The following is a 144,179-nucleotide window of genomic DNA, read 5'->3' as shown; positions in this document are numbered from 1 at the left end:
TCCTGCCCATCCTCTCCCTATAACTCAGGCCCTCAAGTCCTGGCAACATTCTTGTAAATCTGTGCACTCTTTCCAGCTCAATGACATCTTTCCCGTAACAGGGTGACCAAAATTGTGACCGCAATACTCCTGGTGCGGTCTCACCAACGTCTTGTCAACTGCAACCAAACATCCCAACTCTTACACTCGGTGCCCTGACTGATGAAAGCCAGCGTGCCAAAAGCCCTCCTCGCCACCCTGTCTACCTATCATGCCACTTTCAAGGAACCATCTACCTGTACTCCCAGATCCCTCTGTTACACAACACTCCCCTGGGCCCAACCATTCACCGTATAAGTTCTACCCTGGTTTTGACTTCCCAGACTGCAACCACTCACTCTTATCTGGATTGAACTCCATTTGCCATTCCTCGGCCCACTTACCCAGCTGATCAAGATCCCCCAGTAATTTTTGATAACCTTCTTCACCGTTTACGATACCACATATTGCATTGATATAGTCTTTACTGGCTGTGTGTCGGTTAACAGACAATATCTGATACACTGCAATGAAAGGCCGAAGACCGGCAGAACTCCATGGGTCTCAACTTTGGTTTTTTTTTGTTCTAATTATGTTCTTTCTTGTATAAATTTGTATAATTCATGTTTAGCTTATGTTTTTCTTGTGAATGTTGTGTATCTGACGCTATGTGCCTGTGATGCTGCTGCAAGTAAGTTTTTCCTTGTACCTATGCACATGTGTACTTGTGCATCTGACAATAAACTCGACTTTGAATGGCCTCATCCTTTGTCAACACTCCCTTGTCCTGTTGAAGCTGGGCTGCTGAGCATAGCTCGACACTACCCTCTGCTGGCTCAGTCGAGAGAGAGTAAAGGAATTTCAACTGCAGAACATTTTTACATTAGGGATGTCCCCAAACACTTTGCAGACAATGAAATGCTGTTTGACCTTGCCACTGTGGCTCGGTGTGGGGGGGGGGGGGGGGGGAAATTCCAGGTGTTTCCAGCAGGTGGGGGTTATCAGGAGGTATTGAATACCAGGGACAGTGGGAAAATGGGGGAGTGAGGGACGGGGGGGTATTCAATGGACAACGATAAATGGTGGCGATGATTGCGGGAGCAGTTTGAAGTTGGGTCAGACAAGGGCAACGTGGTGGGAGATCGGATGCCCTGCTGGAAGGACTCTTGCACCCAGTCACCAAATGTAGGCTCTGACGTTCCAGTCACTGCCTGTCCCTAAATCTCCGTCCCGACCCCCTTTCCCTGCCCACCCCCCAGTCACCGTCCCACCTCTGTGTCGCATCCCCACTCTCAATCCAACCGCCGTTCTCTGTCTCCCGCCCCAACCCCCCCCCCAATCACCATCCCACCTCCACCCCCTGTCCCCACCCCACTCTCCATCCATCCCCCTTTCTCTGGTTCCCCCCCCCCCCCCGACACCATCCCACGTCCACTCCCTGTCCCATCCCCACTCTCCACCCATCCCCTTACTCTGTCCCACCTCAGCTACCAGCCCACCACCCCTCCCCCCCTCTCTGGTTCCCCCCCACCAATCACCATCCCACCTTCACTCCCTGTCCCATCCCCACTCTCTACCCCTCCCCCTCTCTCTGGTTCCCTCATCGTCACCATCCCACCTCCCCTCAGAGAAGAACTCACCAAGAGCGAACCCTGGCCAGGTTCCTCAAGAGCAGGTGATACCTGAATGCAGGTAGTGGGGTTTGGGAGCCGTGAGAGTAAACTAAAGAGCTGTGTAATTAAAGAGCTAATGAGTCTTGCCTGAAACTACCTAGTAAATCTTTGAGTTGTTTGAACAAATAAAGAAAGATAGTTGTTAGGCAAAGTCATTGTCTGGTGTGTTTTATCCTACATTTACTTGGCGACATATGTGTTTGCTCAGGGGGTGTGGATGTCACTATCAGTGCCAGCATTTATTGTCCACCCTCACCCTGACTCGCCCTTCAGCTGGGGAGTGGGGTTGAGTCCGTCGTATTCTGGAGGGTATCGGGAACCTTGATGCTGTGCGTCAGGAGCACACCACGTCACACCCGCCCCACCCACGGGTCCCACACCACTCCCATCAGCCACCTCAGCTCCCACAAGAGCAAGTATTTAATGTACGGCATCCACCCAACAGGCACTGCACTGTATCCCACAGCAACCAAGTAACTATCTCCATGTCTCAGTGCTGCAAGTTACGACTGGCTCTAAGCAGAAAGAAAGAGAGAGAATGAATGGGGATCGAGAGGCAGAGCAGGGGGTTTTCAGCCAATGACTCATGTCTACTGAAGATCCCACAGACTCCTTAGGCAGCACCTTCCAAACCCACCACCTCTACCAGCGAGAAGGTCGAGGGCAGCAAAAGCCCGGGGACCACCATTACCTCTAAGTTCCCCTCCAAGCCACACACCATCCCGAAATACATATCCCGATATATTTGGAAATATATCGCCGTTCCTTCACCATCGCTGGGTGAAAGTCCCGGAACTCCTTCCCTAACAGCAGTGTGGGTCTACCCCCACCTCAAGGACTGCAGCGGTTCAAGAGGCAGCTCACCACCGCCTTCTCCAGGGCAACTGGGGATGGGTAATAAATGCTAGCTCAGCCTGCGAAGCCCACGTCGCTGAAATGACTTAAAAAGACCCTTCCTCAATCTTGGAGCAGTTTGCCTCCCTCTGCCTTTCCATCAGAGGGTCAGCAGGGCCTCGAAAAATGTTAAGGCTGTGACATGTGGCACTCTGCTCGAGGAGTCCATCCCAGGGCGGCAGTTCCAGTTCCCCAGTGCAATCCTTGGTCTCCCCTACCTCCTTGCACCAACAGCCTCGGATGAAGGCAAAACAGGCAGCGTGACAAGCGTGGGCGGGTGTGAGCTCTGACAATGTCTTGGCTTGCTACCTTCGATGTGAGCGGCATAGAGGGAAAAGTGCATCATCCCGTCCTTCAGGAAGAGGGATCTACCCTCCGGGTTTAGTCTTGGCCTGAACAAGACACCGGAGGGGACTGTGGGAACCACACCTGTCAACCAATGTGCCTCGTCTTCCAATGACTGATGTTATTACACAACTAGGACTCTTGCCACAGTGCTTATAGGAATTAACATGTTGCTCTGAGTTTCCTCTGACTCATTGAGATAAGAATTTAGGGATCATTTTAATCCAATTCACGGAGCAAAAATTCCCCAGGGTTTGGTGAGATGTCACTCCAACATCCTCCCCAACTGCCCAGCCAAAATAAGAAATAATGTTCATTTATATAGCGTCTTGAATCCAGTAAGTAGTTTTCTGGAGCTCTATCAAGCTATGTTTGAGATGAGAACACATAAGGAGAGATACCAGTAAACGGGGCAGATCTTGGTCAAAGGTCGGTATCGAGGGCGAGGGAGAGGCAGTGAAGTTTAGGGATAGAATTTCCAGCAGCCAGGATAATAGCAGGGTGAATATTAGATGAACAAAGTCAACCGAAAGTATAAGACAGTTGTATTCTGTGTGGCCAAATCCAGGAACGTTTGCCTTAGTATGTATTAAGTAAAGCAATGGTCTTAGTACCATCCACAGGGGAGCTCCATGTAAGATACCTCCAGCTTGAATAAACACCCTCCTTCCACAATGACTGTTTCCTGTTACTGAGTTAATGTTCTGCCAGTGTCACTCAGCCCCTTTTATTCCATGGCCTTAAGTCTTGGTGACACTTTATGAGGGGCAGTTCAGGAGTCCATGTGTACAATGTCCATCTCATTTCTTTCATCAACAATCTCTGATACATTGTTGGAAAATTCTATTAAGTTAGACACAATTTTCCTTTAGCAAATTCATCCTGGTTCCTCAGATCGATCCTTGCTTGTCTAAGTAACTACACAATTTTTTTCCTTGATTATTGCATCTAGAATTTTCCCTACAACTAAGTTTAATGTTACTGGGTTCAACATAGGGCAACAAGGGTGTAACATAGGGCAGCAGAGTGGTGCAGTTAGTAGAGCTGCTAACTCATAGCTCCAGAGACCTGGGTTCCATCCTGACGTCTGGTGCTGTCTGTGTGGAGTTTGCACGTTCTCCCTATGACCGCCTGAGTTTCCCCCCCCCCCCCCCCCCCCGGGTGCTCTGGTTTTCTCCCACATCCTAAAGACGTGCGGGTTGGTGGGTTAATTGCCCCTTGTGTAGGTAGATGGTATAATCTTAGGGCAAAGTTGAAATGTGGGGAGAATAAAATGGGTTCAGTGTAAATGCGTGCTTGATGGCCTAGTATAGAGTCAGTGGACCGAAGGGCCTGTCTCTGTGCTGTCCGACTCTTTGAACCTATTTGCAGTTTCTTGGTTCTTGGGCAGTGCTCCCTGTCCAGAATCATAAAGCAAATCATCGCAGATGCTGGAAACACTCAGCAGGTCAGGCGGTGTCTGTGGAGAGAGAAGCAGAGTTAATGTTCCAGGTCGATGACCCTTCTTCAGAATCAGGTTCACCAGACTGGTCGCTGGGATGGCAGGCTTGTGGTTGAGTAGATGGTCCTACATCCTGTCATGTGTGGTAGAGTGAGAGGCAGTCGGAAGGAGATTGTCCTGTCAAGAGAGGCTGAATGGGTAGGGTCTATATTCCTTGCAGTTTAGAAGAACGAGGGGTGACAATCAAACAAGGAGCTTGACAGGATAGAGGCTGAGATGTTTCCACTGGTGGGAGAGTCACGAACAGGGGGACATAGATACAAGATAAGGGGAGGGTCATTTAAACTAAGGTGGGTCGAAGTTTCTTCTGTCAGGGGGTGGTGTATCTCTGGAATTCTCTACCGCTGTGTGTGTTGAAGGGCAGATCATTCAATATATTTAATGTGGAGATAGATAAATATTTGAAAGATCAGGGAATTGAGGGCCATGGAGAACTGGCACAGGAGAGGAGTTGAGGCCAGCATAGATCAGCCTTGATCACATTGAATGGTGGGACAAGTCTGAGGGGCCAAGTGGCCTCCTCCTGCTCCTATTTTCTTGTGGAGGCACAGGAGACTGCAGATGCTGGAATCTGGAGCAACAAACAATCTGCTGGAGGAACTCAGTGGGTTGAGCAGCATCTGTGGGAGGAAAGGAATTGTCGACAGTTCAGGTCAAAACCCTGCATCAGGACTTTCGTGTTTTTGTGGTAGGGGAGTCTAGTACAAGAAGGCACGACTTCAGCACTGAAGGGCACCCATTCAGAACAGAGATGCGGAGAAATTTCTTTAGCCAGGGAGTGGTGAATCTGTGGAATTTGTTGCCACGGGCGGCTGTGGAGGCAAAGTCATTGGGTATTTAAGGCAGAGATTGAGAGGTATCTGAGTAGCCAGGGCATCAAAGGTTATGGTGAGAAGGCAGGGGAGTGGGGCTAAATGGGAGAATGGATCAGTATCGATGGGCCAAATGGAAGACTTCTGCTCCTTTTTCTTATGGTCTTATGTGCAAAATTCCTATTGGGCTCCACAGCGTAGATGCAGGGCTGATGATCCAGAGATACACCACCTCCGGTCAGAAGAAATTTCTACCCACCTTAATTTTAAATGACCTTCCCCTTACCTTGTCACTATGTCCCCTTGTTTGTGACTCTCCCACTGGTAGAGACATCTCAACTCCTCCCCTGTCAAGCTCCTTGTTTGATGTTTCCCTTGGCTGCAACGTCTGGATCTAGAGCCTCAAGATTGTTTTACCCTGTACTACCTCAATGCACTGCGTAATGAATTGATCTGTACAAACGGTATGCAAGACAAGTTTTTCACTGTACAAATGACAATAATAAACCAATTCCAATTCTGAATTCCATTCAGGACAGAGATAAGAAGAAATTTTTGCACCCAGAGGGTAGCGAATCTTTGGAATTATCTTCTCAAGAGGGCCGTAGAGATTCATTTGTTGAGTACATTCAAGATGTAGATCAATAATTTTTTAGATATTGAGGGAATCAAGGGACATGGGTCTGGTACAGGTAAGTGATGCTGAGGTAAATAATTAGTTATTATCTCATTAAATGGCAGAACACGTTCAGGTACTAAATAGCCTACTGCTCTGGTTCATTACGCTCTTGCATGAAGATGGCAGGCATCCAATGGCACTGATGTCATTTCGAAAATAATTGCAAGCTAGTTCATTTCTATAAACAAAGGAAGTGCTTTAAAAATAGCACTGTCTTTCCCTTTTTAGTTCCCTCTGAGGTCTTTGCCTGATTTGTAATGCCAGGGAATTGGAGTCATCGGAACATGCAGAGAGTGGTAAACACTGCCCAGTCCGTCATAGGCTAACACAACCTTCCATCCAGTCCACCTTCACGGTGCATTGCTTCAGGAACAGAGAGGGTGAATGCACACAGTCTTTTTCTCGGGGTTGGGGAATCAAGAACTGGAGTGCATTGGGGAGATTTAATAGAAACCTGAGGGGCAACCTTTTCACCCAGAGGGTGGTCCTTTTATGGAATGAGCTGCCAGAGGAAGTGGTTGAGGCAGGTACATTAAGAACATTTAAAACACACTTGGACAGGTACACGGATAGGAAAGGTTGCGAGGGATATGGGCCAAACGTGGGCACGTGAGACTGGCTTAGATGGACATCTTGGTCAGTATGGATGAGTTGGGACAAAGGGTCTGTTTCTGTGCTGTATTACTCTATGATTCTATGACCCTAGGAAGGCTAACAACACCGTCAATGATCCCTACCACTCTGGCCATTCCCTCTTCTCTCTTTTACCTTCTGGGAGAAGATACAGGAGCGTGAAAGTCCAGATATCCCAACTTAACAGCTTTTCCCCCACTGCTATCAGACTTCTGAACCAACCACCTCTTCCACATTCCCAGACTCCCAATTCTACCTCTTCCATTATTGTCACTTCCGCATTTCTTTCTGCACTACTTCAGTTTTTACTACCATACCTTGCACCTTTCCGTTGTTTTTGTGCATGTTGCTGTATTTATTATTACTATGTGTACTGTTCACCCTGTGAGCTTCCCAGGAGGAAGGAATTTCTTTGCACCCTGGTGTATATGATGTTACGGACTCAGTGAAAGTCCCTTTAAGATAGAGAGTGTGTGTGTATGTGTGTGTGGGGCGTGCTTACGTCAATAGAAGATAAAGGATGTAATGACGTTGTTGAAGAAATTAGAAGGAGAGAGAGAGAGAAGGGAGAGAGACACCAGCCTGCTAGTGTTCTCTATCGATGGATGAGAAACAATAACTGTCTGCCACTGAAATCCATGTATGGAAGTTGGAAGTAATCTGGTGGAGTTCACTTTGTTGCTGACCTGTAGAAGGAAACAGGTATTTGTGTGTGTGGACGACCACGATTCGGATGCTTTTCGGGGTGAGGAAGTCACTACCGAGTAAACACTGAAGTGTCGTTTGGGTTCCATCGTGGAACATTTGGATTTCGTATTTACTCTCTCTATGTTTCTCTACGTCTATGTCTTATCTTCAGACAACAGTGGTTGTTGAAGAAGCCCTTGCTCATGTTTCACCTTATGGCTTGCGGAACTGAACTTTAAGAACCATTCCTGAACTTGGAGTTTGGGACTTTGTCACACACACACGAAGAGTTTAGTTTTTGGGGTTAACGTTCAAGGTTTAACATTTTTGAATTCTAACATACTAACATTTTTACTTTTATTTTACGCATTATCATAAGTAGTGATTAATAAAATAGTTTTTAACACTGAATCATGCTCAGTGTCTTTCTTTTGTTGCTGGTTTGTGACAAAATTGGGGGCTCGTCCGGGATCCAATCCAAAGATTAACGAGTGTCATCTGGGATTGTTCCCCAGATTGACGAGATTTGTTTGGGATTCAATCCAAAGATTGTTGAGGGAGGTCTGATAAGTTCTTTTTAATTGGCTTGTGTGTGTGGAAACCAGCAGCAATGGATATTAAGGCATTTTTGGAGTCACCAACCCAAAAGGGATTGGAGGTGGCGAAAAAGGATGATCTGATAAAGATTGCTACAAGGTTAAACCTTACAGAAGTAAAGCAGTCTATGAGAAAGGCAGATATTCAGAGACTGATAGCTGGCCATTATGTGGAAAAGAAGGTGTTTGAGAAGGAAGTGTTAAAACAGTTTCCTGGCAGTGAAATAGCAATTTCTGAAACACAGGTGCAGCTGGCAAAGATAGAGGCTGAACGAGAGCAAAATAAATTAGAAGCTGAACGAGAGCAAAAGAGATTAGAGGCTGAACGAGAGCAGACCCAGTTAAAGATAGAGGCCGAACAAAAGAAATTAGAGGCCGAACAAAAGATAACTCAGATGAAGATAGAGGCTGATCTAGCAATGAAGCAGATGGAATTGAAGAGGATGGAGCTGGATAGTGAGGAGAAGGAGAAACAGAGGCAGCATGATTTACAAATGAAGCGAAAGAGTTTGGAATCTGATTCTGATGATGGTTTTTCAGCCAGCAGGGAGGTTCGATTAGTCCCTCCTTTTGAGGAAGATCAGGTTGATCAGTATTTCCAACATTTTGAAAAGGTTGCTGTGAGTTCAAACTGGCCAAAGAAAGGATGGGCTCTTATGGTACAGAGTGTGATTAAAGGTAAAGCTCAAAAAGCTTATTCTGCTTTGCCTGCTGAGGATGCAGCTGATTATACCAAGGTAAAACAAGCTATATTGCAGGCCTATGAATTGGTACCTGAAGCTTATAGACAAAAATTTAGAGACTTGAGGAAATCTGCAGATCAGACTTATATGGAATTTGCCAATGGAAAGAGAGTATGTTTTGAACGATGGTACATGGCTAAAAATGTAGGTGGGGATTTTGATAAATTGAAAGAATTGATATTAGTGGAAGACTTTAAAAGATGTGTTCCAGCTGAATTAACAACATATTTAAATGAAAAGGCAGTGGAAACTTTACAAGAAACTACTAGGTTGGCAGATGATTATGCTTTAACCCATAAATCCAAATGGGGACAACCTAAAACCTTTCAAAAGAGTTACAAGGACAATCCAGGTAAACCGGAGATTAAATTGGGAGGTAATCAAAAAGGAAAAGATGAAAAGAAGCCAGGGCTGGAGAAACCTGTTGAGTGTACTTGTTATTACTGTAAGAAACCTGGCCATGTGATATCTAATTGTGCCCTTTTGAAGAAAAGGAAGGAAGCTGTGCCCAATGCTTGCTTTCAGGCAATTAAAAATCAAAAAGGTTTAGGAGATGCTGTTAAAGATCAGTCCTTGCAAGAGGTAAAAGTGGAAAAGTTGGAGGAGGTGAGAAAGGAATTCCGTTCTTATGTATCAGAGGGTTTTGTTTCACTGAATGATGAGTCACCCCAGGTGCCAGTGAAAATTCTCAGAGATACTGGGGCTTGCCAATCTCTCTTGCTGGACAGTGTTTTAAATTTTGGTGAAGAAACTGACACTGGTGAGGTAAATCTAGTGCGAGGCGTTACAGATGACACCATATCTGTCCCTTTACACAGGGTGATTTTAAGGTCAAAGTTCGTAGAAGGACCAGTCGAGATAGGGATAAGACCTAGGTTGCCAGTGGAAGGAGTTTCTTTGTTATTGGGAAATGACCTTGCGGATGGAGAAATTGTTCCTGTGGTACGGTTAACAACCAAACCAAAGATTGATGAGTCTGAGAATGATCCAGATGTTTACCCATCATGTGCGGTGACTCGAGCTAGAGCTAAAGAATTAGCCAAAACAGACAGTCCTGTGCAGTCTGATGTGGTTCCTTGTGACAGTCCTAAACAGGAAGAAAATTATGATGTCTTATCTGAGACTTTTCTGTCTTCACTGGAGGATCAACATCCTTATAGTGAGCCTGAATTTGAAGATTTGTCTTTGTCGAGGAAGGATTTTATGGTGGAACAGACAAAGGACCCTGAGTTGACAGAACTGAAAGAAAAAGCACTCTCATGTGAGGAGATTGAAAAAGTGCCAATTGGATATTATGTCAAAAATGGAGTGTTAATGAGGAAATGGAGACCTCCTCGTGTTCCTGTTAATGAGGAATGGGAAGTTATTCATCAGGTTGTTGTTCCAAAAGTTTATAGGGATGAGGTTTTAAACCTGGCCCATAGTATGCCTTTGGGTGGTCATTTTGGGGTGAATAAAACTGTAGGGAAGATCTTGAAACAATTCTATTGGCCTGGTTTGAGAAAAGATGTGGTGATGTTTTATCGAACCTGTCACACATGTCAGATGGTAGGTAAACCAAATCAAAAACCCCCTGTGGCTCCGTTGAAACCAATTCCTGCTTTTGGTGAACCCTTTTCGAAAGTGATTGTGGACTGTGTTGGCCCATTACCAAAGTCTAAAACTGGAAATCAGTATTTGTTAACCATCATGTGTGCCACTTCTAGATTTCCAGAGGCAATACCCCTTAGAAATATTAAGGCCAAGACGGTGTCAAAGGCTCTTTTAAAATTTTTTACCTTGTTTGGTTTGCCAAAAGAAATCCAATCTGATCAAGGTAGTAATTTTATGTCAAATTTTTTTCAACAACTAGTTTATGAGCTGGGAGCAAAGCAGATTGTATCATCTGTATATCACCCAGAATCTCAAGGAGCTCTGGAGAGATTTCATTCTACTCTCAAAAATATGCTGAAGACTTATTGCTTTGAAAACACAAAGGATTGGGACGAAGGTATTCATTTACTTTTGTTTGCCGTTAGAGATTCAATCCAAGAGTCAATAGGATTTAGTCCGTTTGAGCTTGTATTTGGACATAGGGTGAGAGGACCTTTGGAGTTGTTAAGAGAGCAATGGGTTAATGAAGAAGTGCACTTGAGTCTGTTGGACTATGTCCAAAAATTTAAAACTTGGTTGAAGAGAGTCTGCCAGCTAGCGAGAGAGAATTTGAAAACCAGCCAGATAAGAATGAAGACATATTTTGATAGACGTGCTCGGCCTAGAACATCTGCAGTGGGGCAAAAGGTGTTGGTATTTTTCCCTAGCCAAAATAATCCATTGCAATCTCGTTTTTCTGGACCCTATATTATTGAATCTCGAGTGACTGATTTAACATATATAATCAAAACACCAGGTAGACGCAAGAAAACACAACTCTGTCATGTAAACATGCTAAAACCTTATTATGAGAGGGATTCAGTTGTGGCCTTGGTGGATGGTGAAAAGGTTGTTTCTAGAATGCCTGATGTTGATGTTGAGGAAGGCCAATTTAAACCAAATATTGTTCCATCAAAACTAAAAAACCAAAATATCATGGAGAACCTTGAAACGAAGTTGGACCATTTACAAGTTTCACAAAAACAACAGATGAGAGAATTAATTTTAAAATTTAAAAATCTGTTCCCAGATGTTCCAAACAGAACATCTATAATTACCCATGATGTTGATGTTGGGGATGCAAAACCAATCAAACAACACCCATATTGAATGAATGCGGAAAAAAGTAAACTTGTTGATCAGGAGATCAAATACATGTTGGAAAATGATATTATTAGACATTCTACTTCAAATTGGAGTTCGCCCTGTGTTATTGTACCTAAACCTGATGGAACTGTTAGATTTTGCACAGATTACAGGAAAGTGAATGCTGTAACAAAGTCAGATGCCTACCCTATTCCTAGGGTGGATGATGGCATAGATAGAGTGGGAAAGGCAAAATTTCTTACAAAGATTGACCTATTAAAAGGGTACTGGTGTGTTCCATTAACAGATAGAGGAAGGGAGATTTCAGCCTTTGTAAGCCCTTCTGGATTGTATGAATACAATGTTTTGCCATTTGGAATGAAAAATGCTCCGGCAACATTTCAAAGAATGATTAATTCAGTGATTCATGGGTTAAAACATACGGATGCCTACATTGACGACTTAGTGACTGGGAATGATACTTGGGAAGATCACATATCTGCATTAGAAAGGTTGTTTGAAAGACTTTCCAAGGCTAACCTTACGGTTAACTTGGCTAAAAGTGAATTTGGGCATGCCACTGTGACGTATCTTGGTTATGTTGTAGGTCAAGGCAAGCAAGCTCCCGTTCAGGCAAAAGTTCAAGCAATATCTGAGTTCCCTATTCCCACAGGTACGAGGACTGTTAGAAGATTTTTGGGAATGGTTGGATATTATCGAAAATTTTGTAAAAATTTTGCTGATATTGCTCTTCCCCTAACTAATCTTCTGAAGAAGGGAGTAAAGTTTGTTTGGACAGATTCTTGTCAAGAAGCATTTGAGAAGCTGAAAGCCATTTTATGCTACCATCCTGTGCTCAAAACACCTGACTTTGAAAAGCCATTTTCATTAGCAGTAGATGCCAGTGATGAAGCTGCAGGAGCGGTGTTGTTGCAGAAGGGTGACCTTGATGATATTGACCATCCTGTAGCTTACTTTTCAAAGAAATTTAATGAGCATCAAAAGAATTATTCCACCATAGAGAAAGAATTACTGTCGCTTGTTTTAGCCTTGCAACATTTCAGTGTATATGTTTGCACCGCTCAGAAACCATTGACTGTATATACAGATCATAACCCTTTGGTGTTTCTGAGCCGAGTCAGAAAGAAGAACAGCAGGTTGTTAAACTGGAGTTTAATTTTGCAAGAGTTTGATCTCATGATAACTCACATTAAAGGCAAAGATAATGTGATTGCTGATTGTCTTTCCTGATGTTAAATGGGAAACATGTATCTATACTAATCTGATAGTCTGTAGTTGTGTAGCATGATAATTATTAACATTACTAACTGTATGCGCGGTTAAATTTTTCTTGGGAAAAATTTTTTTTAGGTGGGAGGTGTTACGGACTCAGTGAAAGTCCCTTTAAGATAGAGAGTGTGTGTGTATGTGTGTGTGGGGCGTGCTTACGTCAATAGAAGATAAAGGATGTAATGACGTTGTTGAAGAAATTAGAAGGAGAGAGAGCGAGAGAAGGGAGAGAGACACCAGCCTGCTAGTGTTCTCTATCGATGGATGAGAAACAATAACTGTGTCTGCCACTGAAATCCATGTATGGAAGTTGGAAGTAATCCGGTGGAGTTCACTTTGTTGCTGACCTGTAGAAGGAAACAGGTATTTGTGTGTGTGGACGACCACGATTCGGATGCTTTTCAGGGTGAGGAAGTTACTACCGAGTAAACACTGAAGTGTCGTTTGGGTTCCATCGTGGAACATTTGGATTTCGTATTTACTCTCTCTATGTTTCTCTACGTCTACGTCTTATCTTCAGACAACGGTGGTTGTTGAAGAAGCCCTTGCTCATGTTTCACCTTATGGCTTGCGGAACTGAACTTTAAGAACCATTCCTGAACTTGGAGTTTGGGACTTTGTCACACACACACGAAGAGTTTAGTTTTTGGGGTTAACGTTCAAGGTTTAACATTTTTGAATTCTAACATACTAACATTTTTACTTTTATTTTACTCATTATCATAAGTAGTGATTAATAAAATAGTTTTTAACACTGAATCATGCTCAGTGTGTTTCTTTTGTTGCTGGTTCGTGACAATGACAATAAACTAAATTAATGTGAATCTTGCCAGGGTAATTTTAAGGTAAAGACACCCTACCACATGCTGGAGGTTTTTAAGATATAAGATATCTTTATTGGTCACATCTACATCGAAACACACAGTGAAATGCATCTTTTGCATAGAGTGTTCTGGGGGCAGCCCGCAAGTGTTGCCACGTTTAGGGCGGGAAGCCCAGAATTTTGGGATGAGGAAACACTACGATGAAATGGCAACAATCCTTCCACAAGTATTCCCAGGACAGGAGGAGGTCAGAGAGGTAATGGGGGCAATGGGAGTTGGAGGGAAGTTGGTATGTCTCACGGAAGGATCTGAATCCAAATATAAGAACTTCCAACTCGAGTCAGTCCGGGTCAAAGAGCATTGCAGCGGGCTGTGGGGAAAGAGAATGAATTTCCTTATGAAGTGGGAAACTATTTGGCCCATTGAGATCATGCTGTCTCACAGACCGTGCCAAAAATTTTTCCTGCAACCTGTTCTCCCCACATTCCCATCAATTCTACCAACTACTGGTAAAAATTGTGTATAATTTATGTTTATGTTTTTCTTGAGAATGCTGCTTATCTGATGCTATGTGCCTGTGCTGTTGCTGCAAGTAAGCTTTTCATTGCACCTGTGCATACACGTAAATGTAAATATGACAAGAAACTCGACTTTATTTGCATACTAGCACCAATTTACAATGGCAACTTAAACTACTGACCCCGCACGTCCTTGGGATATGGGAGGAAACCAGAACAGGCGGGAGAAACCCACAGGGAACATCCAGACACAGGCAGCACCGGAGGTCGGGATCATACCCAGGTCTCTGAAGCTGTGAGGCAGCTGTTCTACCCGCTGCACCACTGGACGAGAACAAGAGCAGCAGAGCTTGGAATGGAAAGGGCAGTGTGGGGGTCTGCCCAGGAAGAGGGAAAACATTGCACCACGGACTCTGTCTTTACCTCTCGCTGCCTTGGTGAAGCAGCCAGCATAATCAAAGACCCTACCCACCCGGGACATTCTCTCTTCTCTCCTCTTCCATCAGGCAGAAGATACAGGAGCCTGAGGGCACGTACCACCAGACTCAAGGACAGCTTCTATCCCACGGTGATAAGACTATTGAACGGTTCCCTTATACGATGAGATGGACTCTGACCTCACGATCTACCTTGCTGTGACCTTGCACCTTATTGTCTACCTGCACTGCACTTCCCTGTAGCTGTGATACTTTACTCTGTATTCTGTTGTTGTTTTTACCCTGTACTACCTCAATGCACTGTGCAATGAATTGATCTGTACAATCGGTATGCAAGACAAGTTCTTCACTGTCCCTTGGTGCAAGTGACAATAATAAACCAATACCGATACCCCTTTCATTGTTCGAGCGGCTTCCCCACCCAACTCAGCCCCTCCACGTGTGGTATCGGAAGGAGCCCAGACTGTGGGCCTTCCCCACCGAGCCTTTGCATTGTCTGCACTGAGCTTCAGTGCGTCCCTCAGCATGTACCCCTGCAGCCTGGAATGCGCCAGTCGGCAGCGTTCCCTGACGGACATTGAGATCACCTCCCCTTTTACCTTCCCAATAGTCAATCTGAAATTTCACTAAAGTGTGTGTGAAACTTACCTTTGCTTGAAAAGGGTTTCACATGCATGACTTAAAACCAGAGAACTGGGTTTTCCATGATGTAACTGTTCCCTTGGTGTGCTGGATGGTGGTCAGTCTCCAGATGTCTCCAGATGTGTACCCAGAGCCCTGACTCATTGAGCCAGAAACATGTGCCCATATCTGGATTTAACTTCACGTCACTGAATACATCTGGAATTAAAGCCAGTCAAAGTAATCGTGAACTCATTGGGTGCTAGTATGTCAAGTCAAGTCAAGTTGGGTTTATTGCCATGTACACTAGTACAGTGAGGTACAGGTACCGTGAAAAACTTGCAGCAGGATCACAGGCACCTGGGTTCAGACAACACACAGACCAAGAGAGTTGCAAAACACAACCTTAGTGCAAAAAAGACACAATCAGAGACACGTCCATGGGAGTACAAGAGGTGGTCCAGAGTGTTCCATTGCTGAGTGAGGGTTAGGGTTGTGCAGGTTGGTTCAAGAACCTGATGGTTCTAGGAAAGTAGCTGTTCCTGAACTGGTGGTGTGGGACTTCAGGCTTCTGTACCTCTTGCCCGACGGTAGCAGCGAGGAGGGCATGGCCCGGATGGTGGGGGATCCTTGATGATAGATGCCACCTTCTCGAGGCAGCGCCTTCCGTCGATGCTGTCAGTGGTAAGGAAATTGGACTCTCCCTCTGTCCCTTTTCTCTCTCTTCCTGATCTACCCATTTCCACCTACCCCCCACCCCAGAACCCCCCATCACCCTGTTTCTTTCCCCTCCTCATAAAATGAACCCATTTTATTCCTCTCACATTTCAACTTTGCCCCAAGATTCTACCATCCACCTACACAAGGGGCAATTAACCCACCAACCTGCACGTCTTTGGGATGTGGGAGGAAACCAGAGCACCCAGAGGGTAAACCCACCCGGTCACAGGGAGAACGTGCAAACACAGACAGCATTGGACATCAGGATGGAACACAGGTCTCTGGAGCTATGAGTTAGCAGCTCTACTAACTGCACCACTCTGCTGCCCTATGTTACACCCTCGTTCAAAAAGGGATGTGGTGATAACCCTGGTAATCTGAACTGAGTAACTTTAACCTTAGTGGCAGGGAATAAGAATCAGAATCAGGTTTATTATCACTGACACATGTCGTGAAATGTGTTGTTTTGCGGCAGCAGTACAGTGCAGGATATAAAGACATAAAAATTACTATAAGTTACAAAAGGAAATAAATAGTGCAAAAGAGGAATAACGAGGTAGTGTTCATGGGTTCGTGGACCGTTCAGAAATCTGATGGCGGAGGGGAAGAAGCTGTTCCTGAATCATTGAGTGTGGGTCTTCAGGCTCCTGTACCTCCTCCGCGATGGTAGTAATGTGAAGAGGACATGTACCAGGTGGTGTGGGTCCTTAATGGTGGATGCCTCCTTCCTGAGGCACCGCCTCTTGAAGATGTCCTCAATGGTGGGGAGGGTTGTGCCCATGATGGAGCTGGCTATAACCCTCTGCAGCCAATTGTGATCTTGCGCATCGGAGCCTCCATACCAGGCGGTGATGCAACCAGTCAGAATGCTATCTTCTGTATATCTGTAGAAATTTGTCAGAATTTTTGGTGACATACCAAATCTCCTCAAACTCCTAACAAAGTAGAACCGCTGGTGTGCCTTCTTTGTGATTGCATCAATGTGTTGGGGCAGGATAGATCTTCTGAGATGCTGATGCCAAGGAACTTGAAGCTGCTCACCCTTTCCACCGCTGACCCCTCAATGAGGACCCTTGTCCACTCACTTTAACCTATCTATATCTCTCTGTAGACTCTCCACATCCTCTGCTACATCTATTTCTTGGTTTATTGCCTGTGCCACTCTAACGTTATTATTTGGTGGCCTATAGTTATTTTTTCCCTTTACTATTACTAAGGGCAGGCACGGTAGTGTAGTGGTTAGCGTAACGCTATTACAGCACCAGAGACCCAGGTTCAATTCCAGCCGCTGTCTGTAAGGAGTTTGTACGTTCTCTCCACGGCTGCATGGGTTTCTTCCGGGTGCTCCGGTTTCCTCCCATATTAAAGACATATGGGTTAGGAAGTTGTGGGCATGCTATGTTGACGGCGGAAGCGTGGCGACACTTGCGGGCTGCCCCCCAGAACACTGCACGCAAAAGATCCATTTCACTGTGTGTTTCAATGTACATGTGACTAATAAAGATGTCTTGTCTTGTGTGTGTTCTCTCAACTCCCCCTTCCCAAAGTCCACAATCAGTTCCTTGGTCTTGCTGACATTGAGTGCGAGATACAGGGCCGCCAGATGCTGTTAGGATTCGCACAGGTGTAACGTTATTCTCCCTTTTAAAGAGTGCGTAAAAGGCGTTGAGCTCATCAGGGAGTGAAGCATCATTGCCATTTCTGCTGTTAGGTTTCGCCTTATAAGACATAACGGCATGCAATAAACACGTGAAAGAGATAGCAGTTACTGAGACAAGCAAGGATCGATTCGAGAAACCAGGATGGATTTGTTAAAATAAAATTGTGTCTAACTAATGTAATAAAATTTTCCAACAATGTATCAGAGATCGTTGATGAAAGAAACGAGGTGGATGTCGTACACATGGACTCCTGAACTGCCCCTCATAAAGTGTCATATGTTGTCACCAAGACTTAAGGCCATGGAATAAAAGGGGCTGAGTGACACTGGCAGAACATTAACTCAGTAACAGGAAACAGTCATTGTGGAAGGAGGGTGTTTATTTAAGCTGGAGGTATCTTACATGGAGCTCCCCTGTGTATGGTGCTAAGACCATTACTTTACTTAATACATACTAAGGCAAACGTTCCTGGATTTGGCCACACAGAATACAACTGTTTTCTACTCTCAGTTGACTTTGTTCATCTAATACTCACCCTGCTGTTATCCTGGCTGCTGGAAATTCTCTCCCTAAACCTCACTGTCTCTCCCTTGCCCATGGGTCATTCCTTGATACCGACCTTCGACCAAGATCTGCCTCATTTGCCGGTACCTTATGTGTTCTCGTCTCAAGCATAGCTTGATAGAGCTCAGAGAACTACTTACTGGATTCAAGACGCTATATAAATGAACATTATTTCTTATTTTGGCTGGGCAGTTGGGTAGGACGTTAGAGTGACATCTCACCATACGCTGGGGAATTTTTGCTCCGTGAATTGGATTAAAATGATCCCTAAATTCTTATCTCAATGAGTCAGAGGAAACTCAGAGCAACATGTTAATTCCTATAAGCACTATGGCAAAAGTCCTAATTGTGTAATAACATCAGTCATTGGAAGATGACGCACATTGGTTGACAGGTGTGGTTCCCACAGTCCCCTCCGGTGTCTTGTTCAGGCCAAGACTAAAGCTGGAGGGTAGATCCCTCTTCCCGAAGGACGGGATGATGCACTTTTCCCTCTATGCCGCTCACATTGAAGGTAGCAAGCCAAGACATTGTCAGAGCTCACACCCGCCCACGCTTGTCACGCTGCCTGTTTTGCCTTCATCCGAGGCTGTTGGTGCAAGGAGGTAGGGGAGACCAAGGATTGCGCTGGGGAACTGGAACTGCCGCCCTGGGATGGACTCCTGGAGCAGAGTGCCACACGTCACAGCCTTAACATTTGTCGAGGCCCTGCTGACCCTCTGATGGAAAGGCAGAGGGAGGCAAACTGTTCCGAGATTGAGGAAGGGTCTTTTAAAATTCATTTCAGCAACGTGGGCTTCGCAGGCTGAGCCAGCATTTATTGCCCATCCCTAGTTGCCCTGGAGAAGGTGGTGGTGAGCTGCCTTCTTGAACCGCTGCAGTCCTTGAGTTGGGGGTAGATCCACACTGCTGTCAGGGAGGGAGTTCCATGAAGGAACGGCGATATATTTCCAAGTCGGGACGGTGTGGGGCTTGGAGGGCAACTTCCCGGTGGTGGTGTTTCCCATCTCTTTGCTGCCCTCGTCCTTCTTGCTGGTAGAGGTGGTGAGTTTGGAAGGTGCCGTCTGAGGAGTCTGTGGGATCTTCAGTAGACTTGAGTCATTGGCTGAAAACTCCCTGCTCTGACCTTCTATCCCAATTCATTCCCCCCCCCACCTCCTCCCCCCACCCCGGCTCTCTCCCTTGTTTTCCCATTTGCTCTTACGATACCCCCAGTCCCTTTTCTCTCTCTCGCTTTCTCTCTCTCTCTCTCACCCACACGCTCTCTCTTCCTCCCTCTCTGTCTGTTTGTCTCTCTCTCCTTCTCTGTCTGTCTGTCTTATCTCCCTTTCTCTGACTTTCTCTCTCTGCTTAGGGCCAGTCGTAACTTGCAGCACTGAGGCATCGAGGTGGTTGCTGTGGGATACGGTGCAGTGCCTGTTGGGTGGGCTGTACAGTAAATATTGTACAGCTGGGGTGGTGCTAGAAGCAGACACGAGAGTGGAGTTCAAGAGGCATTCAGACAAGGAATGGAGGGACTTGGATTAAGTGCAGGTAGACGGGATTTAGTTTAATTTGGCATCATGGTCGACACAGACATGGTGGGCCGAAGGGCCTGTTCCTGTGCTGTACTGTTCTATGTTCTAACATTACAATGCTGGCTGGGGGTGTGAGTACAGAGGAGGAGGTAAAGAGGTTTCATGGGATAGGGATCGGGTGAACAAATGGGTGAGGACATGTCAGACGGAATATATTGTGGGAAAAACAGGGAAAACGAAGGTCACTTTGGTGCACAAAACAGAAAAGCAGAGTGTTTGTTAAATGGTGAGAACTTGATGAGGGCTGGTGTTCAAAGGGACCTGGGTGTTCTACAACAGTTGCTGAAGGCCAACGTTTGGGCTGGCAAGATGAGGAAGGCGATGATACGGAGACACGAGAGACTGCAGATGCCGGATTCTGGAGCAACACACAATCTGCCGGGGGAACTCAGCGGGTCGAGCAGCATCCGTGGGGGGAAAGGAACTGCCGAAGTTTCGGGTCGAGACCCTGGATCGGGATTGAGAGTGGAGAGGGGAGACGGCCGGTTTAAAGAGGGGAAGTGGAGTGGCGAGAAAGGAGTCCGAGGTGATTGGTGGACTGAGGAGGGGAGGCAAGTAGTGCCAGGGAGGGGAGGGGAGGGGAGGGGAGGGGTGGAGTTGGGAGACTGTGGCAGGTGAATGATGGATGGAGGCAGACAGAGAGAGAGGAAAAAGGGGGAAAAAAGACAGATGGAGCGCGGTGGGAGGAAGGGAGGGTTACGATAGGAGACGGCTGCTGGAGGGAGATAACCAGGAACACAAAGTAGGAACGTCAACAATTCCTTTCCTCCTACAGAAGCTGCTTGACCCACTGAGTTCCTCCAGCAGATTGTTTGTTAAGGTAGATATGTTTGCCTTTATGAAGAGAGGGTTTGATCACAGGAGTGGGGAAGTCTTATTGTGACTGCGTAGGGCCTTGGGGAGATCCCAACAGGTTTATTGTGTACAGTCTGGTCTCCTTGCCTGAGAAACATAGAAAACATAGAAACATAGAAAACCTACAGCACAATACAGGCCCTTCAGCCCACAAAGTTGTACTGAACATGTCCCTACCTTAGAAATTACTAGGCTTACCCATAGCCCTCTATTTTTCTCAGCTCCATGTACCTATCCAAAAGTCTTGTAAAAGACCCTATCATATCCGCCTCCACCACTGTTGCCGGCAGCCCATTCCACACACTCACCACTCTCTGAGTAAAAAACTTACCCCTGACATCTCCTCTGTACCTACTCCCCAGCACCTTAAACCTATGTCCTCTTGTGGCAACCATTTCAGCCCTGGGAAAAAGCCTCTGACTATCCACACGATCAATGCCTCTCATCATCTTATACACCTCTATCAGGTCACCTCTCATCCTCCGTCGCTCCAAGGAGAAAAGGCCGAGTTCCGTCTACCTGTTTTCATAAAAACAGGCTGGACTTGTCACAGCAGATTCACTGGACTGGTTCTGGGGATGGTGGGCTTGCCTTATGTGGAGAGGTTGAGTAGACTGGGATTGCATTCTCCAGAGTTCAGAAGGATGAAAAGTAGAAAATTTTTAAAAAGCTTGGCGGGCAAGGTAGTGTAGCAGTTAGCGTAATGCCATTACAGCACCAGCGATCCAGGTTCAATTCCGGCTGCTGTCTGTAAGGAGTTTGTACATTCTCCCCGTGTCTGCTTGGGTTTCCTCCGGGTGCTCCGGTTTCCTCCCACATTCCAAAGACGTACGTTTAGGAAGTTGTGGGCATGCTATGTTGGCGCCGGAAGCGTGCGGACACTTGCGGGCTGCCCCCAGAACACTCTACGCAAAAGATACATTTTGATGTACGTGTGACTAATAAAGGAATCTTATTTTAGGGTGTATGAATGGAGGATGTCACCCAATCTCCCCCACTCCCCGCACCCCACCCCACACCATCCCCCCCACCCCGCACCATCCCCTCCCCCCCTCCCTCCCCCCACCCCCGGCTGACAATTTGAGAATAAGGGCAGGCTGTTCAGGTCTGAGATGTGGAGGATTTTCTTGTTGGACGCGAAGGAATTAAAAAGCTGCAGAACAGATAATTGGAATGTCAAGGACAGCGGAAAGTAGACAAAACAAACGTCCTTGTTCTTGCCAAGTGTCGTTCCTTGCGATCACCATTTTGTGCACTGTTTCCTGAACTGGTTCTTACTCAGGGAAGGCTGGATCAGAGCAATTGAAAGTGGTGACAACGAGACCTCTAATGATAACCCGCTGCAGACTTATGAAAGAGTAGTCTGTGTCGGTAAACTGAAGTAACCAGAGCCCGGTGCCTGACATGAGCTGGCAGTAACTAGTTTGAAATGGCCTGACCCAGGGAAAAGCAAGGTAATGACACCAGACGCAAGTCCTTATTTGGGAGAAGATTCACCTGTAGTCTCGGACCAGAGCCAATAAAAGTTTGGCACATGCTGGCCAGACAAGCCAGAACCAATGGAATCAAAGCAGTCCTGACGAAGGGTCTCGACCTGAAACGTCGACTGTTTATTTCTCTCCGTAGATGCTGCCCGACCTGCTGAGTTCCTCCAGCTCTTTTTGTGTGTGTTGAATCGAAGCAATAACAGTGCAGAACTGATAAGAGACGAGAATCACGAAGAAGGCACGCCAGCAGCTCTACTTTGTTAGGAGTTTGAGGAGATTTGGTACGTCACCAAAGACTCTTACAAATTTCTTACTGATGTACGGTGGAGAGCATTCTGACTGGTTACATCACCGCCTGGTATGGAGGCTCCAATGCGCAGGATTGCAAGAGGCTGCAGAGGGTTGTAGACTCAGCCAGCTCCATCACGGGCACAACCCTCTCCACCATCGAGGGCATCTTCAAGAGGCGATGCCTCAAGATGGCGGCCTCCATCATTAAGGACTCACCATCCGGGACATGCCCTCTTCTCGTTACTACCATCGGGGAGGAGGTACAGGAGCATGAAAACCCACACTCAACGATTCAGGAACAGCTTCTTACCCTCCGCCATCAGGTTTCTGAATGGTCAATGAACCCATGAACACTACCTCGTTATTCTTCTGTTTTGCACTACTTATTTAGTTTTGTAATTTATAGTCATTTTATGTCTTTGAACTGTACTGCTGGCACAGAACAACAAATTTCACGTCAGATATGTCAGTGATAATAAATCTGATTCTGATTCTGATTCTGAATGAGAATGAAGGATTTCGGATGTAAAGCAGTGAGAAATGCGGAGACTAACTATCGCAAGGAAGGCCCCGATGCCTGGAGCAGGGAGAAGAAGGATCAATCGTCTGGCCAACAAGAGAGCCCCTATTTTGGTGTTAGAATTTGAAGCGGTGGTCTGGGTGAGTACTGGTACAGAGGGAACAGCAGCACTCAGGAACGTAAGTCGATCCCCATGTAATTTACATGGAGATTTGTGTAGGTAGAAGAAACTGTGAATTTCAAATTGATTAAGATTCGTGTGGTGATTTACCCAACCTGAGTTAGTTGGCCAGGAGTCAACATTCTTCACCCAGAGGGTGGTGAATCTCTGGAATTCTTCACTCCAAAGGCCCCTGGAGTCTCAGCTGAGTTCACTCCAACAGATTTCTCAGAATCGAGGGATATGGGATATTGGCAGGAATATGGTGTGGATGTGGAAGATTGGCCATGATGGTGCTGAATGGTAGAACAGGCTTGAAGCGTCACACGGCCTTCTTCTGCTCCTATTACTCTCTTGCTGGATGTCATTGAATGGCAGACTGTATTAGAAGGGCCGAATAGCCTACTTCTCTTCCTAATCTTCTAAACTACACTGTTAACATTTTATCCATTTGTCGGCTGAAATCTCTCCATCTCTTCCCGAAGAATTTAAGGAACAGCAGCTCCTGACACTTATCCCTGCAACTGCAACAAGTGCTGCACCTGTCCCTACACCTCCTCCCTCACCACCATTCAGGGTCCCAGACAGTCCTTCCAGGTGAGGCAGCGCTTCACCTGTGAATCCGAAGGCATCATTTATTGCACCCGGTGCGGCCTCCTCTACATCGACGAGACCTGACGCAGGTTGGGTGACCGCCTCGTCCAGCACCCTCGCTCCGTCCGCCGCAGCAGCCAGGACCTCCCGGTGGCCACCCACTTCAATTCCACATCCCACTCCCAGACGGACATGTCTGTCCGCGGCCTCCCCTACTGCCACGTTGAGGCCAGGCGCAGGTCGGAGGAACAACACCTCATATTCTGCCTTGGGAGTCTCCAACCTGACGGCCTCAACATCGATTTCTCGAACTCCCGGTTACCTCACCCCTTTTTCTTTCCCCCACTCCTTTGTCTTCCCTTATTCCTGTGTCTCCCTTCCCCCCACCCTTATGACCTGCCCATCTCCTCCCCTCCCGTCCTCCTTGCTTTATTCCATGGTCCACTGCCCTCTCCTACCGGTTTCCTTCTTCTTCAGCACTTTACCTCTTCTACCTGTCACCTCTCAGCTTCTTACATCTCCCCCTCTCACCTGGACTCACCTCTCCCCTGCCTGCGTGTGCTCCTCCCCTTCCCCCCACCTTCTTATTCTGGCTTCTGCCCTCTTCCTTTCCCGTCCTAATGAAGGGTCACGGCCCAAAACGTCGACTATTTATTTCCCTCCATGGATGCTGCCTGACCTGCTGAGTTCCTCCAGCACTCTTTGTGTATTGTAGCAGTAGGACCTGACGGGCAGCAGCCCGGGAGGATGGTTCCCTTGGCTGAGAGCATTCAGCCAGGGCTCACACGCTTGGAATAAGAGGAAGGACATTTAGGGCCAGGATGGGGAGAAATTTGTTCACCCAGAGGTTGGGGAAGCATTGGAATTCTCTGCATTGGAATTCCCTTCAGCCCACAATGTTGTGCTGATATTTTATCCTGCTCTAAAATCCATCTAACCCTTCCCTCCCACATAGCCCTCCATTTCTCTATCATTCATGTGTCTAAGAGTCTCTTAAATGTCCCTAATGCATCTGCCCCCAACAGCCTCTACCGGCAGTGTATTCCACACACCCACCACTCTCTGTGTAAAAACACTTACCCCTGACATCCCCCTTATACCTTCCTCCAATCACCTTAAAGTTATGTCCCCTCGTGAAAGCCATTGTCACCCTGGGAAAAAGTCTCTGTGGGCTGTGATGATTCAGTCATTTTTATGCTTGACAAGAGTTCTGGACATTAAGTTATGGGGTAGGGCACGAAAATTGTGCTGGAACTGAAGGTTGGCCAGGATCTTGCTGTAGGGCAGCAGCTGCTGGAATTATGACATTCCCTCGAGACTGCTATGCCTTTCAATGGGAGCAGGGCCGATCCGAGTTCAGTTGATCCCCACCTCCCCGGTGCACAGATCTCAAACTCCAGTACAAGTGGTGTGGACATAGTAAATGTAGAAACATTCATTCAGGTGAACCCACACACTCATCAAACACGTGCATGGAACAAAGCAGCTCACAGAGCTCGGCGACAGATTTCATCATCCACTCTTCTACTTGTTCAAAGGAGATAGGTTCAACCCAAACGTATCGGCCAGGAACTCCGTAAGATTGGGTGCAAGAGTGGTTTTACACTCCAGTTGCGAGAGGAAACCGGAGCACCCCTGGGGAAACCCACACAGTGACAGGGAGAACGTGCAAACTCCACACAGGCAATGCCGGAGGTCAGGATCGAACCTGGGACACTGGAGCCATGAGGTAATTGCTCTACCCGCTGTGCCACTGGGCCACCCAGTGAAATGTTGAATTCACTAGCAGTTTGCAATAAAAATGGGTAATGCAGAGAATACATTGTAGGCCAGTCAGCTTCTGCAGGGGGTGGGGGGGGGGCGGGGGGGGGCGGGGGGGGGTGGAGAGAGAGGGAAAAAGAACCAGTGACGTGTTGGGTCTGATGGCCTAGCTGTGTTGAGGGCGGGGTCCGCCTCAGCCTGAAGGAGCCGCTGCTGGTTGGGGAGAGACCAAAGAGTTGGGCAATCAGGAAGTGAGAGGTGAAACTTCTCCCGCTTACAAAATGCTGTCGGGAATCTGGGAAAGTAGCTCTCAAGTCCGAAGTAATGTGGTGGGAAGTTATAGAGAGATAGTGAACGGAAACGGGCCCTTTGGCCCAGCGAGTCCATGCTGACTGGCAACCACCCCTTTACACCAAGCCTACATTTAAAAATATTTTGTTGCCCTCACATTCTCATCAAATCCCCCAGATCCTACCACTCACACTAGGGGCAATTTACAGTGGGCATTAACCTGCCAACCTGCTGGTCTGTGGGAGGAAACCAGGAGGACCTGGTTGCCACAAGGAGAACATGCAAACTTCACACAGACAGCACCCAAGGTTAGGATCGAACCCAGGTCTCTGGCACTGAGCTAGTGGCCCTACCTGCTGCAGTACTGTGCCACACTAGATCATTGGAGCAAAGTTTTCCTCAAAGTCGTGGGTCAAACCAGTGAATCCTTACCCCAACATTACTGGGACGTTATCTCCCACACCATCACTGACCTCATCACCTCAGATCTCCTCTCCTCCCCACCCCCCCACCACCACTTTCCTCCCCATCCCTCACTCCCACAGCTGCTAACAATGATAGTCCCACAACATAGGACTGCCCATTTTTATCTCCTCCCCAAAAACAGCTCCATTACCAACATCTGTCTTGCTGTGTTTGCGGGATCTTGCTGAGCACAACTGTGCCACTCCCTAGCATCAAACCTACCAGCTGGTAGACTATTCTGTCCCGATACTCGCTGCCACTAAAGTCCATGGACATAAACCTCTTCCATTGACAGCACAACAGTGCCATCCTCTGGTTGACTGACTCACACAGTGGGAGAATTTCTGTCATCTTTCCTTCATCCATTCAGTTCTTTTCCTACCTCAGGAGTTATACAGAGGTTTCCCTCAGATTGTGCACTCCCTGCAGCCCATCTAGTAATGATATCCCATGTCAGATCTCAGCACAATAGGATAATCTCTTCTACGCTCTCCCTCTGGTACCTGATACAAGTCTGCCCTGAGAACACAGCTGCTGGCATGATGTGTTATGGTAGTGCAATGGTTAAGTTACAGACTGGTGGGCAGAGACCAGAACCATTGATCTTGAGAAGAGGATTCAAATCCCACCGTAGGAAACTGTAGCATTTAAAATTCTTGAGGAACTCTGTCAGGCAACATCGTTGGAGAGAAATAAACAGTCGATGTTTTGGGTTGAGAACCTTCATCAGAAAGAAGGGGAAGAGGGCAGAAGCCAGTATAAATATGGGGGGGGGTTGCAGCAGTGGACTGTGGATTAAAAAGGGGGAGGTGGTGGGGAATAGATAGGCAGGTCATGAAGTTGCCCCCCCCCCCACACAGGAATGAGGGAAGATAAAGGAGGAAGGGGGCAGCGGGGGGGGAAGCCTCAACAATCAACTTCCCGTAACCCCGCCCCTCTTCTGGGATTAGTGAAAGTAGGTGGTTGATGGTCAGCCTAGACTCAGTGGGCTGAAAGGCCTGCATTAATGCCTTGTCTTGGATTATGTGCTGCAATATTTCGACAAGCAAAAGAAATATTAGTCAAATGATTACCCTCACCCACCATCCCTTCTATTTTTGAGTCAACTTCAAGATGCAGAGAAATTTTAATGGCAAGGCTTTGAAACAAGGCCTATATTTAGACAAGTCTCGAGTCAGAGTGAGAAGAGGTTGGCAAGTTCCCAGCCTGCACAGACTTGTGTAGTGGTGGTTTTGGAATTGACAGCCCAGACCTACATTACTCAGTAGCTGATGCCAGCTTTTCCTTCCAGATTTAGCCCTCTTGCCAATGTACTGTTTTAATAAAGAAAGTGGGAAGTGTGACTCAGAGCAGGCAACCATTAACTCAGCATCTATGATACAAATAAAGAGCGCCCAGATTTCTTCAGAAAATGGGAGCACGGTTACACAGAGGTAGTCCCTGGGTAATGAACAGATTGTTTTTACAGATGTCCTGATGTTGATTCTGTCTACAAGTCAGAAAATACAAAAGAAAAACTTTGTGGTAATGAGAAACACACACACACTCCTCCCAGCAGCAGAATGTCTGTATATATGCTGCACTTAAATGTAATATTACGTAAAGGTATCCACAGGCCAGACATTCATAACCCAGGGACAGGCTGCATATAGGTCAATAGCATCAGTTTGATTGGCAGGAAAATTAACCAATCTGCACTCTGCCCAAGCTCTTTCATCATCACCTCCAATGCTACCCAGCTCAATCTTTGAAGGCATAAGATGAATAAGGGGTACAGTCAATAACTAGATTACTAAACTGGGCTAAATTCAGGAGACCCACCCCTCTGCCTTCATTGAAATTCCCCCAACTACAGCTGTTGAATCCAAAAAAAAAATCAATTCCAGAGTAATAATCTGGAACATCTGTCATATAACACCCATTTACACTGATCCCATTTTATTATCCCCACATTCCCATCAAACTACCACTCATTTACACACTAGAGACAATTTACAGCAGCCAATGTACTAACCTGCACATCTTGGGGGGGAAAAGTGTGGGTAGAAACCAGAGATATCCCACACAGTCACAGGGAGAACGTGGAAACTCCACACTTGCAGCACCAGAGGTCAGGATCGAACTGGAGTCACTGGAGCTGCAAAGCAGCAGCTCTATTCACTGTGCCATGCATAACTGACATCAACCAAACTACAAACAAGCATTGGAGTGTGGTTTAAGAAATCTTTTAATGGCATATTTATAAATCTACACAAAATCATGAAAACCTCTATATCAATGCTCATTTTTATCCCTGATATTTGACACCCCTCTTCCAATGCAGTCTACAAATACCCATTGTTATGACACATTTAGATCAGTAATTCAGCATTACAAGAGTGTAGAATTTTAAAAAGCAGTTGTTTTGCACTGCTAATGACAGCATGCATTAAAAAAATAGCACATTCAAAATCTTACCACATACAAAATTTGCATTAATGTGGAAAAAATCAAATTCACAACAGCAGGCTGGGATTATATGAAGGATTATTACAAAAGGTTTAAAAGCTTCAGAATTTTTTGTGGAACATTTATTCTGAAGCACTGTGGGCTTCTGAATGCAGAATTCTTTGGCATTAAGACAACAGCCTTTTGTCTGGTGATTGCAGGATGTGATCGATACAGGAACCTTCCCATTTTTTGTCAAAGTTTAAAAAAAAGTGAAAACTCACGATGGGCAATGCCATCCCCTTAACACACCTTGTACAGCACACATACGTAGGACATACTCGATTGGGTACTAATCTGCTGTTTGAAACACAAATAGCAAGATGCAAAAAAAAGGAAAGACAAACATTGTGCAAATGCTGCTGTTATAGTGGGCAGCTGAACATAACAGATAAAGGAATACCAGGCTTTGAGAGGAATTACACAGATCTACTGGAATCCTACAAACCAGGCAAGAGCCATGACAGAGACTGCCAACAGGGAGAGCCGAGCTGCTGTTGCTCCGTTGCAGTAATCATAATTGCAACATTCTGCCAAAAACTTGTAGTTCAAACCAAGATACTTTTGAGTAATCTCTTTCCCACAGTTTTCTTTATTCGTGCATCCAGAGGAGAAGATGGTTGCTGAAGCTAGGAAAAGCAAAAAGGAAAGAGTGGTCAGGGCACCAGTAACAGAACCATGGGGAAAACAGAAGGAAGGTGGTCGTGGGGTCACTTGGAATGACAACCACCTCAAATTCCCTTTCCAAAAAAAACTTTACCCTTCAGTTCCACTCCTCCTCCAGCTGAATGGCAATGGTCTCCCCATCCAGAAGACCTCATCCCTGAGAAGGTTAATGTAGTGCACTTATGACACAGAAGGAAGCCATTTGGCCCATTGAGTCCATACCCACTCTGCTAACCCAAGTCTACTGTGGACCAGACACTGGGAAATTACTGTTAATGGAGGCCAAACATCACCTTACAAACCTGCAATACCTTTCCTCCTGGGTTTCGAAGGAGGGCAATGAGTTGGAATGTTTGATTCCATCAGGGCGAGCCCCATGAGGAAAATAGGACAGCATAGTGTTCAGCACAGATATCGTGGGCTGAAGGTCCCGTTCCTGTGCTGTTCTATGGTATAGTCTTGATGGGCCAAATGGCCTTCTATGCTATTGCCATTCTGATATTTCATTGTCCAATTTCATTGTACAATTAAAATGGTGGGCCAAAGAGCACAAACAGACCCCAAGTCTATGCCAAGCCTCAAATACCCACTCGCACAAGCCCTTCAGCCCACAACATTGTGCTGAACACATTAAGCGTCCAACTAAACTAGTCCCTTCTGCCTGCACATGGTCCATATCCCTCCATTCTCTGCACATTAATGTGCCTTTCCAAGGGCCTCTTAAACACCTCTACTGTCTCTGACTCCACCACCACCCCTGCCAGCACATTCCAGACACCCACCACTGAAAAACTTGCCCTGCATATCATCTTTGAACTTGCACCCTCTCACCTTACCATCTGTTACTGGACAAACCAATATGGTAATGAAGAGGGCAATTTAGATGCTTTTCTCCATCACCCACCGAGTGGGATCGGTGTTGGGACACCCAGGACTGGAGAAAAACTAGTTTCCACCAAAGCCCGATGCAAGGTGGGAATGTGGGGAGAATACAATGGGAGCAGTGCAAGTGGGTGTTTGAGGCTTGGCATGGACTTGGTGAGCCAAAGAGCACAAACAGGCCCCATTTTAATTGCAAACCTTAGATGGTGAAATATCAGAATGGCAATAGCACAGAAGGCCATTTGGCCCATCAAGACTGTACCACAGAGCAGTACAGAACAGGCCCTTCAGCCCATATGTGCCGAACATGATGCTGAATTAAAGTAAATCTCTTCTGCCTGCACGTGATCCATACCCCTCCATATTCATGCATCTAACAGCCTCTTAAACGCCACTATCATATCTGCTTCTACCACTACCCCTGGCAGCCTGTTACAGGCACTACCACAAAAAAAAACTTGCCCCACATGTCCTTTAAAGTTCCCCCTTCTCACCTTAAATTTACATCTTCTAGTATTAGACATTTCAACCTTCGGGTAAAAGATGTCAACTGTCTATTTTACCTCTGCCTCTCAATCTTATAAACTTCTCAGGTCTCCCCTCAGCCTCCAACAGTGCAGAGAAAACAACCCAAGTTTATCTAACTTCTCCTTATAGCTCATACCCTCTAATCCAGGCAGCATCTTAGTAAAACCTCTTCTGCAGAGGAGGGAAACCAAGAGGAATAAGTGGGAAGGAAAATGGGTGTGTTCCAAGAGCCACCATAAACTCAATGGGCCAAACACACCCAAGAGCCATCATGTCATAAAGGGATGAGGAACATCTTGCACTGGGGGCAAGGGAGTGATTCATGGCATTGTGGAGAGCCAGCATAGATTTAATGGAGTGAATGGTCCCCTTCCATGTCAAAGAGTATTGGCTTTATGCAAGAGCCATCCAGTAAACTCACTCACATCACTACTTTGGGTGTCAAACTGAACCAGCCATACGTGTGTCATATGGAAACTATTAGTTACAGCATATGATCAAGTTTGGCATCTTCTAAGTACACCATGCTGTGAAACAATTCCAGGTGTCCTGTTTAATGGGATGGGTGATCTTATTCAAGAAAAAGATGACTTGACAAGGTTGATGTCGCTTAGATATTTCCTCAATGAGGATCAAGAAACCAGGGCAACGCTTCAAGAGACAAGATGAACGAGGATTGAATTGTTGGAATTCTCTACCCGAGATGTTGTTCAGTTGCTGTGTGTACTTCAGGCCAAGAATGAAACATCAATGGACAAATCAGGTTGAGGGACTGAGTTATAAAGAAGGTTGGAACAGGCTAGGACTTTATTCATTGGAGCACAGGAGACTGAGGGATGACCTCAGAGTGCTGTATAAAATCACGAGGGACATAGATAATGAATGCAGTCTCTCCACCTCCACCACCAACCACCTCCCAACTCTTGGGGAGGGAGGGGGGAGAAAAAATCAACTAGAAAGATTTGAGGGGGAAAGATTTAATAGGAACTCGAGAGGGAACTTTAGTGCTCAGGGTGATGCATATATGGAACGAGCTGCCAGAAGAAGTGGTTGAGGCAGGTACAACAACATTTAAAAAGGCACTTGGACAGATACAGGGATAGGAAAGGTTTAGAGGGATAGGAGCCCAACGCAGGCAAATGGGATTAGCGTAGATGGGAATCTTGGTCGGCATGGACCAGTTGGGCCGAAGGGCCCATTCCCATGCTGTACAAGTCTATGATGAGGATTGTGGGGATTGGACAAATGGAGCCAAGACCAAATCAAATAAGCCAGATTGTATTGAGCACTGAGGGGTCAAATAGTCTACTCCTATGATGTACTAAAGCCAGTTTATCCCAACACTTGTCAAGGAGTTAAAGTTTCCCTCCGGTTTTCGATTAGTACCAGGTCAGTGAAATAAGCTCAACAATTTAATACTCCCACCCACCCCCCAAAATTTTCTCCTTTTGAAGATTGAAATTAATCTCATCTCTGGAGATTCCTGGAAGGTTGATTCCTGGGAGAAAATAAAAGTCTAAATCTTCCCAACTTGGACCCCAAGTAAACAAGTCCCTTCCAGACCAGTCTGGATCTTCCCCTCCTCCCAATTCAGAGAAAACAGTCCGAGAGAAGCAGCTTACCTAAAATGGCGTTCCCGGAGTAACACAGCTCATTGGCATCACAGGTTGCCTTCTTGATGCACAGAGATGGACTTAGGACACAATAAGCGCACTTCAGGCTAGTACCTACAGTGTCAGGGAAATAAACAAAAATTAAGATTAGTAGCCAAAGACAATTTTCATAATTAAAAACTGATTGGAAAAGACTGCATAATGTCAATATTCAGTGCCATGAATTTACACCAATCAAGACTTTTAACGAGCCTCAGCTTTTCCCTGTCTAGGTTCCAGGAGGTTTGGGAGCACCAGCCACCTTAGAAGGCCATGGGCAGATTTCCTTTTGCAAGCAGCATGGAGTCATTTCCTACATACATTGTCAGTCTTGCAGCAATTTCAACTTCAAAATCCATTGTCCCAATCTCAAACTGTCAGGCATAAAACAGAACTCTTTCGTTTAGAGTAGAGAGAAGGTGGGGGGGGGGGGGTGGGAAAGAAACAGACGTCAGGGAACCTACTGACCCTCTGGCAGAGGAAAAGGACGGCAGATATGGAATCTAGCTGAAAAACACGACGATGCTGGAGGAACTCAGCAGGCCAGGCAGCAGCCGTGGAGAAAGGCAGGCAGTCAACATTTCGGGTCAGGATCTCTCCGGCAGAGTCAGGTTATACACTGGTGCCACCAATAGTTAAAACATCAAGGCCAAACGACACATGTATGTAGGCAGGAAAAACATTCCATGGTGCTGGTCCAAACAGATTATGGAAATTCTCTGGCATCCCAAGGACAATATTTATCACACCACCCTCCCACCTCACCCCCAAATTCAATCATCCACCCTCAGCTCTTTACTCTCTCTGGGCACAAATTGGCTGCTTCAACTTCACACAAGAATTAAAGCCCCAGTGAAGGGTTCCTGTCAGTTGCTGCCAGGAGCAAGCTTTTCTTTAATGCAAAACCATTGCTCCAAAGCAGTGGATCCCCACTTGCAGCCTGTGACCCCTCAGGCCAACACCAACAGTCACAGGGCATCTGTGGAGGGCTTTAAATAAGAGATGATATAAAAAGTGTAATTGGGACATTAGCTATGACCAGGGGCTACACCTCTTCTCCCCCAACCATTTTCACCCCCCTCCTGGTTCTATCCTCCCTAATGGTTCCCATGATCTCCTTCCTTACTGATCAGATTCCAGCACTGGTCACCAGTGTGTCCCTGCTTATCACCCTCCACCTTCACCCCCCCCCCCACCCATCTGCCTTTACCCCTCAACTCCACTCCTGTTTCTCCACCAGTACCACTCCCCCACCCCCATCTCCTCTGGTCCCCCACCCCAATCTGGATCAAGCATCATTCACCCCTGCTCAGTCCACCCCTCCCATCGGGCAGAAGATACAAAAGCTCGAGAGCACAAACTACTGGACTCGAGGACGGCTTCCGACCCAGTGATCAAACTCTTGAACAGACCTCTCAAAACGCTAAAAGATGAACTCGCGATCTTCCAAGGTGTGGCCCTTGCACCTTCTCTCTGTAACTGCAACACTATATTCTGCGCTGTTTTTCTCTTACTGTCTCGATGTACTTATGTATGGCGTGCTCTGGCTGGCTGGCACATGAAAAGCTTTTCATGCATGTGACAATAAGTCAGCCTGTCTCACCCCTCCTTATAATGAACTTTGTTTTTTGTTCTAATTGTGTTTGTACTTGTAAAGATTTGTTTACTTTGTCTCTGTGAATGCTGCTTATATGATGCTATGTACCTGTGATGCTGCTGCAAGCAAGTTTTTCATTGCACCTGCACATACTTGTACTTGTGCACATGACAATAGACTTTGACTGTCTTTCCCCTCTCCTCTCAGTCCTGAAGCAGTCTCCACCCAAAACATCAACAGTTCCTTTCCACCACTACCCCCACAGATGCTGTTCGACCCACTGAGTTCCTCTAGCATTAACATTCCAGAAGAGCTTGGAACAACTACACTGCACAAGGCCTGGTTTGATTCAAGTTTATCCAAAACGTTAAAGGTTCCACTATCATTTCAATAAAAACAAAGCAGTCACCAGAGTAAAAAGGAGAAATATTTAACCTCTTCCCTCGACATTTGTAATTAGTTGTTAACAGTGCACAGAGGCTTCGCTCTCTCCTTCAAGGCCCATTACTTTATCTCGCTTCTTAGCTGGATAGAAAGGATCAGGATTCTCGAAGCAACCTCTCCCAGCAAGAACACCGAAGGGGGAAAGGAGGGATAACCCACAACCAGAGGTCGGCCCAGGGTGGTGTACACCACAAGTCCCCAGAAACAAGCACAGTGTCATGGATATCTTTGGAACAGCTCCACTATCCAATCACAGCTGGCATTCATGATCACAAGCCACCTCCCAACTGATAGACAATAGTACAGCAACCGTCAGCCCACGATGTTGTGCCAAACTAATTAAGCCAATGACACCTTATCCCTTCTGCCTGCACATGGTCCATATCCCTCCATTCCCTGCAGTCATCTCTCTGTTACACTAGCCCAGCTCGTTTCTCCTCCCACCCCATTTGAGAGTGGGGATCATGCTCAGGCTGACCTGCCAGGAACCATAGAGCACAAAACAGGCCCTTCCCCCCACCATGTTGTGCCATCCATCAAACCACCCTCACACTACCTAACCCCTTCCTCCCTCATATCCCCCCATCCCACACTCCTCCATATGCCTATCCAACAAGCTCTCGAACCTGTCCAATGTATCTGCCTCCACCACCACCCCAGGCAGTGCATTCCATGCACCAACCACTCTCTGGGTGAAAAACCTCCCCGACATCTCCCCTGAACCTCCCACCCATGACCTTAAAGCCATGCCCTCTCATCTTGAGCATTGGTGCCCTGGGAAGGAGGCGCTGACTGTCTACTCTATCTATTCCTCTCAGTATTTTATATACCTCTATCATGCCTCCTCTCATCCTCCTTTCCAGTGAATAAAGCCCTAGCACAAGCCTCTCCTCGTATTCAATACTCTCTAATCCAGGCAGCATCCTGGTAAATCTCCTCTGCACCCTCTCCAACGCCTCCACATCCTTCCTACAATGAGGCAACCAGAACTGAACACAGTCCTCTAAGTGTGGCCTAGAGTTTTGTAAAGCTGCATCATCACCTCGCGGCTCTTAAACTCAATCCCACGACTTATGAAAGCCAACATCCCATTGGCCTTCTTAACTGCTATTTCCACCTGCGAGGCAACTTTCAATCAACTGTGAATATGAACCCCCAGATCCCTCTGCTCCTCCACACTGCCAAGTACCTTGCCGTTTACCCTGTACTCTGCCCTGGCGTTTGTCCTTCCAAAGTGTACCACCTCACACTTCTCCGGATTGAACTCCATCTGCCACTTGTCAGCCCAGCTCTGCATCCTATCAATATCCCTCTAAGCTCCGACAGCCCTCCACACTATCCACAACACCACCGACCTTAGTGTCGTCCGCAAACTTACTAACCCAGCCCTCCACCCCCTCATCTAAGTCATCTATAAATATCACAAAAAGCAGAGGTCCCAGAACCGATCCCTGCGGGACACCACTAGTCACTGCCTTCCAATCCAAGGGCACTCCCTCCACCACAACCCTCTGCTTTCTACATGCAAGCCAATTCCTAATCCACACAGCCAAGCTTCCTTGGATCCCTTGGCCTTTGACCTTCTGAAGAAGCCTACCATGAGGAAGCTTATCAAACGCCTTACTAAAATCCATGTAAACCACATCCACCGTACTGCCCTCAATCTTCCTGGTCACCTCCTCAAAGAACTCTATCAGGCTTGTGAGGCAAGATCTTCCCTTCACAAAGCTATGCTGGCTGTCCCTAATCAGTCCATGATTCTCTATGTGTTCATCAATCCTTTCCCTTAGAATCCTTTCTAACAGCTTACCCACCACAGACGTGAGACTCACTGGTCTATAATTCCCTGGCCTATCCCTATTACCTTTTTTGAACAAGGGGACAATATTCGCAACCCTCCAATCCTCTGGCACCATCCCCGTGGACAACGAGGACTCAAAGATCCTTACCAGCGGTTCAACAATCTCCTCCCTAGTCTCTCGAAGCAGCCTGGGGAAAATCCCGTCAGGCCCCGGAGATTTATCTGTCTTAATATTATTTAACAACTTCAACACATCCTCTCTCTTGATATCTACAACCTCGAGAACATTACCCCTACCAGCACTCCCTTCTGCGTGATCAAGACCCCTCTCCCTGGTGAATACCGAAGAGAAGTACTCATTGAGAACCTCTCCCACTTCCGCCGCCTCCAGGCAAATTCTCCCACCTTTGTCCTTAATCGGACCTACCTTCACCCTAGCCATCCTCCTACCCTTCACGTACTTGAAAAAGGCCTTGGGAATTTTCCTTAACCCTACTAGCCAACACCTTTTCATGTCCCCTTCTAGCTCTCCTCAGCCCTTTCTTAAGGTCCTTCCTCGCTACCCTATATTCCTCATGGGCCCTGTCTGAACCTTGCTGCTTATACCTCATGTACGCTACCTTCTTCTCCCTAACAAGTCGTTCCACCTCTCTCATCACCCACGGTTCCTTCACCCTGCCATTCCTTCTCTGCCTCACCGGGACATATTTATCCCTAACATCCTGCATGAGATCCCTGAACATCGACCACATGTCCATGGTACATTTTCCTTCAAAAAGGACATCCCAATTTACACTCCCAAGTTCTCTCCTTATAGCCTCGTAGTTAGCCCTTCCCCAATTGAAAAACCTCTTGTCCTCACTGCACCTGTCCCTGTCCATGACAATTTTAAAGGTTATGGAGCAGTGGTCACTGTCCCCCAAATGCTCACCCACCAATAGGTCCTTCACCTGTCCTGGTTCATTTCCGAAAACTAGATCTAACATGGCATTCCCTCTAGTCAGCCTGTCAACATACTGCATCAGGAATCCCTCCTGGACACACTTAACAAATTCCGTCCCATCTAAACCTTTGGCACTAATCATGTTCCAGTCTATACTTGGGAAGTTGAAGTCTCCCATTATAACAACCGTTATTTTTGCTTCTCTCCAAACACTGCCTGCCAATCTGTTCCTCTATATCTCTACTGCTACCGGGTGGCCTATAGAATACTCCGAGTAACTGCTTTCTTTTTCCTTAATTCCACCCATACAGACTCTAGAGATGATCCTTCTACAACATCCATCCTTTCCACAGCCGTAACAGTGCCCCTGACCAGTATCGCCACCCCTCCTCCTCTTCTCCCCCCTTCCCTATTTCTCTTAAAACACCAAAAACCAGGAATATTCAATATCCACTCCTCTCCTGACATCAGCCACATCTCAGTAATAGCCACGATATCAGAGTCCCCCATACTTATCCAAGCCCTCACTTCATCCCCCTTATTCCTGACACTTCTTGCATTTAAGTAAACACACTTCATGCATTTAAGTAAACACACTTCAGTCCATCTACCTTACTACTTTTATAGCCTGTATTCTGCTTCTTCCCCAAAGCCTCTCTACCTGTTTGATCTAACTTTTCCCCATCCCCTTCTTCCTCTGACCTACTCCTCCAGTTCCCTTCCCCCTCACAAACTAGTTTAAACCCTCCCGAACCACCCTAGCAAACCTCGCCGCAAGGATATTGGCCCCCTTCTGGTTCGGGTGTAACCCGTCCTCTGTACAGGTCCCACCTTCCCGAGAAGAGATCCCAATGATCCAGAAATCTAAAACCCTCCCTCCTGCACCAGCTTCTCAGCCACGCATTTATCTGCCAGCTCCTCCTATTCCTGCCTTCACTATCTCGTGGCACCGGCAGCAATCCTGAGATTGCTACCCTTGAGGTCCTGCTCCTCAATTTTCTGCCTAGCTCCCTGAACTCACTCTTCAGGACCTCATCCCCCTTCCCACCTACATCGTTGGTGCCAACATGGACCACAACTTCTGGCTGCTCTCCCTCCCGCTCAAGAATCCTGTGGACTCTGACATCCCAGACCCTGGGAAGCAACATACCATCCGGGATTCATGCTCACTGCCACAGAACCTCCTATCTGTTTCCCTGACTATCGAGTCCCCTATCACTACCGCATGTCTCTTTCCCACCCTTCCCTTCTGAGCAGTAGTACCAGTCCCAGCACCAGAGACCTGGTAACTGCAGCTAGGCCCCTGCAGGTCATCCCCCTCAAAAGCTCCAAGGCAGAAAACTTGTAACCGAGGGGAACAGCCTCCGGGGTTCCCTGCTCTGTCTGCCTGCCTGCCTTCTTCCTCTTCCCTCCCCTGACCGTCACCATTCTATCTGCCTCCTGAACCTCAGATATACCTGCTCTAAGGGGGGGGTGGGGGGGGGGGGGTGGAGATGACTGTCACCTGATGGACCGTGTCTACATAACTCTCTCCCTCCCTTATGCTGCGCAGTGTTTGTAGCTGCGACTCCAGCTCATCAACCCTGAGCCGAAGTTCATCCAGCCTCAAGCACTTACTGCAGATGTGGCCATCTTGGACCACAGTAAGGTCCACGGGTTCCCACATCAAACAGCTGCAGCACACCACCATGTCCTCCATCTGACTACCTTTCTTTTTGTCCCTAGTTAGTCCCACCTACAAATCTATGATGAAAAGGTAAACCTTGCCTTCACCTACTTACCAGCTACTGACCCTCCTTGCCCCTTCACACCGAAGCCCCTTGAGCCAGAGCCCAGAACACTCTGCTGCCACTCACTCCGCTGCCCGCTCCGACGCTGCCCGCTCTATAGACTTTGCTTTTTAAGCTGCCCGCGCCGCGCCTGCGCAGTCCAGCACCCACTAAACTAGTTAGAAAAAACTTGGGACAAGCTAACCCTTACACTAGAAACCCGAACAAACACTAACCCTTACACTTAAAAACCCTAATAAAAGCCATTAAAAGAGAAAACACTTAGCTGCTCCCAACTCCTCCGAACCCCATTCTCTCTCCTCATTTTAAGCTGCCCGCGCCGCGCCTGCGCAGTCCAGCCCCCACTAAACTAGTTAGAAAAAACTTGGGAAAAGCTAACCCTTACACTAGAAACCCGAACAAACACTAACCCTTACACTTCAAAACCCTAATAAAAGCCATTAAAAGAGAAAACACTTAGCTGCTCCCAAGTGTTCCGGACCGAAGCCCGAGTCGGGAACGTCTTCCTTGCTCTGCATTTTGCAACTCCCATTACATTCTCAATCTCTAACTGCTCCCATTTGCTCATTGGCCAGTTAACCCATTCACAGCTCATTCTCATGGTCATCCTGATTTTACCCAATTATAGAGACCCTTTCCTCTCCCCCCAACCTCCCGCCCGCCAACTAAACATCCTCCTCGCCATTCTCTTGCACTGTCAACCTGAAATATTAACCATTTCTCTCCCCACTTATCTATACAGGCTGAGTATTTCCAGCTTTCATTTTAGATTTCCAGCCAACTGCAGTTTTTAAATGATTTATTTATAATCTTATCAGACCTTTTCAAGAACAGTTCCATTAATTCATGGGAGCTAGACGTCACTGACAAATTCCGCAGTTACTGCCCAACCCCAACCGCCCCCTAATGTTATGGTGGGCCGCCACATTGTAGTTCTTCTGGTGAAGCTGCTCCTGATCCATTTAGGTTTGTCATTCTGGGTCTTGGACCCAGTGACAATGAAGGAATCCATCAGACATGGATCTGATCCCATTTCGCATCCGAGAGAGAAACAAACTCCAACTTGTTCACTGTTTAATGCTTCAGAAACACCCTCCCACCCCACTTCCCAAAAGGCAGGGTTGGGCGGTGGGAATAAGGCCAACCCAACCAGCACATTTAAAACACTGTGGCATCGTGTAGCTGGCATTAAAAAGCCCACACCATCTACAGCAATAGCTCACAATCCTTCTCAGTGACTTTCAGGTCAGGTCGAGTTTATTGTCATTTGCACAGGTACGGTGAGGTACAGGTGCAATGTAAAACTTGCCTGCAGCATCACAGGCATTTAGGTTCAGACAACACAGTATAAAGTATACATAAAATTATAGCACACAGTGAAGACTGCGAAACAAAAAACTGTAAAAGAAAGGCACAATCGAAGGCTGGTCCATGGTGGTGCAAGAGATGGTCCACAGCATCCCATTCTCCTCAGCACCCACCCCCCACCCTAGAACACTTTGGGGGTGGGGTGTGGTTGTTGCACTTCAAACTCCCGATGTAATCACAGGCCACTCTTCCAAAGGAGTGTTATTTATTCTGTGAACTTCCAACTGAATTACCTCATTATTAAAAGCCCGGTCAAATCTTTGGCAGGAGCCGCCACCCAGCCTTGGAGGGGAACCACCCATCCTACAGGTCCCGTTGCACTGCAATGCCAATTGACCACCCCGTCAGATGTTCACAGGAACTTCCCCTCCAGTTACCCTTCTTGCCACTAGCCCCATGCCTACTTTGAAACGTTCCACAGTGTAGGTACAAGACCGAGAGCACTGTCGGAGCTGCTGAGCATCTCCAGGTCAATAAAATGGCAGCAACACCCCTAACCTCAGCTTCTATCCTGCTGTTATCAGATGCTTGAATGGACCTTTCCACACGCTGAAGGATGAACTCCTGATCTCCCAATCTATATCATTGTGGCCCTTGAACATCACCTACCTGCACTCTAACACTATATTCTGTATTCATTTTTTAAAACCACCTCTAATTATGTTTGGCATGATCTGTCCAGATGTTCCACAAAACAAAAGCTTTTCACCGTATTGTGGTACATGTACCAATAATAAACCAATGCCAATAATTCAGAGAAGCATTCGTTTTGAAAAGGCTTTGATAAATTTGATCTCCTGTCAGAGCCCTACTACACAAACAGGCCTTTTGGCCCATCATGCTTATGCTGACCATCAAGCACTCGTCTACACTCATCCCATTTACCAGCACTTGACCCACTGCCTTTAGGATTCAGGCGCTTGCCAGGTTACTTTTAAGTGCTGTGAAGAGTCTCTGCCTCCACCACCTCCTCAGGCAGTGCGTTCCAGATTCCAGCCAGCCCCCACCCCCCTCCCCACCGAGAAAGAAACTCTCCCTTTGATCCCCTCTCACCCTAACTGTACGCTTGTCAGCTTTGGACACTGCTGCTGTGGGCCAAAAAACGTTTTGGGTAGAAGATACAAAAGCCTGAAAGCACGTACCACCAGGCTTGAGGACAACTTCTATCCCTCTGTTATAAGACTATCGAACAGTCCCCTAGTACGACAAGATGAACGTGTGACACAATATACCTCATTGTGGCCTTGCACCTGATTGTCTACCTGCACTGCACCTCCTCTGTAACTATATACTGCATTGCTATCGATTTCCCTTGCACTACCTCAATGATGTAATGAAATGACCTTTATGCATAGCATGCAAAACACAGTTTTTCACTGCACCTGACAATAAATTAATTTAAATTTACCATTCTCAATTTCACACAACCTTATCAGCTCGCCCCCTCTCTCCAAGGGGAACAATCCCTGCCTATGAAGCATCTAAACCATAGGGAGCATTTTTTGTGGGGGGGGGGTTACTTAAGTTTAAGAGACAATTACAAAAAAGTTGAATTAGCCAAAACTTGTACATCACACCCATTTTTTCCCTCTGCTAGTTTATCGATACCTAAGGAAACAGCAAGAAGTAGGGCACGATATAATTTCCACTGCAGAAAGTGATTCAGCTTATTGTCCCAGAGGCACATTTTGACAAGGCTACACATTTTATTTCACAACACTGAAAGAATCCTTCCCACTGTTAATCTAGCTTCCCTTTCCAAAGTTACTGTCACGGTTTCAGACTCAAGTGCACAGCCAGTTAATTAAAACCGCAGATACTGGAAAACCAAAATAAAAACACAAAAGGTTGGAAAAACTCAGCAGGTTGGGCAGTGTCTGTGGAGAGGGAAAGCAAGTTAATGTTTGAAGTCCAGCTCTGATAAAGGGTCCTGGACCTCAAATGTTAACCATTTCTTACTCAAGTCAGGCAGCACCTAGACGTCTCTCTCCCCTCCCCTCCCACCTCCACCTTGGCTCCTGTGAGCCATTGGGGATGGTGGGGGTTTAAAGACCCTTTGACAGAGCTGGACCCAAAACATTAGGGTCCAGCTTTTCTCTCCACAGATGCCGCCTGACCTGCTGTGTTCCCTGCAGTCATTGTTATTCCCAATTCTTAGTCAATTCCAGCGACAGAGGCCACACCCGAGAACAAATAAAAGGCTTGCGCTACAAAGTCTTTCTGGAATAAAAGGAAATCCCACCACTAGGACTGGGGTCATCGGCTGGTTGAGGGAGGGAAGAACATTGGCCAAGATACCAGGCACTTCCTTCCCTCCGTCTACTATAGAACTTATTACGTCAGGAGAAGTCACCTTGGTTCAATGTCCGACAAACAACTCTCCACAATGCGGCACTCACTTAGTGCATGGAAACTTTAATAATCCAGCACACAATTGTTTGGAAATCCTGATGGTCCGATAGGTGTCTCACTCTTTAGTCTGGAATGTGGGCTGGGGCTTCAGAGTGTGGCTGGAGCCTGGAACACAAGTAGGTTTGTGGCCAGAGCTCTTGTATACATGTCCCACTTTAAACTCTCTAGAAAGTTCATTATTCTAGTGTGTAATGCATGAAAAAGTGTAATCAAAGAGCATTGGGGAATTAATGGAAATAACATTCAATAGCCTGGAAATCTAGCACCAAAGTCCAGAAGGTGCTGGATAATTGGAATTTTACTGGACGACACTGGGGTGTGTCAGTCAGGAGTAAATGACTCATACTCACATGCCAGGGGTGGAGGGGGCTCAAGGGGAGCACAAGGTTACAACAGTAGTTTGCTTAACAAATCGTTGGTGGGGCAGGATGGAAAACAAAATATCTAACCTACTTTAGTTAGGTTAAAGCATTTTAAAAACCTCCAAGTACTATTTCTACTGTCGATTTGTCTTTGATGGATGTGCCTTCATGCACTATTTAATATCCCGTTTTAGATCAGACTGCTTTCAAATAAATATTTTGTTTTAATAAGTCTGTGTTGAAAGGTGAAAGAAAGACATCGTTCCCCAGGTTGTATGTAGTAGCAAAGTAGATGGACGCTTTTCCCCTGCCCCCAACTACACCCGCTGCAAGTCCTGTACTGCCCCCCTCCTCCACCCCACCCACACAGGTGCAGAAGTGGTCGTTTCTGAGCACTCAACTTCGCTGGTTCGAATCCAGCCCTGCCTCCAGGTCTCAACTTTGAAAGACAACTCCAAGCTACAAATCATCATTTTTTTTAAAAACAGGAGTTCTTGGGCCTCAAGCAGCAAGAGCCTGAGAGACCCAAGAGCTTTTTCACGCCTCATCTGATCGAGGAGTGGGATAGTAAATTTTCCTAGTTTGTTTTTAAAACAGGGTTGAACTTTAAACACTGCTTTTGGTTAGTTTGTTTGTTTTAAATAGTGAAAGAGTGTCCCATAACCGAAGTACTTTCAAAAAGATAAGATTTTTTTAATACCCAGAATTGTAGAGGAAATACATTTTCAAGCATTTATTAAATTCTGAAATCTGACGCTCGCCAAGACTCAAATAGTTCATAGTCAAAGACTATTTAGAGCGGTTCTTTATTACGAGTTTTTCCAATGGGGGAAAACAGTAACATCACCTATTAAAAAAATAGTGTTGAATTAATGATTTTCATTCTCCCCTCCACAGGGGCAGATTTTTTAGTTAAACAGCAAAATCCCAACACGAAGTAATTTAGCTTGCAATAAAGAGACAGCTAGGTTAAATAATAGAACATAGCTTCCAAAGTCAAATATGTACTGAAAGGCTTAAATATATCTTACCTGGAACAATAAGATAGGTAAGGAGTACTGCAAGAAATAACAGCTTCATTTTTGTCCTATTCCAGGGGAAATAAAGAGTAATTATATGATTGTTTACAAGATCCTTTCCTACCCCTCTCCTCGATAGGAACTGCTTCACGAGTGTGCATCCAGTGTCTTTATATACACAGAACAATTGACCCTTTCCTTTCTGCAAGGGTTTTGCTCAAGAACGCCCCTTGTAGCACGCCCCTGATGACAGATCTATAAGCTTAACCCGCTTTCTCTCGTTCAACGTCTGTCTTCGGATCCGCTGAACAATCCCAATATTTTTGTTTGCTGCGTTTATGTCAGATTTCCACAACACTGTGTTAGCTGTTTTTCGCCTGAATCCAGAGCTGTGGAATTTGCAAACTTTTATTTAAACCTCTCACTGGGGTTTTTGTTCAAACATCTTACCGTGTACTTGAGCAGCTGAACAAGACAGCTGTGTTTAATAAATTCCTTCCAGGACCCAGTGGGTTAACAGTAGGGCGGGTCCCCCATCTTCTGAGTCCTACGCCCGTTCCCCAGTTGGTACAACTTCTTCAATGCTCGAGAAATTTGAGTTTTTCATCGCGTTTTTCATCTAGATTCCAGCATCTGCAGTCCTTTGTTTCTCTGATACAACTTATTTGTTTTGCAAAAGAAGAGTTTTAAGATTTTGCCAAAAAGGCAATTAGCACCAAGTCACAAAATGGTGAGAAGCACGAAACCTCTGGTATAAATGAGTCCTGCAATCTCTGAGCTGAGCCTTCCCAGCAGCTAAAATCCTCTGTCAATGTCGACGGTGGGTTTGCCTGGTTGGATCCCTTGAGCATGAATCTCCTGAACACTGCGAGGGGAGATGGAGAGAGAGATGGAGATGGGGAGGGGAGAGGGGATGGGGAGGGGAGGGAAGGTGGGGAGAAGAGGGGGAGGGGAGGATGGGGATGAGGGTGAGGGGGAGGAGGGAGGAGGAGGAGGGAGGGAGAGGGGAGGGGAGAGGGAGAGGGGGAGGGGGGAGGGAGGGAGGATGGGTAGGGGGAGGGAGGATGAGGAGGGGAGGGAGGGGGAGGACAGGGAGGGGGAGGGTAGGAGGGAGGGATGGGGAGGAGGGAGGAAGGATGGGAGAGAGATGGGAGGGAGGGAGGAGGGGGAGGATGAGGGGGATGGGGAGGGAGGGGGAGGAGGGGGAGGGAAGATGGGCGAGGGAAGATTGGGGGGAGGGAGGATGGGGAAGGGGAGTATGGGGGAGGATAGTGGGGAGGGAGGGAGGATTGGGGAGGTTGGTGGGAGGGAGGGAGAATGGGGGAGGATGGTGGGGGAGGGAGGGGGAGGGAAGATGGGCGAGGGAAGATTTGGGGGAGGGAGGATGGGGGAGGGGAGGATGGGGGATGATGGTGTGGAGGGAGGGAGGATTGGGGAGGATGGTGGGAGGGACGGAGGATGGGGGAGGGTGGGGGAGGGAGGGAGGATGGGGGAAGGAGGGTGGGGGAGGTTGGGGGGAGGGGGAGGGGAGATGGGAGAGGGAGGGGGAAGGGGGGGATGGGAGGGAGGATAGGGAGGGGGGAGGATGGGGGAGAAAGGAGGGAGGGGGGATGGGGGGAGGATAAGGTAGAGGAGGGGGGCAGAGGGAGGAGGGGGAGGGAAGATGGGGATGGCAGTTTGGGGGGAGGGAGGAAGTTGGGGGAGGATGGGAGGGAGGATGGGGGAGGGAAGATTGTGGGGAGGGAGGTTAGGGGATGGGGGATGGGTGGGGAGGGGGAGGATGGGGGAGGGAGGATGGGGGAGGGGAGGGGGGAGGGTAGGGGGGATTCCGGGGGAGGGAGGATGGGGAAGGGGGATAGAGGGGAGGGGAGGGGGATAGAGGAGATGGGGAAGGAGTAGGAGAGAGGGGAAGGGGCAGTAAGACGGTTGAGGGGGAGGAGGATGAGGTGGGATGGAGGGGGAGCTGGGAGGAAGGAGGGGGACGGGGAAGGAAGGAGGGGAGGGGAGGAGAAGGGAGGAGGGGGAGGAAGGAGGGGGTGAGGGAGAGGAGAGGGGAGGGAAGGGGTGAGTGAGTTGGGGGAGTCCGGGAGGAAGGGGTGTGTGGGGGAAGGGGTTAAAATTGACAGATTAAAGACAAAAATCAGGTACTTCTTCCCCCCACCCCCGCCAATAATTGTTCAACATGATTACTTGCTCGTTGAATGTTTATGTTGGAACAGGCAGGCAGTGACTTTTGCCATTGCTTTAACACAAACACAAAGTAGTGGTGCAGCTGGTAGACCCCCTACCCCACAGCACCAGCATCCCAGGTTTGATCCTACCCTTGGGTGATCTCTCTGTGGTGTCATACAGCATTGTAGTAGGCCCTTTGACCCAACATTTCCATGCCAACCAAGATTCAGAATCAGGTTTATTAGTATCTGAACTAGTCCCATTTGGCTCATTTCTCTCTGAAATGTTCCTATCCACCTACCTGTCCAAATATCTTTTAAGTATTGTTATCGTACCTGCCTCAAACACTTCCCCGGCAGCTCGTTCCATATATGCACCACTCCCTGGGTGAAAAAGTTGTCGCTCAGGTTCCTATTAAATTCTTTTCCCTCTCACGTTAAACCTATGTCCTCTAGTTTTTGATTGCCCAACCCTGGGAAAAAGACTGTGCACTCACCCTATCTACACCCCTCATTATTTTATACACCTCTGTACTGTCACTCCTCTGTCTCCTATGCTCCAAGGAATAAAGTCCTAACGTGCTCAGGCCCTCGAGTCCAGCAACATTCTTGTAAATCTCTTCTGCAGTCTTTAAAGCTTAATGGCATCTTTCCTAGAGCAGGGTGACCAAAACTGAACACGGTGTTCCAAGTCTGGAGTATTGGAGTTTGCCTGTTCATAGAACATAGAACATTACAGCACAGTACAGGCCCTTCAGCCCACAATGTTGTGCCAACATTTTATCCTGCTCTAAGATCTATCTAACCCTTCCCTCCCACATAGCCCCCTATTTTTCTATCATTCATGTGTCTATCTATCTAAGAGTCTCTTAAATGTCCCTAACGTATCTGCCCCCACAACCTCTGCAGGCAGTGCGTTCCACGCACCCACCACTCTCTGTGTAAAAAAAAACTTACCCTGACATCCCCCTTATACCTTCCTCCAATCACCTTAAAATTATGTCCCCTCGTGTTAGCCAGTGTCACCCTGGGAAAAAGTCTCTGACTGTCCATTCAATCTATGCCTCTTATCATCTTGTACACCTCTATCAAGTCACCTCTCATCTTCCTCTCCAAAGAGAAAAGACCTAGCTCGCTCAACCTATCCTCATAAGACATGCTCTCCAATCCAGGCCACATCCTGGTAAATCTCCTCTGCACCCTCTCTAAAGCTTCCACATCCTTTCTATAATGAGGCGACCAGAACTGAACACAATACTCCAAGAGTGGTCTGACCAGAGTTCTATAGAGCTGCAACTGTTCTCCCTGTGACCGCATGGGTTTCCCCCTCCCCGGGTGCTCTGGTTTCCTCCCACATCCCAAAATTGTGTGGGTCAGTAAGTTAGTTGGCTGGGCAGGGCTGTGCCATATGGATCAATGTGTCTGGTCCTGAGAATCAGCCTCTGTCGAACTCTACCCCAGTGAGAGTCCTGGAGGGGACATTCCCTGAGAAAGGTTGGTATGTAAGAGACTTGTCTATCAGCAACAGACATTGTGCTTGGGACCAGTGCCCAGGAAGAGTCTGTATGCATAGGATAGACCTCCCAGGGTCAGTGTGTGTGTGAGGGACTCATCCTCTAATAAGAATCAGTGTGTGTGGGACCCGTCCCCCAGTGAGGGTCGGTGTGTGTGTGGGACCCGTTCCCCAGTGAGGGTCGGAGTGTGTGTGGGACCCATCCCCCAGTGAGGGTCAGTGTGTGTGGGACCCGTCCCCCAGTGAGGTTCGGTGTGTGTGTGGGATCCGTCCCCCAGTGAGGGTCGGTGTGTGTGTGATCTGTCCCCCAGTGAGGGTCAGTGTGTGTGGGACCCATCACCCAGTGAGTGATAGTATGTGTGTGATCTGTGTTTTCTTATCTAGGTGCATGGGATTTAGTGATTCCAGTGTTCTCGCTGTGGTTCCCATTTATTCCAGTGTCACAGGGCTGCAGTAATGTTCCCAGGGAAGTGTAACAGACCTTTATACATTCCACTGACAAGGCAGAAGGGACAAATGAATTCTCAAAAAAGATTGGCAATCCAACACTGGGAGTCTTTCTGTAAATTGTAAACATGGGAATAGCAATGGTTGGATGCAGAGAATGGGTTGAGACTGGGGAAACCTGTTCGAACTCTGTGTGTGTGGGTGTATATATATGTGCCTGTGTGTATGTATGCGCGTGTGTGTGTGTGTGTGTGTGTCTGTGTGTGTATATATGTCTGCGTGTGTGTGGGTGGGTGGGTGTGTGTGGGTGTGTGGGTGGGTGTGTGTGTGTGAAGCATCAGGGTGGAATTTAGATGAAAAACACTATGATGCTGGAGGAACCTTGCAGCCTAATGGCATGAATATTGAATTCTCCCACTTTAAATAATGCCCCATGCCCCCCTCCCTCCCCCAAACCACCCCCCCCCCCAACCATGCTTCTTCTCTCCTTTCCTTTCCTAGCCTTATTTTTCCCTCTCTTTTCTTCTCTTTGACCCATCCCCCGGTGGATCTGCTCTCCCCTCCTCCCCCACACCTGCCTATCACTATCTCTTACCTGCATCTACCTATCATCAGCTTGTACCCACCCCGCCTCCCCCCTTTTGTCCACCTATCACTGCTCTGCTTTTCCCTCCTATATATCGGGCTTCCCCTTTTCCTATCTTCAGTCCTGAAGAAGGGTCCTGACCCGAAACGTTGACCACCTGCTTTTCTCCACAGATGCTGCCTGACCTGCTGAGTTCCTCCAGGATCATCATAGTGGTTTTCATTTTTCTTGTCTGTCAATGTACCTGTCCAAATGTTAGCATTATACCCCATTTGCTAGATCTTTGCCCACTTACTTAACTTATTGACATCCTTTTGTAGCCTCCTGATGTCCTCGTCATAAACTTACTTTGTGTCATCAGCAAATTCAACAACCACATCTTCATCCAGATCATTTGTATAAGCAGTGAAACATTCAGGCCCCAGCACCGAGCCCTGTGGCATACCACTGGTTACAGTGTGCCAACCGGAGGAAAAATCTGTTTATGATTATTCTCCTCTACCTGTTGGTCACAGCACCTTTTATCCCTGCCAAAACATTACCTCCTACACCATGCTGACGTTAGATAAATATTAGTTCACTTGTAATATTGGTGCTAAGGTTATCATCCAACACCAATATTAAGTTAAGGTTGCAATGCATCACAAGGTTTATTGACAAGTAATATAAAATCCGATATAACAATTGGTTTAATACTTACAATGCTGCTATTGGTTTTGGGTTGGAGCCCTGCTCCACACTCCTGTCTGCTGTTCACAATGCAAGGTTTTATCTGGGTTTTAGTTTTTTTTAATGATGCAGTCTGGATTAATCCAATTTTTTTTGTAATTCTTCCATCAACTCCCCCCAGAATCTGCCACTCACCCACACACTAGGAGCAATTTGCAGCGGCCAGTTAACCCGCCGACCCACACGTCTTTGGGAGAACCCAGGGGAAACCCATATGGTTACAGGGAGAATGTGCAAACTCTGCATACACACAGCACCAGTGGTCAGGATCAAACTTGGGTCTCCGGAGCTGGAAGCAGCAGCTTTACGAGCCGCACCACTATGCCACCCTGTTATGACTTGTACGCATCATAAGACCTCCTAATCTTCTCTCTAACTATTTTTGTTACCTATTCCAACTTTTAATGTAGGGTATCCACAAGTTAAAACAGCCACTATCTGTGAGATGGTAAACAGACAATGAGAGAAAATGAAAAAGTTAAAATACAAGAAGACCCAAGCAGAAAGCCACCCACAAGCTACTATCAGTAGTATCTACAGGAGGCGCAGCCTCAGAAGGCAACATCTATCAAAGATCCCCAACATCCGGGCCATGCCATCTTCTCGCTGCTACCATCGGGCAGGAGGTACAGAAGTCTGAAGTCCCACACCACCAGGTTCAGGAACAGCTACTTCCCTTCAATCATTTAGTTCTTGAACCAACCGGCACAACCCTAATCACGACCTCAGTATAGTGACACTATGACCACTTTGCACTACAGTGGACAAGTTTTTCCCTGTTCTAATTGTGTTCTTTCTTGTATAATTGTGTATAATTCATGTTTTTCTTGTGAATGTTGTGTCTCTAATGCTATGTGCCTGTGTTGCTGCTGCAGGTAAGTTTTTCATTGCATCTGCACATACACGTACTAGTGCATCTGACAATAAACTCGATTTTATTGTAACCAAGCAAGACCATCAAGTTACGAATTTATGCTTGGAACCAGAAAAAATGGGTACATCAAGTACTTCACATTGGCATTCACTATGGAGAAGGTCAGGGAGGAGTATGCCTGATGGGACCTATCCCAGGTTATTGACGGAGGCAAGAGATGAGATCGCTGGGGCCTTGACAGAGATCTTTGTCTCCACTTTACACACAGGAGAGGTCCCAGGGGACTGGAGAATTCTGAGAGATATAGATGGGGTAGGTGGTCAGAGTCCTTTTCCTAGGATGGAAATGTCAGATACTGAGAGGGCATAGCTTTAAGGTGAGAGGGGCAAAGTTTAAAGGAGAGTTACGACGCGCATTTTTTCACACAGAGGGTGGTGTGTGCCTGGAATGCACTGACAGGCGAAGTGGTGGAAGCGGATGTGATTGCAACGCGTAAGAGGCATTTAGACAGGTGCATGAACAGGCAGGGAATGGAGGGATATCGACCATGTGCAGGCAGATGGGATTAGTTTCGATTGGCATCATAGTTAGCACAGACATGGTGTAATGTTCTATGTACAGGCAACATTATCTCATGTGTTGAGGCAGAAAAAATAAGAACTAACATAAATTAGGGTTTTCTCCAACATCACAGCCAGGATCTAATTTTTGATGTAATATAGTGAAGTAAGAATGGTTTGGCTATCAATTGAAATAACATCAAATAGACCAAAAAATCTGCTGGTCTGGCACCAACAACATCCCAAATATTCAGGATTATTGGAGTGTCAACAAATCCATCCACGTTTGATTTGAATAAACTCAATGACTTATCACAGGCCTTGATGTGGGCAAGAGAATTCCAAGGTTTTACCACCGACTTCATTAGGAAATTTCCGCTTCCTTGAAATGAATGCATCCTTGGAAAACGTGTTGTGCAGCGAAATTTTGTGAATCGAGAAGGCGGGGTGAAAAGTATCATGGGCATTTTGGTTCATTGTGTTCCCACATGCAGAGAGTGGTGTGCTATTCGTTGGAGTAAGAAATGGCTTTGTAAAGCGAACGCACGGACCCCAAAGTGTGAGAGGAGCCACAGCGAAAATTCGTAAATCTAACACACTTTGCCACACTTCAGAAAAGGTGGGGTAGCGATGGAGAGAGGCAGAAGAGATTCACCAGGATTTTGCCTGGAATGGAGGGGAGGTTGGACAGAGGAGGCTGTGGGGTGATGTCATAGAGGTTTATGAAATTATGAGAGGCATAGATAGGATGGATAGTTAATGTCTTTTTCCAAGAGTAGGGGAGAGTAGAACTAGAGGGCATGGGTTTAAAATGAGAGGGGAGAAACTTAAAGGAGATGTGAGGGGTAGGTTTTTCCACACAGAGGGTGGTGAACATCTGGGATGAGCTGCCCGAGGAGGTGGCAGAGGCAGATACAATTGCAACACTTAAAGGTCATTTGGACAGGTAGTTGGATAGGAAAGGTGTAGAGGGATATTGGCTCAATGCAGGCAAATGGCATTAATGTAGATAGGTATCACAGTCAGCATGGAGCTGGACCGAGAGGTCCTATTTAGAGTCCTACAGTCAAGCAGCACAGAAACAGGCCCTTCAGCCCAACTCATCCATGACGACCAAGATGCCCATCAAAGCTCGTTCCCATTTGCCCTTGTTTGGCCGCTATCCTTCTCAACCCTTCCTATCCATGTACCTGTCCAAGTGTCTTTTAAATGCTGTCATTGTACCTGCCTCGACCACTTTCCCTGGTGGCTCGTTCCATCTACTCACCACCCTCTGTGTGAAGAAGTTGCCTGTCGGGTCCCTCTTAAATCTCTCCCTTCTCACCTTAAACCTTTGCCCTCTAGTTTTTGATTGCCCAGCTCTGGGAAAAAGACTGTGTGCATTCACCCTATCTGTGCCCCTCATGGTTTTATACGCCTCTAAAAGGTCACCCCTCAGTCTCCTACGCTCCAAGGAATAAAGTCCTAACGTGCCCAACCCCTCCCTATAACTCAGGACCTGGTGTCCTGGCAATATTGCCATAAATCTTTCTAGCTTAATGACATCAGGGTAACCAAGGATGTCCAGGTGCAGCCTCACCAAACGTCTTGCACAACTGCATCATAACATCCCAACTCTTATACTCTGTGCCCTGATTGATGAAGGTCAGCATGTCAAACACCCTCTTCACCACCCTGTCTACCTATGATGGAGGTGTCAGTGAACTATGTTCTTGAACTCCTTGGTCCCTCTGTTCTATAACACTCCTCAGGGCCCAACCACTCACTATACGTTTCTGTGAAACACTCATAAACCGAGGACGAGCTGTACTCCGGTTCAGATTGAAGTCTCTGGGGTTGGGTTTTAATTTTACCTGCAAGGCCTTGTGACCAAATATTTGGGAAACAACGTAGGTTTCAATCAGATCTTAAAGAATGAAGGAAGGGCAGTGAAATTTTGGGATTTGTTTCCAGAGCCCGGGGCGCAGGAAGCAGACAATGGACTGAATTCAGCCAAGACTGAGAGGCCAGAATTAGGGAGCATAGTGTTCTCAGGGGCTTGTAGGGCGAGGAGAAGTTGTGAAGATACAAAAGTGCCATGGAAAGATTTGCAAACAAGGCAGGAGTAATAGTAAATCGGTTTATTATTGTCAGATGTACCGAGGCACAGTGAAAAATTTTGCATGCCATTCACACAGATCATTTCATCACATCAGTACATCAAGTAGTGCAAAGTGAAAAGCAATAACAGAATGTACAGAGAATGCAGAGAAAGCACAGAGCAGGCAGACAGTAAGGTGCAAGGGCCATGACAAGGTCGATTGTGAAGTCAAAGTCCATCTTGTCGTACAAAGAACCATTCAACAGTCTTATAACAGTGGGGTAGAAGCCGTCCTTGGGCCTGGTGGTACGTGCTTTTAGGCTTTTGTGTCTTCTGCCAGATGGGAGGGAGGAAAAGAGAGAATGCCCGGGGTGGGTGGGGTCTTTGACCATGTTGGCTGCTTCACCGAGGCAGTGAGAAGGCTGGTTTCCGTGATGTGCCGGGCTGTGTTCACAACTCTCTGAAGTTTCTTGTGGTCAGGGGCAGAGCAGTTGCTGTACCAAGCTGTGATGCATCCGGATAGGATAGGAGAATAGGTGAATGGGACTGGGTGAGTAATGGCACATGGGGGCAAGAGGATGGTGGGTTTTTGACTGAGGGAGAAATGTGGAGATGACGGGTACTGAGGGAGTGCTGCATTGACCTTCAGCTGCTTGACCTCTGGAGACTTCACACCTGTAACTGGTGCTTGTGTTCACTTAGCATAGACGGACATATTTCCACATTAAGGTGACTCCTAAAAAAACAGGATATTCCATAGAAAGTTCTACTAGTCTATATAAAAGGGGAAAGGAAAATGAGACAAGCAGATTAAATGTGACATGTTCGGTTTTTGCAACATGTGATTAGAGTCATAGAGCAACACAGCATGGATACAGGCCCTTTGGCCCAACCAGTCCATGCCGACTATGGTGCCCACCCAGCTAGTCTCAATTTCCTGTGTTCGGCCCATATCCCTCCAAGCCCCACCCCTCCATGTACCTATCCAAGTGCTTCTTAAATGATACTGTTGTACCTGCCTCACCCACTTCCTCTGGCAGCTCGTTCCATCTACCCACCACCCTCTGCGTGGAAAAAGTTGCCCCTCAGGTCCCTTTTAAATCTTTCCCCTCTCACCCTAAACCTACGCACCTTAGTTTTGGACTCCCCTACCCTGGGGAAAAAATGGTTACTGTCCACCTTATCTATGCCTTGCATAATTTTAAACACTTCTATGAAGTTGCCCCTCATTCTCCTACATTCCAAGGAAGAAAGACCCAGCCTGTCCAACCTCTCCCTATGACTCAGGCCCTCGAGTTCTGGCAACATCCTCGTAACTGTTCTCTGCACTCTTTCCAGTTCAACCACGTCTTTCCTATAACAGGGCGACCACAACTGTACACAGTGCTCCAAGTGCGGCCTCACCAACGACTCGTACAACTGCAACAGAATATCCCAGCTCCTATACTCAGTGCCCTGACTGATGATGGCCAGCATACTAAACGTATTTTTCACCACCCTGTTTACCTGTGACGCTACTTTCGACGAACTATCCATTTGAACTCCTAGGTCCTTCTGTTTCATTACACTCCCTAGAGGCCTACCGTTCATAGTATGTCCCAAATGCATCACCTCATCTGCATTGTGTTGTGATTTCACCCTTCAAGTTCAAGTTCATTGTTGTCATAGGTGTACATACACAGGGTATTTCTGTAATGAAAATTAGCTCCTTGCAACAGCAGCAGCACAGTACGTTGCAAGACGAGGACAGACTTAAGTCAACATAAACTTAAATTGACATAGATTATATGTAAGTTACCCATGTGCAAAAGAAACAGCAAAACAAACAATAACACCACTGCAAGATTGAGAGAGAAAAAAATATATGGTCCAAGGTAGTGTTAGTTTTTCTCAGCTCAGTTCAAGACCCTGACGGCAGTGGGGAAGAAGCTGTTGTTGAACCTTGAGGCGTCTTCAGGCTCCTGTACCTCCTGCCTGATAGCAGCATCGAGAAGTGGGCATGGCCCGGATGGTGGCGGTCCCTGACGATGGATGCTGCCTTCCTGAGACGTCGCCTCTTGTAGACTCCTCAGTGGTGGGGGAGAGCCGTACCCGTGGTGGAACTGGCTGAGACCCATCACTCTCTGTAGCCTCTTGCGTTCCTGTGCGCTGGAGCTCCCATCCCAGGCCGTGATACAACCAGTGTTTCCTGGGCATTGTGGTTTACCACTCTCAGATATGTATCATACTCACAGAATAGTTATAACATGGACATAGACCATTCGGCCCCTCAGGAATGCACTTGCCACCCGAAAGAGGCAGCACAATGGCGCAGCAAGTAGAGTTGCTACCTGACATGGAAACAGGCCCTTCGGCCCACCGAGTCATTGCCTAGCATCAAGCATCCTCACCCAACCATCTTCTCACTCCCCCCACTCCCCCCCCGCACCGGATTGAACCTGACTGTGAGACAGCGGCACTGATAAGACTATTGAACGGTTCCCTTATACGATGAGATGGACTCTGACCTCACAATCTACCTTGTTTGACCTTGCACCTTATTGCCTATCTGCATTGCACTTCCCTATAGCTGTGACACTTCACTCTGTATTCTCATCAACATCCCCCTAGATTCTACCCCTCACCCACACACTGGGGGACAATTTACAGCCGCCAATTAACCTACCGACCCCGCATGTCCGCTGGGATGTGAGAGGAAACCAGAGCACCCGGAGGAAACCCACGGGGAGAACGTGTAAACTCAGCACACAGACAGCACCGGAGGTCAGGATCGAACCGGGGCTGGTGCAGCTCTGAAGCAGCAGCTGTATAAGTTGCACCACTGTGTCTCCAGTTGTTCCCCACCACCCCCCCAACCCCCGTCCTTGGGTTTGTTTCAGATGCCCCCCCTCCCTCTACAAACAACTTTTCTGCGTAAAACCCAACCATTATATTGGCCAGCATGGACCAGCTGGGCCAAAGGGCCTGTTTCCATGCTGTCTGACTGTACGTTAATCACCTTGGCCAGATCCCCCATGCCTTAGGCTGTGCAGAGAGAGAGCTGCCATTGCTGATGCAAACCACAGCTGTTCTCTCTGGGCAGTAAGTCAAATCCCCTGATCATCTGTGACTAGGATTACAATGTGGGTCGAACCATGTACTATGCAAACATACATAGCTTTGCATATTGTTCAGTGCTCGAACACCTACAGGGCAGGCCATGAATAATTTCATCTGCTATTAGAACTGATTTCCAGACTTCCCATATTCCAGGGAGACTGTGCAAACTCCACACACAGACAGCAGCTGAGAACAGGATTGAACCCAACTCACTGAGGCTGTGGGACTGCGGCACTGATAAGACCATTGAACAGTTCCCTTATACGATGAGATGGACTCTTGACCTCACAATCTACCTTGTTTGAACTTGAACCTTATTGCCTACCTGCATTGCACTTCCCTGTAGCTGTGACACTTTACTCTGTATTCTGTTATTGTTTTACCCTGTACTACGTCAATGCACTGTGTAATGAACTGATCTATACGATCGGTATGCAAGACAAGTTTTTCACTGTACCTTGGTACAAGTGACAATAATAAACCAACACCAATACCAATATCAACACCACCCCACCTCTGAATTTGAAAGGCAATAGGCTGTAGATGCTGGAGATCTGAATTTGAAATAGCGATATACTGCAAGGTCTTAAGGTCGAGTTTATTGTCACATGCACATGTACACATGGGTGCTATGAAATTCTTACTTGCAGCAGCATCACAGACACATAGCACATTGTGATTCTGCAACGGGATATAGATGGATTGAGTGACCGGGGGAAGACATGCCCCACGGAGTTTATTGTGGAGAAGTGTGAGATCTTGCACTTTAGTAAGAGGAATGAAAAGGGGAATTATTATCCTAAGGGGGAGAGACTGCAAATGTTTGAAGTTCAGAGGGACCGAGGCATTCCAGTACATGTCACAGAAAGTTAGCGAGCAGGTCCAACAAGAAGGCAAGCAGCATGTATTGCAAAAGGGTTGAAGATTAAGAACAGGGAATTTTATTACAGTTGTACAGGGTGTTAGTGAGGCCTCATTTGGAATACTGCGCCCAGTTTTGGTCCTCTTACCCAGGTAGTATCGGAGGCAGTCCAAAGGAGAATCATCAGGCTAATTCTGGGGATGAGAAGGTTGTCCTGTCAAGAGAGGTTAGACAGTTTGTATTCCTTAAGGGTTTATTGAATGGAGGGGTGACCTTATCCAAACATGTAAAATCCTAAGAGGGCTTGACAGGGTAGATGTTGAGGTGCTTTCACCACATGAACAAGGGGGTGTAGTTGCAAGATAACAGGCCGCTCATTTAAAACTGTGTAGAAATTTCTTCTCTCAGAGGGTGGTGAATCTCTGGAATTCTCTACCCCATAGGGATGTGGAGGCTGGATCATTAGGGATATTTAAGGTGGAGATAGATAAATATTTGAAGGAAGTAAGGGCTATGATGAAGGAATTAGGGACCGTGATGCAACCAGTCGGGATACTTTCAACAGTACATCTGTAGAAGTTTGTCAGAGTGTTTGGAGACAAGCCGAACTTCCTTAACCTTCTGAGAAAGTAAAGACGCTGGCGTGCCTTCCTTGTGATGGGATTAGTGTAGGTGGGCAAAAAGGTCAGCAAGGACATGATGGGCTGAAGGGTCATTTTCTGTGCTGTACCTCTCAAAGTCTCTTTCACTCTATGACAATGACTAGACTACATACAAGCTGAACAGCAAAGCCATCTCACAAGCAACAGATTGGATCAAGCTCTGCAGTCCTACCACATCTAGTCATAAATGCCAATGGAAAATTAAAGAAATAAAGGGAAGGGAGGCTTCAAAAACATCCCCATCCTCAGCGATGGTGGGGAGAGGCAGATTCAGACAGAGGTACCAAATAGAAGATCCTCCTGACACCAACACAGAAGCTGATCAGCAGCCAATTTGATTCACTCCATGTGATGTCAAGAAACAGCTAGGAGACTGGATATAACAAAACCTACAGGACCAGACAACCCCCCAGGTGTAACACTGAAGCCCTGCGCTCCAGAGCTAGTCAAGGTGCCCCTGTAGGGAAAACCGCTCATACCTCGCACAAAGGAAGATGCTGGAGATCAAACAACCCAGCACCAGGATATCACGGTGGGACTTCCTCAGGGCAGTGTCCTTGACCCAACCATCTTGAGCTGCTTCATCAGGGATGTTCCTTCCATCTTAAAGTGGGGAATGTTCAATGACCACTGCACAACGTTATCGTAGTCATACAATCATAGAGCAACACAGCAGGGATACAGGACTTTCGGCCCAACCAGTCCATGCAGACCATGGTGCCCACCCAATTTCCTGCATTCAGCCCATATCCCCCAAGACCCTCCCCTCCATGTACCTATCCAAGTGCTTCCTAAATGATACTATTGTACCTGCCTCACCCACTTCCTCTGGCAGCTCGTTCCATAAACTCACCACCATCTGCGTGAAAAAGTTGACCCTCAGCTCCATTTTAAATCTTTCCCTTCTCACCCTAAACCTGTGCCCCCTAGTTTTGGACTCCCCTACCCTGGGGAAAAGACCGCTGCCGTCCACCTTATCAATGCCTCGCCTGATTTTAAACACTTCTATAAGTTAATAAGTTAACGGTTCCATTCACATCTCCCCAGCCCAGGCCTGCAGGCAGCAAGACCTGGCTGAGCTTCAGGTGTGGGCTGACAAGTGACGAGAAACGTACGTGCTACAGTCGTGTCAGGCAGTGGCCAGCTGCAGCAAGAGAGAGTCCAGCCACCTCCCCCTGACATTCAATGGGATGACCGCCCACCATCAATATGTTGGGGATCGTTACTGGCCAGAAACTCCACTGGACCAGCTACAGAATGCGAGGCTACAAAAGCAGGTCAGATCCTGGGTATCCCACAGTGAAGTGGCCAATCCTCTGATATCCCAAAGCCTCTCCACAATCTGCAAGGTGAAAGGGAATGCAGTGGGATTACTGCTCGTGTCCCTCCATGACTAAAGCTCCAACAACTGTAAAAGGTAACTGGAACTGTAAGGGTTAATGGTGTGCAGCTATTATTGCTTCAACCATGGCGTGACTATAGTTATGGCTGCAAGATGTGCAGGTGCTGGTGAGAAACAAAGAAGTGCTTAAGACATATCTTGTTTTGCTAAAAATTTGCTGTAAGCAACTGCCCGAGTATGTGCAATTTCCCAGGGAGGCTTCTTTAGATTAAGTATAAAAGGAGGGACACTAACGTGTAAATCTCTGAGTGGAGATCAGTACAGAGCTCGGGTTACACTGTTGACTCTTTCTCTGTATCTCCCACTCCCGCTAGCATTAAAATAATAAAGCATTAATCATACGCTCCTTGGTTCTGCTGCTGTCTGCTTTATTATAGCACGGGTCGACTTTCACACAACCCTGAAGAAATTCATCACTATCCAGGATGAAGCATCCTCTCCAACTGGCACCCCATCTAACACCCCAAGCACTCCCTCTCTCCACCACTGGCAAACTTTGGCTGTAGTGTGTACCATCTGCAAAAAACAGCGTCTCTACTTTCTTAGGAGGTGAAGGAGGTTCGGCTTGTCACCGAACACTCAAACAAACTTCTACAGCTGCACTGTTGATAGTATGCTAACTGGTTGCATCATGGTCTGCTACAGCAGTTCGAATACACAGGAACGTAAGAAGCTGGAGAGAGTAGTGAACTCTGCCCGATACATCACGGGCACATCCCTCCCCACCATCGGTGGTATCTACAGGAGGCGCTGCCTCGAGAAGGCAACACCCATCATCAAAGGTCCCCACCATCCGAGCTGTGCCATCTTCTCTCAGCTACCGTCGGGCAGGAGGTACAGAAGCCTGAAGTCCCACACCACCAGGTTCAGGAACAGCTACTTCCCTTCAACCATTCAGTTCTTGAACCTATAGGAACAACCCCACTACAGTTTAGCAACACTGTGACCACTTCCATTACTTTGCACTACTTTGAACTTTTTTTGTCCTAATTGCAAAAATTGTGTTTAATTTATTTTTAATTTATGTTCTTCTTGGGAATGCTGCTTATCTGATGCTATGTGCCTGCAAGTAAGTTTTTCATTGCACCTGTGCGAACAGAAAAAACTCGACTTTGATCTTACTGTTCCTTGCTCAGGCTATTCCAACAATACCAGTGACACTTTCCGTAAGAAGGACAGAAAACACCATCAATTGCAGCTTCCCTTCCAACAGCACTGTGGGAGCACATCAATCAGAGAGAGTACAGCAGTTCAAGAAGGTGGCTCTTCATCACCTTATCAAGGACAATGAAGGATGTTAAATAAACACAGGCCTTGGAGGGAACACCCAAATCCTGAAAACTGAATAAATTAAAAAAGATGAATCACACGGTATTACATTATAACATTATCATAAATGGGGCGGACCTTCAGAATCTTTTCTTTCCCCCAAGGTAAAAATGTCAAATGCCAGAGGACATGTATTTAAGGTGGGAGGGGGAAAGTTTAAAGGAGGAGTCGGGGCAGGTTTTTAACACTATGGTGGGGGCCTGGAACAGGCTGCCAGGGGTAGTGGTGGAAGCAGGTAAATACTGATGTTTAAGAGGCCTTTAGACAGAATAGAGGGATATGGATCACGTGCAGGCACGGTAGTGTAGTGGTTAGCATAATGCTTTACAACATCAGCGACCCAGGTTCAATTCCAGCCACTGTCTGTAAGGAGTTTGTACGTTCTCCCATGGTCTGCGTGGGTTTCCTCCGGGTGCTCCAGTTTCCTCCCACATTCCAAAGACGTACGGGTTGGGAAGTTGTGGGCATGCTATGTTGTCGCCAGCTGCGTGGCAACACTTGCGGGCTGCCCCCAGAACACTCTACGCAAAAAGATGCATTTCACTGTGTTTCGATGTACACGTGACTAATAAAAATATCTTATCTTTAGATGAATTTGGCATCATGTTCAGCACAGACGTCGTGGGCCAAAGGGCCTGTTCCTGTGCTGTAATGTTCTATGTTCTGTAGTGCCGAATTTGCAATTACTGTTAAGGTAATTCAATTACGAAGATAATTATCAAAAGACCCAATAGCAAGTGAGCAGAATTACTTTTACACAGCATGTTGTTAGGGTCTGATCATTTATAGAGTCATATAGCACAGAAACAGGCTCTTTGGCCCATTCAAGTCAAGTCAAGTTGAGTTTATTGTCATGTGCACAGTGCAATGAGGTACAAGTACAAAGAAAACCTTGCTTGCGGCAGCATCACAGACACGTAGGTACAGACAACGTACATAATTTAAATTATACTATAATTATACAAGACAGTGAAGAGACAGAGGAAAATAAAACTGCAAAAAGAAGACAGTAATGCAAAAAAAAGAGACACAATCAGAGACAAGTCCACGGCTGTGCAAGAGGTGGTCCGTAGTGTTCTGTTGCTGAGGTAGGGTTAGGGTTGTGCAGGTCAGTTCAAGAACCGACTGAGTCCGCACCGATCACCAACCACTCATTTAAGACAAATCCTACATTAATCCTTTCTTTTTAATTCGTCCCACATTCTCGTCAACTACCCCTGATCCTACCAGTCATCTACACACTAGGGTCAATTTACAGCAGCCAATTAACCTACCGACCCACCTGTCTTTTCCCTGGGTCAGGCCATTTCAAACCAGTTACTGCCGGCTCATGTCAGGCACCGGGCTCTGATTACTTCAGTTCACCGACACAGACTACTCTTTCATAAGTCTGCAGCGGGTTATCATTAGAGGTCTCGTTGTCACCACTTTCAATTGCTCTGATCTAGCCTTCCCTGAGTAAGAACCAGTTCAGGAAACAGTGCACAAAATGGTGATCGCAAGGAACGACACTTGGCAAGAACAAGGACGTTTGTTTTGTCTACTTTCCGCTGTCCTTGACATTCCAATTATCTGTTCTGCAGCTTTTTAATTCCTTCGTGTCCAACAAGAAAATCCTCCACATCTCAGACCTGAACAGCCTGCCCTTATTCTCAAATTGTCAGCCGGGGGTGGAAGGAGGGGGGATGGTGTGGGATGGGGTGCGGGGAGTGGGGGAGATTAGGTGACATCCTCCATTCATACACCCTAAAATAAGATAAGATTTCTTTATTAGTCACATGTACATCAAAATGTATCTTTTGCGTAGAGTGTTCTGGGGGCAGCCCGCAAGTGTCGCCACGCCTCCGGTGCCAACATAGCATGCCCACAACTTCCTAAACGTACGTCTTTGGAATGTGGGAGGAAACCGGAGCACCCGGAGGAAACCCAAGCAGACACGGGGAGAATGTACAAACTCCTTACAGACAGCAGCCGGAATTGAACCTGGGTCGCTGGCGCTGTAATGGCATTACGCTAACTGCTACACTACCTTGCCCGTCAAGCTTTTTAGAAATTTTCTACGTTTCATCCTTCTGAACTCTGGAGAATGCAATCCCAGTCTACTCAACCTCTCCCCATAAGGCAAGCCCACCATCCCCAGAACCAGTCCAGTGAATCCGCTGTGACAAGTACATCCTGTTTTTATGAAAACAGGTTGAGGGAACTCGGCCTTTTCTCCTTGGAGCGACGGAGGATGAGAGGTGACCTGATAGAGGTGTATAAGATGATGAGAGGCATTGATCGTGTGGATAGTCGGAGGCTTTTTCCCAGGGCTGAAATGGTTGCCACAAGAGGATACAGGTTTAAGGTGCTGGGGAGTAGGTACAGAGGAGATGTCAGGGGTAAGTTTTTTACTCAGAGAGTGGTGAGTGTGTGGAATGGGCTGCCGGCAACGGTGGTGGAGGCGGATACGATAGGGTCTTTTAAGAGACTGTTGGATAGGTACATGGAGCTGAGAAAAATAGAGGGCTATGGGTAATCCTAGTAATTTCTAAGGTAGGGACATGTTCAGTACAACTTTGTGGGCCGAAGGGCCTGTACTGTGCTGTAGGTTTTCTATGTTTCTATGTTTTCTACATTTCTCAGGCAAGGAGACCAGAATGTACGCAATAAACCTGTTGGGATCTCCCCAAGGCCCTACGCAGTCACAATAAGACTTCCCCACTCCTGTGATCAAACCCTCTCTTCATAAAGGCAAACATATCTACCTTAACAAACAATCTGCTGGAGGAACTCAGTGGGTCAAGCAGCTTCTGTAGGAGGAAAGGAATTGTTGACGTTCCTACTTTGTGTTCCTGGTTATCTCCCTCCAGCAGCCGTCTCCTATCGTAACCCTCCCTTCCTCCCACCGCGCTCCATCTGTCTTTTTTCCCCCTTTTTCCTCTCTCTCTGTCTGCCTCCATCCATCATTCACCTGCCACAGTCTCCCAACTCCACCCCTCCCCTCCCCTCCCCTCCCCTCCCCTCCCGAGCACTACTTGCCTCCCCTCCTCAGTCCACCAATCACCTCGGACTCCTTTCTCGCCACTCCACTTCCCCTCTTTAAACCGGCCGTCTCCCCTCTCCACTCTCAATCCCGATCCAGGGTCTCGACCCGAAACTTCGGCAGTTCCTTTCCCCCCACGGATGCTGCTCGACCCGCTGAGTTCCCCCGGCAGATTGTGTGTTGCTCCAGAATCCGGCATCTGCAGTCTCTCGTGTCTCCGTATCATCGCCTTCCTCATCTTGCCGGCCCAAACGTTGGCCTTCAGCAACTGTTGTAGAACACCCAGGTCCCTTTGAACACCAGCCCTCCCCAAGTTCTCACCATTTAACAAACACTCTGCTTTTCTGTTTTGTGCACCAAAGTGACCTTCGTTTTCCCTGTTTTTCCCACAATATATTCCATCTGACATGTCCTCACCCATTTGTTCACCCGATCCCTATCCCATGAAACCTCTTTACCTCCTCCTCTGTACTCACACCCCCAGCCAGCATTGTAATGTTAGAACATAGAACAGTACAGCACAGGAACAGGCCCTTCGGCCCACCATGTCTGTGCCGACCATGATGCCAAATTAAACTAAATCCTGTCTACCTGCACTTAATCCAAGTCCCTCCATTCCTTGTCTGAATGCTTCTTGAACTCCACTCTCGTGTCTGCTTCTAACACCACCCCAGCTGTACAATATTTACTGTACAGCCCACCCAACAGGCACTGCACCGTATCCCACAGCAACCACCTCGATGCCTCAGTGCTGCAAGTTACGACTGGCCCTAAGCAGAGAGAGAAAGACAGAGAAAGGGAGATAAGACAGACAGACAGAGAAGGAGAGAGAGACAGACAGACAGAGAGACAGAGAGGGAGGAAGAGAGAGCGTGTGGGTGAGAGAGAGAGAGAGAAAGCGAGAGAGAGAAAAGGGACTGGGGGTATCGTAAGAGCAAATGGGAAAACAAGAGGGAGAGCCGGGGAGGGGGGGGAGGTGGGGGGGGGGAATGAATTGGGATAGAAGGTCAGAGCAGGGAGTTTTCAGCTAATGACTCAAGTCTACTGAAGATCCCACAGACTCCTCAGACGGCACCTTCCAAACCCACCACCTCTACCAGCAAGAAGGACGAGGGCAGCAAAGAGACGGGAAACACCACCACCGGGAAGTTGCCCTCCAAGCCCCACACCGTCCCGACTTGGAAATATATCGCCGTTCCTTCACGGAACTCCCTCCCTGACAGCAGTGTGGATCTACCCCCAACTCAAGGACTGCAGCGGTTCAAGAAGGCAGCTCACCACCACCTTCTCCAGGGCAACTAGGGATGGGCAATAAATTCTGGCTCAGCCTGCGAAGCCCACGTTGCTGAAATGAATTTTAAAAGACCCTTCCTCAATCTCGGAGCAGTTTGCCTCCCTCTGCCTTTCCATCAGAGGGTCAGCCCATCATGTCTATGCCGACCTTTTGCCCATTGACACTAATCCCATTTGCCCACATTAGCACTATGTCCTTCTATACCTTGCGTATTCGTGCTTCTCTGAACATTTCTTAAACATAGTGTTTGTATGACTCCACCACTTCCTCTGACAGCTCATTCCAGATATCAACCACTCCCTGTGTGAAATACTTATCTCTCAGATCCCCTTTAAAACTCCTTCCTCTCACTTTGAACCCACTTTGAACTGCTGAGCTCCCCCAGCACTTTATGCGTTGCTTCATTAGGTTGATGTCTGAAATGAAGGAGTCGTCTTTTAAACAATGATTGAGTTGGTTGTGTCTATAATCTCTGGAGCTCAGAAACTATCAAAAACTCTTGTTTTTGATGGTCCTACCATGGGAAAAAGATTTTGACTACTTACTGTATCTATGCTTCTCATAATAGAGTTTCATAGTGAGTCATAGAGTTATAAAGAGCAGAAATAGACCTTTGGCCGAACTGGTCCATGCTGAGCAAGGGGCCCGTCTAAACTAATCACATTTGCCTGCATCTTGCCCAAATCTTCATGTGTTCCCTTCTGGTCGCCTCATTACAGGAAAGACGTGGAAGCTTTAGAGAGGGTGCAGAGGAGATTTACCTGGATGCTGCCTGGATTGGAGAGCATGTCTCATGAGGATAGGTTGAGCGAGCTAGGGCTTTTCTCTTTGGAGAGAAGGAGGATGAGAGGTGACTTGATAGAGGTGTACAAGATGATAAGAGGCATAGATCGAGTGGACAGTCAGAGACTTTTTCCCATAGCGACAATGGCTAACACGAGGAGGCATAATATGAAGGTGATCGGAGGAAGGTGTAAAGAGGATGTCAGGGGTAGGTTTTTTACACAGAGAGTGGTGGGTGCCTGGAACGCACTGCCGGCAGAGGTTGTGGGGGCAGATACATTAGGGACATTTAAGAGACTCTTAGATAGACACCTGAATGATAGAAAAATAGGGGGCTATGTGGGAGGGAAGGGTTAGATAGATCTTAGAGCAGGACAAAATGTCGGCACAACATCGTGGACCAAAGGGCCTGTACTATGGTGTAATGTTCTATGTTCTCTCTCTCTAAACCTTTCCTATCTATGTACCTGTCCAAATGTCTTTGAATCATTGTATTTGTACCTGTCTGTACCACCTCTTCTGGCAGCTTGTTCCATATGCCCATCGCCCCCTGTGTGAAAAAAACTTGCCTCTCAGATACCCTTTAAATCTTTTCCCTCTCACCTTAAATCTATACCCTCTAGTTTTAGACTCCTATGTGCTCTAGAAAGCTATGCCCTCTAGTTCTAAACTGGGGGTTGAATACATCATATAATCTTATATATGATGTATTCAATATATGTTACATCTGTTTGGGATTGTTATACTGACAGCGATGGTCAGGCGTGGTCAAAAACTATAAGGACTGGCTTAGATCAGGTTCATATTGGCCAGTTCATAGTATCACACAGCATAGAAACAGGCCCTTCGGCCCACCACGCCCATGCTGACTGTCCTGTACTCATACTCATCTGTACTAATCCCATTTACCAGCACTCAGCCCATAGCCTTCTCTGCCTTGGCAATTTAAGTGCTCACGTAAACATTGTGAGAGTCTCTGCCTCCACTACCCCCTCAGGCAGTGCGTTCCAGATCTAACCACCCTCTGGGTGAAAAAGTTCTTCCCTCTAAATCTCCTGCCCCATACCTTAAACCTGTGCTCTCTGGTTATAGACACCTCTGCTTTGGGGAAAAGTTTCTTACTATCTACCATATCAATGTCCCTCTTCATTTTGTGTACCTCTATCGGTCTCCCCTATACCTCTCCACTGCAGTGAAAAGAAACCCAGCCTATCCAGTCTCTCCTCATAGTTGAAATGTTCCATTACAGGCAACGTCTACGTGAATCTCCTCTGCACCGTCTCCAGTGCAATCACATCCTTCCTATAGTCTGGTGACCAGTACTCCACACAATACTCCAGCTGTGGGTTAATTTATGGTTTATAAATTTGTACCCTGCTCTTGCATTCAAGGATCCCACATATCTTTTCCATAACCACCTCATCTACCTGTCCGGCTGCCTTCAGGAGTCCTTTAACATGTACACCCAGTTTCCTGAGTACTTCCTAAGGCCCTACCGTTCAATTTGTATCTCCCAGCCTTATTAATTCTCCCAAGATATATCACCTCACGCTTTTCAGGATCAATTTCCATCTGCCAATGCTCTATCCATCTTACCAATTGATCAGTATCGTTCAGTAGTTGATGACTTCACCAGGGTGGTGAAGAAGACGTTAGGCACGCTGGTTTTTATCAGTCAGGGCATTGAGTATAGGAGCTGGGATGTTATGCTGCAGTTGTACAAGATGTTGGTGAGACCACACTTGGAATATTGTGCACAGTTTTGGTCACCCTGTTATAGGAAAGACGTTAGTAAACTGGAAAGAGCGCAGAGAAGGTTTATGAGGATGCTGCCAGGACTTGAGTGCCTGAATTACAGGGAGAAGTTGGGCAGACTAGGACTTTATTCCTTGGAACATATGAGATTGAGGGGTATAAAATCAGGAGGGGTACAGATAGGGTGAACGCACAGAGTCTTTTTCCCAGGGCTGAGAAAAACAAAAACTAGGGGACATAGGTTTAGGGCGAGAGGGGAAAGATTTAAAAGGGAGCTGAGAGGCAATTTCTTCATGCAGAGGATGGTGCAGATATGGAATGATCTACCAGAAGGGGTGCTGAGGCAGCTACAATAACGACATTTAAAAAGACATTTGGGCAAGTCCATGGATAGGAGGAGTTTAGAGGGATTATGTGGCAAGTGCTGGCAAATGGGACTAGCACCATTGTCGGCATGGACGAGTCGGGCTGAAGGGCCTGTTTCCGTGTTGTGTTACTCTGTGACTACCTCCTCAGTATCAACGACAACACCAACTTTTGTGTCTGCCAACTCACTAACCTTACCTCCTGCAATCACGTCCAAATAGTGGGTGTAACAACAAGTAGTGAGAGCACCAATGGTGCACCATTGGCTAAAGGCTTCCAATCAGATTGGATTCTGGTTTATCACCCCTCTGAGTCATTACTTTGGATGTTTTAATGCTCAGAAACCTGGAAACACAAGGAACTGCAGATGCTGGAATCTGGAGGAACACTAAAGCGCTGGGGGAGCTCAGCAGGTCAGGCAGCATCTGTGGAGGGAACTGCACTCACGTGGTCTCGACCCAAAATGTTGACTGTCCATTTCCCTCCATAGGTGCTGCCTCACCTGCTGAGCTCCCCCGGCGCTTTGACTCTTACTCTCAGAACCCTCACTATGTTACATCAAATGCTCCCTAAACTGTCTTTACCTCTCGCTGCCTTGGTGAAGCAGCCAGCATAATCAAAGACCCCACCCACCCGGGTCATTCTCTCTTCTCTCCTCTTCCATCAGGTAGAAGATACAGGAGCCAGAGGGCACGTACCACCAGACTTAAGGACAGCTTCTACCCCTATTGAATGGTTCCCTTATACAATGAGATGGACTCTGACCTCACGATCTACCTTGTTGTGACCTTGCACCTTATTGCACTGCACTTTCTCTGCAGCTGTGACACTTCACTCTGTACTGTTATTGTCTTTACCCTGTACTACATCAATGCACTCTGTACTAACTCAACGTAACTGCACTGTGTAATGAATTGACCCATACGATCGGTATGCAAGACAAGTTTTTCGCTGTACCTCGGTACAAGTGACAATAATAAACCAATACCAATAAACTAACCTGTCGAAGTGCCAGCTCCAAAACAAATGGCAATCATCACCAGTTCAGCCATCTCCCAAAGCAGAACTGCGAGGATATATGTTAGGAAGGAAGCCATTGGGTCAGTCGAACCCATGCTGGCACAGTGCATGAATAATCCAGCCATTCACTGCAAGGGGAACACCCTGCCAGTCTGATCCATTCAACAGGCACTGCCTGTTTGTGACAGGGTGGGTTGTGGTTTGCTCTTTAACCAAGTTGGTCCATACATGATTCCAGAAACACACCCTACGAATGAATAATCAAAAGAGTATTAGTTACATCTTGTGATTTCCCCCTCCACATTCTTGCTGCACACTAGGCAGGGAAGATAGTTGAATTCCGATGTTACTGAATGGAGGCTTGGACTCAGTAGGCACACTGGCCTCCTCCCATTTCCTGCCTTCCTGCAGCATTGGTTTTTTCTACTTGAGCAGAAACTTGGCCCCAGTATCAGTATGAATCCAATACTCTGTGACTCTAAGACGTGATAAAATGGAGCAAGTCAACTGCTGAGGGCAACTTGCTCATGTTACCACATATTAAAGTTGTAGAGTAATGCGTCTTTTGCTGTCGACAATACCACCTATTTTATTGTCATCTGCACACAAGGAGTGATATACAGCAGCCAATTAATCTACCAAGCCGCATGTCTTTGGGATGTGGGAGGAAACTGGAGCACTCACATGATTACAGGGAGAATGTGCAAACTCCACACAGTCCCACAACACCAGGTTCAGGAACAGCTTCTTCCCTTCAAACATTCAGTTCTTGAACTAACCAGCACAGCCCTAATCACTACCTCAGTATAGCAACACAATGATCACTTTGCACTACAATGGAGTTTGTTTCCTTTTCATTCTGTGTTCTTACATAACTTATGTTTAACATGTTTTTCTTGTGAATGTTGTGTCTCTAACGCTATGTGCCTGTGATGCTGCTGCAAGTGAGTTTTTCACTGTACCTCTGCATTTACATACTTGTGCATGTGACTATAAACTCAGTTTGACTTGACAGACAGCACCATGGTCAGGATTGAACACACTGTGCCTCCTCTGTTCTTGATCAAGCACCATGGCTCATCTATTTTTCTGCTGTATCACAAATGTCAGACTGAGCTGGGCCATGTACGGGAAATATCATAATCCCTTGGTCATGGGTGGGGTTGAGATTGGTTGTGGTTCTGCCAGGTACAGGGATGAATCAGACACATGGGTTGAGCTCTACTATAAAGCCACAAACCCCCCCCCACCAACCCCCCCCCCCCCCCCCACCATTTGTATAGGACAGCCTTCCCGGGAAGATTAGGTCCTTATGACACAGAAGGACACTTGGCCCCCTCAAGTCTATGCCAGCTCTCAGAGCCATCCCATCAGTCCCATTCCCCCGCTGACTTCCCTGTGAACTATGTTCTCTCTCGTGCCTCCAGATTCTTCTCCCACCCACCTACACACCAGGGGCAACACAGCAGCCAATCAAGCACGTCTTTGGGGCGTGGGAGGAAACTGGAGCACCCAGGGGGAAACCTGAGTGGTGACAGAGTGAGAACATGGTAACTACAACAGACAGATAGCACCCGAGCTCAGGATCGAACCTGCTTTGCCGGCACAGTGAGGCTTCAGCTTGCCAAACACCTTGAACCCAGCTCGGCTTGTCTGCAAGAGACTGCAGGAAGCAGTGAAGTGGATCTACCAGAGGTGACTGGTGGAAAGGAGGTAGCGGGGAAACTGGGATTGTTCTCCATTGAACCGAGGTGGTTTACCAGCCATTCAGTGGGAAGGTTCAAAGTCAGGAGGGGCTTTGTGGAACAGTGGGTGCAGCTGGTAGAGCTGCTGCCTCTTAGAACCAGAGACCCGGGTTCCATCTTGACTTCCGGTGCTGTAGGTGCGGAGCTTGCACGTTCTCCCTGTGACCTCACGGGTTTCCCCCGGGTGCTCTAGTCCCCTCCCTCATCCCAAAGACGTGTGGGTCGGTGTATATTGCCCCTACTGTCAGTGAGTGGTAGAATCTGGGGGCGGGGTGGGGGGGAGTGGATGGGAATGTGGGGAGAATAAAATGGGATTAGCGTAGGATTAGTGTAAATGGCCGTTTGAAGATTAACCTGGACTCAGTGGCTGAAGGGCCTGTTCCCATGCTGCGTGACTATGACTCTAAGTGGTGGTGGGAGAAGGGTTGGTATTGGTCATCATAAGATAATTGACAAAGGGAAAAGGTAGAAGTTTATAAAATTATGAGAGGCATAGACAGAGTAGACAGCCAGTATCTTTCTCCCCGTATCAAAGTATCTAATGCTTAATGGCATGCATTTAAGGTCAGAGGGGCAAGTTCAAAGGAGATGTGCAGGGCAAGTTTTCTTACACAGAGAGTGGTGGGTGCCTGGAATGCGCTGCCAGGGGTGGTGGTGGAGGCAGAGTCAATAGAGGTGTTTAAAACAATCTTAGATAGGCACATGGATATGCAGAGAATGGAGAAGTGTGGTCCATGTGTAGGGGAAAGGGATTAGGGGTCATCATCTTAAATAGTTTGGCACAACATCGTGGGCCAAAGTGCCTGTGCCTGTGCTGTACTGTTCGATGTTCTATGGAAGTGAAGCAAAAAGAACAGGTTGACCATTAATCCCATCAAGCCTCCTTTAATTTGCTAATTTAGTACCCATTGCTTATTGTCCTCCAAACATGGAGTCATGTCGGGTCATTATAAAAATCAACCACAGGCACTTAAAAACTGGGCAAGGATGATGGATTTCATTCCCTCAAGGACATGCCTTACTATGGGCGGGTTAGTAAGTTTGTAGACGACACAAAGATTGAACAGTGTAGAGGGCTGACAAAGGATACAGCAGAATATAGATCAGCATGGGCAGAGAAATGGCAGATGGAGTTTAATCCGAGCAAGTGTGAGGTGTTGTACTTTGGGAGGTATAATGTAAGGGGAAAGTATACAGTTAATGGCAGGACCCTTAACAGCATTGATGTACAGAGGGACCTTGGGGTCCAAGTCCACCGCTCACTGAAAGTGGCTACACAAGTAGATTTGGTGGTAAAGAAGGTGTACATCACGCTTGCCTTCATTGGTCAGGGCAGTGCATATACAGTAAGAATAAGGAAGTTCTGTGGCAGCTATGTAAAGCCTTGGTTTGGCCATACTTGTGTGCAATTCTGGTCGCCTTGTTACAAGAAGGATGTGGAAGCTTTGGAGAGGGTGCAGAAGAGGTTCACCAGGATGCTGCCTGGATTAGAGGGTATGAGCTATAAGGAGAGGTTGGACAAACTTGGGTTGTTTTCTCTGGAGCAGCGGAGGCTGAGGGGAGACCTGATAGAAGTTTACAAAATTATGAGAGGCATAGACAGGGTCAACATTAAGAATCTTTTTCCGAGGGATAGAAATATCAAATGCTAGAGGACATGCATTTAAGGTGAGAGGGGGAATGTTTAAAGGAGATGTGCAGGACACGTTTTTTTACAGATTGAGTGTTGGGTGCCGGGAACGGGCTGCCAGGAGTGGTAGTGGAAGCAGATACGATGGTGACATTGAAGAGGCTTTTAGACAGACACATGAATGTTCAGGGAATGGAGGGATATGGATCACGTACAGGCAGAAGAGATTTCGTTTGGTTTGGCATTGTGTTCGGCATAGATATAGTGGGCTGAAAGTACTGTTCCTGTGCTGTACTGTTCTATGTTCTCAGGACATTGGTAAAACAGGCAAACTTTGCATGAATCGGATACTGACAAGCCTGGACAGAGTCCACATGGAGGGGATGTTTCCATTAGTAAGGGAGTCAAGGATCCAAGGGCACAGCCTCAGCATAAAGGGATGTCCCTTTAAAACAGAGATGAGGAGGAATTTCTTCAGCCAGAAGGTGATGAATCTGTGGAATTCGTTGCCACTGAGTGCTGTGGAGGCCTAGTCTTTGGGGGTATTTAAGGCAGAGGTTGACAGGTTCTTGATTGGTAAGAGGGTTACGGGTTACGGGGAGAAGGCGCGAGAATGGGATTGAAAGTAAATCAGCCATGACCGAATGACAGAGGAGACTTGATGGGTTGAATGGTTTAATTCTGCCCTTTTATCTTATGGTCTTATGGAATCCAGTTTTTGTAATTATTAATTTCTTGAATTTAAAATCACGAGCTGCAACTGTGTCATTCATTTCTCCAGGCTTGGTCTAATCACTCAATGCTACTGAGCATCCCCCATTCAATTAGACCATGACTAATCCAAAATGTCACACTTCCATTCCTGCATGCTTCCCCGAATCCCTCCATTCCTGTTCAATAACCCGTGAGTATGCTCATTGACTGAAGCCTTGAAAGACTTCCAGAGATTTGAAAGCCTTTGAAGGAATTTCTCCCTGTCTTGGTCCTCAAGGATTAGGCTGCTTTAGCCAGAGTCTGCAGCTCGTTACGCATCATGTTAAGATCTCAATGAGTATTCACTATCTGGTTCAGTTAAAATAAGACCTCTCCTTCATATTTCTTGGGTGTAAGAAGGAAAAGGGCCATGCATGATCATCGAGATGGGAGCACGATGTATAACAAGTTGCTTGCCTTCAATGGCACTCACTTGCATTCCCAGGAGGAGCATTCAGGGGCTTCTCCCTCCAGAAGTTGGGAACATTGAAATGGGTGGCTCAGTGGCGCAGAGACACTGCCTCACAGCTCCAGGGTCCCAGGTTCGATACTGACCTACGGCGGGGTGGAGCTTGCACGTTCTCCCTGTGAATCTGTGGGTTTCCCCCAGGTGCCCTGGGCTCCTCCCACATCCCAGGTTGAAAGTAGTTCCTCCACCTACCGCCCGATGCCAATGTAGGTTTTGGTGCAGGTATGGAGGATGAGTTTTATGTTGAGGATAGTGGCTGGAATAACCTTGGTCAAGCTGCTTGTTTTCATAACACTAATTTTAACATTTTAACCTTCTTGGAAAGCCACCTCCCAGATAGTTTTAACAATTTTTTGCTGGTGGTCTCAGCGATCTTAGTGTTTTTAATGCAGATGGTCTTAATGTCCTAATTTGGATGGTTTTAGTAAAATTTTAGGTTCCAGTGTTAGTTTTAGGGATTTGGACTCAGGTAATTTAGACCCGGGTAATATTCGTGACTTGGTCAGTAGGCTCTTCTAGAAATAGTCTCCTTGAGATTATTAATGAGGCTGATGAGGAGGTTGTTGAGGACCAGGTCGTTAATGATAATGAGGTCGTTAGGAGTAATAAAATGGAAAAGCGAGAGGGCAGGCGCGGTAGTGTAGCGGTTAGCATAATGCTATTACAGCGCCAGCCACCCAGGTTCAATTCTGGCCGCTGTCTGTAAGGAGTTGGTACGTTATCCCTGTAGCTGCGTGGGTTTCCTCCGGGAAGTTGTGGGTGTGCTGTGTTGGCGCCGGAAGCGTGGCAGCACTTGCGGCTGCCCCCAGAACACTCTACGCAAAAGATGCGTTTCACTGTGTGTTTCGATGTACACGTGACTAATAATGATCTTATCTTATCTTATGGATGGCGGAGGGAGAAGTGGAGGGACAACCAGTCATTGGAGCAGAAATACCTTGGATTCTGGCTGGGGCCAAACTGGGAGGCCTGGAAACGGAGCTGGAAGCCACGTGGGACAAGATGGCGGCAGAGACAAGTAAAGAGAGAGGGCCAGAAGCTACCGACGCAGGTTAGAGGGACAGCACCTCGTGAACTGCCCGTGTAGCCTGCAACCCAACGACACGAACATTGAAAACCCTCCAACCTCCTGTAACTGCTCCCACTCCCCGTCTTCTCTCCTCTCCCCTCCTGATCCACCTGGCCCTCCCCATCACCCTGTCTCTTACCCCTCCCCCACCCTCTCCATCTGTCCCTCACCCACACACTCCTCCCACTGGGTCTCCTCCCCACCTCCCTCGCTTGACTCCACTATCTGCAGCCCTCCGTCACCTCCGCCTGTCACCTCCCGGCCTCCGTCACTACTTCCACTCTCCCCTCCTCCATCTGCCTAGCCCCCTCCTCACCTGGATCCACCTAATCACTTGCCAGTTCTTGCTGCACCCCTTCCCTCCACCCTCTTTACACCGGCAACCTCCCCTCTATCTGGAACTGAGGTGCAGTGAAAATCTTGTCCTGCATACCGATCGTACAGATCAATTCATTACACAGTGCATCGAGGTAGTACAAGGTAAAACAATAACAGAACGCAGAGTAAAGTGTCAGAGCTACACGGGAAGTGCAGTGCAGGCAGACAATAAGGTGCAAGGTCATTACAAAGTAGATTTTGAGGTCAAGAGCCCATCTTATCGTACTAGGGAACCGTTCAATAGTCTTGTAACAGCGGGATAGAAGCTGTCCTTGAGCCTGATGGCATGTGCTCTCAGGCTTTTGTATCTTCTGCCTGATGGGAGGGGGGGAGAAGAGAGAGTGCCTGAGGTGGGTGGGGTCGTTGATTAGGTTGGCTGCTTTACTGAGGCAGCGAGAAGTGTAAATGGGAGTCCATGGAGGGGAGGCTGGTTTCCGTGATGTGCTGAGTTGTGTCCACAACTCTCTGCACTTTCTTGCGGTCCTGGGCAGAGCAGTTGCCTTACCAGGCCATGTCTCGACATGAAGCCATTGACTGTTTCCCTCCATAGATGCTGCCTGACCCGCTGAGTTCCTCGGACATCTTGTTTGTTGTTCCAGACTCCAGCATCTTCAGTCTCTTGTGTCTCCAGCTGTCTTGAATGTGCTCTGCGACCGAGCCTCCGCAGCCCTCCCGTGGCGGAGAATCGCAAAGATTCACCACCCTCTGGGTGAAGGTATATCTTTTTCTCATCTCAGTCCCATATCTTGAGACTGTGATCCCTGGTTGTAGACACTGCAGGTAGGGGAAATTTCATCCTTGCATCTGTCCTGTCAAGAACCTTGTATGATTCAATGAGATCAATTCTCATTCTTTTACACTGGAGAGCGGTGCAGCTGGTAGAGCTGCTGCCTCACAGCTCCAGAGACCCAGGTTCAATCCTGACCTCCGGTGCTGTCTGTGTGGAGTTTGCATGTTCTCCCTGTCACTGTTGTGGGCTTCCCCAGTGTGCTCTGGGTTCCTCCCACATCCCAAAGATATCCGTGTTGGTTGTTAATTGGCTGCTGTAAATTGCTCCTAGTGTGCAGGTCAGTGGTAGAATCCGGGGGGAGATAGCTTACAGGGAATGGACTGATCTGTGAGCTGGCATAGACTCGATGAGCTGAAATGTCCTCCTTCTATGCTGGTAGGAAATATAGAAACAATATAGGGCCAGTCCGATTAATCATAGGATAATTCCTCCATCCCGGGAATCAGCTGGTTGGGATAGGGCAGAAAAACTTTGTTAACTTCCAGAGCCAGGATGTTTGGTATTGGTTCAAAATTTGAGCCAATCACAAACAGACTACCTTGAAAAGAACATAGAACATAGAACAGTACAGCACAGGAACAGGCCCTTCGGCCCACAGTGTCTGTTCCCAACACAATGCCGAATTAAACAAAATCTCCAACTTTCCAGATTTCCCTAAATTTCCTAGGAAACAATACAAAAGAAAACAAGCCCTTTGATTCGCAACACCAGGGAAAACTTATAACCAGGAAAGCAGAACACAATTCTGTCAGATGAATATGTGACATTCCTCCAAGCATGCTATCAAAATATTCTACACAGTAGTGTTATATATCACATTGTGCATTTGCCTGCTGTTGTTCCTTGCAGGAATTTTGAACTTTTGAAGTTGCATTGATCTTTAACTCACTGTGAGCATTTTCTTCACAGATGGACTCTTGAAATCTTGATCTTCCAATCTACCCTGTTGTGGCCCTTGCACTTTATTGTCTACCTGCACTGGACCTTCTCTGTAACTGTAACACTATATTCTGCATTATGTTTTCTTTTTACCACCTCGATGTACTTATATATGGCATGTTCTGTCTGGATGGCACACAAAGCTACAGTTTTTCACTGTATCTTGGTGCACGTGACAATAATAAACCGATACCAATACCATTTTACCTCAGTCTCCCCAGAAGAAAACCAACACAGTAACTTTCTATCATAGATTTATCGAGTTACTTGGATCCCTCCACTGACTAAGTTAACCTTCGCAAGGTGTGTTACAGTCTAGAGAGTCGAGAGAATTTCACACAGCTATGTTAGTCACAGAGAGAGAGAGAGAGAGAGAAAGAGAGAGAGATATCCAATGGGAGAATGCCAGATTTTTGCCAATGCCACTGAAGGCTGCATTGAAAAGTTGGAATTGGAGGAACGCCGAGATTTGGGAAAAGGCTATTGAAAGCTGTAGGGGTTGGGAGTTTGAGGAAGCCCCTTGTGTGCAAGTTAGGACGCAGGGCAGCCGAGATTTACATGATGTTAATTTTATGGACAGTTCAGTGGCGCAGCTGGTAGAGCTGCTGCCTCACAGCTCCAGTGACCTGAGTTCGATCCTGGCCTCCAGGACATTCCAGGTGGAGTTTCCATGTTCTCCCTATGGGCTTTACCCCCTACATCCCAGAGAGGTGTTGGCTGGTAGGTTAATTGGCCACTGTAAGTTGCCCCCAGTCTTAGAGTCATACAGCACAGAAACAGGCCCTTCGGCCCAACTGGTCCATGCTGACCAAGATGCCTATCTAAACTAGTCCCATTTGCCCACATTTGGCCCATGTCACTCGAAACCTTTCCTATCCCTGTACCTGTCCAAGAGTCATTTAAAAGTTGTTATTGTACCTGCCTCAACCACTTCCTCTGGCAGCTCGTTCCACATACCCACCACCCTCTGTGTGAAAAAGGTTGCCTCTCCCTTTAAATCTTTCACCTCTCACCTTGGAGGAACAACATCTCATATTCTGCCTTGGGAGTCTCCATTCCTGACGGCCTCAACGTCGATCTCTCTAACTTTCTGGTAACCCCACTCCTCTGTCTTCCCTTATTCCTGTGGCTCCCTTCCCCCGCCTTGATGACCTGCCCATCTCCACCCCTCCCCCATCCTTTATTCCATGGTCCACTGTCCTCTCCTACCGGATTCCTTCTTCTTCAGCCCTTTGCCTCTTCTACCTGTCACCTCGCAGCTTATTACATCTTCCCCCCCCCATCAACTACCTTCCCCCTCTCACCTAGACTCACCTACCCCCTGCCTGGACTCCTCCCCCTCCCCGCACCTTCTTATTCTGGCTTCTGCCCTCTTCCTTTCCAGTCCTGATGAAGGGTCTCGGCCCGAAACGTCAACTCTTTATTTCCCTCCATGGATGCTGCCTGACCCGCTGAGCTCCTTCAGCACTCTTTGTGTATTGCTCCAGATTCCGGCATTTCTTGTGTCACCTTAAACCTATGTCCTCTAGTTTTAGACTCCCCTACCCAGGCAAAAAGACTGTGGCCGTCCACCTTATCCATACCTCTCATGATTTTATAAACCTCTGTAAGGTCCTTGGGAGCACTTCCTCCTGCAATGGTTCAAGGTGGAGGGTCACCCCCCACCCCCCAAGGGGCAATTCGGGACAGCCAATAAATACCGGTTTTGCCCACACCCTAAAAGTGGATCAATGAAAAGTTCTTGTCCCATCCGAGAGAGAGAGAGAGAGGCTTCTGTGTACGAAACAGATCTAGAGGCTTGAGTAAGCGTTCCAGGCTGATACAGGTTGAAAAGCTGACTGGCGCCGGACCACTGAAAGTCCAGACCACTGAAGTTGCCCCCTAGATCATCTTCCCCTGAGCAGGAGAAATGTAGACACTCCACGGGTGACGTAATAGTTCGGAGAACTATCCATAACCCGGAGTCGGATAAACTGTCGGTCAAGACCACAAAAGTTATACTGGTAGGTTAATGAGTTATAGATTAGTACGGATCTTAATTAATGTTAGATCTTATTTAGATCTTAGTTAATTAGTACAGAACTGTATGACGGATTCAAACCAGACCAGACCGTGGGAGTTGCCAGACCAAAGGAGTGACAGACTAGAGAGTTTTAAACTGCACCGCCCTGCAATACACCACTCGGAGGTGCCATCCTTTAGCTGAGATATTAAATTGATGAGCCCTGTCGATTCTCTCCGCCACTTCAAAGAAGCGAAGAGGAGATCTCTTGGGTTTCTTAGGAGATGTTTTATTCCCCAAATCGACATCCCAGGACAGATTACCTGCCTGCTGACTTGTTGCAGAGGTGCGTTTTTGTGCGCAGTTGCGCGGTTGGGAGAACCGCTCGCTCACGGCTCCAACGACACAGGTTCGATCCTGACCACTGGTGCCGTCTGAGTTGACTTTGCATGTTCTCCCTGGGATTGCCTCCCACCAACCGCCCCCCCCCCCCCCCCCCCAGTTTCCTCCCTCATTCCAAAGACATGCGGGTTGGTAGTTCAATTGGCCGCTGTGAATTATACCACACGTGTAAGGGAGGGAGTCTGGAGGAACTTGATGGGAAGGTGGGGAGAATAAATGGGTGCTTGATGGTCGGTGTGGACTCAGTTGTCTGAAGAGCTGGTTTGTGTGCTGTAACGCTCTGTGTTATCTCTCTTGCTGCTGATTTCTACATGAGAGGTACAATCTGGGAGGAGTTGACGGCAATGTGGCGGGCATAAAATAGGATTGGTGTAATTGTGTGCTTGATGGTTAGTGTGGTCTTGAGGGGCTGAAGGGCCTGTTTCCATTCTGTATGTCTCTACTTGCTACTGAGCTTCCCAAGTACTTCCAAGGCAGTTCATTAACACTGAGGTGTCCTGAGAGTGTCAAGGCAAATGCTGTATAAGTGCATACATTTTTGCTTACCTTTCAACACAATATCATCACGGGCACATCCCTCCCCACCATCAGAAGTATCTACAGGAGGTGCTGCCTTAAGAAGGCAACATTTTACCTGTACTACATCAATGCACTCTGTACCAACCCAATGGAACTGCACTGTGTAATGAATTGACCTGTATGATCAGTATGCAAGTTCTTCACTGTACCTCGGTACAAGTGACAATAATAAACCAATTCCAATACTAATACCAATACCAATCAATCTCAAAGATCCCCACCATCTTCTCGCAGCTACCATCAGGCAGGAGGTACAGAAGCCTGAAGTCCCACACCACCAGGTTCAAGAACAGCTACTTCCCTTCAACCATTCAGTTCCTGGACCAACTGGCAGAAACCTAACCATTAGAGTTTAGCAACACTGGGACCTCTTTGATCACTTTGCACTAGTGGGCTTTTTTTTGTTCTATTTGTGTTCTTTCCTGTAAAAATTGTTTAATTTATGTTTTTCTTGTGAATGCTGCTTATCTGATGCTCTGTGCCTGTGAAGCTGCTGCAAGTAAGTTTTTCATTGCACCTGTGCACACATGGACTTGTGCGTCTGACAATAAATTGAACTTTGACTTTGATTACCCTGCTGAGTCTTTCTCCCACCAGGCCTTGGTGAAGAAGATCCTGTTATTCTGCATTTGCTCAGTGCGGTGAGTTAATTACAGACTCTGCAAAACATACCTTTCCATTTTACATATCACCCCTGATATGGAAACCATATCCCAAGCTGCTTCATAGAAACAATTGAAACCCGTAATGTGACACTTAGCCACAGAAGAGGGGTTAAGAAAGATAGCCAAAGGTTTGGTTAATGAGAATAACCACATGGTGTCCTAGAGGAGGAGAGAGGGGAGAGAGAGGAGAGAGAGGTAAGGAGGTTTATGTAGGGAACTCCAGAGTTAGGGTCTTGGCAGCTGAAGGCACGGTCTCAACAGGGAAGAAGTAAGGTAAAATAAGGTAAGATATCTTTATTAGTCACATGTACATCGAAACACACAGTGAAATGCATCTTTTGCGTAGAGTGTTCTGGGGGCAGCCCGCAAGTGTCGCCACGCTTCCAGCACCAACATAGCATGCCCACAACTTCCTAACCCGTACGTCTTTGGAATGTGGGAGGAAACCGGAGCACCCAGAGGAAACCTACACAGACGCGGGGAGAACGTACAAACTCCTTACAGACAGCGGCCAGAATTGAACCTGGGTCACTGGCACTGTAATAGCGTCACCCTAACCACTACAGTACCGTGCCTGTATATTCAGGGATAAGCCATTATTAAAGCAGAGATGGCAATTTAATACCCCGGGGATTGGTTCTTGATCTTCAATTGCTTCCTATTTACTTGAATGACCCAGAAGAAGGAACAATTAAAATAGAAATAAGTGGAAGGGCAGATTGTGAGAAGAACATTGTGATTCTGCAACAGGATAGAGATACATTGTGCAATTGGTATTGGTTTATTATTGTCACTTGTACCAAGGTACAGTGAAAAACTTGTCTTGCATACAAATCGTACAGGTCAATTCATTCCACAGTGCAGTTACATTGGGTTAGTACATAGTGCATTGATGTAGTACAGGTAAAAACAATAACACTACAGAGTAAAGTGTAACAGCTACAGAGAAAGTGCAGTGCAATAAGGTGCAAGGTCACAACAAGGTAGATCGTGAGATCAGAGTCCATCTTATCTTATAAGGGAACCGTTCAATAGTCTTATCACAGTGGGGTAGAAGCTGTCCTTAAGCCTGGTGGTATGTGCCCTCAGGCTCCTGTATACTCTACCTAATGGAAACTCACATGGCCACAGGGAGAACGTGCAAACTCCAGATAGCGCCAGAGGTCAGGATCGAACCTGGGACTCTGGCGTTGTGAGGCAATGGCTCTAACCGTTTGCCATGATTATTATGTTGACTTAAACATTGGGTGGAAGTTAGATTATTCTGTCTGACACTGTAGGCAGGTTCATCACAAAAGCTGAAGGAAGATACAAACCATAGATATAACTTTAGTTAGACTGCACTTGGAGTATTGTGTGCAATTCTGGTCACCCCATTACAGGGAGGTTTTGCAAAGGGTGCAGAAGAGGTGCACCAGGATGCTACCTGGATTAGAGGATATGAGCTATGAGAGGTTGGACAAACTTGGGTTGTTCTCTCTGGAGCGTCAGATGCTGAGGGGAGACCTGATAGAAGTTTATAAAATTATGAGAGGCATAGATAGGTTAGACCGTCAAAGTCTTTCTCCTAGGGTAAAAATGTCAAGTACTAGAGGGTATGCATTTAAGGTGAGAGGGGGAAAGTTTAAAGGAGATGTACGGGCCAAGTACTTTACACAGAGAGAGGTGGGTGCCTGGAATGGGCTGCTGGGGGGAGTGGTGGAAGCAGATACGATAGTGGTGTTTAAGTGGTTGTTCGATAGACATGTGAATCTGGAGGGATATGGATCACGTACAGACAGAGGGGATTTAATTTAATTTGGCATCATGTGCGGCACAGATACTGTGGGCCAAAGGGCCTGTTCCTGTGCTGTGCCATTCTACGTTCTAAGGTTTGGTTAGAGCTGGTGTTAATTAAAGCTGATAACACCGAATGGGATGTCTGCTTTGTTGCAGCCTGCATGATAAGAATTATTTCCTCAAAACCACATCGCCCCAAAACCAGGCCCCAGATCGCAGTCGGTACTCGGGAAGCTTTAACAGTGGAAGCAGCAGCCGGCAAGCAAATCCCTCCAGGAACTGCAGTGTCTTAAGCAGTCTCTCCCTCTGTCTCTCTCACTCTCTTGCTCTCTCTCTCTCGCTCTCTCTCCTCTTTCCTCAGAGCACGAGTCCCATGTTGCAGCACCCAGCTCCAAAGGGGAAGTGGTGACAGAAGATAAGCAACGAGTTCCAGGTACCATACCCAGCAGCAACGTTCCCCTGCGCTCGGTTGGGCAAAGAGCTTGCTTCATCCATCATACCAACCAGGAGCAGGAGTAGGCCACTCGGCACTTCGAATCTACCCCACCATCCAATAACGTCGTGATTGTAGCCGCTGTACCGCCTCCCTTGGTGACCTATCATCCCCTAGCTTATCACAAATGTACCCATCTCTGCCTTACAGATTCTGCTTCCATAGAGCTGTACAGCACAGAAACAGGCCCTTCCACCCATCACGTCCATGCTGACCTTTTTGCCCATCTAAAGTAATCCCATTTACCTGCATTAAGACCGTATCCTTCTATGCCTTATTTATTTGTGTCTGTCTCAATGCCTCTTAAACGAAGTGATTGTATCTGATTCCAGCACCTCTACTGGCAGCACATTCCAGATATCAACCCCACTCTGTGTAAAAAAACTGACCCCTCGGGACCCTTCAAATCTGGAAACACAAGAGACTGCAGATGCCGACACAAGAAAGACTGCAGATGCTTGAAATCCGGAGCAACACACCTACAGAGGGAAATGAACAGTCAACGTTTTGGGCTGAGACCGTTTATCAGCACTGAAAAGAAAGAAGGCAGAAGTCAGAATCTTTCCCGATGAAGGGTCTAGGCCCAAAACATCGACAGACCATTTCCCTCCGTGGATGCTGCCTGACCCGCAGAGTACATCCAGCATCTCGTGGGTTGCCCCTTTAAATCTGCTTCCTCCCACCTTAAAACTATGGCCTCTTATTTTTGATACCCCTACCATCAGAAAAACATTCTGACAATCTACGCCGTCTATGCCTCTCATATTTCTATCAGGTCTCCCACCCGCCCACCCTCAATCTCCTTCACTCCAGGGAAAATAAGCCCAGCCTATCCAATCTCTCTCTGTAAAATCTCTGTCATATTCACCCAGCTCCCTTGTGAATGTTACAGTTGAATCTGCCTCCACCTCTACCCTGGCCACACATTCCAATCATTGCATTGGAACATCTTTCCTCAAGCTCTTTCTCAACTGTGTAAATGTCTCTTGAAAGCTGCTAAGACTGGCCCAGGTTCGATCCTGAGCCCCGGAGCTGTCTGTGTGCCTGGAGCTTGGACGTTCTCCCTGTGACCACGTGGGTATCCCCCAGGTGCTCTGGTTTCATCCCACGTCCCCAAGGTAATGACACCGACGCAAGTCCTTATTTGGGAGAAGATTCACCTGTAATCTCGGACCAGAGCCAATAAAAATTTGGCACATGCTGGCCAGACAAGCCAGAACCAATGGAATCAAAGCAGTCCTGACGAAGGGTCTCGACCCGAAACGTCGACTTTTTATTTCTCTCCGTAGATGCTGCCCGACCCGCTGAGATCCTCCAGCACTTTTTGTGTGTGTTGAATCGAAGCAATAACAGTGCAGAACTGATAAGAGATGAGAATCACGAAGAAGGCACGTCAGCAACTCTACTTTGTTAGGAGTTTGAGGAGATTTCGTACGTCACCAAAGGCTCTTGCAAATTTCTTACTGATGTACGGTGGAGAGCATTCTGACTGGTTACATCACCGCCTGGTATGGAGGCTCCAATGCGCAGGATTGCAAGAGGCTGCAGAGGGTTGTAGACTCAGCCGGCTCCTTCACAGGCACAACCCTCCCCACCATCGAGGGCATCTTCAAGAGGCGATGCCTCAAGATGGCGGCCTCCATCATTAAGGACTCACCATCCGGGACATGCCCTCTTCTCGTTACTACCATCGGGGAGGAGGTACAGGAGCCTGAAGACCCACACTCAACGATTCAGGAACAGCTTCTTACCCTCCGCCATCAGATTTCTGAATGGTCAATGAACCCATGAACACTACCTCGTTATTCTTCTGTTTTGCACTACTTATTTAGTTTTGTAATTTATAGTCATTTTATGTCTTTAAACTGTACTGCTGGCACAGAACAACAAATTTCACGTCAGATATGTCAGTGATAATAAATCTGATTCTGATTCTGAATGAGAATGAAGGATTTCGGATGTAAAGCAGTGAGAAATGCGGAGACTAACTATCGCAAGGAAGGCCCCGATGCCTGGAGCAGGGAGAAGAAGGATCAATCGTCTGGCCAACAAGAGAGCCCCTATTTTGGTGTTAGAATTTGAAGCGGTGGTCTGGGTGAGTACTGGTACAGAGGGAACAGCAGCACTCAGGAACGTAAGTCGATCCCCATGTAATTTACATGGAGATTTGTGTAGGTAGAAGAAACTGTGAATTTCAAATTGATTAAGATTCGTGTGGTGATTTACCCAACCTGAGTTAGTTGGCCAGGAGTCAACATTCTTCACCCAGAGGGTGGTGAATCTCTGGAATTCTTCACTCCAAAGGCCCCTGGAGTCTCATCTGAGTTCACTCCAACAGATTTCTCAGAATCGAGGGATATGGGATATTGGCAGGAATATGGTGTGGAGGTGGAAGATTGGCCACGATGGTGCTGAATGGTAGAACAGGCTTGAAGCATCACACGGCCTTCTTCTGCTCCTATTACTCTCTTGCTGGATGTCATTGAATGGTAGACTGTATTAGAAGGGCCGAATAGCCTACTTCTCTTCCTAATCTTCTAAACTACACTGTTAATGTTTTATCCATTTGTCAGCTGAAATCTCTCCATCTCTTCCCGAAGAATTTAAGGAACAGCAGCCCCTGACACTTATCCCTGCAACTGCACCGTGCTGTGCCTGTCCCTACACCTCCTCCCTCACCACCATTCAGGGTCCCAGACAGTCCTTCCAGGTGAGGCAGCGCTTCACCTGTGAATCCGAAGGCGTCATTTATTGCACCCGGTGCGGCCTCCTCTACATCGACGAGACCTGACGCAGGTTGGGTGACCGCCTCGTCCAGCACCCTCGCTCCGTCCGCCGCAGCAGCCACGACCTCCCGGTGGCCACCCACTTCAATTCCACATCCCACTCCCAGACGGACATGTCTGTCCGCGGCCTCCCCTACTGCCACGTTGAGGCCAGGCGCAGGTCGGAGGAACAACACCTCATATTCCGCCTTGGGAATCTCCAACCTGACGGCCTCAACATCGATTTCTCGAACTCCCGATTACCTCACCCCTTTTTCTTTCCCCCACTCCTTTGTCTTCCCTTATTCCTGTGTCTCCCTTCCCCCCACCCTTATGACCTGCCCATCTCCTCCCCTCCCGTCCTCCTTGCTTTATTCCATGGTCCACTGCCCTCTCCTACCAGATTCCTTCTTCTTCAGCACTTTACCTCTTCTACCTGTCACCTCTCAGCTTCTTACATCTTCTCCCCCTCTCACCTGGACTCACCTCTCCCCTGCCTGCGTGTGCTCCTCCCCTTCCCCCCACCTTCTTATTCTGGCTTCTGCCCTCTTCCTTTCCCGTCCTAATGAAGGGTCACGGCCCAAAACGTCGACTGTTTATTTCCCTCCATGGATGCTGCCTGACCTGCTGAGTTCCTCCAGCACTCTTTGTGTATTGTAGCAGTAGGACCTGACGGGCAGCAGCCCGGGAGGATGGTTCCCTTGGCTGAGAGCATTCAGCCAGGGCTCACACGCTTGGAATAAGAGGAAGGACATTTAGGGCCAGGATGGGGAGAAATTTGTTCACCCAGAGGTTGGGGAAGCATTGGAATTCCCTTCAGCCCACAATGTTGTGCTGATATTTTATCCTGCTCTAAAATCCATCTAACCCTTCCCTCCCACATAGCCCTCCATTTCTCTATCATTCATGTGTCTAAGAGTCTCTTAAATGTCCCTAATGCATCTGCCCCCACAGCCTCTACCGGCAGTGCGTTCCAGGCACCCACCACTCTCTATGTAAAAAAACTTACCCCTGACATCCTCTTTATATCTTCCTCCAATCACCTTCATATTATGTCCCCTCGTGTTAGCCACTGTCGCCCTGGGAAAATGTCTCTAACTGTCCACTCGATCTATGCCTCTTATCATCTTGTACACCTCTATCAAGTCCCCTCTCATCCTCCTTCTCTCCAAAGAGAAAAGCCCGAGCTCGCTCAACCTATCCTCATGAGACATGCTCTCCAATCCAGGCAGCATCCTGGTAAATCTCCTCTGCACCCTCCCTAAAGCTTCCACGTCCTTCCTGTAATGAGGCGACCAGAATTGAACACATGAAGATTTGGGCAAGACGCAGGCAAATGGGATTAGTTTAGATGGGCCCCTTGCTCAGCATGGACCAGTTGGGCCAAAGGTCTGTTTCTGCTCTTTATAACTCTATGACTCACTATGAAACTCTATTATGAGAAGCATAGATACAGTAAGTAGTCAAAATCTTTTTCCCATGGTAGGACCATCAAAAACAAGAGTTTTTGATAGGTTCTGAGCTCCAGAGGTTATAGGCACAACCAACTCAATCATTGTTTAAAAGACGGCTCCTTCATTCCAGACATCAACCTAATGAAGCAACTCATAAAGTGCTGGGGGAGCTCAGCAGTTCAAAGTGGGTTCAAAGTGAGAGGAAGGAGTTTTAAAGGGGATCTGAGAGATAAGTATTTCACACAGGGAGTGGTTGATATCTGGAATGAGCTGTCAGAGGAAGTGGTGGAGTCATACAAACACTATGTTTAAGAGACGTTTAGAGAGGCACGAATACGCAAGGTATAGAAGGATATAGTGCTAATGTGGGCAAATGGGATTAGTGTCAATGGGCAAAAGGTCGGCATAGACATGATGGGCTGACCCTCTGATGGAAAGGCAGAGGGAGGCAAACTGCTCCGAGATTGAGGAAGGGTCTTTTAAAATTCATTTCAGCAACATGGGTTTCGCAGGCTGAGCCAGCATTTATTGCCCATCCCTAGTTGCCCTGGAGAAGGTGGTGGTGAGCTGCCTTCTTGAACCGCTGCAGTCCTTGAGTTGGGGGTAGATCCACACTGCTGTCAGGGAGGGAGTTCCGTGAAGGAACGGCGATATATTTCCAAGTCGGGACGGTGTGGGGCTTGGAGGGCAACTTCCCAGTGGTGGTGTTTCCCGTCTCTTCGCTGCCCTCGTCCTTCTTGCTGGTAGAGGTGGTGGGTTTGGAAGGTGCCGTCTGAGGAGTCTGTGGGATCTTCAGTAGACTTGAGTCATTGGCTGAAAACTCCCTGCTCTGACCTTCTATCCCAATTCATTCCCCCCCCCCACCTCCCCCCCCCTCCCCGGCTCTCCCTCTTGTTTTCCCATTTGCTCTTATGATACCCCCAGTCCCTTTTCTCTCTCTCGCTTTCTCTCTCTCTCTCTCACCCACACGCTCTCTCTTCCTCCCTCTCTGTCTCTCTGTCTGTCTGTCTTTCTCTCCTTCTCTGTCTGTCTGTCTTATCTCCCTTTCTCTGTCTTTCTCTCTCTGCTTAGGGCCAGTCGTAACTTGCAGCACTGAGGCATCGAGGTGGTTGCTGTGGGATACGGTGCAGTGCCTGTTGGGTGGGCTGTACAGTAAATATTGTACAGCTGGGGTGGTGCTAGAAGCAGACACGACAGTGGGGTTCAAGAGGCATTCAGACAAGGAATGGAGGGACTTGGATTAAGTGCAGGTAGATGGGATTTAGTTTAATTTGGCATCATGGTCGGCACAGACATGGTGGGCTGAAGGGCCTGTTCCTGTGCTGTACTGTTCGATGTTCTAACATTACAATGCTGGCTGGGGGTGTGAGTACAGAGGAGGAGGTAAAGAGGTTTCATGGGATAGGGATCGGGTGAACAAATACTGCACCTTAAACCTGTGTCCTCTTGTGGCAACCATTTCAGCCCTGGGAAAAAGCCTCTGACTATCCACACGATCAATGCCTCTCATCATCTTATACACCTCTATCAGGTCACCTCTCATCCTCCGTTGCTCCAAGGAGAAAAGGCCGAGTTCCCTCAACCTGTTTTCATAAAAACAGGATGTACTTGTCACAGCGGATTCACTGGACTGGTTCTGGGGATGGTGGGCTTGCCTTATGGGGAGAGGTTGAGTAGACTGGGATTGCATTCTCCAGAGTTCAGAAGGATGAAACGTAGAAAATTTTTAAAAAGCTTGGCGGGCAAGGTAGTGTAGCAGTTAGCGTAATGCCATTACAGCACCAGCGATCCAGGTTCAATTCCGGCTGCTGTCTGTAAGGAGTTTGTACATTCTCCCCGTGTCTGCGTGGGTTTCCTCCGGGTGCTCCGGTTTCCTCCCACATTCCAAAGACGTACGTTTAGGAAGTTGTGAGCATGTTATGTTGGCGCCGGAAGCGTGGCAACACTTGCGGGCTGCCCCCAGAACACTCTACGCAAGAGATACATTTTGATGTACGTGTGACTAATAAAGAAATCTTATTTTAGGGTGTATGAATGGAGGATGTCACCCAATCTCCCCCACTCCCCGCACGCCACCCCACACCATTCCCCGCCCCCGCACCATCCCCCCCCCCCCGCACCATCCCCTCCCCCCTCCCTCCCCCCACCCCCGGCTGACAATTTGAGAATAAGGGCAGGCTGTTCAGGTCTGAGATGTGGAGGATTTTCTTGTCGGACACGAAGGAATTAAAAAGCTGCAGAACAGATAATTGGAATGTCAAGGACAGCGGAAAGTAGACAAAACAAACGTCCTTGTTCTTGCCAAGTGTCGTTCCTTGCGATCACCATTTTGTGCACTGTTTCCTGAACTGGTTCTTACTCAGGGAAGGCTGGGTCAGAGCAATTGAAAGTGGTCACAACGAGACCTCTAATGATAACCCGCTGCAGACTTATGAAAGAGTAGTCTCTATCGGTGAACTGAAGTAACCAGGGCCCGGTGCCTGACATGAGCCGGCAGTAACCGGTTTGAAATGGCCTGACCCAGGGAAAAGCAAGGTAATGACACCAGACGCAAGTCCTTATTTGGGAGAAGATTCACCTGTAGTCTCGGACCAGAGCCAATGAAAGTTTGGCACATGCTGGCCAGACAAGCCAGAACCAATGGAATCAAAGCAGTCCTGACGAAGGGTCTCGACCCGAAACGTCGACTGTTTATTTCTCTCCGTAGATGCTGCCCGACCTGCTGAGTTCCTCCAGCTCTTTTTGTGTGTGTTGAATCGAAGCAATAACAGTGCAGAACTGATAAGAGATGAGAATCACGAAGAAGGCACGCCAGCAGCTCTACTTTGTTAGGAGTTTGAGGAGATTTGGTACGTCACCAAAGACTCTTACAAATTTCTTACTGATGTACGGTGGAGAGCATTCTGACTGGTTACATCACCGCCTGGTATGGAGGCTCCAATGAGCAGGATTGCAAGAGGCTGCAGAGGGTTGTAGACTCAGCCAGCTCCATCACGGGCACAACCCTCTCCACCATCGAAGGCATCTTCAAGAGGCGATGCCTCAAGATGGCGGCCTCCATCATTAAGGACTCACCATCCGGGACATGCCCTCTTCTCGTTACTACCATCGGGGAGGAGGTACAGGAGCATGAAAACCCACACTCAACGATTCAGGAACAGCTTCTTACCCTCCGCCATCAGATTTCTGAATGGTCAATGAACCCATGAACACTACCTCGTTATTCTTCTGTTTTGCACTACTTATTTAGTTTTGTAATTTATAGTCATTTTATGTCTTTGAACTGTACTGCTGGCACAGAACAACAAATTTCACGTCAGATATGTCAGTGATAATAAATCTGATTCTGATTCTGAATGAGAATGAAGGATTTCGGATGTAAAGCAGTGAGAAATGCGGAGACTAACTATCGCAAGGAAGGCCCCGATGCCTGGAGCAGGGAGAAGAAGGATCAATCGTCTGGCCAACAAGAGAGCCCCTATTTTGGTGTTAGAATTTGAAGCGGTGGTCTGGGTGAGTACTGGTACAGAGGGAACAGCAGCACTCAGGAACGTAAGTCGATCCCCATGTAATTTACATGGAGATTTGTGTAGGTAGAAGAAACTGTGAATTTCAAATTGATTAAGATTCGTGTGGTGATTTACCCAACCTGAGTTAGTTGGCCAGGAGTCAACATTCTTCACCCAGAGGGTGGTGAATCTCTGGAATTCTTCACTCCAAAGGCCCCTGGAGTCTCATCTGAGTTCACTCCAACAGATTTCTCAGAATCGAGGGATATGGGATATTGGCAGGAATATGGTGTGGATGTGGAAGATTGGCCACGATGGTGCTGAATGGTAGAACAGGCTTGAAGCGTCACATGGCTGCCTTCTGCTCCTATTACGCTCTTCCTGGATGTCATTGAATGGCAGACTGTATTAGAAGGGCCGAATAGCCTACTTCTCTTCTTAATCTTCTAAACTACACTGTTAATGTTTTATCCATTTGTCGGCTGAAAGCTCTCCATCTCTTCCTGGAGAATTTAAGGAACAGCAGCCCCTGACACTTATCGCTGCAACCGCACCATGCTGCGCCTGTCCCTACACCTCCTCCCTCACCACCATTCAGGGTCCCAGACAGTCCTTCCAGGTGAGGCAGCGCTTCACCTGTGAATCCGAAGGCGTCATTTATTGCACCCGGTGCGGCCTCCTCTACATCGACGAGACCTGACGCAGTTTGGGTGACCGCCTCGTCGAGCACCCTCGCTCCGTCCGCCGCAGCAGCCAGGACCTCCTGGTGGCCACCCACTTCAATTCCACATCCCACTCCCATACGGACATGTCTGTCCGCGGCCTCCCCTACTGCCACGTTGAGGCCAGGCGCAGGTCGGAGGAACACCACCTCATATTCCGCCTTGGGAGTCTCCAACCTGACGGCCTCAACATCGATTTCTCGAACTCCCGGTTACCTCACCCCTTTTTCTTTCCCCCACTCCTTTGTCTTCCCTTATTCCTGTGTCTCCCTTCCCCCCACCCTTATGACCTGCCCATCTCCTCCCCTCCCGTCCTCCTTGCTTTATTCCATGGTCCACTGCCCTCTCCTACCAGATTCCTTCTTCTTCAGCACTTTACCTCTTCTACCTGTCACCTCTCAGCTTCTTACATCTTCTCCCCCTCTCACCTGGACTCACCTCTCCCCTGCCTGCGTGTGCTCCTCCCCTTCCCCCCACCTTCTTATTCTGGCTTCTGCCCTCTTCCTTTCCCGTCCTAATGAAGGGTCACTGCCCAAAACGTCGACTATTTATTTCCCTCCATGGATGCTGCCTGACCTGCTGATTTCCTCCAGCACTCTTTGTGTATTGCAGCAGTAGGACCTGACGGGCAGCAGTCCGGGAGGATGGTTCCCTCGGCTGAGAGCATTCAGCCAGGGCTCACACGCTTGGAATAAGAGGAAGGACATTTAGGGCCAGGATGGGGAGAAATTTGTTCACCCAGAGGTTGGGGAAGCATTGGAATTCCCTTCAGCCCACAATGTTGTGCTGATATTTTATCCTGCTCTAAGATCCATCTAACCCTTCCCTCCCACATAGCCCTCCATTTCTCTATCATTCATGTGTCTAAGAGTCTCTTAAATGTCCCTAATGCATCTGCCCCCACAGCCTCTACCGGCAGTGCGTTCCAGGCACCCACCACTCTCTGTGTAAAAACACTTACCCCTGACATCCCCCTCATACCTTCCTCCAATCACCTTAAAGCTATGTCCCCTCGTGTTAGCCATTGTCACCCTGGGAAAAAGTCTCTGTGGGCTGTGATGATTCAGTCATTTTTACGCTTGACAAGAGTTCGGGACATTAAGTTATGGGGTAGGGCAGGAAAATTGTGCTGGAAGGTTGGCCAGGATCTTGCTGTAGGGCGGCAGCTGCTGGAATTACGACATTCCCTCAAGACTGCTATGCCTTTCAATGGGAGCAGGGCCGATCCGAGTTCAGTTGATCCCCACCTCCCCTGGTGCACAGATCTCACACTCCAGTACAAGCGGTGTGGACATAGTAAATGTAGAAACATTCATTCAGGTGAACCCACACACTCATCAAACACGTGCATGGAACAAAGCAGCTCACAGAGCTCGGCGACAGATTTCATCACCCACTCTTCTACTTGTTCAAAGGAGATAGGTTCAACCCAAACGTATCGGCCAGGAACTCCGTAAGATTGGGTGCAAGAGTGGTTTTACACTCCAGTTGCGAGAGGAAACCGGAGCACCCCTGGGGAAACCCACACAGTGACAGGGAGAACGTGCAAACTCCACACAGGTAATGCCGGAGGTCAGGATCAAACCTGGGACACTGGAGCCATGAGGTAATGGCTCTACCCGCTGTGCCACTGGGCCACCCAGTGAAATGTTGAATTCACTAGCAGTTTGCAATAAAAATGGGTAATGAACAGAATACATTGCAGGCCAGTCAGCTTCTGCAAGGGGTGGGGAAGAGAGAGGGAAAGAACCAGTGACATGTTGGGTCTGATGGCCTAGCTGTGTTGAGGGCGGGGTCCGCCTCAGCCTGAAGGAGCCGCTGCTGGTTGGGGAGAGACCAAAGAGTTGGGCAATCAGGAAGCGAGAGGTGAAACTTCTCCCGCTTACAAAATGCTGTCGGGAATCTGGGAAAGTAGCTCTCAAGTCCGAAGTAATGTGGTGGGAAGTTATAGAGAGATAGTGAACGGAAACGGGCCCTTTGGCCCAGCGAGTCCATGCTGACTGCCAACCACCCCTTTACACCAAGCCTACATTTAAAAATATTTTGTTGCCCTCACATTCTCATCAAATCCCCCAGATCCTACCACTCACACTAGGGGCAATTTACAGTGGGCATTAACCTGCCAACCTGCTGGTCTGTGGGAGGAAACCAGGAGGACCTGGTTGCCACAGGGAGAACATGCAAACTCCACACAGACAGCACCCAAGGTTAGGATCAAACCCAGGTCTCTGGCACTGAGCTAGTGGCCCTACCTGCTGCAGTACTGTGCCACACTAGATCATTGGAGCAAACTTTTTCCTCGAAGTCGTGGGTCAAACCAGTGAATCCTTACCCCAACATTACTAGGACGTTATCTCCCACACCATCACTGACCTCATCACCTCAGATCTCCTCTCCTTCCCCCCACCCCCGCCAACAATGATAGTCCCACAACATAGGACTGCCCATTTTTATCTCCTCCCCAAAAACAGCTCCATTACCAACATCTGTCTTGCTGTGTTTGCGGGATCTTGCTGAGCACAACTGTGCCACTCCCTAGCATCAAACCTACCAGCTGGTAGACTATTCTGTCCTGATACTCGCTGCCACTAAAGTCCATGGACATAAACCTCTTCCATTGACAGCACAACAGTGCCATCCTCTGGTTGACTGACTCACACAGTGGGAGAATTTCTGTCATCTTTCCTTCATCCATTCAGTTCTTTTCCTACCTCAGGAGTTATACAGAGGTTTCCCTCAGATTGTGCACTCCCTGCAGCCCATCTAGTAATGATATCCCATGTCAGATCTCAGCACAATAGGATAATCTCTTCTACGCTCTCCCTCTGGTACCTGATACAAGTCTGCCCTGAGAACACAGCTGCTGGCATGATGTGTTATGGTAGTGCAATGGTTAAGTTACAGACTGGTGGGCAGAGACCAGAACCATTGATCTTGAGAAGAGGATTCAAATCCCACCGTAGGAAACTGTAGCATTTAAAATTCTTGAGGAACTCTGTCAGGCAACATCTATGGAGAGAAATAAACAGTCGATGTTTTGGGTTGAGAACCTTCATCAGAAAGAAGGGGAAGAGGGCAGAAGCCAGGATAAATATGGGGGGGGGGTTGCAGCAGTGGACTGTGGATTAAAAAGGGGGAGGTGGTGGGGAATAGATAGGCAAGTCATGAAAGCGGGGGGCCCCCTCCCACAGTAATGAGGGAAGACAAAGGAGGAAGGGGGCAGCGGGGGGGGGGGGGGGGGGGGGGGGGGGGGGAGGGGGCCTCAACAATCAACTTCCAGTAACTCCTCCCCTCTTCTGGGATTAGTGAAAGTAGGTGGTTGATGGTCAGCCGAGACTCAGTGGGCTGAAAGGCCTGCATTAATGCCTTGTCTTGGATTATGTGCTGCAATATTTCGACAAGCAAAAGAAATATTAGTCAAATGATTACCCTCACCCACCATCCCTTCTATTTTTTGAGTCAACTTCAAGATGCAGAGAAATTTTAATGGCAAGGCTTTGAAACAAGGCCTATATTTAGACAAGTCTCGAGTCAGAGTGAGAAGAGGTTGGCAAGTTCCCAGCCTGCACAGACTTGTGTAGTGGTGGTTTTGGAAATGACAGCCCAGACCTACATTACTCAGTAGCTGATGCCAGCTTTTCCTTCCAGATTTAGCCCTCTTGCCAATAAGTACTGTTTTAATAAAGAAAGTGGGAAGTGTGACTCAGAGCAGGCAACCATTAACTCCACATCTATGATACAAATAAAAAGAGCCGAGATTTCTTCAGAAAATGGGAGCACGGTTACACAGAGGTAGTCCCTGGGTAATGAACAGAATGTTTTTACAGATGTCCTAATGTTGATTCTGTCTACAAGTCAGAAAATACAAAAGAAAAACTTTGTGGTAATGAGAAACACACACACACACTCTTCCCAGCAGCAGAATGTCTGTATATATGCTGCACTTAAATGTAATATTATGTAAAGGTATCCACAGGCCAGACATTCATAACCTAGGGACAGGCTGCATATAGGTCAATAGCATCAGTTTGATTGGCAGGAAAATTAACTAATCTGCACTCTGCCCAAGCTCTTTCATCACCACCTCCAATGCTACCCAGCTCAATCTTTGAAGGCATAAGATGAATAAGGGGTACAGTCAATAACTAGATTACTAAACTGGGCTAAATTCAGGAGACCCACCCCTCTGCCTTCATTGAAATTCCCCCAACTACAGCTGTTGAATCCAAAAAAAAACCAATTCCAGAGTAATAATCTGGAACATCTGTCATATAACACCCATTTACACTGATCCCATTTTATTCTCCCCACATTCCCATCAAACTACCACTCATTTACACACTAGAGACAATTTACAGCAGCCAATGTACTAACCTGCACATCTTGGGGGGAAAGTGTGGGAAGAAACCAGAGAAATCCCACACAGTCACAGGGAGAATGTGGAAACTCCACACTTGCAGCACCAGAGGTCAGGATCGAACTGGAGTCACTGGAGCTGCAAAGCAGCAGCTCTATTCACTGTGCCATGCATAACTGACATCAACCAAACTACAAACAAGTATTGGAGTGTGGTTTAAGAAATCCTTTAATGGCATATTTATAAATTTACACAAAATCATGAAAACCTCTATATCAATGCTCATTTTTATCCCTGATATTTGACACCCCTCTTCCAAAGCAGTCTACAAATACCCATTGTTATGACACATTTAGATCAGTAATTCAGCATTACAAGAGTGTAGAATTTTAAAAAGCAGTTGTTTTGCACTGCTAATGACAACATGCATTAAAAAAGTAGCACATTCAAAATCTTACCGCATACAAAATTTGCATTAAGTAAACGAGTGGAAAAAAGCAAATTCACAACAGCAGGGCGGGATTATATGAAGGATTATTACAAAGGGTTTAAAAGCTTCAGAATTTTTTTGTGGAACATTTATTCTGAAACACTGTAGGCTTCTGAATGCAGAATTCTTTGGCATTAAGACAACAGCCTTTTGTCTGGTGATTGCAGGATGTGATCGATACAGGAACCTTCCCATTTTTTGTCAGTTTAAAAAAAAGTGAAAACTCACAGTGGGCAATGCCATCCCCTTAACACACCTTGTACAGCACGCATACGTAGGACATACTCGATTGGGTACTAATCTGCTGTTTAAAACACAAATAGCAAGATGCAAAAAAAAAGGAAAGACAAACATTGTGCAAATGCTGCTGTTATAGTGGGCAGCTGAACATAACAGATAAAGGAATACCAGGCTTTAAGAGAAATTACACAGATCTACTGGAATCCTACAAACCAGGCAAGAGCCATGACAGAGACTGCCAACAGGGAGAGCTGAGCTGCTGTTGCTCCGTTGCAGTAATCATAATTGCAACATTCTGCCAAAAACCTGTAGTTCAAACCAAGATACTTTTGAGTAATCTCTTTCCCACAGTTTTCTTTATTCGTGCATCCAGAGGAGAAGATGGTTATTGAAGCTAGGAAAAGCAAAAAGGAAAGAGTGGTCAGGGCACCAGTAACAGAACCATGGGGAAAACAGAAGGTGGTCGTGGGGTCACTTGGAATGACAACCACCTCAAATTCCCTTTCCAAAAAAAACTTCACCCTTCAGTTCCACTCCTCCTCCAGCTGAATGGCAATGGTCTCCCCATCCAGAAGACCTCATCCCTGAGAAGGTTAATGTAGTGCACTTATGACACAGAAGGAAGCCATTTGGCCCATTGAGTCCATGCCCACTCTGCTAACCCAAGTCTACTGTGGACCAGACACTGGGAAATTATTACTGTTAATGGAGGCCAAACATCACATTACAAACCTGCAATACCTTTCCTCCTGGGTTTCAAAGGAGGGCAATGAGTTGGAATGTTTGATTCCATCAGGGCGAGCCCCATGAGGAACATAGGGTCAGCATAGTGTTCGGCACAGAAATCGTGGGCTGAAGGTCCCGTTCCTGTGCTGTTCTATGGTATAGTCTTGATGGGCCAAATGGCCTTCTATGCTATTGCCATTCTGATATTTCATTGTCCAAGGTTTACAATTAAAATGGTGGGCCAAAGAGCACAAACAGACCCCAAGTCTATGCCAAGCCTCAAATACCCACTCGCACAGGCCCTTCAGCCCACAACATTGTGCTGAACACATTAAGCGTCCAACTAAACTAGTCCCTTCTGCCTGCACATGGTCCATATCCCTCCATTCTCTGCACATTCATGTGCCTTTCCAAGGGCCTCTTAAACACCTCTACTGTCTCTGACTCCACCACCACCCCTGCCAGCACATTCCAGACACCCACCACTGAAAAACTTGCCCTGCATATCATCTTTGAACTTGCACCCTCTCACCTTACCATCTGTTACTGGACAAACCAATATGGTAATGAAGAGGGCAATTTAGACACTTTTCTCCATCACCCACCGAGTGGGATCGGTGTCGGGACACCCAGGACTGGAGAAAAACTAGTTTCCACCAAAGCCCGATGCAAGGTGGGAATGTGGGGAGAATAAAATGGGAGCAGTGCAAGTGGGTGTTTGAGGCTTGGCATGGACTTGGTGAGCCAAAGAGCACAAACAGGCCCCATTTTAATTGCAAACCTTAGTGAAATATCAGAATGGCAATAGCACAGAAGGCCATTTGGCCCATCAAGACTGTACCATAGAGCAGTACAGAACAGGCCCTTCAGCCCATAATGTGCTAAACATGATGCTGAATTAAAGTAAATCTCTTCTGCCTGCACATGATCCATACCCCTCCATATTCATGCATCTAACAGCCTCTTAAACGCCACTATCATATCTGCTTCTACCACTACCCCTGGCAGCCTGTTACAGGCACTACCACAAAAAAAAACTTGCCCCACACATCTCCTTTAAAGTTTCCCCTTCTCACCTTAAATTTACACCTTCTAGTATTAGACATTTCGACCTTGGGGTAAAAAATGGCAACTGTCTATTTTACCTCTGCCTCTCATAATCTTATAAACTTTTTTTTTTCAGGTCTCCCCTCAGCCTCCAACAGTAGAGAAAACAATCCAAGTTTACCCAACTTCTCCTTATAGCACATACCCTCTAATCCAGGCAGCATCTTAGTAAAACCTCTTCTGCAGAGGAGGGAAACCAAGAGGAATAAGTGGGAAGGAAAATGGGTGTGTTCCAAGAGCCACCATAAACTCAATGGGCCAAATGAGCTAGAGTTTATGGTGGCTCTTGGAACACACCCAAGAGCCATCATGTCATAAAGGGATGAGGAACATCTTGCACTGAGGGCAAGGGAGTGATTCATGGCATTGTGGAGAGCCAGCATAGATTTAATGGAGTGAATGGTCCCCTTCCATGTCAAAAAGTATTGGCTTTATGCAAGAGCCATCCAGTAAACTCACTCACATCACCACCTTGGGTGTCAAACTGAACCAGCCATACGTGTGTCATATGGAAACTATTAGTTACAGCATATGATCAAGTTTGGCATCTTCTAAGTACACCATGCTGTGAAACAATTCCAGGTGTCCTGTTTAATGGGATGGGTGATCTTATTCAAGTAAAAGATGACTTGACAAGGTTGATGTCGCTTAGATATTTCCTCAATGAGGATCAAGAAACCAGGGCAACGCTTCAAGAGACAAGATGAACGAGGATTGAATTGTTGGAATTCTCTACCCGAGATGTTGTTCAGTTGCTGTGTGTACTTCAGGCCAAGAATGAAACATCAATGGACAAATAATCAGGTTGAGGGACTGAGTTATAAAAGAAGGTTGGAAGAGGCTAGGACTTTATTCATTGGAGCACAGGAGGCTGAGGGGTGACCTCAGAGTGCTGTATAAAATCACGAGGGACATAGATAATGAATGCAGTCTTTCAACCTCCACCACCAACCACCTCCCAAGAGTTGGTGGGGGGGCGCACGCAGAATCAACTAGAAAGATTTGAGGGGGAAAGATTTAATAGGAACTTGAGAGGGAACTTCTTAGTGCTCAGGGTGATGCATATATGGAACATGCTGCCAGAGGAAGTGGTTGAGGTAGGTACGATAACATTTAAAAGGCACTTGCACAGGTACAGGGATGGGAAAGGTTTAGAGGAATAGGAACCCAACACGGGCAAATGGGATTAGCGTAGATGGGAATCTTGGTCGGCATGGACCAGTCGGGCCAAAGGGCCTATTCCCATGCAGTACAAGTCTATGATGAGGATTATGGGAATTGAACAAATGGAGCCAAGGCCAAATCAAATAAGCCAGATTGTATTGAGCACTGAGGGGTCAAATAGTCTAATCCTATGATGTACCAAAGCCAGTTTATCCCAACACTTGTCAAGGAGTTAAAGTTTCCCTCCTGTTTTCAATCAGTATCAGGTCAGTGAAATAAGCCCAACAATTTAATACTCCCACCCACCCCCCAAAATTTTCTCCTTTTGAAGATTGAGATTAATCTCATCTCTGGAGATTCCTGGAAGGTTGATTCCTGGGAGAAAAGTCTAAATCTTCCCAACTTGGACCCCAAGTAAACAAGTCCCTTCCAGACCAGTCTGGATCTTCCCCTCCTCCCAATTCAGAGGAAACAGTCCGAGAGAAGCAGCTTACCTAAAGTGGCGTTCCCGGAGTAACACAGCTCATTGGCATCACAGGTTGCCTTGTTGATGCACAGAGATGGACTTAGGGCACACTGAAAGCACTTCAGGCTAGTACCTACAGTGTCAGGGAAATAAACAAAAATTAAGATTAGTAGCTGAAGACGATTTTCATAATTAAAAACTGATTGGAAAAGACTGCACAATGTCAATATTCAGTGCCATAAATTTACACTAATCAAGACTCGCTTTAACTTTTAACGAGCCTCAGCTTTTCCCTGTCTAGATTCCAGGTGGTTTGGGAGCACCAGCCACCTTAGAAGGCCATGGGCAGATTTCCTTTTGCAAGCAGCATGGAGTCATTTCCTACATATGTTGTCAGTCTTGTAGCAATTTCAACTTCAAAATCCATTGCCTCAATCTCAAACTGTTAGGCATAAAACAGAACTCTTTCGTTTAGAGTAGAGAGAAGGCGGGGGGGGGGGGGGGGGGGGGGGGGGTGGGAAAGAAACAGGCGTCAGGGAACCTACTGACTCTCTGGCAGAGGAAAAGGACGGCAGATATGGAATCTAGGTGAAAAACACGACGATGCTGGAGGAACTCAGCAGGCCAGGCAACATCCGTGGAGAAAGGCAGGCAGTCAACATTTCGGGTCAGGATCTCTCCGGCAGAGTCAGGTTATACACTGGTGCCACCAATAGTTAAAACATCAAGGCCAAACGACACATGTATGTAGGCAGGAAAAACATTCCATGGTGCTGGTCCAAACAGATTATGGAAATTCTCTGGCATCCCAAGGACAATATTTATCACACCACCCTCCCACCTCACCCCCAAATTCAATCATCCACCCTCAGCTCTTTACTCTCTCTGGGCACAAATTGGCTGCTTCAACTTCACACAAGAATTAAAGCCCCAGTGAAGGGTTCCTGTCAGTTGCTGCCAGGAGCAAGCTTTTCTTTAATGCAAAACCATTGCTCCAAAGCAGTGGATCCCCACTTGCAGCCTGTGACCCCTCAGGCCAACACCAACAGTCACAGGGCATCTGTGGAGGGCTTTAAATAAGAAATGATTATATAAAAAGTGTACTTGGGACATTAGCTATGACCAGGGGCTACACCTCTTCTCCCCCAACCATTTTCACCCCCCTCCTGGTTCCATCCTCCCTAATGGTTCCCACGATCTCCTTCCTTACTGATCAGATTCCAGCACTGGTCACCAGTGTGTCCCTGCTTATCACCCTCCACCTTCACCCCCCCCCCCCCCCCCCCCCCCACCCATCTGCCTTTACCCCTCAACTCCACTCCTGTTTCTCCACCAGTACCACTCCCCCACCCCCATCTCCTCTGTTCCCCCACCCCAATCTGGATCAAGCATCATTCACCCCTGCTCAGTCCACCCCTCCCATCGGGCAGAAGATACAAAAGCTCGAGAGCACAAACTACTGGACTCGAGGACGGCTTCCGACCCAGTGATCAAACTCTTGAACAGACCTCTCAAACCGCTAAAAGACGAACTCGTGATCTTCCAAGGTGTGGCCCTTGCACCTTCTCTCTGTAACTGCAACACTATATTCTGCGCTGTTTTTCTCTTACTGTCTCGATGTACTTATGTATGGCGTGCTCTGGCTGGCTGGCACATGAAAAGCTTTTCATGCATGTGACAATAAGTCAGCCTGTCTCACCCCTCCTTATACTGAACTTTGTTTTTTGTTCTAATTGTGTTTGTACTTGTAAAGATTTGTTTACTTTGTCTCTGTGAATGCTGCTTATATGATGCTATGTACCTGTGATGCTGCTGCAAGCAAGTTTTTCATTGCACCTGCACATACATGTACTTGTGCACATGACAATAGACTTTGACTGTCTTTCCCTTCTCCTCTCAGTCCTGAAGCAGTCTCCACCCAAAACATCAACAGTTCCTTTCCACCATAGAACCATACAGCACAAAACATGCCCTTCGGCCCACCATGTCGTGCCATCCATCAGACCACCCTCACACTACCTAACCCCTTCCTCCCACATATCCCTCTATCTCACGTTCCTCCATATGCCTATCCAACAAGCTCTTGAACCTGTTCAATGTATCTGCCTCCACCACCACCCCAGGCAGTGCATTCCATGCACCAACCACTCTTTGGGTGAAAAACCTCCCTCTGACATCTCCCCTGAACCTCCCACCCATAACCTTAAAGCCATGACCTCTCATCTTGAGCATTGGTGCCCTGGGAAGGAGGCGCTGACTGTCTACTCTATCTATTCCTCTCAATATTTTATATACCTCCGTCATGTCTCCTCTCATCCTCCTCCTTTCCAGTGAATAAAGTCCTAGCACCTTAAGCCTCTCCTCATATTCAATACTCTCCAATCCAGGCAGCATCCTGGTAAATCTCCTCTGCACCCTCTCCAACACCTCCACATCCTTCCTATAATGAGGCGACCAGAACTGAACACAGTACTCTAAGTGTGGCCTAACTAGAGTTTTGTAAAGCTGCATCATAACCTTGCGGCTCTTAAACTCAATCCCGCGACTTATGAAAGCCAACATCCCATTGGCCTTCTTAACTGCTCTTTCCACCTGTGAGGCAACTTTCAACGAACTGTGAATATGAACCCCCAGATCCCTCTGCTCCTCCACACTGCCAAGTACCTTGTCGTTTACCCTGTACTCTGCCCTGGAGTTTGTCCTTCCAAAGTGTACCACTTCACACTTCTCCGGATTGAACTCCATCTGCCACTTGTCAGCCCAGCTCTGCATCCTATCAATATCCCTCTGTAAGCTTCAACAGCCCTCCACACTATCCACAACACCGCCTATCTTAGTGTCATCCGCAAACTTACTAACCCAGCCCTCCACCCCCTCATCCAAGTCATCTATAAATATCACAAAAAGTAGAGGTCCCAGAACCAATCCCTGCGGGACACCACTAGTCACTGCCTTCCAATCCGAGGGCACTCCCTCCACCACAACCCTCTGCTTTCTACATGCAAGCCAATTCCTAATCCACACAGCCAAGCTTCCTTGGATCCCTCGGCCTCTGACCTTCTGAAGAAGCCTACCATGAGGAACCTTATCAAATGCCTTACTAAAATCCATGTAAACCACATCCACCGCACTGCCCTCATCAATCTTCCTGGTCACCTCCTCAAAGAACTCTATCAGGCTTGTGAGGCAAGATCTTCCCTTCACAAAGCCACTACCCCCACAGATGCTGCTCGACCCACTGAGTTCCTCTAGCATTAACATTCCAGAAAAACTTGGAACAACTACACTGCACAAGGCCTGGTTTGATTCAAGTTTATCCAAAACGTTAAAGGTTCCACTATCATTTCAAAAAAAAAGCAGTCACCAGAGTAAAAAGGAGAAATATTTAACCTCTTCCCTTGACATTTGTAATTAGTTGTTAACAGTGCACAGAGGTTTTGCTCTCTCCCTCAAGGCCCATTACTTTATGTCGCTTCTTAGCTGGGATAGAAAGGATCAGGATTCTCAAAGCATCCTCTCCCAACAAGAACACCAAAGGGGGAAAGGAGGGAGAACCCCCAACCAGAGGTCGGCCCAGGGTGGTGTACACCACAAGTCCCCAGAAACAAGCACAGTGTCATGGATATCTTTGGAACAGCTCCACTATCCAATCACAGCTGGCATTCATGATCACAAGCCACCTCCCAACTGATAGACAATAGTACAGCAACTGTCAGCCCACGATGTTGTGCCAAACTAATTAAGCCAATGACACCTTATCCCTTCTGCCTGCACATGGTCCATATCCCTCCATTCCCTGCACGTTCATGAGCCTAAGAGCCACTTAAATGCCTCTATTGTAGCTGCCTCCACCGCTGGAAGCACATTCCAGGCACCCAACCACTCTTTAAAAGGGCAGCACAGTAGCATAGTGGTTAGCATGACACTATCACAGCACCAGTGATTGTGGTTCAATTCCCATTGCCGTCTGTAAGGAGTTTGTAGGTTCTCCCGGCGTCTGTGTGGGTTTCCTCCAAGTGCTCCGGTTTCCTCCCACATCCAAAGACATACAGGTAGGTTAACGTGGGCGGTGCAGACTCATCGGGCTGGAAGGGCCTGTTAATGTGCTGTAAAAGTTTTTAAAAAAGAACACCTGCCCCACTCATCTCCTTTGAACTTACCCCCTCTCACTTCAAATGCATGCCTTCAGTATCAGACATTTCAATCCTGGGACAAAAAGATACTGTCTGTCTATAGCTCTCATTTTATAAACTATCAGGTCTCCCCTCAGCCTCCGTCACTCCAGAGTAAACAACCCAAGTTTGTCCAACCTCTCCTTATAGCTCATGCCCTCTAATCCAGGCAGCATCCTGTTAAGCCTCTTCTGCACCCTCTCCAAAGCCTCCACATCCTTCCTGTGATGGGGCGACCAGAACTGAATGCAATACTCCCCATGCAGCCTCACCAGAGCTTTATAAAGCTGAAGCACGACTTCCCGACTTGAACTCAATGCCTCAACTAAAGGCAAGTACGCCATCTGCCTTCTTTACCACCTTGTCGACTTGTGCAGCCACTTTCAGGGAGCTATGGACTTGGACCCCAAACAGCACCCCCCAGTACATCTCTTCAAAAGGAAGGAAAAAAAAAGTTGCTGGAAACACTCAGCAGGTCAGGCAGCACCTGTGGAGAATGAAAGTTGACGCTCTGGATGTCAGACCCTTCATCAGAACTGGGAAAGGGAGGCTAAAAAGTGGTTTTCAGCAGCAGGGAAGACGGATGGGGGAAAAAAAAAATACCTCTGATGGGTTAATTGGGGAGTAGTTACAACCCATTCTGAAATGTTCACACAGAGTCAGAGACATACAGCATGGACACAGGCACTTCAGCCTGGTGAGTCTGCGCAGATCAAACACCCATTACGTCCACAAGTCAAAAGCCACTCTCTTCAAGGAGCGGTGGATGACGTAGCCTCTTAAAAGAGCATGGATGGGAAGCATTCACAAACTGTGGCTGACCTTGTTTCCAGTCACTAGCACATCTTTGCCACAAGTTCATTTACAGGTGGGCATTTCTTGCCCATCCTTATTTGCTCCTGATTGTTGGGGGGGGTGGGCAGGCAGGTCCATTTCTTCCTCACTAATGTCCAGTTCTCCCACCCACCCCCCCCCCCAAAAAAAAAAGTGGATGCAGGAAAAATAGAAATCAAAACAGAAAGTGCTGGAAACAGCTTATCAGGTGACACTGTGGAAAGATCAACTATCAATGTTTCAGCTCAAATTTCCGTTGGGACTGTGACAGAAATGTTAACCGTTTCTCTCCCCTCAGATCCTGCACAACACTTTCACCATGTAGTTTTCACTTGGCAGTTTCACAATCAAGTGTAACCACTTCTGTGTGCAAATTCTATGTTCTCACTACTCAAATCACAAAACTTCAAATTTAGAGCGAATGTTGCTCTGTTTGACTCCTTCATGGGTGCAAGTAGGTAGGTATTTTACCAACAATTGGACAGAGCTGTGAAGCCACTGGCTTTATTAGATGCACCATAGAAAGCATCTTGTCTGGATGCATCACAGCTTGGTGAGGTAACTACTCCACCCAAGATGGCATGAAATGGCAGAGAGTTGTGGACACAGCCCAGTCCTCCTTGCAAACCAGCTTCCCCTCCGTTGAATCTTCCTACACTTGCTGCTATCTCAGGAAAATGGCCAACATAATCAAGGACCCCTCCCACCTACATCTTCTCTGCCCTCCCACCCATCAGGCAAAAGATACAAAAGCTTGAGACCATGCACCATCAGGCAAGGACAGCTTCTATCCCACTATTACAAGACTCTTGAACAGATCTCCTGTGATAAAGTTGGACTCGATCTCTCAATTGATTTTATGGGCCTTGCATCTCATTGTCTACCTGCACTGTAACACTATATTCTGCATTCTGTTATTGTTTTTCCCTTTTGTACTACCTTGATGTACTTGTGTATGGAATGATCTGTATTGATGGCATGCAAAACGAAGCTTTTCACTGCATCTTGATACACATGACAATAATAAACTAATTAGAACTGCTGTGTTAGAAGGCATAGGATATTTAATACAAGCTACAAGATGCCAGGATTTTGTAAACCCTCTACCCTTTGACCCTCTATGGAACCGTGGGCATGACAACAACCCACTAGGCCTTAACACTGAGGGAAAACAAAACTGGAAGTGGTCAGGAGGTCAGGCCGCTTCTGTGGGCAGAGAAGCGGTTAACGCTTCCAGATTGAAGACACTTCCAGATTGAAGACCCTTCATCATAGTCAGTCTCAATATTGAATTCTACAGATTTCAGGTAACTGCATCAGTCACCTCTCTGATACACTAGCCCAGCTTGTTTCTCCTCCCACCCCATTTGAGAGTGGGGATCATGCCCAGGCTGACCTGCCAGGAACATCCTCCTTGCTCTGCATTTTGCAACTCCCATTTCCTCTTGTCTACATTCTCAATCTCTAACTGCTCCCATTTGCTCATTGGCCAGTTAACCCATTCACAGCTCATTCTCATGGTCATCCTGATTTTACCCAATTATAGAGACTCTTTCCTCTCCCCCACCCCCCCCAACCGCCAACTAAACATCCTCTTCGCCATTCTCTTGCACTGTCAACCTGAAATATTAACCATTTCTCTCCCCACATCTATACAGGCTGAGTATTTCCAGCTTTCATTTTAGATTTCCAGCCAACTGCAGTTTTTAAATGATTTATTTATAATCTTATCAGACCTTTTCAAGAACAGTTCCATTAATTCATGGGAGCTAGACATCACTGACAAATTCCGCAGTTACTGCCCAACCCCAACTGCCCCCTAATGTTATGGTGGGCCGCCACATTGTAGTTCTTCTGGTGAAGCTGCTCCTGATCCATTTAGGTTTGTCATTCTGGGTCTTGGACCCAGTGACAATGAAGGAATCCATCAGCCATGGGTCTGATCCCATTTCGCATCTGAGAGAGAAACAAACTCCAACTTGTTCACTGTTTAATGCTTCAGAAAACACCCTCCCACCCCAATTCCCAAAAGGCAGGGTTGGGCGGTGGGAATAAGGCCAACCCAACCAGCACATTTAAAACACTGTGGCATCGTGTAGCTGGCATTAAAAAGCCCACACCATCTACAGCAATAGCTCACAATCCTTCTCAATGACTTTCAGGTCAGGTTGAGTTTATTGTCATTTGCACAGGTACGGTGAGGTACAGGTGCAATGTAAAACTTGCCTGCAGCATCACAGGCATTTAGGTTCAGACAACACAGTATAAAGTATACATAAAATTATAGCATACAGTGAAGACTGCAAAAAAAAAACTGTAAAAGAAAGGCACAATCAAAGGCTAGTCCATGGTGGTGCAAGAGATGGTCCACAGCGTCCCATTCTCCTCACCACCTACCCCCCCCCACCCTAAAACACTTTTGGGGGTGGGGTGTGGTTGTTGCACTTCAAACTCCTGATGTAATCACAGGCCACTCTTCCAAAGGAGTGCTATTTATTCTGTGAACTTCCAACTGAATTACCTCATTATTAAAAGCCCTGTCAAATCTTTGGCAGGAGCCGCCACCCAATCTTGGAGGGGAACCACCCATCCTACAGGTCCCGTTGCACTGCAATGCCAATTGACCACCCCGTCAGATGTTCACAGGAACTTCCCCTCCAGTTACCCTTCTTGCCACTGGCCCCATCCCTACTTTGAAACGTTGCACAGTGTAGGTACAAGGCCGAGAGTGCTGTGGGAGCTGCTGAGCATCTCCAGGTCAATAAAATGGCAGCAACACCCCTAACCTCAGCTTCTATCCTGCTGTTATCAGACTCTTGAATGGACCTTTCCACACGCTGAAGGATGAACTCCTGATCTCCCAATCTATATCACTGCGGCCCTTGAACGTCATCTACCTGCACTCTAACTGTAACACTATATTCTGTATTCATTTTTTAAAACCACCTCTAATTATGTTTGGCATGATCTGTCCAGATGTTCCACAAAACAAAAGCTTTTCACCGTATTGTGGTACATGTACCAATAATAAACCAATGCCAATAATTCAGAGAAGCATTCGTTTTGAAAAGGCTTTGATAAATTTGATCTCCTGTCAGAGCCCTACTACACAAACAGGCCTTTTGGCCCATCATGCTTATGCTGACCATCAAGCACTCATCTACACTCATCCCATTTACCAGCACTTGACCCACTGCCTTTAGGATTCCAGCACTTGCCAGGTTACTTTTAAGTGCTGTGAAGAGTCTCTGCCTCCACCACCTCCTCAGGCAGTGCGTTCCAGATTCCAGCCAGCCCCCACCCCCCTGAGAAAGAAACTCTCCCTTTGATCCCCTCTCACCCTAACTGTACGCTTGTCAGCTTTGGACACTGCTGCTGTGGGTCAAAAAACATTTTGGGTAGAAGATACAAAAGCCTGAAAGCACGTACCACCAGGCTCGAGGACAACTTCTATCCCTCTGTTATAAGACTATCGAACAGTCCCCTGGTACGACAAGATGAACTTGTGACACAATATACCTCATTGTGGCCTTGTACCCGATTGTCTACCTGCACTGCACCTCCTCTAACTATATACTGCATTGCTATCGATTTCCCTTGCACTACCTCAATGATGTAATGAAATGACCTTTATGCATAGCATGCAAAACAGTTTTTCACTGCACCTGACAATAAATTAATTTAAATTTACCATTCTCAATTTCACACAACCTTTTCAGCTCACCCCCTCTCTCCAAGCGAAACAATCCCTGCCTATGAAACATCTAAACCATGGGGAGCATTTTTTGTGGGGGTGGGGCGGTTACTTAAATTTAAGAGACAATTACAAAAAAGTTGAATTAGCCAAAACTTGTACACCACACCCATTTTTTCCCCTCTGCTAGTTTATCAATACCTAAGGAAACAGCAAGAAGTAGGGCACGATATCATTTCCACTGCAGAAAGTGATTCAGCTTATTGTCCCAGAGGCACATTTTGACAAGGCTACACATTTTATTTCACACCACTGAAAAAATCCTTCCCACTGTTAATCTAGCTTCCCTTTCCAAAGTTACTGTCACCGTTTCAGACTCAAATACAAAGCCAGTTAATTAAAACCACAGATACTGGAAAATAAAAACACAAAAGGTTGGAAAAACTCAGCAGGTTGGGCAGTGTCTGTGGAGAGGGAAAGCAAGTTAATGTTTGAAGTCCAGCTCCGATAAAGGGTCCTGGACCTCAAATATTAACCATTTCTTACTCAGGTCAGGCAGCACCTAGACGTCTCTCTCCCCTCCCACCTCGGCTCCTGTGAGCCATTGGGGATGGTGGGGGTTTAAAGACCCTTTGACAGAGCTGGACCCAAAACATTAGGGTCCAGCTTTTCTCTCCACAGATGCCGCCTGACCTGCTGTGTTCCCTGCAGTCATTGTTATTCCCAATTCTTAGTCAATTCCAGCGACAGAGGCCACACCCGAGAACAAATAAAAGGCTTGCACTACAAAGTCTTTCTGGAATAAAAGGAAATCCCACCACTAGGACTGGGGTCATCGGCTGGTTGAGGGAGGGAAGAACGTTGGCCAAGATACCAGGCACTTCCTTCCCTCCGTCTACCATAGAACTTAATACGTCAGGAGAAGTCACCTTGGTTCAATGTCCGACAAACAACTCTCCACAATGCGGCCCTCACTTAGCGCATGGAAACTTTAATAATCCAGCACACAATTGTTTGGAAATCCTGATGGTCCGATGGGTGTCTCACTCTTTAGTCTGGAATGTGGGCTGGGGCTTCAGAGTGTGGCTGGAGCCTGGAACACAAGTAGGTTTGTGGCCAGAGCTCTTGTATACATGTCCCACTTTAAACTCTCTAGAAAGTTCGTTATTCTAGTGTGTAATGCATGAAAAAAAGTGTAATCAAAGAGCATTGGGGAATAAATAACATTCAATAGCCTGGAAATCTAGCACCAAAATCCAGAAGGTGCCGGATAATTGGAATTTTACTGGACGACACTGGGGTGTGTCAGTCAGGAGTAAATGACTCATACTCACATGCCAGGGGCGGAGGGGGCTCAAGGGGAGCACAAGGTACAACAATAGTTTGCTTAACAAATCGTTGGTGGGGCAGGATGGAAAACAAAATATCTAACCTACTTTAGTTAGGTTAAAGCATTTTAAAAACCTCCAAGTACTATTTCTACTGTCGATTTGTCTTTGATGGATGTGCCTTCATGCACTATTTAATATCCCGTTTTAGATCAGACTGCTTTCAAATAAATATTTTGTTTTAATGTCTGTGTTGAAAGGTGAAAGAAAGACGTCGTTCCCCAGGTTGTATGTAGTAGCAAAGTAGATGGACGCTTTTCCCCTGCCCCCAACTACACCCGCCGCAAGTCCTGTACTGCCCCCCTCCTCCACCCCACCCACACAGGCGCAGAAGTGGTCGTTTCTGGTCACTTGACTTCGCTGGTTCCAATCCAGCCCTGCCTCCAGGTCTCAACTTTGAAAAACAACTCCAAGCTACAAATCATCATTTTTTTTTAAAAAAACAGGAGTTCTTGGGCCTCAAGCAGCAAGAGCCTGAGAGACCCAACAGCTTTTTCACGCCTCATCTGATCGAGGAGTGGGATAGTAAATTTTCCTAGTTTGTTTTTAAAACGGGGTTGAACTTTAAACACTGCTTTTGGTTAGTTTGTTTGTTTTAAATAGTGAAAGAGTGTCCCATAACCGAAGTACTTTCAAAAACGATAGGATTTTTTAATACCCAGAATTGTAGAGGAAATACATTTTCAAGCATTTATTAAATTCTGAAATCTGACGCTCGCCAAGAATCAAATAGTGCTTTAAATAGTTCATAGTCAAAGACTATTTAGAGCGGTTCTTTATTACGAGTTTTTCCAACAGGGGAAAACAGTAACATCGCCTTTTAAAAAAAATAAAGTGTTGAATTACTGATTTTCATTCTCCCCTCCACAGGGGCAGATTTTTTAGTTAAACAGCAAAATCCCAACACGAAGTAATTTAGCTTGCAATAAAGAGACATCTAGGTTAAACAATAGAACATAGCTTCCAAAGTCAAATATGTACTGAAAGGCTTAAATATATCTTACCTGGAACAATAAGATAGGTAAGGAGTACTGCAAGAAATAACAGCTTCATTTTTGTCCTATTCCAGGGGAAATAAAGAGTAATTATATGATTGTTTACAAGATCCTTTCCTACCCCTCTCCTCAATAGGAACTGCTTCGTGAGTGTGTATCCAGTGTCTTTATATACACAGAGCAATTAACCCTTTCCTTTCTGCAAGGGTTTTGCTCAAGAACGCCCCTTGTAGCACACCCCTGATGCCAGATCTATAAGCTTAACCCGCTTTCTCTCGTTCAACGTCTGTCTTCGGATCCGCTGAACAATCCCAATATTTTGTTTGCTGCGTTTATGTCAGATTTCCACAACACTGTGTTAGCTGTTTTTCGCCTGAATCCAGAGCTGTGGAATTTGCAAACTTTTTTTTAAACCTCTCACTGGGGTTTTTGTTCAAACATCTTACCGTGTACTTGAGCAGCTGAACAAGACAGCTGTGTTTAATAAATTCCTTCCAGGACCCAGTGGGTTAACAGTAGGGCGGGTCCCCCATCTTCTGAGTCCTACGCCCCTTCCCCAGTTGATACAACTTCTTTAATGCTCGAGGAACTTGAATTTTTCATCGCGTTTTTCATCTAGATTCTAGCATCTGCAGTCCTTTATTTCTCTGATACAACTTATTTGTTTTGCAAAAGAAGAGTTTTAAGATTTTGCCCAAAAGGCAATTAGCACCAAGTCACAAAATGGTGAGAAGCACGGAACCTTTGGTATAAATGAGTCCTGCAATCTCTGAGCTGAGCCTTCCCAGCAGCTAAAATCCTCTGTCAATGTCGACGGTGGGTCTGCCTGGTTGGATCCCTTGAGCATGAATCTCCTGAACACTGTGAGGGGAGATGGGGAGGGGAGGGAGGATGGGGAGAAGAAGGGGAGGATGAGGATGAGGATGAGGGGGAGAGAGGGGGAGGGAGGGAGGGGGAGAGAGGGGGAGGGAGGGAGGGGGAGAGAGGGGGGGGGAGGGAGGGAGGGGGAGAGAGGGGGAGGGAGGGAGGGGGAGAGAGAGAGGGAGGGTGGGAGAGAGGGAGGGAGGGGGAGAGAGAGGGAGGGAGGGAGTGAGAGAGAGGGGGAGGGAGGGAGGGGGAGAGAGGGGGAGGGAGAGAGGGGGAGGGAGGGAGGGAGGGGGAGAGGGAGGGAGGGAGGGGGAGAGGGAGGGAGGGGGAGAGAGGGGGAGGGAGGGAGGGAGGGAGGGGAGAGAGGGGGAGGGAGGGAAGGAGGGGAGAGAGGGGGAGGGAGGGAAGGAGGGGAGAGAGGGGGAGGGAGGGAAGGAGGGGAGAGAGGGGGAGGGAGGGAAGGAGGGGAGAGAGGGGGAGGGAGGGAGGGGGAGAGAGGGGGAGGGAGGGAGGGGGAGGGAGGGGGAGGGAGGGAGGGGGAGAGAGGGGGAGGGAGGGAGGGGGAGGGAGGGGGAGGGAGGGAGGGGGAGAGAGGGGGAGGGAGGGAGGGGGAGAGAGGGGGAGGGAGGGAGGGGGAGAGAGGGGGATGGAGGGAGGGAGGGGGAGAGAGGGGGATGGAGGGAGGGGGAGGGAGGGGGAGGGAGGGGGGGAGGGGGGGAGGGAGAGGGAGGAGGGGGGGAGGGAGGAGGGGGGAGGGGGAGGAGGGGAGGAGGGGGAGGGGGGGGAGGGAGGAGGGGGGGAGAGGGAGGAGGGGGGGAGGGGGGGGAGGGAGGGAGGAGGGGGGAGGGGGAGGGGGGGGAGGGGGAGGGGGGGGGGAGGAGGGGGGGGAGGGGGAGGGAGGGAGGAGGGGGGGAGGGGGAGGGGGGGAGGGGGAGGGGGGGGAGGAGGGGGGGAGAGGGAGGGGGGGAGGGGGAGGGGGAGGGAGGAGGGGGGGAGAGGGAGGGGGGGAGGGGGAGGGGGAGGGAGGAGGGGGGGAGAGGGAGGGGGGGAGGGGGAGGAGGGGGGGAGAGGGAGGGAGGGAGGAGGGGGGAGAGGGAGGGGGGGAGGGGGAGGGGGAGGGAGGAGGGGGGGAGAGGGAGGGGGGGAGGGGGAGGGAGGGGGGGGTAGGGGGAGGGAGGGAGGAGGGGGGTAGGGGAGGGAGGGGGAGGGAGGGAGGGAGGGGGGACGACGGAGCTGGTAGACCCCCTACCCCACAGCACCAGCATCCCAGGTTCGATCCTAACCTTGGGTGATCTCTCTGTGGTGTCATACAGCATTGTAGTAGGCCCTTTGGCCCATCTTTTCCATGTCAACCAAGATTCAGAATCAGGTTTATTAGCATCTGAACTAGTCCCATTTGGCTCATTTCTCTCTGAACTTTTCCTATCCACCTACCTGTCCAAATATCTTTTAAATATTGTTATTGTACCTGCCTGAAACACTTCCCCGGCAGCTCGTTCCATATATGCACCACTCCCTGGGTGAAAAAGTTGTCGCTCAGGTCCCTATTAAATTCTTTCCCCTCTCACGTTAAACCTATGGCCTCTAGTTTTTGATTGCCCAACCCCAGGAAAAAGAATGTGCATTCACCCTATCTACACCCCTCATGGTTTTATACACCTCTGTACTGTCACTCCTCTGTCTCCTACGCTCCAAGGAATAAAGTCCTAACGTGCCCAACCCCTCCCTATAACTCAGGCCCTCGAGTCCCAGCAACATTCTTGTAAATCTCTTCTGCAGGCTTTAAAGCTTTATGGCATCTTTCCTAGAGCAGGTTGACCAAAACTGAACACGGTATTCCAAGTCTGGAGTATTGGAGTTTGCCTGTTCATAGAACATAGAACATTACAGCACAGTACAGGCCCTTCAGCCCACAATGTTGTGCCGACATTTTATCCTGCTCTAAGATCTATCTAACCCTTCCCTCCCACATAGCCCCCTATTTTTCTATTATTCATGTGTCTATCTAAGAGTCTCTTAAATGTCCCTAACGTATCTGCCCCCACAACCTCTGCAGGCTGTGCGTTCAATGCGCCCACCACTCTCTGTGTAAGAAAAACTTACCCCTGACATCCCCCTTATACCTTCTTCCAATCACCTTAAAATTATGTCCCCTCGTGTTAGCCAGTGTCACCCTGGGAAAAAGTCTCTGACTGTCCATTCAATCTATGCCTCTTATCATCTTGTACACCTCTATCAAGTCACCTCTCATCCTCCCCTCCAAAGAGAAAAGCCCTAGCTCGCTCAACCTGTCCTCATGAGACATGCTCTCCAATCCAGGTAGCATCCTGGTAAATCTCCTCTGCACCCTCTCTAAAGCTTCCATATCCTTCCTATAATGAGGTGACCAGAACTGAACACAATACTCCAAGAGTGGTCTGACCAGAGTTCTATAGAGCTGCAACTGTTCTCCCTGTGACCGCATGGGTTTCCCCCTCCCCGGGTGCTCTGGTTTCCTCCCACATCCCAAAATTGTGTGGGTCAGTAAGTTAGTTGGCTGGGCAGGGCTGTGCCATATGGATCAATGTATCTGGGTCCACACCATCCGGGCCATGCCATCTTCTCGCTGCTACCATTGGGCAGGAGGTACGGAAGTCTGAAGTCCCACACCACCAGGTTCAGGAACAGCTACTTCCCTTCAATCATTTAGTTCTTGAACCAACCGGCACAACCCTAATCACGACCTCAGTATAGTGACACTATGACCACTTTGCACTACAGTGGACAAGTTTTTCCCTGTTCTAATTGTGTTCTTTCTTGTATAATTGTGTATAATTCATGTTTTTCTTGTGAATGTTGTGTCTCTAATGCTATGTGCCTGTGTTGCTGCTGCAGGTAAGTTTTTCATTGCATCTGTACATACATGTACTAGTGCATCTGACAATAAACTCGATTTTATTGTAACCAAGCAAGACCATCAAGTTACGAATTTATGCCTGGAACCAGAAAAAATGGGTACATCAAGTACTTCACATTGGCATTCACTATGGAGAAGGTCAGGGAGGAGTATGCCTGATGGGACCTATCCCAGGTTATTGACGGAGGCAAGAGATGAGATCGCTGGGGCCTTGACAGAGATCTTTGTCTCCACTTTACACACAGGAGAGGTCCCAGGGGACTGGAGAATTCTGGGGTAGATATAGATGGGGTAGGTGGTCAGAGTCCTTTTCCTAGGATGGAAATGTCAGATACTGAGAGGGCATAGCTTTAAGGTGAGAGGGGCAAAATTTAAAGGAGAGTTACGACGCGCATTTTTTCACACAGAGGGTGGTGTGTGCCTGGAATGCGCTGACAGGCGAAGTGGTGGAAGCGGATGTGATTGCAACGCGTAAGAGGCATTTAGACAGGTGCATGAACAGGCAGGGAATGGAGGGATATCGACCATGTGCAGGTAGATGGGATTAGTTTCGATTGGCATCATAGTTAGCACAGACATGGTGTAATGTTCTATGTACAGGCAACATTATCTCATGTGTTGAGGCAGAAAAAATAAGAACTAAAATAAATTAGGGTTTTCTCCAACATCACAGCCAGGATCTAATTTTTGATGTAATATAGTGAAGTAAGAATGGTTTGGCTATCAATTGAAATAACATCAAATAGACCAAAAAATCTGCTGGTCTGGCACCAACAACATCCCGAATATTCAGGATTATTGGAGTGTCAACAAATCCATCCATGTTTGATTTGAATAAACTCAATGACTTATCACAGGCCTTGATGTGGGCAAGAGAATTCCAAGGTTTTACCACCAACTTCATTAGGAAATTTCCGCTTCCTTGAAATGAATGCGTCCTTGGAAAACGTGTCATGCAGCGAAATTTTGTGAATCGAGAAGGCGGGGTGAAAAGTATCATGGGCATTTTGGTTCATTGTGTTCCCACATACAGAGAGTGGTGTGCTATTCGTTGGAGTAAGAAATGGCTTTGTAAAGCGAACGCACGGACCCCAAAGTGTGAGGGGAGCCACAGCGAAAATTCGTAAATCTAACACACTTTGCCACACTTCAGAAAAGGTGGGGTAGCGATGGAGAGAGGCAGAAGAGATTCACCAGGATTTTGCCTGGAATGGAGGGGAGGTTGGACAGAGGAGGCTGTGGGGTGATGTCATAGAGGTTTATGAAATTATGAGAGGCATAGATAGGATGGATAGTTAATGTCTTTTTCCAAGAGTAGGGGAGAGTAGAACTAGAGGGCATGGGTTTAAAATGAGAGGGGAGAAACTTAAAGGAGATGTGAGGGGTAGGTTTTTCCACACAGAGGGTGGTGAACATCTGGGATGAGCTGCCCGAGGAGGTGGCAGAGGCAGATACAATTGCAACACTTAAAGGTCATTTGGACAGGTAGTTGGATAGGAAAGGTGTAGAGGGATATTGGCTCAATGCAGGCAAATGGCATTAATGTAGATAGGTATCACAGTCAGCATGGAGCTGGACCGAGAGGTCCTGTTTAGAGTCCTAGAGTCACGCAGTACAGAAACAGGCTCTTCGGCCCAATTCGTCCATGCCGACCAAGATGCCCATCGAAGCTCGTTCCCATTTGCCCTTGTTTGGCCGCTATCCTTCTCAACCCTTCCTATCCATGTACCTGTCCAAGTGTCTTTTAAATGCTGTCATTGTACCTGCCTCAACCACTTTCCCTGGTGGCTCGTTCCATCTACTCACCACCCTCTGTGTGAAGAAGTTGCCTGTCAGGTCCCTCTTAAATCTCTCCCCTCTCACCTTAAACCTTTGCCTTCTAGTTTTTGATTGCCCAGCCCTGGGAAAAAGACTGTGTGCATTCACCCTATCTGTGCCCCTCATGGTTTTATACGCCTCTAAAAGGTCACCCCTCTGTCTCCTACGCTCCAAGGAATAAAGTCCTAACGTGCCCAACCCCTCCCTATAACTCAGGCCCTGGAGTCCTGGCAATATTCCCATAAATCTTTCTAGCTTAATGACATCAGGGTAACCAAGAATGTCCAGGTGCAGCCTCACCAAACGTCTTGCACAACTGCATCATAACATCCCAACTCTTATACTCTGTGCCCTGATTGATGAAGGTCAGCATGTCAAACACCCTCTTCACCACCCTGTCTACCTATGATGGAGGTGTCAGTGAACTATGTTCTTGAACTCCTTGGTCCCTCTGTTCTATAACACTCCTCAGGGCCCAACCACTCACTATACGTTTCTGTGAAACACTCATAAACCAAGGACGAGTTGTACTCCTGTTCAGATTGAAGTCTCTGGGGTTGGGTTTTAATTTTACCTGCAAGGCCTTGTGACCAAATATTTGGGAAACAAAGTAGGTTTCAATCAGATCTTAAAGAATGAAGGAAGGGTAGTGAAATTCTGGGATTTGTTTCCAGAGCCCGGGGCGCAGGCAGCAGACAATGGACTGAATTCAGCCAAGACTGAGAGGCCAGAATTAGGGAGCATGGTGTTCTCAGGGGCTTGTAGGGCGAGGAGAAGATACAAAAGTGCCATGGAGAGATTTGCAAACAAGGCAGGAGTAATAGTAAATCGGTTTATTATTGTCAGATGTACCGAGGCACAGTGAAAAATTTTGCATGCCATTCACACAGATCATTTCATCACATCAATACATCAAGTAGTGCAAAGTGAAAAGCAATAACAGAATGTACAGAGAATGCAGAGAAAGCACAGAGCAGGCAGACAGTAAGGTGCAAGGGCCATGACAAGGTCGATTGTGAAGTCAAAGTCCATCTTGTCGTACAAAGAACCATTCAACAGTCTTATAACAGCGGGGTAGAAGCCGTCCTTGGGCCTGGTGGTACGTGCTTTCAGGCTTTTGTGTCTTCTGCCAGATGGGAGGGAGGAAAAGAGAGAATGCCCGGGGTGGGTGGGGTCTTTGACCATGTTGGCTGCTTCACCGAGGCAGTGAGAAGGCTGGTTTCCGTGATGTGCCGGGCTGTGTTCACAACTCTCTGAAGTTTCTTGCGGTCACGGGCAGAGCAGTTGCTGTACCAAGCTGTGATGCATCCGGATAGGATAGGAGAATAGGTGAATGGGACTGGGTGAGTAATGGCACATGGAGGCAAGAGGATGGTGGGTTTTTGACTGAGGGAGAAATGTGGAGATGACGGGTACTGAGGGAGTGCTGCATTGACCTTCAGCTGCTTGACCTCTGGAGACTTCACACCTGTAACTGGTGCTTGTGTTCACTTAGCATAGACGGACATATTTCCACATTAAGGTGACTCCTCAAAGAACAGGATATTCAGTAGAAAGTTCTGCTAGTCTATATAAAAGGGGAAGGGAAAATGAGACAAGCAGATTAAATGTGACATGTTCGGTTTTTGCAACATGTGATTAGAGTCATAGAGCAACACAGCATGGATACAGGCCCTTTGGCCCAACCAGTCCATGCCAACTATGGTGCCCACCCAGCTAGTCTCAATTTCCTGTGTTCGGCCCATATCCCTCCAAGCCCCACCCCTCCATGTACCTGTCCAAGTGCTTCTTAAATGATACTGTTGTATCTGCCTCACCCACTTCCTCTGGCAGCTCGTTCCATCTACCCACCACCCTCTGCGTGGAAAAAGTTGCCCCTCAGGTCCCTTTTAAATCTTTCCCCTCTCACCCTAAACCTATGCACCCTAGTTTTGGGCTCCCCTACCCTGGGGAAAAAATGGTTACTGTCCACCTTATCTATGCCTTGCATAATTTTAAACACTTCTATAAAGTTGCCCCTCATTCTCCTACATTCCTAGGAAGAAAGACCCAGCCTGTCCAACCTCTCCCTATGACTCAGGCCCTCGAGTCCTGGCAACTTCCTCATAACTGTTCTTTGTGCTCTTTCCAATTCAACCACATCTTTCCTATAACAGGGCGACCACAACTGTACACAGTGCTCCAAGTGCAGCCTCACCAACGACTCGTACAACTGCAACAGAATATCCCAGCTCCTATACTCAGTGCCCTGACTGATGATGGCCAGCATACTAAACGTGTTTTTCACCACCCTGTTTACCTGTGACGCTACTTTCGACGAACTATCCATTTGAACTCCTAGGTCCTTCTGTTTCATTACACTCCCTAGAGGCCTACCGTTCATAGTATGTCCCAAATGCATCACCTCATCTGCATTGTGTTGTGATTTCACCCTTCAAGTTCAAGTTCATTGTTGTCATAGGTGTACATACACAGGGTATTTCTGTAATGAAAATTAGATCCTTGCAACAGCAGCAGCACAGTACGTTGCAAGACGAGGACAGACTTAAGTTAACATAAACTTAAATTAACATAGATTATATGTAAGTTACCCATGTGCAAAAGAAACAGCAAAACAAACAATAACACCACTGCAAGATTGAGAGAGAAAAAAATATATGGTCCAAGGTAGTGTTAGTCTCAGCTCAGTTCAAGACCCTGACGGCAGTGGGGAAGAAGCTGTTGTTGAACCTTGAGGCGTCTTCAGGCTCCTGTACCTCCTGCCTGATGGCAGCATCGAGAAGTGAACATGGCCCGGATGGTGGGGGTCCCTGACGATGGATGCTGCCTTCCTGAGATGTCGCCTCTTGTAGACGTCCTCAGTGGTGGGGGAGAGCCGTACCCATGGTGGAACTGGCTGAGACCCACCGCTCTCTGTAGCCTCTTGCGTTCCGGTGCGCTGGAGCTCCCATCCCAGGCCGTGATACAACCAGTGTTTCCTGGGCATTGTGGTTTACCACTCTCAGATATGTATCATACTCACAGAATAGTTATAACATGGACATAGACCATTCGGCCCCTCAGGAATGCATTTGCTACCCGAAAGAGGCAGCACAATGGCGCAGCAAGTAGAGTTGCTACCTGACATGGAAACAGGGCCTTCGGCCCACCGAGTCATTGCCTAGCATCAAGCATCCTCACCCGACCATCTTCTCAGTCCCCCCACTCCCCCCCCCGCACCGGATTGAACCTGACTGTGAGACAGCGGCACTGATAAGACTATTGAACGGTTCCCTGATACGATGAGATGGACTCTGACCTCACAATCTACCTTGTTTGACCTTGCACCTTATTGCCTATCTGCACTGCACTTCCCTATAGCTGTGACACTTCACTCTGTATTCTCATCAACATCCCCCCCGATTCTACCCCTCACCCACACACTGGGGGACAATTTACAGCGGCCAATTAAACTACCGACCCCGCATGTCCTCTGGGATGTGAGAGGAAACCAGAGCACCCGGGGGAAACCCACGGGGAGAACGTGTAAACTCAGCACACAGACAGCACTGGAGGTCGGGATCGAACCGGGGCTGGTGGAGCTCTGAAGCAGCAGCTGTATAAGTTGCACCACTGTGTCTCCAGCTGTTCCCCACCACCCCCCAACCCCTGTCCTTGAGTTTGTTTCGGATGCCCCCCCCCTCCCTCTACAAACAACTTTTCTGTGTAAAACCCAACCATTATATTGGCCAGCATGGACCAGCTGGGCCAAAGGGCCTGTTTCCATGCTGTCTGACTGTACGTTAATGGCCTTGGCCAGATCCCCCATGCCTTAGGCTGTGCATAGAGAGAGCTGCCATTGCTGATGCAAACCACAGCTGTTCCCTCTGGGCAGTAAGTCAAATCCCCTGATCATCTGTGACTAGGAATACAATGTGGGTCGAACCACGTACTATGCAGACATACAGAGCTTTGCATATTGTTCAGTGCTCGAACACCTACAGGGCAGGCCATGAATAATTTCATCTGCTATTAGAACTGATTTCCAGACTTCCCATATTCCACGTAGAAGATCACATCCAATGGAGTCTACATTGGCCATCCCATTTTCTCCAGTTATATCCCTGTTACCTGTTACTGTCGCTGGTGCGTAGGTAGCTGATGTGAGAATTAGGTGGGATGTCAACGGGTTTGTGAGAGAGACTACCTATTCTCTCCCATCAGCTACCTTCACCAGGGCTAATTTACAGCAGCCAATTAACCTACCAGCCCTTATGTCTTTGGAATGTGGGAGGGAACAGGAACAGGAGGAAACCCACATAGTCACAGGGAGACTGTGCAAACTCCACACACAGACGGCAGCTGAGAACAGGATTGAACCCAACTCACTGACGCTGTGAGACTGCGGCACTGATAAGACCATTGAACAGTTCCCTTATGTAATGAGATGGGCTCTTGACCTCACAATCTACCTTGTTTGACCTTGAACCTTATTGCCTATCTGCATTGCACTTCCCTGTAGCTGTGACACTTTACTCTGTATTCTGTTGTTGTTTTACCCTCTACTACGTCAATGCACTGTGTAATGAACTGATCTATACGATCGGTATGCAAGACAAGTTTTTCACTGTACCTCGGTACAAGTGACAATAATAAACCAACACCAATACCAATATCAACACCACCCCACCTCTGAATTTGAAAGGCAATAGGCTGTAGATGCTGGAGATCTGAATTTGAAATAGCGAAATACTGCAAGGTCTTAAGGTCAAGTTTATTGTCACATGAACATGTACACATGGGTGCTATGAAAATCTTACTTGCAGCAGCATCACAGACACATAGCACATTGTGATTCTGCAACGGGATATAGATGGATTGAGTGCCCGGGGGAAGACATGCCCCACGGAGTTTATTGTGGAGAAGTGTGAGATCTTGCACTTTAGTAAGAGGAATGAAAAGGAGAATTATTATCCTAAGGGGGAGAGACTGCAAATGTTTGAAGTTCAGAGGGACCGAGGCATTCCAGTACATGTCACAGAAAGTTAGCGAGCAGGTCCAACAAGAAGGCAAGCAGCATGTATTGCAAAAGGGTTGAAGATTAAGAACAGGGAGTTTTATTACAGTTGTGCAGGGTGTTAGTGAGGCCTCATTTGGAATACTGCGCCCAGTTTTGGTCCTCTTACCCAGGTAGTATTGGAGGCAGTCCAAAGGAGAGTCACCAGGCTAATTCTGGGGATGAGAAGGTTGTCCTGTCAAGAGAGGTTAGACAGTTTGTATTCCTTAAGGGTTTATTGAATGGAGGGGTGACCTTATCCAAACATGTAAAATCCTAAGAGGGCTTGACAGGGTAGATGTTGAGATACTTTCACCACACGAACGAGGGGGTGTAGTTGCAAGATAACAGGCCGCTCATTTAAAACTGAGGTGTGTAGAAATTTCTTCTCTCAGAGGGTGGTGAATCTCTGGAATTCTCTACCCCAGAGGGAGGTGGAGGCTGGATCATTAGGGATATTTAAGGTGGAGATAGATAAATATTTGAAGGAAGTAAGGGCTATGATGAAGGAATTAGGGACCGTGATGCAACCAGTCGGGATACTTTCAACAGTACATCTGTAGAAGTTTGTCAGAGTGTTTGGAGACAAGCCGAACTTCCTTAACCTTCTGAGAAAGTAAAGACGCTGGCGTGCCTTCCTTGTGATGGGATTAGTGTAGGTGGGCAAAAAGGTCAGCAAGGACATGATGGGCTGAAGGGTCATTTTCTGTGCTGTACCTCTCAAAGTCTCTTTCACTCTATGACAATGACTAGACTACATACAAGCTGAACAGCAAAGCCATCTCACAAGCAACAGATTGGATCAAGCTCTGCAGTCCTACCACATCTAGTCATAAATGCCAATGGAAAATTAAAGAAATAAAGGGAAGGGAGGCTTCAAAAACATCCCCATCCTCAGCGATGGTGGGGAGAGGCAGATTCAGACAGAGGTACCAAATAGAAGATCCTCCTGACACCAACACAGAAGCTGATCAGCAGCCAATTTGATTCACTCCATGTGATGTCAAGAAACAGCTAGGAGACTGGATATAACAAAACCTACAGGACCAGACAACCCCCCAGGTGTAACACTGAAGCCCTGCGCTCCAGAGCTAGTCAAGGTGCCCCTGTAGGGAAAACCGCTCATACCTCACACAAAGGAAGATGCTGGAGATCAAACAACCCAGCACCAGGATATCACGGTGGGACTTCCTCAGGGCAGTGTCCTTGACCCAACCATCTTGAGCTGCTTCATCAGGGATGTTCCTTCCATCTTGAATGTTCAATCACCACTGCACAATGTTATCGTAGTCATACAATCATAGAGCAACACAGCAGGGATACAGGCCCTTCGGCCCAACCAGTCCATGCCGACCATGGTGCCCACCCAATTTCCTGCATTCAGCCCATATCCCCCAAGACCCTCCCCTCCATGTACCTATCCAAGTGCTTCCTAAATGATACTATTGTACCTGCCTCACCCACTTCCTCTGGCAGCTCGTTCCATAAACCTGCCACCATCTGCGTGAAAAAGATGACCCTCAGCTCCCTTTCAAATCTTTCCCTTCTCACCCTAAGCCTGTGCCCCCTAGTTTTGGACTCCGCTACCCTGGGGAAAAGACCTCTGCTGTCCACCTTATCAATGCCTCTCGTGATTTTAAACACTTCTATAAGTTAATAAGTTAACGGTTCCATTCACAACTCCCCAGCCCAGGCCTGCAGGCAGCAAGACCTGGCCGAGCTTCAGGTGTGGGCTGACAAGTGACGAGAAACGTACGTGCTACAGTCGTGTCAGGCAGTGGCCAGCTGCAACAAGAGAGAGTCCAGCCACCTCCCCCTGACATTCAATGGGATGACCGCCCACCATCAATATGCTGGGGATCGTTACTGGCCAGAAACTCCACTGGACCAGCTACAGAATGCGAGGCTACAAAAGCAGGTCAGATCCTGGGTATCCCACAGTGAAGTGGCCAATCCTCTGATATCCCAAAGCCTCTCCACAATCTGCAAGGTGAAAGGGAATGCAGTGGGATTACTGCTCGTGTCCCTCCATGACTAAAGCTCCAACAACTGTAAAAGGTAACTGGAACTGTAAGGGTTAATGGTGTGCAGTTATTACTGCTTCAACCATGGCGTGACTATAGTTATGGCTGCAAGATGTGCAGGTGCTGGTGAGAAACAAAGAAGTGCTTAAGGCATATCTTGTTTTGCTAAAAATTTGCTGTAAGCAACTGCCCGAGTATGTGCAATTTCCCAGGGAGGCTTCTTTAGATTAAGTATAAAAGGAGGGACACTAACGTGTAAATCTCTGAGTGGAGATCAGTACAGAGCTCGGGTTACACTGTTGACTCTTTCTCTGTATCTCTCACTCCCGCTAGCATTAAAATAATAAAGCATTAATCATACGCTCCTTGGTTCTGCTGCTGTCTGCTTTATTATAGCACGGGTCGACTTTCACACAACCCTGAAGAAATTCATCACTATCCAGGATGAAGCATCCTCTCCAACTGGCACCCCATCTAACACCCCAAGCACTCCCTCTCTCCACCACTGGCACACTTTGGCTGTAGTGCGTACCATCTGCAAAAAACAGCGTCTCTACTTTCTTAGGAGGTGAAGGAGGTTCAGCTTGTCACCGAACACTCAAACAAACTTCTACGGCTGCACTGTTGATAGTATGCTAACTGGTTGCATCATGATCTTCTTCAGCAGTTCAAAAACACAGGAATGTAAGAAGCTGCAGAGAGTAGTGAACTCAGCCCGATACATCACGGGCACATCCCTCCCCACCATCGGTGGTATCTACAGGAGGCACTGCCTCGAGAAGGCAACACTCATCATCAAAGGTCCCCACCATCCGAGCTGTGCCATCTTCTCGCAGCTACCGTTGGGCAGGAGGTACAGAAGCCTGAAGTCCCACACCACCAGGTTCAGGAACAGCTACTTCCCTCCAACCATTCGGTTCTTGAACCTATAGGAACAACCCCACTGCAGTTTAGCAACACTGTGACCACTTCCATTACTTTGCACTACTTTGAACTTTTTTTGTCCTAATTGCAAAAATTGTGTTTAATTTATGTTTAATTTATGTTCTTCTTGGGAATGCTGCTTATCTGATGCTATGTGCCTGCAAGTAAGTTTTTCATTGCACCTGTGCGTACAGAAAAAACTCGACTTTGATTTTACTGTTCCTTGCCCAGGCTATTCCAACAATACCAGTGACACTTTCCGTAAGAAGGACAGAAAACACCATCAATTGCAGCTTCCCTTCCAACAGCACTGTGGGAGCACATCAATCAGAGAGAGTACAGCAGTTCAAGAAGGTGGCTCTTCATCACCTTCTCAAGGACAATGAAGGATGTTAAATAAACACAGGCCTTGGAGGGAACAGCCAAATCCTGAAAACTGAATAAATTAAAGAAGATGAATCACACGGTATTACATTATAACATTATCATAAATGGGGCGGAACTTCAGAATCTTTTCTTTCCCCCAAGGTAAAAATGTCAAATGCCAGAGGACATGTATTTAAGGTGGGAGGGGGAAAGTTTAAAAGGAGGAGTCGGGGCAGGTTTTTAACACTATGGTGGGGGCCTGGAACAGGCTGCCAGGGGTAGTGGTGGAAGCAGGTAAATACTGATGCCTTTAGACAGAATAGAGGGATATGGATCACGTGCAGGCACGGTAGTGTAGTGGTTAGCGTAATACTTTACGACATCAGTGACCCAGGTTCAATTCCAGCCACTGTCTGTAAGGAGTTTATACATTCTCCCCTGGTCTGTGTGCGTTTCCTCTGGGTGCTCCGGTTTCCTCCCACATTCCAAAGACGTACGGGTTGGGAAGTTGTGGGCATGCTATGTTGTCGCCGGCTGCGTGGCAACACTTGCGGGCTGCCCCCAGAACACTCTACGCAAAAAGATGCATTTCACTGTGTTTCGATGTACACGTGACTAATAAAGATATCTTATCTTTAGGTGAATTTGGCATCATGTTCAGCACAGACGTCATGGGCCAAAGGGCCTGTTCCTGTGCTGTAATGTTCTATGTTCTGTAGTGCTGAATTTGCAATTACTGTTAAGGTAATTCAATTATGAAGATAATTATCAAAAGACCCAATAGCAAGTGAGGAGAATTTCTTTTACACAGCATGTTGTTAGGGTCTGATCATTTATAGAGTCATACAGCACAGAAACAGGCTCTTTGGTCCATTCAAGTCAAGTCAAGTTGAGTTTATTGTCATGTGCCCAGTGCAATGAGGTACAAGTACAAAGAAAACCTTGCTTTGCAGCAGCATCACAGGCATGTAGGTACAGAAAACACACAGAATTTAAATTATACATTAATTATACAAGACAGTGAAGAGACAGGAAAATAAAACTGCAAAAAGACAGTAATGCAAAAAAAAAGACACAATCAGAGACAAGTCCATGGCTGTGCAAGAGGTGGTCCATAGTGTTCCGTTGCTGAGGTAGGGTTAGGGTCATGCAGGTCAGATCGAGAACTGACTGAGTCCGCACTGACTACCAACCAATCATTTAACACAAATCCTACATTAATCCTTTCTTTTTAATTCGTCCCACATTCTCGTCAACTACCCCTGATTCTACCCCTCACCTACACACTAGGGTCAATTTACAGCAGCCAATTAACCTACCGACCCGTACGTCTTTGGGACATGGGATGAAACCAGAGCACTTGGGGGATACCCACGTGGTCACAGGGTGAACGTCCAAGCTCCAGGCAGACAGACAGCTCCGGGGGTCAGGATCGAACCTGGGCCTCGGGCATAAGAGGTTCCACCAGCTGCAGGTTTAAGACCGGCTTTCAAGAGGCATTTACACAGTTGAGAAAGAGCTTGAGGAAAGATGTTCCAGTGCAATGATTGGAATGTGTGGCCAGGGTAGAGGTGGAGGCAGATTCAACTGTAACATTCACAAGGGAGCTGGGTGAATATGACAGAGATTTTACAGAGAGAGATTGGATAGGCTGGGCTTATTTTCCCTGGAGTGAAGGAGATTGAGGGTGGGCGGGTGGGAGACCTGATAGAAATACGAGAGGCATAGACGGCGTAGATTGTCAGAATGTTTTTCTGATGGTAGGGGTATCAAAAATAAGAGGCCATAGTTTTAAGGTGGGAGGAAGCAGATTTAAAGGGGCAACCCACGAGATGCTGGATGTACTCTGCGGGTCAGGCAGCATCCACGGAGGGAAATGGTCTGTCGATGTTTTGGGCCTAGACCCTTCATCGGGAAAGACTCTGACTTCTGCCTTCTTTCTTTTCAGTCTTGATAAACGGTCTCAGCCCAAAACGTTGACTGTTCACTTCCCTCTGTAGGTGTGTTGCTCTGGATTTCAAGCATCTGCAGTCTTTCTTGTGTCGGCATCTGCAGTCTCTTGTGTTTCCAGATTTGAAGGAGTCCCGAGGGGTCAGTTTTTTTTACACAGAGTGGGGTTGATATCTGGAACGTGCTGCCAGTAGGGGTGCTGGAATCAGATACAATCACCGTTTAAGAGGCATTGAGACAGACACAAATAAATAAGGCATAGAAGGATACGGTCTTAATGCAGGTAAATGGGATTACTGTAGATGGGCAAAAAGGTCAGCATGGACGTGATGGGTGGAAGGGCCTGTTTCTGTGCTGTACAGCTCTATGGAAGCAGAATCTGTAAGGCAGAGATGGGTACATTTGTGATAAGCTAGGGGATGATAGGTCACCAAGGGAGGCGGTACAGCGGCTACAATCACGACGTTATTGGATGGTGGAGTAGATTCGAAGGGCCGAGTGGCCTACTCCTGCTCCTGGTTGGTATGATGGATGAAGCAAGCTCTTCGCCCAACCGAGCACAGGGGAACGTTGCTGCTGGGTATGGTACCTGGAACTCGTTGCTTATCTTCTGTCACCACTTCCCCTTTGGAGCTGGGTGCTGCAACATGGGACTCGTGCTCTGAGGAAAGAGGAGAGAGAGCGAGAGAGAGAGAGCAAGAGAGCGAGAGAGACAGAGGGAGAGACTGCTTAAGACACTGCTGTTCCTGGAGGGACTTGCTTGCCGGCTGCTGCTTCCACTGTTAAAGCTTCCTGAGTACCGACTGCGATCTGGGGCCTGGTTTCGGGGCGATGTGGTTTTGAGGAAATAATTCTTATCATGCAGGCTGCAACAAAGCAGACATCCCATTCGGTGTTATCAGCTTTAATTAACACCAGCTCTAACCAAACCTTAGAACGTAGAATGGCACAGCACAGGAACAGGCCCTTTGGCCCACAGTATCTGTGCCGCACATGATGCCAAATTAAATTAAATCCCCTCTGTCTGTACGTGATCCATATCCCTCCAGATTCACATGTCTATCGAACAACCACTTAAACACCACTATCGTATCTGCTTCCACCACTCCCCCCAGCAGCCCATTCCAGGCACCCACCTCTCTCTGTGTAAAGTACTTGGCCCGTACATCTCCTTTAAACTTTCCCCCTCTAGTACTTGACATTTTTACCCTAGGAGAAAGACTTTGACGGTCTAACCTATCTATGCCTCTCATAATTTTATAAACTTCTATCAGGTCTCCCCTCAGCATCTGACGCTCCAGAGAGAACAACCCAAGTTTGTCCAACCTCTCATAGCTCATACCCTCTAATCCAGGTAGCATCCTGGTGAACCTCTTCTGCACCCTTTGCAAAACCTCCCTGTAATGGGGTGACCAGAATTGCACACAATACTCCAAGTGCAGTCTAACTAATGTTATATCTATGGTTTGTATCTTCCTTCAGCTTTTGTGATGAACCTGCCTACAGTGTCAGACAGAATAATCTAACTTCCACCCAATGTTTAATTCAACATAATAATCATGGCAAACGGTTAGAGCCATTGCCTCACAACGCCAGAGTCCCGGGTTCGATCCTGACCTCTGGCGCTAATGGAGTTTGCACGTTCTCCCTGTGGCCATGTGAGTTTCCATTAGGTAGAGTACACAGGAGCCTGAGGGCACGTACCACCAGGCTTAAGGACAGCTTCTACCCCACTGTGATAAGACTATTGAACGGTTGCACCAGGTTGCATCATGCTCCCCCTACAGCCCAATCACGTGCGGGTCAGTAGGTTAATTGGCCACTGTAAATTGCCCCCAGTTGTAGGTGGGCAGTAGTAGAATCTGGGGGTGGGGGGGGGGGTGGGTTTGGGGGCAGTGGCAGTTGATGGGCTAGTGAGAGAGAACAGGTCTTCTAAATATTTCTCTATCTCCACCTTCAATATCCCTATCTGGCTTCCACCACCCTCAGGGGCAGAGAAAGATTCACCACCCACTGACAGGAGAAATTTCTACACACCTCAGATTTAAATGACTAGCCCCTTATTTTACATTCCCATGTCTGAGACTCTTCCACCAGCATAAACAACTCAATTTACCCTCTTGATCTCGCTTAGGATGTTCTACATTTGAATAAGGTCACCCCTCATCCTTCTGTACTCCAAGGAATACAGAACCAAACCATCCAGCCTCTCTTGATAGAAGAATCCTCTCATTCCGGGAATGAGCCTGGTGAATCTCTTTTGGACTGCCTCCAATGCTGCCGAATCCTTCTTCAGCTAAGAGGAAGGAAACTGTCTGCAGTATTCCAGGTGTGGTCTGACCAACACCCCGTCCAACTGTAACAAAACCTCCTTATTTTTAAACTTCAGCCCCCTTTGCAATAAAAGCCAGCATGCCGTTTGGCTTCTACTTGTTGAACACGCCTGCCAACCTCTTGTGACTCATTAACTGGAACACCTGGATCCCTCTGAGCTTCACTCACTTGCAGCTTCCCTTATCTTGTGTCTTGTATCCTGAGATAACAATCCACCTTTTGATTCTCCTTACCAAAGTGCATGACCTCACACTTCTCCACGTTAAACTCCAGTTGCCAGGTTTTTGTCCACCCGGGTCATTCTCTCTTCTCTTCTCTCCTCTTCCATCAGGTAGAGGACACTGGAGCCTGAGGGCACACTGAGGGCACACTGGAGGCTTAAGGACAGCTTCTACCCCACTGTGATAAGACTATTGAATGGTTCCCTTATAAGATAAGATGGACTCTGATCTCACGATCTACCTTGTTGTGACCTTGCACCTTATTGTACTGCACTTTCTCTGTAGCTGTTACACTTTACTCTGTAGTGTTATTGTTTTTACCTGTACTACATCAATGCACTATGTACTAACCCAATGTAACTGCACTGTGGAATGAATTGACCTGTACGACTTGTATGCAAGACAAGTTTTTCACTGTACCTTGGTACAAGTGACAATAATAAACCAATACCAATTGCACAATGTATCTCTATCCTGTTGCAGAATCACAATGTTCTTCTCACAATCTGCCCTTCCACTTATTTCTATTTTAATTGTTCCTTCTTCTGGGTCATTCAAGTAAATAGGAAGCAATTGAAGATCAAGAACCAATCCCCGGGGTATTAAATTGCCATCTCTGCTTTAATAATGGCTTATCCCTGAATATACAGGCACGGTACTGTAGCGGTTAGGGTGACGCTATTACAGTGCCAGTGACCCAGGTTCAATTCCAGCCGCTGTCTGTAAGGAGTTTGTATGTTCTCCCCGCGTCTGCGTAGGTTTCCTCCGGGTGCTCCGGTTTCCTCCCACATTCCAAAGACGTACGGGTTAGGAAGTTGTGGGCATGCTATGTTGGTGCCGGAAGCGTGGCGACACTTGCGGGCTGCCCCCAGAACACTCTACGCAAAAGATGCATTTCACTGTGTGTTTCGATGTACATGTGACTAATAAAGATATCTTACCTTATTTTACCTTACTTCTTCCCTGTTGAGACCGTGCCTTCAGCTGCCAAGACCCTAACTCTGGAGTTCCCTACATAAACCTCCTTACCTCTCTCTCCTCTCTCTCCCCTCTCTCCTCCTCTAGGACACCATGAGGTTATTCTCATTAACCAAACCTTTGGCTATCTTTCTTAACCCCTCTTCTGTGGCTAAGTGTCACATTACGGGTTTCAATTGTTTCTATGAAGCAGCTTGGGATATGGTTTCCATATCAGGGGTGATATGTAAAATGGAAAGGTATGTTTTGCAGAGTCTGTAATTAACTCACCGCACTGAGCAAATGCAGAATAACAGGATCTTCTTCACCAAGGCCTGGTGGGAGAAAGACTCAGCAGGGTAATCAAAGTCAAAGTTCAATTTATTGTCAGACGCACAAGTCCATGTGTGCACAGGTGCAATGAAAAACTTACTTGCAGCAGCTTCACAGGCACAGAGCATCAGATAAGCAGCATTCACAAGAAAAACATAAATTAAACAATTTTTACAGGAAAGAACACAAATAGAACAAAAAAAAGCCCACTAGTGCAAAGTGATCAAAGAGGTCCCAGTGTTGCTAAACTCTAATGGTTAGGTTTCTGCCAGTTGGTCCAGGAACTGAATGGTTGAAGGGAAGTAGCTGTTCTTGAACCTGGTGGTGTGGGACTTCAGGCTTCTGTACCTCCTGCCTGATGGTAGCTGCGAGAAGATGGTGGGGATCTTTGAGATTGATTGGTATTGGTATTAGTATTGGAATTGGTTTATTATTGTCACTTGTACCGAGGTACAGTGAAGAACTTGCATACTGATCATACAGGTCAATTCATTACACAGTGCAGTTCCATTGGGTTGGTACAGAGTGCATTGATGTAGTACAGGTAAAATGTTGCCTTCTTAAGGCAGCACCTCCTATAGATACTTCTGATGGTGGGGAGGGATGTGCCCGTGATGATATTGTGTTGAAAGGTAAGCAAAAATGTATGCACTTATACAGCATTTGCCTTGACACTCTCAGGACACCTCAGTGTTAATGAACTGCCTTGGAAGTACTTGGGAAGCTCAGTAGCAAGTAGAGACATACAGAATGGAAACAGGCCCTTCAGCCCCTCAAGACCACACTAACCATCAAGCACACAATTACACCAATCCTATCTTATGCCCGCCACATTGCCGTCAACTCCTCCCAGATTGTACCTCTCATGTAGAGATCAGCAGCAAGAGAGATGACACAGAGTGTTACAGCACACAAACCAGCTCTTCAGACAACTGAGTCCACACCGACCATCAAGCACCCATTTATTCTCCCCACCTTCCCATCAAGTTCCTCCAGACTCCCTCCCTTACACGTGTGGTATAATTCACAGCGGCCAATTGAACTACCAACCCGCATGTCTTTGGAATGAGGGAGGAAACTGGGGGGGGGTTGGTGGGAGGCAATCCCAGGGAGAACATGCAAAGTCAACTCAGACGGCACCAGTGGTCAGGATCGAACCTGTGTCGTTGGAGCCGTGAGCGAGCGGTTCTCCCAACCGCGCAACTGCGCACAAAAACGCACCTCTGCAACAAGTCAGCAGGCAGGTAATCTGTCCTGGGATGTCGATTTGGGGAATAAAACATCTCCTAAGAAACCCAAGAGATCTCCTCTTCGCTTCTTTGAAGTGGCGGAGAGAATCGACAGGGCTCATCAATTTAATATCTCAGCTCAAGGATGGCACCTCCGAGTGGTGTATTGCAGGGCGGTGCAGTTTAAAACTCTCTAGTCTGTCACTCCTTTGGTCTGGCAACTCCCACGGTCTGGTCTGGTTTGAATCCGTCATACAGTTCTGCACTAATTAACTAAGATCTAAATAAAATCTAACATTAATTAAGATCCGTACTAATCTATAACTCATTAACCTACCAGTATAACTTTTGTGGTCTTGACCGACAGTTTATCCGACTCCGGGTTATGGATAGTTCTCCGAACTATTACGTCACCCGTGGAGTGTCTACATTTCTCCTGCTCAGGGGAAGATGATCAGGGGGGCAACTTCAGTGGTCTGGACGTTCAGTGGTCCGGCGCCAGTCAGGTTTCAACCTGGAACGCGTGCTCAGGCCTGTAGATCTGTTTCGTACACAGAAGCCTCTCTCTCTCTCTCTCTCTCTCTCTCAGATGGGACAAGAACTTTTCATTGATCCACTTTTAGGGTGTGGGCAAAACCGGTATTTATTGGCTGTTCCGAATTGCCTCTTGGGGGGGTGACCCTCCACCTTGAACCATTGCAGGAGGAAGTGCTCCCAAGGACCTTACAGGTAGAAGAGGCAAAGGGCTGAAGAAGAAGGAATCCGGTAGGAGAGGACAGTGGACCATGGAATAAAGGATGGGGGAGGGGTGGAGATGGGCAGGTCATCAAGGCGGGGGAAGGGAGCCACAGGAATAAGGGAAGACAAAGGAGTGGGGTTACCAGAAAGTTAGAGAGATCGACGTTGAGGCCGTCAGGAATGGAGACTCCCAAGGCAGAATATGAGATGTTGTTCCTCCAAGGTGAGAGGGGAAAGATTTAAAGGGAGAGGCAACCTTTTTCACACAGAGGGTGGTGGGTATGTGGAACGAGCTGCCAGAGGAAGTGGTTGAGGCAGGTACAATAACAACTTTTAAATGACTCTTGGACAGGTACAGGGATAGGAAAGGTTTTGAGTGACATGGGCCAAATGTGGGCAAATGGGACTAGTTTAGATAGGCATCTTTGTCAGCATGGACTAGTTCGGCTGAAGGGCCTGTTTCTGTGCTGTATGACTCTAAGACTGGGGGCAACTTACAGTGGCCAATTAACCTACCAGCCAACACCTCTCTGGGATGTAGGGGGTAAAGCCCATAGGGAGAACATGGAAACTCCACCTGGAATGTCCTGGAGGCCAGGATCGAACTCAGGTCGCTGGAGCTGTGAGGCAGCAGCTCTACCAGCTGCGCCACTGAACTGTCCATAAAATTAATATCATGTAAAACTCGGCTGCCCTGTGTCCTAACTTGCACACAAGAGGCTTCCTCGAACTCCCAACCCCTACAGCTTTCAACATCCTTTTCTGAAATCTCGGCGTTCCTCCAATTCCAACTTTTCAATGCAGCCTTCAGTGGCATTGGCAAAAATCTGGCATTCTCCCATTGGATCTCTCTCTCTCTCTCTCTCGCTCTCTCTCGCTCTCTCTCTGTGACTAACATAGCTGTGTGAAATTCTCAAGACTCTCTAGACTGTAACACACCTTGCGAAGGTTAACTTAGTCAGTGGAGGGATCCAAGTAACTCGATAAATCTATGATAGAAAGTTACTGTGTTGGTTTTCTTCTGGGGAGACTGAGGTAAAATGGTATTGGTATCGGTTTATTATTGTCACGTGCACCAAGATACAGTGAAAAACTGTAGCTTTGTGTGCCATCCAGACAGAACATGCCATATATAAGTACATCGAGGTGGTAAAAAGAAAACATAATGCAGAATATAGTGTTACAGTTACAGAGAAGGTCCAGTGCAGGTAGACAATAAAGTGCAAGGGCCACAACAGGGTAGATTGGAAGATCAAGATTTCAAGAGTCCATCTGTGAAGAAAATGCTCACAGTGAGTTAAAGATCAATGCAACTTCAAAAGTTCAAAATTCCTGCAAGGAACAACAGCAGGCAAATGCACAATGTGATATATAACACTACTGTGTAGAATATTTTGATAGCATGCTTGGAGGAATGTCACATATTCATCTGACAGAATTGTGTTCTGCTTTCCTGGTTATAAGTTTTCCCTGGTGTTGCGAATCAAAGGGCTTGTCTTTTTTGGTATTGTTTCCTAGGAAATTTAAGGAAATCTGGAAAAGTGATTTTGTTTAATTCGGCATTGTGTTGGGAACAGACATTGTGGGCCGAAGGGCCTGTTCCTGTGCTGTACTGTTCTATGTTCTATGTTCTTTTCAAGGTAGTCTGTTTGTGATTGGCTCAAATTTTGAACCAATATCAAACATCCTGGCTCTAGAAGTTAACAAAGTTTTTCTGCCCTATCCCAACCAGCTGATTCCCGGGATGGAGGAATTATCCTATGATTAATCGGACTGGCCCTATATTGTTTCTATATTTCCTACCAATATAGAAGGAGGACATTTCAGCTCATCGAGTCTATGCCAGCTCACAAATCAGTCCATTCCCTGTAAGCTATCTCCCCGCATTCCCATCAACTCTCCCCGGATTCTACCACTGACCTGCACACTAGGAGCAATTTACAGCAGCCAATTAACAACCAACATGGATATCTTTGGGATGTGGGAGGAACCCAGAGCACACTGGGGAAGCCCACAACAGTGACAGGGAGAACATGCAAACTCCACACAGACAGCACCGGAGGTCAGGATTGAACCTGGGTCTCTGGAGCTGTGAGGCAGCAGCTCTACCAGCTGCACCGCTCTCCAGTGTAAAAGAATGAGAATTGATCTCAAGGTTCTTGACAGGACAGATGCAAGGATGAAATTTCCCCTGCCTGCAGTGTCTAAAACCAGGGATCACAGTCTCAAGATATGGGACTGAGATGAGAAAAAAATATACCTTCACCCAGAGGGTGGTGAATCTTTGCGATTCTCCGCCACGGGAGGGCTGCGGAGGCTCGGTCGCAGAGCACATTCAAGACAGCTGGAGACACAAGAGACTGAAGATGCTGGAGTCTGGAGCAACAAACAAGATGTCTGAGGAACTCAGCGGGTCAGGCAGCATCTATGGAGGGAAACAGTCAATGGCTTCATGTCGAGACATGTCCTGGTAAGGCAACTGCTCTGCCCAGGACCGCAAGAAAGTGCAGAGAGTTGTGGACACAACTCAGCACATCACGGAAACCAGCCTCCCCTCCATGGACTCCCGTTTACTCTTCTCGCTGCCTCAGTAAAGCAGCCAACCTAATCAACGACCCCACCCACCTCAGGCACTCTCTCTTCTCCCCCCCTCCCATCAGGCAGAAGATACAAAAGCCTGAGAGCACATGCCATCAGGCTCAAGGACAGCTTCTATCCCGCTGTTACAAGACTATTGAACGGTTCCCTAGTACAATAAGATGGGCTCTTGACCTCAAAATCTACTTTGTAATGACCTTGAACATTATTGTCTGCCTGCACTGCACTTCCTCTGTAGCTCTGACACTTTACTCTGCATTCTGTTATTGTTTTACCTTGTACTACCTCGATGCACTGTGTAATGAATTGATCTGTACGATCGGTATGCAGGACAAGATTTTCACTGTACCTCAGTTCCAGATAGAGGGGAGGTTGCCGGTGTAAAGAGGGTGGAGGGAAGGGGTGCAGCAAGAACTGGCAAGTGATTAGGTGGATCCAGGTGAGGAGGGGGCTAGGCAGATGGAGGAGGGGAGAGTGGAAGTAGTGACGGAGGCCGGGAGGTGACAGGCGGAGGTGACGGAGGGCGGCAGATAGTGGAGTCAAGCGAGGGAGGTGGGGAGGAGACCCAGTGGGAGGAGTGTGTGGGTGAGGGACAGATGGAGAGGATGGGGGAGGGGTAAGAGACAGGGTGATGGGGAGGGCCAGGTGGATCAGGAGGGGAGAGGAGAGAAGACGGGGAGTGGGAGCAGTTACAGGAGGTTGGAGGGTTTTCAATGTTCGTGTCGTTGGGTTGCAGGCTACACGGGCAGTTCACGAGGTGCTGTCCCTCTAACCTGCGTCGGTAGCTTCTGGCCCTCTCTCTTTACTTGTCTCTGCCGCCATCTTGTCCCACGTGGCTTCCAGCTCCGTTTCCAGGCCTCCCAGTTTGGCCCCAGCCAGAATCCAAGGTATTTCTGCTCCAATGACTGGTTGTCCCTCCACTTCTCCCTCCGTCATCCATAAGATAAGATAAGATCATTATTAGTCACGTGTACATCGAAACACACAGTGAAACGCATCTTTTGCGTAGAGTGTTCCGGGGGCAGCCGCAAGTGCTGCCACGCTTCCGGCGCCAACACAGCACGCCCACAACTTCCCGGAGGAAACCCACGCAGCTATGGGGATAACGTACCAACTCCTTACAGACAGCGGCCGGAATTGACCCTGGGTGGCTGGCGCTGTAATAGCATTATGCTAACCGCTACACTACCGCGCCTGCCCTCTCGCTTTTCCATTTTATTATCCTAACTACCTCATTATCATTAATGACCTGGTCCTCAACAACCTCCTCATCAGTCTCATTAATAATGTCAAGGAGACTATTTCTAGAAGAGCCCACTGACAAAGTCACGAATATTACCCGGGTCTAAATTACCTGATTCCAAATCCCTTAAAACTAACAGTAGAACCTAAAATTTTACTAAAACCATCCAAATTAGGACATTAAGACCATCTGCATTAAAAACACTAAGATCGCTGAGACCACCAGCAAAAAATTGTTAAAACTATCTGGGAGGTGGCTTTCCAAGAAGGGTAAAATGTTAAAATTAGTGTTATGAAAACAAGCAGCTTGACCAAGGTTATTCCAGCCACTATCCTCACCATAAAACTCATCCTCTATACCTGCACCAAAACCTACATTGGCATCGGGCGGTAGGTGGAGGAACTACTTTCAACCTGGGATGTGGGAGGAGCCCAGGGCACCTGGGGGAAACCCACAGGTTCACAGGGAGAACGTTCAAGCTCCACCCCGCCGTAGGTCAGTATCGAACCTGGGACCCTGGAGCTGTGAGGCAGTGTCTCTGCGCCACTGAGCCACCCATTTCAATGTTCCCAATTTCTGGAGGGAGGAGCCCCTGAATGCTCCTCCTGGGAATGCAAGTGAGTGCCATTGAAGGCAAGCAACTTGTTATACATCGTGCTCCCATCTCGATGATCATGCATGGCCCTTTTCCTTCTTACACTCAAGCAGTATGAAGGAGAGGTCTTATTTTAACTGAACCAGATAGTGAATACTCATTGAGATCTTAACATGATGCGTAACGAGCTGCAGACTCTGGCTAAAGCAGCCTAATCCTTGAGGACCAAGACAGGGAGAAATTCCTTCAAAGGCTTTCAGATCTCTGGAAGTCTTTCAAGGCTTCAGTCAATGAGCATACTCACGGGTTATTGAACAGGAATGGAGGGATTCGGGGAAGCATGCAGGAATGGAAGTGTGACATTTTGGATTAGTCATGGTCTAATTGAATGGGGGATGCTCAGTAGCATTGAGTGATTAGACCAAGCCTGGAGAAATGAATGACACAGTTGCAGCTCGTGATTTTAAATTCAAGAAATTAATAATTACAAAAACTGGATTCCATAAGACCATAAGATAAAAGGGCAGAATTAAACCATTCAACCCATCAAGTCTCCTCTGTCATTCGGTCATGGCTGATTTACTTTCAATCCCATTCTCGCGCCTTCTCCCCGTAACCCATAACCCTCTTACCAATCAAGAACCTGTCAACCTCTGCCTTAAATACCCCCAAAGACTAGGCCTCCACAGCACTCAGTGGCAACGAATTCCACAGATTCATCACCTTCTGGCTGAAGAAATTCCTCCTCATCTCTGTTTTAAAGGGACATCCCTTTATGCTGAGGCTGTGCCCTTGGATCCTTGACTCCCTTACTAATGGAAACATCCCCTCCATGTGGACTCTGTCCAGGCTTGTCAGTATCCGATTCATGCAAAGTTTGCCTGTTTTACCAATGTCCTGAGAACATAGAACAGTACAGCACAGGAACAGTACTTTCAGCCCACTATATCTATGCTGAACACAATGCCAAACCAAACGAAATCTCTTCTGCCTGTACGTGATCCATATCCCTCCATTCCCTGAACATTCATGTGTCTGTCTAAAAGCCTCTTCAATGTCACCATCGTATCTGCTTCCACTACCACTCCTGGCAGCCCGTTCCCGGCACCCAACACTCAATCTGTAAAAAAACGTGTCCTGCACATCTCCTTTAAACATTCCCCCTCTCACCTTAAATGCATGTCCTCTAGCATTTGATATTTCTATCCCTTGGAAAAAGATTCTTAATGTTGACCCTGTCTATGCCTCTCATAATTTTGTAAACTTCTATCAGGTCTCCCCTCAGCCTCCGCTGCTCCAGAGAAAACAACCCAAGTTTGTCCAACCTCTCCTTTTAGCTCATACCCTCTAATCCAGGCAGCATCCTGGTGAACCTCTTCTGCACCCTCTCCAAAGCTTCCACGTCCTTCTTGTAACAAGGCGACCAGAATTGCACACAAGTATGGCCAAACCAAGGCTTTACATAGCTGCCACAGAACTTCCTTATTCTTACTGTATATGCACTGCCCTGACCAATGAAGGCAAGCGTGATGTACGCCTTCTTTACCACCAAATCTACTTGTGTAGCCACTTTCAGTGAGCTGTGGACTTGGACCCCAAGGTCCCTCTGTACATCAATGCTGTTAAGGGTCCTGCCATTAACTGTATACTTTCCCCTTACATTATACCTCCCAGAGTGCAACACCTCACACTTGCTCGGATTAAACTCCATCTGCCATTTCTCTGCCCATGCTGATCTATATTCTGCTGTATCCTTTGTCAGCCCTCTACACTGTTCAATCTCTGTGTCGTCTACAAACTTACTAACCCGCCCATAGTAAGGCATGTCCTTGAGGGAATGAAATCCATCATCCTTGCCCAGTTTTTAAGTGCCTGTGGTTGATTTTTATAATGACCCGACATGGCTCTATGTTTGGAGGACAATAAGCAATGGGTACTAAATTAGCAAATTAAAGGAGGCTTGATGGGATTAATGGTCAACCTGTTCTTTTTGCTTCACTTCCATAGAACATCGAACAGTACAGCACAGGAACAGGCCCTTCGGCCCACGATGTTGTGCCAAACTATTTAAGATAATGACCCCTAATCCCTTTCCCCTACACATGGACCACACTTCTCCATTCTCTGCATATCCATGTGCCTATCTAAGATCCTTTTAAACACCTCTATTGTATCTGCCTCCACCACCACCCCTGGCAGCGCATTCCAGGCACCCACCACTCTCTGTGTAAAAAACTTGCCCTGCACATCTCCTTTGAACCTGCCCCTCTGACCTTAAGTGCATGCCCTTAGCATTAGATACTTTGATACGGGGAGAAAGATACTGGCTGTCTACTCTATCTATGCCTCTCACAATTTTATAAACTTCTACCTTTTCCCTTTGTCAATTATCTTATGATGACCAATACCAACCCTTCTCCCACCACCACTTAGAGTCATAGTCACGCAGCATGGGAACAGGCCCTTCAGCCACTGAGTCCAGGTTAATCTTCAAACGGCCATTTACACTAATCCTACGCTAATCCCATTTTATTCTCCCCACATTCCCATCCACTCCCCCCCACCCTGCCCTCAGATTCTACCACTCACTGACAGTAGGGGCAATATACACCAGCCAATTAACACACCGACCCACACGTCTTTGGGATGAGGGAGGGGACTAGAGCACCCGGGGGAAACCCGTGAGGTCACAGGGAGAACGTGCAAGCTCCACACCTACAGCACCGGAAGTCAAGATGGAACCCGGGTCTCTGGTTCTAAGAGGCAGCAGCTCTACCAGCTGCGCCCACTGTTCCACAAAGCCCCTCCTGACTTTGAACCTTCCCACTGAATGGCTGGTAAACCACCTCGGTTCAATGGAGAACAATCCCAGTTTCCCCGCTACCTCCTTTCCACCAGTCACCTCTGGTAGATCCACTTCACTGCTTCCTGCAGTCTCTTGCAGACAAGCCGAGCTGGGTTCAAGGTGTTTGGCAAGCTGAAGCCTCACTGTGCCGGCAAAGCAGGTTCGATCCTGAGCTCGGGTGCTATCTGTCTGTTGTAGTTACCATGTTCTCACTCTGTCACCACTCAGGTTTCCCCCTGGGTGCTCCAGTTTCCTCCCACGCCCCAAAGACGTGCTTGGTTGGCTGCTGTGTTGCCCCTGGTGTGTAGGTGGGTGGGAGAAGAATCTGGAGGCACGAGAGAGAACATAGTTCACAGGGAAGTCAGCGGGGGAATGGGACTGATGGGATGGCTCTGAGAGCTGGCATAGACTTGAGGGGGCTAAGTGTCCTTCTGTGTCATAAGGACCTAATCTTCCCGGGAAGGCTGTCCTATACAAATGGTGGGGGGGGGTGGGGGGGGTTTGTGGCTTTATAGTAGAGCTCAACCCATGTGTCTGATTCATCCCTGTACCTGGTAGAACCACAACCAATCTCAACCCCACCCATGACCAAGGGATTATGATATTTCCCGTACATGGCCCAGCTCAGTCTGACATTTGTGATACAGCAGAAAAATAGATGAGCCATGGTGCTTGATCAAGAACAGAGGAGGCACAGTGTGTTCAATCCTGACCATGGTGCTGTCTGTCAAGTCAAACTGAGTTTATAGTCACATGCACAAGTATGTAAATGCAGAGGTACAGTGAAAAACTCACTTGCAGCAGCATCACAGGCACATAGCATTAGAGACACAACATTCACAAGAAAAACATGTTAAACATAAGTTATGTAAGAACACAGAATGAAAAGGAAACAAACTCCATTGTAGTGCAAAGTGATCATTGTGTTGCTATACTGAGGTAGTGATTAGGGCTGTGCTGGTTGGTTCAAGAACTGAATGTTTGAAGGGAAGAAGCTGTTCCTGAACCTGGTGTTGTGGGACTGTGTGGAGTTTGCACATTCTCCCTGTAATCATGTGAGTGGTCCAGTTTCCTCCCACATCCCAAAGACATGCGGGTTGATAGATTAATTGGCCGCTGTATATCACTCCTTGTGTGCAGATGACAATAAAATAGGTGGTATTGCCGACAGCAAAGGACGCATTACTCTACAACTTTAATATGTGGTAACATGAGCAAGTTGCCCTCAGCAGTTGACTTGCTCCATTTTATCACGTCTTAGAGTCACAGAGTATTGGATTCATACTGATACTGGGGCCAAGTTTCTGCTCAAGTAGAAAAAACCAATGCTGCAGGAAGGCAGGAAATGGGAGGAGGCCAGTGTGCCTACTGAGTCCAAGCCTCCATTCAGTAACATCGGAATTCAACTATCTTCCCTGCCTAGTGTGCAGCAAGAATGTGGAGGGGGAAATCACAAGATGTAACTAATACTCTTTTGATTATTCATTCGTAGGGTGTGTTTCTGGAGTCATGTATGGACCAACTTGGTTAAAGAGCAAACCACAACCCACCCTGTCACAAACAGGCAGTGCCTGTTGAATGGATCAGACTGGCAGGGTGTTCCCCTTGCAGTGAATGGCTGGATTATTCTTGCACTGTGCCAGCATGGGTTCGACTGACCCAATGGCTGAACTGGTGATGATTGCCATTTGTTTTGGAGCTGGCACTTCGATGGGTTAGTTTATTGGTATTGGTTTATTATTGTCACTTGTACCAAGGTACAGCGAGAAACTTGTCTTGCATACCGATCGTATGGGTCAATTCATTACACAGTGCAGTTACGTTGAGTTAGTACAGAGTGCATTGATGTAGTACAGGGTAAAGACAATAACAGTACAGAGTGAAGTGTCACAGCTGCAGAGAAAGTGCAGTGCAATAAGGTGCAAGGTCGCAACAAGGTAGATCATGAGGTCAGAGTCCATCTCATTGTATAAGGGAACCATTCAATAGGGGTAGAAGCTGTCCTTAAGACTGGTGGTACGTGCCCTCTGGCTCCTGTATCTTCTACCTGATGGAAGAGGAGAGAAGAGAGAATGCCCCGGGTGGGTGGGGTCTTTGATTATGCTGGCTGCTTCACCAAGACAACGAGAGGTAAAGACAGTTTAGGGAGCATTTGATGTAACATAGTGAGGGTTCTGAGAGTAAGAGTCAAGGCGCTGGGGGAGCTCAGCAGTTCAAAGTGGGTTCAAAGTGAGAGGAAGGAGTTTTAAAGGGGATCTGAGAGATAAGTATTTCACACAGGGAGTGGTTGATATCTGGAATGAGCTGTCAGAGGAAATGGTGGAGTCATACAAACACTATGTTTAAGAGACATTTAGAGAGGTACGAATACGCAAGGTATAGAAGGACGTAGTGCTAATGTGGGCAAATGGGATTAGTGTCAATGGGCAAAAGGTCGGCATAGACAGGATGGGCCGAAGGGCCTGTTTCTGTGCTGTGTGACTCAATGACTCTAAAACAGAGGAACTGCGTTAAAACTGAGCAAACTGTCCTGACCTGGATAAAGTACATGGCCTGACCCAAACCCTAGTGTTTACCAGAATATACAGTCAACAGGACCTGAACCCAACACATGTACTTAAGGTCCTGTCAGTCCTGGGTAGGGTAGCCAGCTTCTACAACACCTGGAGCCAGTGTGAATGTCCTCTGTTTAATCACACACCTCCCCAGGTTGCTCCTAAGGTTGGGCGGTTCAGAAGTCCCCTGCGTCCATTCATCCATGCCTTTTCTACTGCTCCCTGAACATTGTCCCCACTTCCAATAAAATCTACAAGCTGGCAGAGCCCTGCCACATGTTTTCCAGCTGTTGGGAGCCGCCCTCAGTGCCATGCTGCTGGGTGAAGATGGCCAACGACTTCAGCGCCTCCTGCGTCTGGTAAGAGGAAAGGAGGGCATGGGTGGGACGGGAGAGTCCGCACAGCAATTGTGGACAGAAAACCAGGTCCAGCCTGGAGATTATTGCCGAACTTTCTTTGCGCAGTTGCCAGTTTGCATGAGCTGCTGTTAGTGTGCGAGGCCATGATTGGTTCTGTTTAGTTCATCAGTTCAGCCACATCATCCTCAAGGAATTGTGACAGGGCTTTGCCACATTCCAGGGAGGAATTACTGAACCAAATATGGGCAGTATCTGGAGGAGTTAACCACTTTGTTATGAGCAACATTACAGCAGAGGAGACAAATTCCTGTCGGTACAATGATACCGTACTCTAAAGGTGGTTTCTGCAAATCTTAGGAAGACACAAAAGGCAAGAGGGATGGAGAATGGGGTCAAATGAAGCTGGACCCAGTCCAGATGAAGGGTGTTGACCTCAAATACTGACTGTCCATTTCCCTCCACAGATGCTGCCTGACCTGCTGAGTTCCTCCAGCACTTTGTGTGTTGCAATGATTGAGTTGGTTGTGTCTATAATCTCTGGAGTTTAGAATAATGAGAGGTGATCATAGAGTCATAGAACACAGAACAGTACAGCACAGGAACAGGCCCTTTCAGCAGGGTTTCAGAAACATCGCCTGTTTATTTCCCTCCATAGATGCTGCCTGACCTGCTGAGTTCCTCCAGCACTTCTTGTGTGTGTGTTGCTCCAGATTCCAGCAGCTGCAGAATCTCTTGTGTCTCCACCTAAGGGGAACAGTTTCAGAATAAGGACCTGCCCATTTGAGGTGGAGATGGGAAGAGGCCATTGGACTCTCTCCCCAGGGAGCCGTGCATGCTGCTCACTGAATATATTCACGGCCAACATAGGCAGATATTTGGATGATAGGGTCCGGGGATTACACGGGGAAATATTGCTGAGAATCAGCTATGATCTTATTGAAGGTTAGAGCAGGCTCAAGGAGTCACATTGCAAGCTTATTTGCTGTCATGGGCATACATACACATGGTATAAATCGCATGAAAATTAGCTCTTTGCAGCAGCAACACAGTACGTTGCAAGACGAGGACAAACGTATGTTAACATAAACTTAAATTAACATAACATAAATCAACATTTATCATAATATGTTCTCATCTCATGTTATTAGACACCGAGGAATAGATCAGCAATGTGGTACTGGCCTGTCAGGGACCTCCTGGCCAACTTTAAATCATTGTTCCTTTGCACCTGATCTCACAGGTCAATGTAAAAGCTCAGTCAACAAGTAAAACAGATTATCTGCTTGGAACCACAGGACCCCTGCTGTGCTTCCTCCATTACGGCAGAGACTGCAACGGCTGTGGAGTAATTTGGATATCCTGAATACCGTAAGATACAGAAGCAGAATTAGACCATTCAGCCCATCAAGTCTGCTCTGCCATTTGGTCATGGCTGATTTATTTTCAATTCCATTCTCCCACCTTCTCCCTGTAACCCTTAACCCCCTCACCAATCAAGAACCTATCAACCTCTGCCTTAAATACACCCAAAGACTTGGCCCCCGCCGCCCTCTGTGGCAATGAATTCCACAGATTCACCACCCTCTGGCTGAAGAAATTCCTCCTCACCTCAGTTCTAAAGGGACGTCCCTTTATTCTGAGGCTGTGCCCTCGGATCCTGGACTCTCGCACTAGTGGAAACATCCTCTCCACGTCCACTCTATCTAGGCCTTTCAGTACCAGTAGGCTTCGGTAGAAGACGTGATGGCTGCTGCAGAGATTTCTATTGCTTCGCAGAGTCTGCACATCATGTACAATGTCAACACTTACTCTCAATCCCCAACAGGCCTTGAACTGAGTGGCTCGCTGGATTATGTCAGAAGCCGGTTACGAGTCAACCCCGATAAGAACATAAGAAGATAGAAGCAGGAGTAGGTCACTCAGCCCCTCAAACCTGCCCCGCCATTCAATATGATCATGGATGATCTGCCCCCAAAACTTTATCTCCTCTCCTGTCCCTGTTCCCACTGCCCTTCGTTCCTCAATCTTTCAAAAAATGATCTACATCATCTTTAAATACTTCTAACAATCCGA

At 47.4% G+C, this 144,179-nt stretch overlaps 1 protein-coding gene across 3 annotated transcripts; it reads right to left on the bottom strand.

Annotated features, from left to right (window-relative positions):
• Positions 1 to 28,150: 28,150 nt before the first annotated feature.
• Positions 28,151 to 110,524, bottom strand: LOC127586098 (sperm acrosome membrane-associated protein 4-like). 3 transcript variants are annotated; one of them, XM_052043915.1, is made up of 3 exons: positions 110,229 to 110,524; positions 32,121 to 32,225; positions 28,151 to 29,051 (listed from the first exon to the last, which is right to left on the bottom strand). In XM_052043915.1, the coding sequence occupies exons 1-3, from the start codon at positions 110,275 to 110,277 to the stop codon at positions 28,852 to 28,854; spliced, it is 354 nt and encodes a 117-aa protein (XP_051899875.1). In that variant the 5' UTR covers positions 110,278 to 110,524; the 3' UTR covers positions 28,151 to 28,851. The 3 variants fall into 3 exon arrangements, with proteins under 3 accessions (XP_051899875.1, XP_051899876.1, XP_051899874.1); XM_052043916.1 differs by lacking the exon at positions 110,229 to 110,524 and adding an exon at positions 43,899 to 44,031; XM_052043914.1 differs by lacking the exons at positions 28,151 to 29,051; positions 32,121 to 32,225 and adding exons at positions 95,154 to 96,067; positions 99,165 to 99,269 and having other exon boundaries at positions 110,229 to 110,395.
• Between the last annotated feature and the right edge of the window lie 33,655 nt (positions 110,525 to 144,179).

The sequence above is a fragment of the Pristis pectinata genome, chromosome 34, assembly GCF_009764475.1.
Source record: "Pristis pectinata isolate sPriPec2 chromosome 34, sPriPec2.1.pri, whole genome shotgun sequence".
NCBI lineage: Eukaryota > Metazoa > Chordata > Chondrichthyes > Rhinopristiformes > Pristidae > Pristis > Pristis pectinata.
This window is presented reverse-complemented; position numbering and strand designations above follow the sequence as displayed.

Coding starts and splice junctions, on each gene's coding strand:
- LOC127586098 (XM_052043915.1), bottom strand. CDS start 110,277: ATGAAGCTGTTATTTCTTGCAGTACTCCTTACCTATCTTATTGTTCCA. Junction 32,226..110,228: donor TACCTATCTTATTGTTCCAG/GTAAGATATATT, acceptor CTGACACTGTAG/GTACTAGCCTGAAGTGCGCT. Junction 29,052..32,120: donor CTCCGGGAACGCCATTTTAG/GTAAGCTGCTTC, acceptor TGCTTTTCCTAG/CTTCAGCAACCATCTTCTCC.